At 39.7% G+C, this 109,342-nt stretch overlaps 1 protein-coding gene across 21 annotated transcripts; it reads right to left on the bottom strand.

Moving 5' to 3' along the window:
* Positions 1 to 12,079: 12,079 nt before the first annotated feature.
* Positions 12,080 to 108,380, bottom strand: CD44 (CD44 molecule (IN blood group)). 21 transcript variants are annotated; one of them, XM_025185320.3, is made up of 21 exons: positions 108,231 to 108,380; positions 102,467 to 102,566; positions 68,621 to 68,786; positions 64,447 to 64,583; positions 62,940 to 63,011; positions 61,694 to 61,918; positions 59,667 to 59,765; positions 49,622 to 49,717; positions 47,689 to 47,808; positions 45,521 to 45,646; positions 44,217 to 44,324; positions 40,623 to 40,838; positions 38,669 to 38,818; positions 35,684 to 35,860; positions 34,426 to 34,611; positions 30,305 to 30,481; positions 29,252 to 29,431; positions 27,569 to 27,754; positions 21,675 to 21,773; positions 20,165 to 20,243; positions 12,080 to 14,115 (listed from the first exon to the last, which is right to left on the bottom strand). In XM_025185320.3, the coding sequence occupies exons 1-21, from the start codon at positions 108,234 to 108,236 to the stop codon at positions 13,899 to 13,901; spliced, it is 2,922 nt and encodes a 973-aa protein (XP_025041105.3). In that variant the 5' UTR covers positions 108,237 to 108,380; the 3' UTR covers positions 12,080 to 13,898. The 21 variants fall into 21 exon arrangements, with proteins under 21 accessions (XP_025041105.3, XP_025041107.3, XP_025041106.3 ...); XM_025185322.3 differs by having other exon boundaries at positions 35,684 to 35,857; XM_025185321.3 differs by having other exon boundaries at positions 38,669 to 38,815.
* Between the last annotated feature and the right edge of the window lie 962 nt (positions 108,381 to 109,342).

Raw genomic sequence — 109,342 nt, 5'->3', positions numbered from 1 at the left:
CATGGCATACAATGTAAAACAGGTTTGTGAGTAAAATATATATATTTGTGTATTGATGTGCCCTTATATTTTAATTCCCTTATATTTTTAAAACAACCATATCAGGTATTCTCTTAATTGGAGTTGAAGATAGTTATAGCTGATCATGTTACTGAAATAGTAATAGCTGTCAAAGCATGGAATCCTTATACATGCCACTTTTTACCACGTTGCACAAGCATGATGATCAGTGCCTCTCCTCACTTAGTGTAGATAATGTAGCTATCTATGTGTAATTTCAGTGATATGTTGTATACAGTACAGGTAGCTGTGTTTTAATGTAATTTAATTTGTTGGTGTGCATTGAGACGTAGTAGAAAATATCTGTTTTGAAAAATTCTTTTTGGTTTTGGTTGTGTTGGCTTTAGGCATTTAACTGAATAATTTCCATAGTTTGATGACTGGTTTTGTATGTTTGTATCTAAATAACATGTGATTGAATATTTTGTTTTGATAATGGTCAAATCCTCTACACAGCCAACTTCTTGTAAATATGTTGTTAGTTTTCAAATAGCTAACCAGCATTGCATATGAAATTCCCTGGCACTCAGTGAAAGTGGTTGCAGCACTGATTTGCTGCACTGTGAATGCAATAGTTAATACATTATGAATTAATGTGCATGTAGCATGATGAATTTAGTTTATGAATAGATTCTTCTTGTACACTTGGCATGTTGGAACTGTAGTGCTATAAGGTTTGTAAGTCACTCTGTAAATTAGCACAATGGTCAGAAGGAAAAATTAACCTTACTGTACTCTCCCTCTGGGCACCATGTCTATCTTTGGCATTAGGTGTAGCTTACAACAAGGAATCCATATTCACACACCAGAGTTTCATGATTCCTCTGACTCACTTTCAGTTACTCATTGGCTGCAGGCTCCAGCAAAGAAACTACAATCCGAAGACCATGACTAAGCCTGACATTTCATCTTAAACAGAAGCACATGCATTCTTGACTGTTTACTGTATTCTCTGCCCTGGAATGCAAAGTGTAAGCCTTCATTTCATTTCCTCTGTAGAAACAATCAGTGTGTAGGATATATAGAACCATAAGCATACAGATGGATTAATGCAGTTTCCATTACCAAGTAAGGGTATTAATAGATATTAAGAATTAAGCACAAAATCAAATGCATATCAGTAGTGCAAAAAAGACAGTTTTGTCTTTGGTATTCATTTATGCTTATCCGATTTATGAAATTATATGTCCCATTCAATTCACATGTCACATATATATATAGGTATTGTAAAACCTGTACTAGAAGTCGTGTTCATGAGCTTATAAGAAAAAAATCCTCATTTCTGGACTGACAACTGAAAGTGTTATAAAGTACAACTGATATTCAGTGGAGCTGAGACACCTCGGGGGTGCTGCACAGAATGATCAAGCTAATTATTTCCTAAGACCTGATTCTCTTCACAGTTGAAAGTAATTCCATTAAAGTCGATAGAGTTAAACCCAGGGTAAAACTGGAATAAGTTCAGAATCAGGTCCAACTAGTGGGGGACATGTGGTTTCTTGTGACACACATTATATTTCAATTCAAATGACATGTTCCACAGTACTATATGTCTTCACTGAATAATTCAAGGCCTCTTACATGCATCCTCTCAAGAGGGACCCACTCACTAGCTAAGATCTTCAGGGTCGTTCATGTAAAAAGAAACAAAACAAAAGATAAGCTTGATCTTTTCCTTCTACTGAAAATGTTCATCTGGGACTTGAAGTGACGTATTGTACAATATCTGTAGCACATTTTGTTTGAAGACTAATGAATGCAAAATTTCTACTAACTCTGGGCTCCTTTGTTTTATAGTGTAGTAGGAATGCCTTGTTGACTAAGTATATTTTTCTGTAATTCAGAACTTCTCTCCCTTACAGTAATATGTTAGCCATGTGCTTTAAATGCTTTCTTACTGTGTGAACTGATTTCTGTAACTTTCATGTATAAAACAAACTGGACATTCTTTATATACTGGAAAATAATCAGTGAATACAATATTTCACTAAGTGTTGTACTGTTTATGTATATATCATCAATAAATGTTGATTCATAATTTTCAGGGTTGATATTTGTGTGTATCACATACTAATTCATTTGTTAACACCATAGACTAAAGGATTCCTTCTTTTCACTAAGGAATACCAACCTGTCTTATTATTTAAGGCCCATACTGAATCTGAAGTGCTCCTATTCTGCACAGAACAGATATAGCACAGTGGTAGTAGCAAACTGCCTCCCTGCCCTATTAACACATCTTACCCAGCTCAGGACTAACCACCTTGATGGTAATAGAAATGTAGCCGTGTTAGTTTAGTCTAGCTGACACAAAAAAAACAGGACTATGTAGCACTTTAAAGACTAACAAGATGGTTTATTAGGTTATGAGCTTTCGTGGGCCGGACCCACTTCCTCAGATCAAATTGTGGAAGAAAATTGTCACAACCATATATACCAAAGGGACACAATCAAAAAAAGTGAATACATATGAAAAGGACAAATAAAATTTCAGAACAGAGGGAGGATGAGGTCGGTAAATATCTGTGAGCTAATGATATTAGAGGTGATAATTGGGGAAGCTATCTTTGTAATGGGTAAGATAATTAGCATCTTTGTTGAGACCTCAGCGTAAAGTGTCAAATTTAATCAGCTGCACCAAACAACCTCCCATTCAGTTACTATTTGCTGATTGTAGGTGGGCTAAAATAAAAATGAATGAATGGATTGGCTTTCTAGTCTGAACCATAGAGGTTGGATCCATATTTGCCTAAGCCTCTGAAATATCAATCCTTCACTGTATACTCCCAATATTTCTAGTACATATATAATAATTAACTGTAAAGGAACATGGGTGTTATTTTAATTGATATCATACGCCAGGATGCAGTGTTATACTAAGATATGCACATGTCTTGGTGGGGGCAAGAGAGATTTGGAATCCAGTGGCATATTTTAAGTCCTACTTTTGATGTATATTAACTGCAATTCTAATTCTAGAGAAGCCAACTGTCCTGTTACAGAACAAAGGATACCACTGAACACATGCAGTTGCTTTAGCAACCTGACCTCCTTCTGCTGCCTACTAAAAATTAAAGCCTGCCTTGCTATTTTCTCTGAAATAAGAGGTGCTTTTGAACCTCTGTAGCTCTTTGAAGAGGAATCTGTATAATATCTGAGTTATAATTAGAAGATGACAATGGAATGACTCACTGCCACAGGTGCTGCAGCTGCTAAATGTAACAAGGAAGCTAAAACATTTATTTTCAAAATTGCAATAATTACAGTTAGTATAATTACAATTTTGTTATTTCTACCATATTAAACGATCAGTGCACATAATCAGTCCTTTAATCTGTAAGATTTAATAGCCTGCAGACTGTGATCTTATTAGCTCCTATAAAGCTAGAAAGGGTAAGCATTTGCCAAAGAAATGGCTAAGGCAAACCCAGGGTTTGGCAGAAAACAGAATTAGCAATCCTGTAGCTAGACCTCTTCCCTCTGAGTCTTACATGACTTGATCCAATGCTCCAATATGGTGATAGATGGGATTTGTTTTGGACAAAACTTAAATCAGAAGTCCTGATCACTCTAAGTCCTTAAAAATCTCATGATAGTTTTTCCAAGAACTCAGGGAGTCAAATTATTCTGCTCCCCTAAGATTTCTCTGGAAATTAGTTGGACGAAAGCAATTCCTTCACTTCCTGGCCCAATCTGGCATGCTGTGCACTTTTATACAACTCTGATGCTCCAACCCGGAGATGGTTGTGCCATATTGGCATATCACTTTGATAAGCTTGGCGCATACTTTGGGATCCTTATGATTAAAGGGACTATAATAAGATTTATGTTGATTTTAGTTCCAAAGCTTTCTTATGTTAGAAGCATGGAAGAAAAATATAGGAAGAACAGAGGACACTCCTACCTAAGTGGCCCAGGCGAAACTCACTCTTTCCAACCTAGCCCACCCAGCCAAAATTCCTCAGTCTTAGAGGAGAATTCCTTTCCAACATGACTGTGATTGTCTATAGAGTGAGCCCTTCTTTACCAAGGAAACGGGTGCCGTGATGTAGAATAAAAAAAGGTACCTTGCAGATAATTTACTATTAGCAAATCCCTTTTACCCCAATCTCCGAAGAACACAAAAGGAAATAATAGCGAAGAAGTAGTTCCCAGAAACAAATGAAAATGTTATGCAGTCCCCAAATCTTATGTACATCCTTTACTATGCCACTTCTGTGTAAACAGGAAGAGAAGTCATCATCGTAGCAAAAGAAACTTCTGCATCCAAAGTTACTACGCCCCAGGGAAAATATTAATGCTAATGTGACCTTGAGACCTGAGGCAGAATTAGTCTACTTTAATGGATCCAAGTATAGTCACTCATCTTGGCCCAGAAGTATTATTAATATTTATTTATAACAGAATCCAGAGGCCCCACTAAAGTAGGAGATAAAGTAATTCTGTTATTAAGTGGGGCATCTGAGGTTAGGTGCCAGTTTTCTGGGCTACCAGGAGTTGTGAAAAATATAGAGGCATTAGGTTCTGGCTTCATGTGGAGAAAATGAAACAATGTTTCATGTACATTAGATATGGTAGGAAGGGAACTTGTCTACGTGCATGTCTGCATCTTGTGGTTGTAGTGACGCTTGTAAGGTGCTCGGGTATTGTGATAAGGCACGTGACATACATGTATAGAAAGTGGAGCACTGAATTCTGCACACAGGAAATTGCACTGACAAGCTGTGAAAGGAGAAATGCTCTAACTCTGCTCCATCAAAGAGAAGACTGCTGATGAGGCTAAGAAGGAAAAGGAAAAGAAAGAGATTAAAAAGGGTAAATCTGTGAGACCCCTCTTCAAGCTCCAACAGGGTCTGAGAGGGCTTCAACTATCCTAGGGAAAACAATTCAACACATCTAGAAGCAGTTTGGGCTCTCATGATTTAATTTTAGCCCAAGAAAGAGTATTTGCATGTGATATTATAGACAGGCAAACATATTTTCAAAAGCTTGGGCATCCCAGGCTAGAACTCAAAACATTTCATAAACGAGGTGTTAGATCTACACCCAAATTTAAAGTATTCATAGTCATATTTACCACCAATTTCCAGAAGTGGCATTTATCACAGTGATGATAGGAGAGTGGGTGAGTTTGGACTATAGCAAGTATGGATATGTGAGTATGGGATGATAGGAGGGTATAGCTAGAGTCTTCGAGGTAGGAAAGAACTCACTTGGGAATTACGCTGTTGGGCTACTGCCATCTGTGTGTATTATAATATCTGTGAAATGCTTTTATAGATTCTCCTGAGAAGAGCATAAAGTAGCCATGTCTTGGTAAGCTATATGAGCTTTGATCCTTTCACTTCTTTGTCACTAGTTCAAAAACAGTCAAGGTCAGTTACTATGTCCTAAATGGAAAAAGGAACCCATATTCACTGCTCTCCTTGCCTGCATGCACCCCTTCAACCTCTGCAAAAACACCCCTGCAATGTGACAGGAGGAGGCTGATGCTGAATATGGAGTGCCTTTAACAACATTTAACGATAGTGGTAATGATTTTACATTGTTTTGCTCTTGATTGCTGCAGGATTTGGGGCAGAGGGAAATTAAGGGCTGGCGTGCTCAGGTCAAAACATTCCTCTTCACCTCCAGCTATATTTAGCCAAAGGGAACACACACCTATTCCCATAGGGCCAGATTTACAAAAGTATTTAGCTGCCTAAAGACACTGATAGGCATCTGATGGTTCAAAAGCACCTAAGCACATTAAGCACCTAACTTATTGAGCTCAATAGATGTTTGGTGCCTAACCTACTTAGGCACTTCCTGGGATTTACAGAGGTACCTATCTGCATCTTTAGGCTTTTTAAAATACCTTTGAAAAATCTGGCTTCTAATTCTTACTCACGGCCATAATTATTTAGCTGAGAAAAAACCTCTCATAATGAATTAGGGCTGCAGGATTGGGCTTTGCATGGTCTTTATGAATGATCTGAAATCTTTTGATCTTTCACTTGTCACCTTATATTGAGAAATAACATTCATAAAGACATTATTCCTGGTGAGTGAGAACTGATTAAGTCTATTGGTGTGAAATTCCACCCTTTTCAGAGGGCCACCACAAAATGACCCACAAAGGGAGGCACAAGAGTGTAGTAGACGAGCACTTGAGGAATCATAAGAAACGTCTCTGGGACCACTGAGTCCTGGATACTGGAGGAGGCTAATACATGCTGTGGAATCTTGTTTCCACTCAAGGCAAACTGCACTGATTCACTTACAACTTGGGGGAAAAAAATAAAACATTCCACAAGCAAGCAGTGCAAACTTTCCATCAAGGAGCTACAGAGAGGGCCCTGAGAAACCTGAAACAGCAGCTCTGAGCTAAGTGCTTTCTCTTCCATGGGGGAAGTGGACAAATATCTGCAAATACAGCCCCAGGTTTAAGGTTTGAACAGAAGTAAAAGGAATACAGTTCAGCCCTGACTGCTCTAGGTAGAAAGATGGTGTGAAGCCTACATTAAGTGTCCTGCCTACTGGGAAAATGGGGTTGCTGAAAATTATCTAGGTTAAGCCAGTAAAAGAAAAATAAAGAAGAAGAAAACCCAAACCACCATGAGAAAATAATGCTAATGGCCCAAATTAAACCAACAAATGCAAAAAAAAAAAAAAAAAATCAGGTTTAAGGCAGAAGCTCTTTCCTCAACCCAATGTGTGTGTGTGTTGTGATATGTATGGAAGCTAGAAAATACTACTAACCTGGAGTGAAAGTCTAAGAGGAGTCCCACATCAGAGTGGGAGGAGAGAAAAGACGGCTTCAAGTGAACTTTGCACCATCCTGATTCTGAGCTGCTCTGAGGGCCTGAGGCACCCCCAGCCTAACTTAGCCCTAAAGGCCCATACAACTTTGAACAATCTCTCATGCCTGCAATATCTACAGCAGTGTTGTCTACTCCCAATGTGCCTGCCCCCAAACCCACCCCTTCCATGATCCCCGGGCTAGTACTTAGAAGAGAGCCATCCAAAGGAAGCCTTAAGCATCTGCCTCAGTCCCTTCTTCCCAGACAGAACCAGCACTTTTAGGCCCCCTTTATAATACACTGACCCTTTACCTGGTATAAAGGGGCCAGAGCGACAACCAGGTATATAGAGCATGAATACATGGTAATAGAGCATCTGTTCCTGGTATTTAATTTGTTATTCTGTAGTCCATTATTTCAGCATGAATTCTGAGCGTTCCTGGGACAGCAATATTATTTTACAGCCTTAAATTTACACACAACAGGGGAACATCATTCCTCCTTCATGGCAGCATTAGCAATAGGTAAACCAAGAAAGGAAAAAATTAGATGCCTCATTCCATCCCCAATTCATATTGACTGTCCATTTCCACAACAAAGCTCAATTTCAACCATTTTTTTCAGACTCTGTTCTCTTCACGTAAAGCCAGAAGTGAAAGTAAGGCGGTGCGCCCCAGCATGCCGTGCCAGTAACAGTTGTCTGGGAAACTGAGCGGAAGGAGGAGACACAGCACGCTCTCACATGGGCTCCCAGGGCTTTTCTGCAGGCTGCAGTGCTAAGGAGCAGACAGGTGGCTGGGGGCACTGTGACCTCACCCGTCTGGGACTGCCCAGTTTGGAGGCTCCCTTGCTCCCCTTAGGGAGGACAGGGGAATTGGTCCCTCCCTCCTTGATTCCTACTGACCTGCTTGTTGCTTGCTGTTCCCCTTCTGTCACGTTAGCCCCCTGCCTTCCCTAAAGGGCACTCTTGCCTTCCCATACTTCTCCCCATACCACAACCTCTTGTCCTGAGCTCCTCTACACACCAGCCCTGATTCCAGTGCCTCCCACACCCCAACCCTCTGCCCTGAGCCCCCCCATGCATCTAGCTCCATTTCCTGTACCCCTCATACCAGCTCTGACATCTGCACCCCCCATATCATCACCCCCTGACCTGAGCCTCGCCCACCCTCTCAATCCTCTGCCATGGAGTCATATTGCACCACTCCAACCCCTGCACTAAACCCTCCCTCCCCACGGGGCAATACAACAGTACTTGTAAGAAATTTAAGTTACTTTCAACCCTGCTTAAAACTAAGCAAATGTTTACATACCACCTTCTTGAATCAAGCCTAAATGAGAACAGAATTTGGCCTTTTACTTGAAGAAACAATAACTTTTATTTCAAGCAATCCAAAAGAAAAAAATTACATACAAAAATATATAAGTTTTACCATTAGGGAACATTATGGAGGGTAAGTTTTGTGATTTTTTTTTAAAACAATTGCAATGAGCACCCCAGACCAATTTTAATTCACAAGTCTTATTTCCATAAAGATTAAAATAAATACCTTTTTCCAATGATGCTGCAATTATTTGCCATTTTTTTTCAATGGAGGAACATCCCAAAACTATATTCTGGCACAATGAGTTCCCGACAGATGGCCTTAAAACTGTCTCTTTGTATGAGACTTTTTTTCACTCCCCTCTTTTTTCCTTTTCTCAATCTCTCAGCATTTGGTTTTTATTCTGATCTTTCATCAGTTTTTCACTTTAATTTTATCATATTGTATTATGGATTTTCTTCTCTAATTCTCTTTTTCCTTAGAACAACTCAGGCAACATTTAAGTCAAATTTTCAAACCTCCATATTCTAGTGGGTTCATAATTAGACAAAAGGGATTCATTTGTCTCCAGAAAGTTTGAAAAAAGAGAGAGAAGGTTATAATAAAAATAGTGACTTCCTTTTAAGCAGTGCTAACAGGCAAATACCGCAGGTTAGAAATTCTCCAGGTCATTCTGACTGTAAGGCAAAAGCAAAGCTTCTATTGTCTTCAGTTGCCTTTCCCCTTGTAAACCAATCAGCATTCTTGAAGGCAGGAGGACACATTTGATAAACAGCAACTTTTTATCATCACTACTTTTCAAAACTTGTAGTACCAGAAAATATTCACAGCTGACTTCAATGCAAGCAATGGACATGCATATAAAAGTGGATTTTTCATTCTATGCTAACTGATAACAATTCCATAATTCCTCCATAAACACAGAAATATAAACAGTAACAAACCTGCTTGGCCTGAGTAAACCTTAAAAACAACTTAATAGGTGCCAGAAAGTATTGGCATGGACATTTCCAGAAGCCTTGTGTTAAGCATTGGGAAAATGCATCAGTAATGATAATTTTAAACAGCGATATGAAGACAAAAGTATAACCTGAACCATACATAAAAGGCATCAGATTTCTTTTGCCAAATTATCACTCCGGCTCTGCTTATTTTCAGTAGGGAAAGCAGTTGTTCTTAGCAGCAGACGTGCACTGAATATGTACTGCTTGCCTCCTGGCATACTAATAACTAGAGGAGCTATGAGTGGGAGAAGTCTCACATTGACTTAAAGACAGTGAAAAAAAAGTTCACTGAGAAAGATCAGTTCTCTTTTTTTTCTGCCCAGAATTGCAACATGTTCAAGTCTCAAATGCTAAGTACCCATTCTGGTGAAGAGATTTCCCCCATGAGTAACACAGAGATTTCACTCTCACTGTACCACTTCTCTTAACTATCTTACAAACTTCTTGCTGCATAGAGCATTCCCTCACCCATCCTAATCACGTAAAACTCTGCTCCCCAAAACACCTTACTTCATTAAGTGAAAGGAAAATTTGTCACTGATTTCAATGGAGGCATGATCTCATCCTAGGGAACTTCAGATTTTAACATCTTCTACCCTAGAGCAGAGAGCTAATCCGTTTCCAGATGTATCACCTGAGTCTATATTACTTAAATCGAAAGTATCAAATCTGATTCAATCCATTTACATGGAACTAGAGTAGTAAGAGCCATGAGTAGCTTACTAAGATGAAGTCAAAGTTTTTGGCCACAATATTGAATAACTTCCCCGAAGAAGCCAGTCTAGTCCAAATAATCCCCACTACTCCTGGCTGAGTAAAGTTCTTTAAGTCTCCTGAGTCCCACAGCAACAGAGAATCATTGTAATTCAGAAAGGGAAATACTTTCCTGGAGTCATAGAAAAGCTAACTAGACACTCCTCTAACTAAGGGCAGAGTCTTGGCCACTCAACTATTACTATGTGGTGATCAGGGCCCTGGTAATGTTCTTCTTGGAAGTCTCCATCAGCATATTAAATGCTTCCAAACTGCCTTACACAGGGGTAGGTTCTTATTACTCTCATGTCACAAAAACACAAAACATCCCCAAGGTACCAGAAAAACCATACAAACATCCTGAAATTCCAATTCTCAATGACTCTGTGGAAAATATTTAAAACACCCCTGACCAGAAAGCTTTATTACTATATAACCCTTCTCAATTCTCTGCTTCAATAAACCACACTTCATAAATCATCCAGAAAATATGGGTCAAGCCGTGTGTGAATGGACAACAGGGGTTTCTTACGCAAGAAACCCCTACAGAAAAAGCACAGGTGTTCTGATGGCCATTCTGTCCATGGCAGTGTGGACTCTCTCTTGCGCAAAAACTTTTTACAGAAGATCTCTTCCACAAAAAGTTCGTGCACAAGAAACCTGCAGTGTAGACATGGGAGATGACAATTAGATCCATAATCAATTTTTTTAGAGAAGCTAAACTGCCCATTTCAAAACTGGCAATCTGAAGTCTATCACAACTAAATGAGTGCATGGAAAACCCAAACTCAATGTTAGTAAAGCATAAAAGATTACAGGGAGTTTCAGCAGGGTGCAACCTAAGGCTTGCAGCTAGGTATAGAGACCTATATCTTACTGGTACAAAGCAAGACTAATAGACAGACAAACTCTAGCTAATAATAATGTCAATCTTATCTTTTCCTTTAATTTAGAATCAGATTTATTTTTGGAATTCAATTTACAATTAATTTTTCCACTTTCTTTCTTCTACTTATTCTGTTAATAAATATACAAATATATCATGGGTACTCTGCACAAAAAAAAAAAAAAAAAAAAAAAAGAAATAGAAATAGAAAAAAAAAAGACCCCAAGCAATAAAACCCCACCTAAATATGAACAATTGTTATATTACATGCATGAAATGATAATCTAGTTTTGAAACTACAATGCAAATTAATAACACATAGGACACATGACATGATACTTTAGCATATATAAAATAATGGCACTGCTTCTGTATGAGAGACTGCATGCCATTTATTAAACAACAACAACAACAACAACAACAAAAACTCCCAAGAAGTCAAGTGAGGATGCCATTGCCATATTACATGTGGCATGTGAAATAGAAAAATCTAGGAAGGAGATGGCAGATTTTCCCATTAAGTATTTGAATAGGTATACTCCTGTTTAAAATCAAGAATTCCGATGTGTAACATGTTGAAACCTGTATTTTAAGTCTTTGCTCCAAGGCAACCAAGTATTTGCTTTGCACAGAGGCCTATGTTCAGCTAGCATTCAGGAAGTGAATAGGTCTTGTTCTGGTCCTCTGCTTTGATCAAATTTTATGCACTGTGCCTATTTAAATGCATCCTTCCAAAGACCATTTTGATTTACAATGGCTTATGAGAAATACTGTCAAAAACTACTTCTGGAATGAAAAATGCCTGAAGGATACAAATATGGCACAGCATAACTCAGTTATGTATGTTCATAATGGGATGAGATTGTTGACAGTAGACCATATTTACTGATGTCGTAAACAGGGTACAAAACCATTGACTTCTAAGCATATGATTATAAGCAGCTCATGAGCATCTACATGTGGCTTTCTGTTTGTGAAATAACCCTGTTCGGTGGGCTAGCACATGTGCCACTTCAGTGGTCAAAATAAGACAAGTCATTCTTGTGCTGGCCCCTCTTGCACAGGCGGAATTTAATCCATGGCAATATGCCTGAGAAATGTCACCAAGTTACAGTAAGTTATTAAACAAATGCTTATGGAGAGCCGCTAAATACCTACATTGAGAAACACAACTCAGCAATCTAACACATTGTGGTATGAATAAAACACAATTAGAGAATTCTAGCTGAAATTTTAACTGCTGAAATTTCTTTAAAAAGGAAATTAAAAGAATGAGTTTAATGGAGTACTTCTATGTTTATTAAGAATCCATGGTCAATGAATGGGACTGTTTTGCTTAACCGACTAAATATCCCATCCCATGCTGCATATGGTCCTCATTGATTATAATTACCTAATGAACTGTTTTCATTTTGATTTTTCCTTAAAGTGAAGTTGGACAGAATGTTGCTGGTAATTCAATTTCTTACTTATAATGTACAATCAATTCAGTTTCAGAGGGGTTGCCATGTTAGTCTGTAAAGGTATGTTTAGACAGCAGTGCTATTTCAGGATACTTCTAGTATCCCAAAATAGCTATTCCGTGTCTTTTGACATTTGATATTTAGAATTTGAAATAACAGGCTCGCTATTCCAAAATCCCTGTAATGCTCATTCCACAAGGATTATGAGACATTTTGAAATATGGTGTTGTGTAGCCAGCACCATATTTCGAAATAAGCTATTTCAAAATTATATCAAAATAAGACACACAACTTGCATAGCTCAAACTGTGTATCTTATACAAGCTAAGGGTGTAGTGTAGATGCACCCTAACTGAAAAAACGTAAAAAAATAGTGAATAGTCCTTTGACACCTTAGAGACTAGTAAAAAATGTTGATGGTATCATGAGCTTTTGTGGGCACAACCCACTTTTTCAGATAACCATAGTTTATACGTTGCACAAATAGGTTATGGGGATGGGGGAAGCATGAAGCAATGCAGCTGCAGCTATTTTACGTTGTTGGAATAGTTTTATTTTATTTTCTGTGATCTTTATGCAGTTTTCCAACTTCTTGTTTCAACAAGTGAACAATATTTCTCTTGGCAATTTTTAATAAGCAGAGTTTAAACAAAAAGATGAATGAAATGGAATCCAATAGAAAGCATCACAATTTTAATTTGACTGTTAAAATATCAGCAAGTAACATGCAACAATTTTGTGATTAAAACTGAGAGCAGGGCTAGATAGAGCTCTGTTCTGCAAGAAACAAAACATTGCCATCTTGTTTGATCATGTCCTACTGCTAGATTTTGTAATATGGGATTCAGTTCTGGTCACTGCATTTATTTGTCAACCTAATTAACAAGTTTCACTAGGGAACATACTCAAAATATATTCGGGGAACAGCAACGGAGAACTCTGAAACTGAGGGATAACTGCACAGATTGTTAAGATAATAAGAACAAAAGTTTATTATGTATCAACTCTAGTCTTTTCACACATCCCAATACAAATTATTTGCATTGTATATTCATGGGCATTTAAAAATGCCTCTTCCTTTTGTTCTCATTAAAGCTCTAGTTGTAATCATTTTAAAATGTCACGATTTGCCCATATTTGCAGATCCTGAATTCACCTGACAAACTCCGCAGGGCTAGAAGGTAATTTTAAAAGATTTTGGTGTCAGACTTTACAGAAGCCCTTTCTGAGCTACCTCTGTATTTTCTCCAGACATTTATTCCTCACCTATGCTTGTAGAATATACATTTAGTTCCATAAATGCGAGTGATTAGATATTTCTGTGTTTCCACTCAGCGAAGGTGCTGTACCTGGAGAAACTATTCCTTCTTACATGCTATATGTAAGTATCTTCCAGATAAGAAATGGGAACTGCAAAATTTATGCAAGTCTCAGAGGCTTCTATCAGAAAGCAATGTCAATATTTTAAAATTTGGACCTGATTTTTAAAAATATTAAAAAGAAGGAAATCTATGCTTAGTTATGCTCAAAAGTTATCAGTAGCACATTGCATCTGTGAGTTCCAGGCCCAGTTCCATGTCATTTTGATTTCCCCCACTCTCGATCTACAAGATGGCCCAACACTATTACAACCCGGTCTTCATGCCAGCCTCTTGTTGATTTTGTGTTTCATCTGTGGTCAGGATTTCATCACATGTTCCTTTTCGATTATCTGGCTGTTCTTTATGTACCAAGTGCACCATTTCTTGAGATTTGCTAGCTTCTCCATTCAGTCCACTCATCTTCTTGTCTGACACTGACCCTTTGCCATTGTTAATCACTAGCTTCTTCTTCTGCCCACATCTAGTAAAAATAAGACACACAAATGGAGATTATGGAACTGGGAAGCACAACACACAGAGCAGATTTTCCAGAAAAAGTTCAAAAGAAACAAAACGCGAGTCTGTCAATGGAGAAAAGCAAATATGTAATACATAAAGCTTTTTTCTAGAGAGTGGCTATATTTCGTGTTTCAGGTAGGATATCGAAAAGTATCCTCGACTACCTTTATTCTGAGCCCAGTGACTTAAAGGGGAGCACGGTTCTTTTGAAAATCCCATTCTTTATATTATGGCTGTCAAGCAATTTTTAAAAATTGCAGTTAATTATGCAATTAAAATAGATCACAATTAATTATGTGATTAATCATATTGTTAAACAATAAATACTGTTTACTTAAATATTTTGGATTTTTTCCCCCTTTTCAAATATTTATTTCAGTTACAACATAGAATACAAAATCTACAGTGTTCACTTTATTTCTGATTACAAATATTTGCACTGTAAAAAACAATAGCATGTTTCAGTTCCCCCATTACAAGTACTGTAGTGCAGTCTCTTTTTAATGAAAGTTAAACTTATAAATGTACAAAAGTAACTGCATTCAAAAATAAAACCATGTGAAACTTTAGAGCCTAGAAGACCATTCAGTCCTATTTCTCATCCACTCAGGCAACAAGTTTGTTTATATTTTCAGGAAATAACGCTGCCCACTTCTTGTTTACAATGTCACCTGGAAGTGAAAACAGGCGTTTGCATGTCATCGTTGTAGCCAGCATTGCAAACTATTTACATCCAGATGTGCTAAAGAGTCATATGTCTCTACGCACTTCAACTACCATTTCAGAGGATACGTGTCCATGCTGCTAACAGCTTCTGCTCAATAATGATCCAAAATGGTGTGGATGTTCATTTTCATTATCTGATATAGATTCTACTAGCAGAAAGCTGATTTTCTTTTTTGGTGATTCAGATTTGGTAGTTTCCACATCAGTGTTTTGGGTTTTAAGACTTCTGAGCATGTCCTTCAGATTTTGGAAGGCACTTCAAATTCTTAAACTTTGAGTCAAATGCTGTAGCTCTCTTAGAGCTCTCACATTGGTACTCTCTTTGTGTTTTGCCAAATCTTCTGTGAAAGTGTTCTTAAAATGAACAACATGTGCTGGGTCAACATCTAAGATGGCTATTATATGAAATATATAGTGAATGAGGGTAAAACACAGAGCAGGAGTAAAACAAGTCTACCCCAGGGAGTTGAGTCACAAGCTTAATTAACAGATTTTTTTTTTAACAAGTGTCATCAGCATGGAAGCATGTCTTTTGGGATGGTGGTAGAGCACAAAAGGCATATGAATGTTTAGCGTATTAAGCACATGCCTTGCAACGCCCTGCTACATAAGTGCCATGGTAATGCCTCTTCTCACTTTCAGATGATATTGTAAATAAGAAGCAGGCAGCATTATCTTCTGCAAATGTAAACAAACCTGTTCCTCTTAGCGACTTGCTGAACAAGAAGTAGGACTGAGTGTACTTGCAAGCACTAACATTTTATATTGTTTGCGTTTGAGTGAAGTTATGTAGCCCTCTGCATTTGTAAGTTGCACTTTCATAAGAAATCACACTATCATACTTATATGAAGTAAATTAAAAATAGTTTTTTTTCCTATTTTTACAGTTCAAATATTTATAATAAAAAGAATCTAAAGTGAGTACTGTACACTTTGTAACTGAAAATATAGAAAAACATGCAAGTATGTAATACATTTCAATTAGTATTCTATTGATTAGCAGTATAATTAAATCCACAATTAGTTTTTAATCAAGATTAATTTTTGAGTTAATCATATGAATTAGATGCAATTACTCAACAGCCCTTACTTGATATATTGCTCAGTTATTATTGCTGAACTCATTCTGAAGGTTCAGCATTTGGAACTGATGCTGGATTTCTAAAGTTTGGGAGGCTCCAGATTGTGGGGTTTTGTTTGAATCCCAATGGAACCAGTCACAAAATTTAGAACTGCAATTGTTTTTTAAAAGATATCAAATTTAGGAAGTGGCTGGGTACAATATTTGGATTGAGGGTTCCAGCATACTCCAGTTAAACCAAAGGATCATTTTTCTCTTCTGTTTTCTTTTAAACGTGTCAGAACTAGAACTGTGCTGACAATTATGGAAGGGGTCACAATGCTGTCATCAATGATTTAGCTTGTTAAAGACTATACTGAAGAATAGAAATAAAGACTGGGCTTTATCCTTCCTTTCACTCCTTTCCTGTAACATACGCCATGCAATGGTGTTGGAGTGGCAGCAGAGAAACTAACAGTGCTGGTTCTATATATTCAGGGATATCTCATGAAGGTGGTTAAACTGGCTTTCTGATTATGCTGCATACCTAAATATAAGATATGCACAGTTAAATATAAATATAAAGACATATACCCAAAGCATTATACTTTGAAAACAACTACAATATTTACACAAACTTGCTTTAAAAATGCTTCCTGCTTTGGCTAAGTGAATTCCATTTGAACTACTAATTTGGCAGCTAAATTATTTCTCCATCTTTAGTTTGAATCAAGTATATTTTTTATTGCCAGACAGACATATGACAGCTGTTTTAGCCAAAGTGGCCAAGAGCAGATCCCCCTTGTCTTAATTTGCCATGTTTACATTACACACATGGGAGTAAATTCAGCCCTGAATTACACATACTCAACACCAATTCCAGAAAATAGTGTACATTAATGAGATGCCATGGGAAGTAAGGCAGAGCAGAATTTCTTTCAAAATAATAGCTAAATTGTGAGGCATTTCCTCATGGGTTGTGGAGGGAAGGACTCTTTTCCCTCTAATGAGTATTTTGAGAGGAGTTATTCAAGACTGGAAAGCTGGATTCTTTACATAAAATATTTATTTGTTTTGTTGGGGCTCCACAATTTATGCTGGGCCTTGGGCAATACTATTTCAAAATCTCACAAGCAGAAACTGTGAAAAAGGGGAAATTTAAATAAAATCAAGCTATTTCCTATTCTCCAAAATGATCAACTTTGGTTGGAATTTCTAAGACATCCCATGTTGCATAAACTTCCCAAGTAGATAGGCTCAGTCTTTTGAGAGATGAATCAAACATTTGGATGCTTTAGGCATATAAAAGATTTTTTTGTGATACCTGGATTCTGAAACAATAACATATACACTTCCTTGGCCCATCCTGACCAGACTGTATGAAAAAGACACTGAAAATGTGTGGCTGGTTGATTAAAGTTCACTTCAATATTGGTAACACATTACAACTTAGTTGGTTTTTTAAAATTCTGTTTGTGAAAGCCTTGAAAATTCTAGTTTCTAAGGCTATATCTACACTACAAGGTTTTTGCACAAAACCATCTGGTAGAGCACCCACACCTCAAGCGTGTTTTTGTGCAAGTAAATTGACAGAACAGAGGGCTTTTGCCGGTAGTGTTATTCCTCTCCCCACAAGGAATAACTCCTTTTTGCGCTACAGCTCTTGTGCAAAAAGGCAGGCATGGATGCTCCAGAGGGATTTTTGCACAAGAAACCCCTATCGGAAAAAGCACAGGTGCTCTGATGGCCATTCTGTGAATGGCCATCAGAGCTTTCTTGCGCAAGAGTGTCCATGTAGTGTGGACACTCTCTTGCACAAAAACACATTGCTTTTGCGATGCACTTTGAGATCTGGACACGCTTTTGTGCAAGAACTCTTCTGCAAAAAGCTTCTTGCGCAAAAACCCTGCACTGTAGACAAAGCCTAACTCTGGAACCACTCACTCACAAACTCCTCAGTTTATTCCTTTCTGCTTTTCAGCAAAGATCTCACAACAAAATTGTTATTGTGAGATCAAAAATTATTAGTTTCATATGTCTAAGATTTATAATTTGTAGAAAATATTCTACAATATGCTCATTATGAATTACTGTAAGTAATTAAAACTAATTTACATTTGCCAAATAAACGAGTAAAATGGTTTTTATTTTTATATCGCCCTCCGCCCCATATTTATTAATTTAAGGCCTGACACAGTGCCCCCAAAGTCAATGGAAAGTTTCTCCTTCACTTCAATGGATGTTGGAGCAGAGTCCTACTTTCTATTTCACAAAAATTTCCTCCAAATCCACACAAATAAATAGAGGGGGGAGAAGAGGAGGAGGTGTGTGCACATCTAGTATTATGCTATATGTAACATTTAATTCCCTGAATTTCAAAGTAAAATATGTTTTTAATTTAAAAATAGTTAATAAATTATAGCTTTCAGATTGTTTCATTTCTGGATAGAGTCTATCTGTATTTGATCACAGCTAGACTTCTCTGTCAGTTTCTATGGTGACTTGGTGTGGAGAGGAAGGTAGAAGGAGGCAAAGAAAGCAGCCTCAGCTTCGCAGACATAGCAGAGTGGCACAGATCACTAAGACAGAATATTTACACTTTAATTCTTAGACCAACTCACAAGACGGAGGTTGTAGATTGTGTGTTTTACTATGTGGCTGATATTTTAAATCAGCAGTTCCCAGTCTAGAGGGGCTACCAAAGGAGCACACTTGCTGTGGATATGGTCATCAGGCCATAACCTTTGCAGGTATAAATCAGTACCACCTCAGCCCTAGATCATTTTACCCCAGCAGAGGACCTAGCCCTAGTCTGCAGTCACCCAATTTGCACTTCCCTGCCTCACAAATCCTGCTTCACTTTGAGGGATGGTCTAAATCAAAGGTTCCCTTCCTCTAGCTTTATATTTCCCTATAGAAGCCTGTGGAGATCACATTTTAATGGCCAATCTGGTTAGGTCATCTCCCTCTTAAGCACCACTCACTTTTTTGGGCGTGCTGGCCTTTGCCATTGAAGAGTGCCAGTATAAACCAGGAACTAATTAACTCACTCTGTACTGTGACAGAAGTACATGAGAATATTTACACTGATGGAAAGTTCAAGTGTAACATTCAAATGGGAATCTGTCACTAACAAATAGGAAGCAAACCTCAGTACAGCTATTAATAAGAAAAGAAATATAGACTTATGTTTAGGGCTTTGAGTAGGCTTTTGTTTCCACAAACTTCCTGGTTAAACTTGGCTAAGTCATTGCACCTTTGTGCCTCAGTTTCACCATCTGTAAAATAGGGGCAAATAGTGGCTCTGTGAAGATATTTTTGCTGTTTATCATACAAATATTTTGAGATCCTTTCATGGAAAGTGCTATAGAAATAACATTATAAACTAAGAGACTAGGAAGAAAAATTGTGGACTTGACACTGCCAAGTAATACTCTGAATGCTTAAAAGATTTCTACCAAAATATTAGACACCTTTTGTTTACTGCAATGTTTCCCTCAATTAGTCCTAAAGCACAGGTCAAAACTGTGACTCCTGTCAGCCAAGATCCAAAGAGCCTCCTTCTCCCTTCAATCCATCTCCCAGTTCCATCCTTCTAACTATAAACCTTTCCTTCAGTTCTCACTATCCACTTCAAATGCCCCACAGCAGAACTCTTTTATAGTCTGCTAGAAGGGCTGGAGAATTGATTCTCTGCAGATGATCCAGCCAGGCTCACTACAAACTGCTGCTGTACTCAGGACTGGCAGCTGTGATGCTTCTTTTAGCTAGTGAGAACAGGTGAATCCTATCTCTAAGGTCCTCTGATGGGGAGTGCATGGAGCCTATCACACAGAGCAGCTGTACTCTTCTGGCCTGTACAAAGCACACAGTGGGCTTACATTTAGTTAGCTTGGAGACCACCTTGTTATTTACTGTACATGCTTCTGTTTACATCTATGTGACATTTTATAAACTCTCATTGATCTTAGAGGAAGCAGGATCATTATTATGTAAGAAACAGAGAGAAATGATTCCTTTACTCTGCCAGGTAAAAGTTCAGGGCCTCAAACCTCAGCAGTGTCTGATAACAGATGTGCTGTTTGCAGCCATTGTCATTTTGTCAGAAACTCTTCCCTCTGCTTCTTTAAAGCTACCAGAAGCATCAGAAGCCTCCCAGTAATCAAGACAGAATGTTCTCCAACAATGACTGTCTCTAACCACAGGTAGAAGTGGGCTTCCTTACCTTCTCCGACTATTGACAGCAATGCAAACCGCCAAAACCAATGTCAGAGCCACAAGAGAAGCCACTATGATCAGCCATTCTGTGGGTGGAATTGGGAAAAAAATTAGCTCCTATTCTCATTTAGAGTTTGACACACAGAGGGACATGGGCAGTGTTGTATTCTTTTACAATACACCTATTCTGCTGATTGTCAACGTTTTTTCTGATATGCAAGACTACAAGTCTAATACTATTCTAACACAACAGTGTAAATAATACTGTGCAAGACATTTCTGAGCATTGGAATGAGAAATACATTTAGTTATGTGCTTATGAAATGAAACTGTTGTTGAATGTTAGCATCTGGAATCTCTATATGAAACTATGAAACCATGCTCGGGCCTTTAACGAGGGAAATTATTGCTTTATTCATTTACAGTATTTCTTCAGTGGGCAGGAGAGGCCTGGTTATGAAATGTCTGCAACAATATGCAGATAGGGTGACATAAAAACAGAGCGGAAGATCTGAACTTTTCTTCATTTTGTCATTTAACGTGAGATCCTAAACTTTAAAAGGACATTTTCAGGCAAATCTTGCTTTCTGTTTTTGGTTTAAAAAAAACAAAACCCTTGGATCATATCAGCAGAAATATGAAAAAAGCAAAGACAGGCTTGTTTGTTTGTTTCCAGTAAATACATTTCCTTATACTGTTTACAATCCAGACATTGTCAATATAGTACTACAGGCAGTCCCTGGGTTACATGGATCTGACTTACATCGGATCCCTACTTACAAACGGGGTGAGGCAACCCCGCACTAGCTGCTTCCCCCCCCAGCAGACCAGGGAGACGCGGAGTGGCTTTTCTCAGCAGACACCTCAGCTTGAGAATAAAGGACTGAGGGAAGTGAGATGTGCGAGAATAAAACTGAGCTCTGGAGAAATGTTTGGCTAGAGTTTCCCCTACAATATGTACCAGTTCCGACTTACATACAAATTCAGCTTAAGAACAAACCTACAGTCCCTATCTTGTACGTAACCCGGGGACTGCTTGTACTACATGAGAATCTAATATTGATCTACAATCCCTATCTTGTACGTAACCTGGGGACTACTTGTACTACATGAGAACCTAATATTGACCATAAACTCTGAGCCTGATTCTGAATTCATTTACCCTGATGCAAGATGAGTGTAAATCCCACTATATGAATGGAAGTATAGCCCAGCAGGGAATCTATTTTTATGGAATCACTTCCATTGACATTATATTGGGATGATACAATGGGGATGAAAACTGGTATGATTTCATTCTATTAAGAAAAACATCTACATCACAGGCAGAACATTCCAGTGCTTTCAATCTCTATTTTTAGTTTTTCCAAATGTCCTAAATATTTTGCTTCAGAGCTGAAGTACAGGATGCATTGGCTGGAGTTGGGGTTAGCAATCATCTTTTATAATAACCTTATCATCTTTATTGATTCAATTCTGTCATCAGACTGTCAAAGACAATAGCTTCAGATACCAACCTGGTATTTGGGCTGATCTTGGCTGAGAAAATATATTTGTTGTTGTAGTCTGTCCATCTTGACCTCTTATTCTGCTATCATGTTTGTTAGATGTAAAACCTAGACAACAAAACATCCATTATGATCAACAATACTAGAGGAAGTTACAGACTATAGACTTGCCCTTTCATCATTAGAAAAGATTATATAAACTACAAAGTTTACCTGGACTCCAGAAACAAAAAAGTTTAACAAAAGGTTGCAACATCTCAGGGTAAAGTAGCATAGGAAAACATTGCACAACCCACATCTCATCAAAATGCATTAACAATCAGTATAACTAAGGCTGGCCTTGTTATCTCGAATAATATTATTCATTTCCCTCCTACAACAGCATGTTGTTTTTGTGGTTTTCACTTTTTATCATATTACTGTTACACGGGTTAAAATGTGAAACTAGTCAGAACATTTTCAGTCAAAAATACTCCTTCATTGAAACCAAAATGGGAAAAAAGGAGGGAAACAATGGTTCTCTTACAGGCTATGCAGAGAGAGTGAGTTGGGGGGGGGCTCCATTTTGGAGAGAGGAACCAGATTGTAGATGTGGAGCCTTTTCCAGCACAGGAGCTGCTGTTAGAAGCTAGAGCTTACTGCGGAGAGCCGTCTGGGGCTTGGATCTAGCAGGCTGCTTCAAGGACTGTTGGTGATTGTCTCTGGAGAGGAGAAATTTGGCTGTGCCTGTGGCTCAGAAGGGCCTGCATAGCCCTTCACAGAAAGTACTGTGAATAATTGTGGCTCTTTGGGAAAGTGCTGCCTGGGATGGAACACAGAAAACCAACTGACTCTGGGTCCAAAGAGAGCTAGAGTGATCTGCCCAGGGAACCAGAGCTGCTAGCATTTTGGTGGAGCCTGCTCCAGTGGCACAGGGATTTTGCAGCTGGCTGCCTAGCTTGGACTGACACATACAGAACCCACACAGCACTGTCTCCACTTTAGTTGCAGACCTTCAAGTGCACCCATGCAAGCGTCTGGGAGTCTGAGATGCAGGGGAGTGCACACTCTGGTGTGGGATAAATGGCGGCAGTGTAAATGCCAGTTAAATACGTTTCCTTTATTTCTGTGTACTTTGTTAATTGATTGTACTCACTTTTAGTCTGTTATAGCTTGTTTCTTTAAGTTGTTAAGTAAAGGTGTGTTAATTCTAATTTAATCAATTAGACATACTTTATGTATAATTGTAGTTTTGAAGTTAGATCCAGATTATTACTGGAATAATTTTATTCCTGGACACTCCCAAGGCACACTCCCAAGTGTGTACAGGGCCAGACAGGTGGAGGCCCCGCCATTGTATATTCCTTTAGGAGCGGGGGACAGCAGCAAGGGGGTGGATAGGGAATCCCCAACTATACATAACCAGTAGGATATTCAGGATCTCCTTTAATGTTGAAACCATCAGGCGCCCAGGCATACAGATGTATGGGGCCTGCTCCTGAGCAACCCAGAAAGAAAAGAGAGGGTCACATAAGGTTACAGTTCTCAGAAGTTTCATGGTCTAGAAGTGAAGCTTCTGGAAGACAAGTTGCCTTGACATTTTGTTGTGAGGTTGGATTAGGTTTCCAATTCAACCATATACTTCTGCTCTGAACTATTTCTCATAAAACAACATTTGCTGGGCAATGCCCCAATCAACTTAATTCTTGAGTATGGTAACATCTCTGGCCTCCAGAAATGTTTATGCTCTTTTCTAATCAAGCCATACCATCATACACATGTATATACACTTTGAATTCCTCATAAAATTCTCCCTTGTCCAGTCTAAGCTTCCCCTAACCCTTCAAAGCACTTCATGACTGCTCTCTGTTCAAAATCTCTGATCTCATTTGCTAATAATAGCTGGCAAACAGAACTTAAGAAGCACATTTTTTTCTGCTTTTAGATTCAGCCAAAAAGCTCTTCATGAAACCTCCAGATGTTTTTATGTTCATCTGATGGGCTACTTCATGCTATCTCATGGGAAATTCATTGTTTAGGCCAAAGAACTGAACACTGAATTTAGCATCTGAGGGTATGTCTACAATACCCCGCTAGTTCGAACTAGCGGGGGTAATGTAGTCATCCGCAGTTGCAAATGAAGCCCGGGATTTGAATTTCCACGAGGAGTACAGCTAGTTCGGATTAGAAGCCTAATCCGAACTAGCTACTCCGTGCCGCGTGTAGCCGCGCAGCACGGGGTTCGAACTAGCCAGCATTTAAAAATGGCGCCGGCCGGCTTCATGCAAATGAAGCCCGGGAAATTCAAATCCCGGGCTTCATTTGCAACTGCGGATGACTACATTACCCCCGCTAGTTGGAACTAGCGGGGTAGTGTAGACATACCCTGAGGGACTTGATCTTGGCTCCAAGAAAACAGACAAAGATGGTCAGACTATAGAGTGGCTTGTGTAACCACAGACTTCAAGAGACACCAATCAGGGCCCTAGCATGATGCCCAATCCACAAAACTCCTTTGAACTGAACAGCTAACTTTTGTATAGTAATAAAGTCCAGATATTTACTAAAGATTTTAGTTTTCTAGAACTATATTATTCAAAACCCCAGAAATACTCATCTGATGAAGTGGGATTTACCCATGAAAGTTCATGATAATATATGTTTTTGTTAGTCTCTAAGAAGCGCCACAACTACTCGTTTTTAAAGTTACAGTCTAACACAGCAACCCCCCTGATACTTTTTTGCAAGAAGTACAGCCGGTCCCCAAGTTACGAACGGTCAATTTACGACCATTCGCATTTACGACCAAACCTCTCATTAAGCGGTCGTAAAGGCAGTCCCTGAGTTACGAACGTACCCATGCTTACGAACAGAGCGGTTGCAATGTAACTCAATGGGGTCCAACTTACGAACATTTCGAGTTACGGCCAAGTGTTTGGTCCATAACCTGTTCGGAACTTGGGGACCGGCTGTGGACAGAAGAGGCACCAGGGACTTCTGTGAGGTTCATCTTATGGCTACTTAATCATAGTCTTTCTTTGTGAAGAATCAAATATGTATTTGGATTTCTTCAATGCATGGTTTTACTATCCCACTGTGGCTTTTGGGCAAAAGATCAGTCATATTTATGATGTCAGACCACAGCTGAGCATGACTACAGAGGAAAAGCAAGTCAAAACATGAGGTATAGCAGACTGAAAAAAGAATTTCTTCAGAATGAGCTTTCAAATATGTTCTTTTAACATGTGAAGTGAACTTTCTTTGTCATCCCATTCATGCTTCAAAGAGTGCATCTTAAACCTTCCTTTCCTCCTTCCTTCAACGTATGCATTCATTTTGACTGTAGCAGAGCTGTGACTTAGAATTCGCTCTTCTCCGCTATGATGCCACTGTGCACACATGCACACACACACACACATGTTATGAAGAAGGACTCATGAGGTCTGTTGTTCCATTAATATCGTTACTTTCTTTGCTGCTGCTAAGAATCTAAACCAGGCCTGGGCAAAATACAGCCCGTAGGCCAGATCCAGCCCACCAAGCTACAGATCTGGCCCACAGAGGCAATGAGGAGCCCCAGGCAGGCTCCCTTTGTTGCCCCGCAGCCCTGCATGCTGCTCAGAAATGCAGCTGTGGGGCGCTTTCTCTTTATGAGTCCAGAGGGGAGGCGAGAAGATTCAGATGCTGCTCCCACCCTCAGCACAATCCCATTGGTTGGTTTCTGGACAGACACTGGCCAATGGGAGCTGCCTGTTTGAATAACAGGAAGCCACGAAGCACAACACTCCTGCTCAGTTATTTACACAAGCACATGGCCAAGCAGGCAGAAACATTTTAAGCTCTGCAAGCCTTTAGCTCTGCAGGCAGGCAGGCTGATTTGGCTGCTGGCTGGTAAGTCTCCTGGAGAGAAACTGCCTCTGGCACCTCAGCCCCTCCCTTCTCCAACTCTCTGCCCCAGATTCCTGTCCTACTATTCCACATGCACCCATGCCCCTTCCCAGATCTGGCACCCCAATCTCCTGCCTGAAATCACAATCCCCTCTTATGTTAGGTCACATCCCAAAACTCTGCACCACAATTCCCTGCCCTAGGTCACAACTGCCACCTTCACCCAGATTCCCTCCCAGACTCCATTCTCCACCCTGTACCCAATCCCTTACCCCAAGCTCCCTTCTGCATCCAACCTCCATTCCAGACCCCTCATCTCTTCCATTAATACCATGGAAGAGTGTGGCCCTCGACCACTTTCCAAAATCTAGGGAGTGACCCCCCCAGAAAATTATAGCCCACCTCTGATCCTTAAAATTACCTCCACTCCAGCTTGTTCAGTTTTCACATATTCCAAAAAGAAAAGCAACCAAACACTTCTACACAGTGTTTAATGTATGTCCATTAAATTAGGGAGACTACCTGGGGTTTTGTTGTTGTTTGTTTTTGTTTATATAAATGGAGACTGGAAGTAAGGAAACAAGTTCTCTTTTAAATTACACAAGTTACACACTTAAATATTTGACATCAATAATATTGCATTTTATAAAATAAATGTATTCAATTTATAATACTTGAGGCATCTATATTTAAAAGTTAGGCCTTTAAATGAAGTTTTAATCTGGTTCATTTTGCTGAGTTTGTATCACGTTCATTAAGATCTGTAAAGACTGGGGCCTAGATTGTGATCTCACTTAAGCTAATGTAAATTAATACTGCCTCCTCCAAAGCCAATGTAAAACTGGCGTGACAAGAAAGTAACATCTAGAACATTTAATGCAACTCAGATAGAATCCACAGACTATAGAAAGCAAATCAGTGCATCGCCATCATAGAACAAGTCATTTTTTATACTCAAAGTTTCTTTCTAAAACAAATTAAAGTTTTTATTTGATGCAAATACTAACTCTTTGAACTATTAATATTTCATGGCTATCTTCTAAAATATTTTGATAAAAGAGATGGTATTAATACATGCTCAGATTCTTGACTGTGTGCAAAAAATGGCTGCATTTTGTTGGATAAATTCTCTGCTGGCATGACTCAATTGAGTTATACCAGCAGACAATTTGGCGCAGCATGAGTCAGAAGGTGCAGCATTTAAAAAAACCTTAGTCTCTGGCTTGATAATTTAAATGAAAAGTACATCTGAGCATACAGAAAAGCCTCTTTTTTCAAAAATAATTACTTGCATGTTGCAACATGGAACCACAACATTCATTCGGTGGTCAATGCATGTTACTTCTTTTTACCAACTAGCTCTATCACAAACTTACTTTTAAAAGTAAATCATCTGAGAAATAAAAAGCCTGTTGCTTCCCAGCATCCGTAGATGCCAAATGTCACAGATGGATTACTTAACAGCAAAAATTACCAGGAAAAAATGTCGTACTGGAAATTCTCTTCCATGGCTTATGTTCGTAACATCAGGTAGGCAGGATGAGGACTAAGTGTCACTTTGCTAACATTCAAAATGACTGCTGACATAACAGAGAATCAAATAAATAACATGATCAGAAAGATGGAACAAAAGTGTTCTGTGGGTTGAGCTTTTAGTACACAAAATGGTATCTTCTCAGTCTGACAGTGGAACACTAGCAATTGTAATAATATGTATTGTTTTGTATTTCATTTTCTGATGTTCTAGAGAGGATCTAGATCTGGTGAAAGGAAGAAATGATACTCATCTTCTCTGATACGTTAGATTGCTGGAAATACTAGTTAAATCATCTCATTCCACATAATTCTACAATTTAAGTACTTTCTTGTTCATTCACATTGGTAGGAAGCTATTTTCTAGCTTTAAAAACTCCAGTTAAAAGAAAAACTTTTTGGATTATAACATCTCCCCCCAGTAATTTACGTTTTACCTTTATATCCTGTAACATGAAAAAGGATGAAGGATTAGAAAAAATATTGTAATTCATTTTTCTTACTGGTGATTGTAGAAGCTGTTTCTCTGCCATGTCCACTTTCAAAGTCAGAAAAAACTCCAGGTATCAAATTATCCCTGGTATTGTTTGTGGGATATTTGTCTTCATTATCCCGTCCAGGTTGAATGCCAGGTGCCAACGCATCTGTAGTTGAGTCTTCATGTTTAACACCATCACTGGAGATCACCACTGTTATGATGATGGTTGAATCAATTTTAAACTTAATATTTGTAGAACTACCACCATCACCACCACCATTATATATTTTTTCTCTTCTGGCCCTGTTTTATCTACAACAGGCCTTGACCTTTTGCATGTCTACTGTTTTTAAATCAGAAGAAGAGAAAAGAAGGGGGGGGGGGGTGTCCTTCAGCTTTCTTTCACATTGTCACTCATTTCTCAACTTTTGCTTTTACTCAGCATTATGATTTAATTTCGAAGTGTCTCAGTGACAATGGACACTGAAGCAAGGTCAGCTAAACGAGCAAGATCAAGCAGCACCTAGGAGTGATCGGAAGTAATTACATATGCAGAGCATTGGAACCATGTCCAATAAGTATGACAATTATTTTTTTCTTTAGAGATTTCACTTATTTATGTTATGGCTCTAGTCCTTAAGTAATACTCCTTAGAACAGGTTTCAGTGACACAAAAAACACACCCCACATAAGAAGCTATGAGAAAATATCATGGAGAATCTATGACTGTGATTATTTTGTAAAATCCTTTTCCTGATCCTCTAAACCAGTGGTCTCCAACCTTTTTAAGCATAAGATCACTTTTTGAATTTAAGTCAGTCCAGGATCTACCTCAAATGCAAATACCTTTGCCTCTGTCATCCCCTCTACCCCAGAGGCCCTGCTCCCCCCCTTTGCAGAGGCTTCACCCTCCTCACTGTGGGAAGATGGGGTACAGGGAAAGGGGACAGAGTGACACCAATTCCCCCCTGCCTCTGTCTCCCTCACTCTGCACAACAAGTATGAGGCTCTGGGCAGGAGCAGCAGGGCCATGGGGGGAGGGGCAGCTGAAGAACTGGCACTTGATAGTCTCTTGGCCAATCCAGTCAGGATCACCTGTCAGAGGCTCCAGGATCTACCAGTAGATCCTGATCTACAGGTTGGTGACCACTGCTCTAGACAGTGCTCTTCCATAAAGGGACTGCAGGTAAGCCACTGGAGCAAGCCATCAGAAAATCTCACCAGAAAACACCATCACCACACCAGAATTATATCCCCAAATTACAAGCTCACCAGAACAAGTGCCATGATGATAATATGAAGATTAACAGGAATGAAAGATCAGCAATGAGAGACCTGTGCATCACCAAGCTGTACAACTTGCAAAATGATAGAGTAGCAAGAAAGGTGATTATTAGAACACCTAGCATTGCTACAGAGAAAAGGAGAATACCCCGTAGTCCAAATCATGCAAGTTCAGTATGTATCAATCCAACAACACAAGGAGGAAACTCTTATCACAAAAAGAAGAGTCAAGAATAAACTAGAACAAAAATAATTTCACAATATTACAGAATTTTTTGAGTACCTGATTTCCTGTATAACGTACCACAGCTTATTAAGAGTTATCAATAGACTTTTAGCATATTATAAATGCTTAATTAACAATTAAAATGCTCTCATCCAAAAAAGAAGCAACAAGACTATAATTCAGTATTCTTCCTGGTACCTGTATAAGGAGATTCTTTCTCATGTTCAGTTTCACTTGGAGGAATAATTCCACGTAGTAGATCATCCCTAGAGGTATTTGTGGAATATCTATCTTCATTGCCCCATTCAGGATGAACACCATGCAACAATGGATCATGTGTTGAGTCTTCATGTGTGGCACCAGCATTGGAGACCACAGCTGTTATAATTATGGTGAAGCAATCGGGAACTTAATATTTGCAAAAGCACTATCCAAGTTAGTCTCATCTTCAGATTTTATCCTCTACCCTGGCCTTCCCCTTTAAAATTTGTTATATTTTGAGCACAGAAGGCTCTTGATTCACATTAGCACTTGTTTTCTCACCTTTTTAACCAACAATGTCAGAATATTATGGCTAAACAGAAATCTAATGATAATGGCCATGAAAGACTGAGCACAGAAAGTAGTTCTCTGGAACTCAGGTCTGATCTCAGCCCATGGTGGAGACAGTCAGTTAAGCTCACAAATTAGCAGTCGCACCTCACCAAATTGATCTATGCAAATCAGTCTCATTAAAGCACAACAGAAAGATGGAAAATATTTAGACTGATGGGAGAATGGGTTAAAAAAACCCTGGGATTTTGGAATTACCAGGCTCTCTCTCCAATGCATGTATAGCAACCTGATCTGCCAAGAAATTTATGGAATTCCCTGGATTAAGGGAATCCCTGGTTGTCATAGACTAAGGAGCTAGCTAAATATATGCTCAAATTTCAATACAAAGCTCAGATTCACCAACATATTTTTTAATCCTATTTTTCACAATTCTCTATGATTTAGTCAGCACACAGAAAACAAGCCAGGGGAAAGCTCAATATACAGACCCAGAAAAAAAGAGAAAGAACATTTTAAAAATAGGCTTTTTTGTTCAACTGATTCCATTAAATAATCTCAAAAAATATACTAAGACACCTCTGGACTGAGAATTTAGACTTTCAGCAAGGTAATATTGTGAATAAATTGTATAGATAAGAAATAATAACTCATTACACACAAGGTAAAGCAAATATAATTCGTTATTCTTGCTGTTACCTGTATAAGACTCATCTTTATATTCATTTTCATTTTGAGGAATAAGTTCATGCATGACATTTTTCCTGGAGGTCTTTGTGGGATATTTGCCCTCACTGCCCCATCCTGGTTGATTATCTGGAGGCAGTGAACCATGAGTTGAGTCTTCATGTATGGTACCATCACTGGAGGTAACAGCTGTTATGACAATGGTTTAATCACTTGTGAATTTGATATTTACAGACACACTATCCACATTAGTCTCATCTTTGATTTTTTTGCTCTACATTTGGCTCTTTCACATGTCTACTGTATTTAGAGCATTGGAAAAGAGGACCTTCTTTTTGTTTGCATTGTCATTGCTTTCTCAGTTTTTCAACCCTCACCCTCTTGCTATAGAAGCAAGACCATCAAAATAATAAAAGCAAATAGCAGTGATATCTTACCCTATAACTCAAGACTGATCACAGATGCTGAACATAGGAACCTCTAGTATGACAATGATTTTCTCTTTTGAAATTTCACTGATTCAGTCTTTAGGCAGCACACTTTAGAACATATTTCAGTGGCATAAAAGGCGCACACAAAGTAAGATGCTATGATGGAATGAACAATTTACGATAGTCTAGTTATTACGTAATAATCCTGATCTCTCAGACAGTGCTCTACCATAAAGGGATGGTTGTTGAGCCCAGGGACAAGCCTTTGAAAAGCTCATCTAAAACACTCCTACCTCCCCAAATGTATATTGCCACCTTATAATAAGTAATACATACATAATAAAACAAACTTAGTAATGATAATACAAAGGTTAATAAGAAAGCAAATTACAAAGACGGAAGGGTTTGTCATTATCAAGCTGTCAAATGATTAATGAGATATTCAATAAACATACTTTATGAAAGAACAAACATTCTACTCTCCTTGATGAAAGAGTATCTAATAAATATCTTATATGGAGTGTAAGAATTAAAAAACACCCTCCATTGCCAATATCCAGGAAGAGAGATTGGTGAGAACAGCAATTATTAAAACATTTAGCACTATCTGTGGAGATCTGGCAAGTTTCTCTTGGTTCACGTTGTGCAAGCTTATGATGAAATATTTTATCTGAAAACTGCAGTAGAAATAATATCTCATTTCACAGTGAGTGAGGAGATTTATCTTCAAGTTCATTTTCACTAGCACAAATAAGCCTATGTAGGTAATCACCTCTAATGGTCCCATCCTGGATCCACATGGATAAGTAGACTCTGGGATGAGTCTTCACATTTGGCACCACCATTGACAATGGCAGCTCTTATGATGAACGTTATGAATCAGCTGTGAACTTAATGTATGCAGAATATGCTCATCTTCAGCTCTGCATTTGGCCATGAAGTTTTATATTTCTACTGTTTTAAGAATGTAGGAGGAGGGAGCAGAGACACTCTGTTTTGCTCCATGTTATCATCGGTTTTCTGAGCTTTCAACCAACACCATCTTGCTTTTTGGGGCACAATGATTTGACTGAAATTATCCATGCTGATAACATAGATAGATGTCATAACATGAAAAGCTGGAGTAGCAGCAACTTATCTCTGTAACCAAGTCTTATCTCAGTTACTGAGTTTGAGGAGTCACCATTAATATGTGGCGAACAATAATTTTTGCCTTTGGAATTTCACTTTTTCATACAACTTATTTGGGAATCTTGCTATGCATTATTCCACAAGCTTTAATCTGCATGAGAAGTAGCCAGAGAACCTTCCAGCACTTTGATTCAGAAAAATGCAAGCACAAATCATAATCTAGGGAATTTTGAACAGCTGATTCCATGCACATAATTATCATTGAACCACTCCCAACAAAGTTTTATTTAATAGACTTTCAATGGCGTATCACCATGAAATTACACAGATGTAGAAGTAGCATTTATCACTCCATATAAGGAGTAAATGGGCTGTAAGGTGGGATTTTGGAAAGTATTTGGCATTAGTGAAACTCTTCTCATGTCAAAATAAATAGTAATGCTTCTATTGATTTCAATGAGAGCAGTGTTAGGGCAATGCTGTGTGCTTCTGAAATTTTCACGCATTATTAATTTTTCTTTGTGGTACCTGTATGAGAAAATTCCTTTTCCTGATCATTTTCACTTGAAGGAATAATTCCAGGCAGCACACCATCCCTAGTGCCATTCATGGGATACTTGTCTGTATCGCCCCCAACCAGGAGGAACATTATGCAGGAGGGGATCTTGGACTGTCTTTATGTTTGGTCCCACCATTGGGGACCACAGCTGTTATGATGGTGGTGAAGCAATTATGATATTAATGCAGAAATAACCACTCCTTATATTATTCTCTTCTTCAGTTCTTGTCTCTATAACAGAGATTTGTTCTGTTATACGTCTACTACATTTATAGTGACATTGGAAGAATATAGAGATTTTGCTCCTCTTTCTTATCTCAGTCCAGAAAATTCTCACAGAGATCAATGGGACTTAAATACATGCTTAAATACTCCTCTAAATCAAGAGACATCAGTGGTTTTCTAACTCGTTTTACAAATACTATGTTGTTTTGCAAGACTGTGTCTTGGCTAACCATGAACCCAGTTGAAATGGGCATGGAAGCAAGAACTCAAAGAAGTAGTAGCTGCAAACATTTGATCTCCTAATTCAGGTTTAATCAGACATCAGAATGAAGATTATGTCTTATTAACAACCATTGATTTTTCTCTTTCAAGATTTCACTGTTTTATTTAGCTACACTCCCTCCAGACAAGGAGATCTGACTATGGGTGGGAGAAACCCTGCTTTTGTGACATAAAGGACACATACAAAATGTGAGAAAAATCATGAAATGGAATATGGAGTATTTAATACTGCAATAACACAGTAAAAATAAAAGCAATACCTATCTCATCCAGACAGTCATCTTTAGTAAAGGGAGTGCTACAAAGCCACAGGGAAAAGCAGTCAGAAAAATGCACCAATAACACCACCACCTCACCAAATTTACATTCCCAAATTTCAATTTTAGTCAAATAAAATTATGATTATATTAAGATGAATGTAGCATAAAGAGAGGATGAAGCTGTGAAACTTGCAATATGATTAGTTACAAAATAAATATCCCTCACCAAAGAACAAACTTTATGGCTGTGTCTAGACTGGCAAGTTTTTCCGCAAAATCATCTGCTTTTGCGGATAAACTTGCCAGCTGTCTACACTGACCGCTTGAATTTCCGGAAAAGCACTGATGATCTCATGTAAGATTGTCAGTGCTTTTCCGGAAATACTATGCTGCTCCCGTTCGGGCAAAAGTCTTTTTCCGAAAGACTTTTGTGCAAAAGGGCCAGTGTAGACAGCAGAGATTTGTTTTCCGCAAAAAAGCCCCAATAGCGAAAATGGCAATCGGGGCTTTTTTGCGGAAAACCGCATCTAGATTGGCCACGGACGCTTTTCCGCAAAAAGTGCTTTTGCGGAAAAGCATCCTGCCAATCTAGACGTGCTTTTCCGAAAATGCTTTTAACAGAAAACTTTTCCGTTAAAAGCATTTTCGGAAAATCATGCCAGTGTAGACATAGCTTATATGTTATATTCAAAAAGAAGTATGTAACCAATCAAGAGAGGCAAAATGAGCAAACTCCCATCATAAAAAGAAGGGGGTGTACTCAGATATACAGTGACTATTAAAACATCTGTACTTATTTCTGAGATATGGGGAAGTAGCCTCTGTTTACTTTGTGGAGACTACTGGTAAAAGAATATATTTGATACATAGCGAATATTTTAGGAATGCATCCAGATTTGTAAAGTATGAAGCAAACTTCTTGATAAAGGCATAAATGAGGTCTCTTAGAAGGCACTGCAGAACTGATATGTAAAAAATCCCACCATGACCACAAGGAAAAAGCAAGAGAAAATCCCAACCAGTAGGCCCAGTAGTAAAGAAAACAAACAAATAAAGTTCACAACAAAGCCTAAGGAGTTCAGATTAGCTCATTCCATGCAATCAGGATGTGAGGCAATATAATGCTCTCATTGTGTCCCTTTTATAGTTAGATTTATCAATAAACAGCTTAAAGAGTGAAATAACCTAGATATTGATGTTTTCTCTAAACTGGAAAGCCAGGAGAAAAAATTATTAAAAACTTACCAGTTTCTATAGGAGTAGATCTATTTTTCTGTTCACTTTCACTTGAAGGCACAAGTCCATGCTGCACATCAGTCTTAGTGGTATTTGTAGGATACTTGTCTTCACTGCCCCAGCCCAACAAATCCACATACGATGGTGGATCTTGGGTTGAACCTCCATGTTTGGCACCATTCATGGAAACCACAGCTGTTATGATGATGGTTGAATCAATTGTGAACCCAGTGTTGATGAACCACCACCCACATTATTCTCCTCTTCAATTCTTGTTATATTTATAACAAAGTTTGATCTTTAATGTTTCTACTGTATTAGAATATAGGAGAAGAATGGGGGAAAAAAGAGATCTGTTTTGTTCCACAAGATCATTCAACCTCTTGTATTTTTAACACAGGCCATCATCAGGCCCAGTGTTTTGGCTAAACAGAACTGCATTGAATATGGATGTAGAACAAAAGCAAGAAAAGATGGAATAGCAGCATCAACTTATCTCTATAACTCAGTTTGCTGAGCCTGATGACTGACATCTAAATATGGCAGCATCCAATAATTTTCTCATTTGAGATTTCACTGCTTCATACATGTTACACTGCTCATTTTCAGGCAGACAGATTCCATCTATTGGTTTGAGAAAAGAGCCTTCAGACATTACATGTTGGATGTGAGATGCTGTTGTACAATAAAATGAAATTCATTGCCCTGATTGTCCAAATAATGTTCTGCCATTAGAAAAACACCCTAATAACACACCACTAACTCACCTAGATTTATCATCCTACAATTACAACATGAAACCATGATTGTAGGATTACAAAGATGTGCACTTTATAATATAATTAGAAATGAGCAAAATGAACATTCCTTACTACATAAAAATATATGCTATGCTCAAAAAAGCACCATATAGGCTGTCCCTGGGTAGGAAATAAGAAAAACCCATTATGCTACCTCTAACATGTTGGTATACCAGTCAACAAGGCTGATTATTGGAACTTATAATGTTAGCTTTGGAAATCAGAGAATTAATCTACTCTCCATGTCATGAACGTTTATTAAAACACTTCAATTATTTTTTGAGATATGGGGAAATCTTAGGCATATCTTAGGCAGTTATTGTGAAATTACTTTTTTGATTCCTTGGAATTGGAATGTAAAGCTCTCTGTAGGCTTTATCAACAGACTTAACAGGTTAAATAGTGAAATCACTCATCCAAACTGAAGAGTTAAAATGAGTATTATTCATTATTTGAACTACTGGTACCTGTAGGAGAAGATCCATCCTTATGTTCACTTTCACTCAGAGGGATAAGTCCATGTAACACTTCATCTCTAGTGATATTTGTGGGATACTTGTCTTCTTTGGACCATCTTGGATCAGCAGGAGACGGTGCACTGTGGACTGGACCTTCATGTTTGGCATAATCGTTAGGGACCTCTGCTGTCATGATGATGGTTGAAACAATTGTGAACTTATTATTTGTAGAACCATACTACTCTCATTTTTGTTCTTTACCCCATCACAAGAAGTCCTTGATCTTTGATATTCCTGCTGTATTCAGATGGTGTCTAGATGGTGTTTCAGCAAACACTTCATCATGTGCTTAGCTTGACCTCAGTGAGACTACTCAAAAATTCAGATCTAACACTGTTCTTCAATGTTTACTAAATTGGGGTTTTAGAATGTAAAAAAGAGCAAACCAGAGAGGACTTTCTATTTTGTATAACATTATGACCATCACTACTCATGTTCTATCCAAGGCCATATTCCTATTCAAGGTCCATGTTTTCAACAGAAATCCTCTGAAAATGGAGGTGGCAGCAGCAGCAGGAAGAGAAGGAATAGCAGCATCAGCTTGCCTTTGTAACTTAGGTTTTATCTCAGTTACATGGCATCAAGACAGAACTACAAATATGGCAGGAAGAATACTTTTCTTTTTTGGAGAGATTTCAGTGCTATCTACACACATTTAGGTGCTTGTCTCCAAATTGGCAGATTCAGAAAATTGCTTTGAGGCATGCTCTTTCATTTCAATTTTTTCCAGTCCATGAAACATTTGTGAATATCAAGCCACATGACAGAAAAACCATAGTCAATAAGCAATGGCTATGTCATATGGTGTTCTTTCTATTTCTAGGATGAATCACTGAACTCTGAAATGCTGAGTCAAATGAAGAGCAACTACTAAATGTCCAGTGAGTATTTTCAGATGAATAATTATTAGTGCTAAAATCCGTAAATCCTGTTTTACTCTATTTAGCAAGTACACAGAAGCCAAAGAAAATGCCAACCCCTCTAAAAAACCCTAAAGAAAAGATGACAAATAATCAACGGAATGATCAAAATACTCAACCAAAACTATAAGTTTTGACCTAATGATTCCATGCAACCTGATCATATTGACATACTAAACGGAGCTTTATCAATAGACTTCAGGTATTATAGCACAGATAGGGCCAATCTGTGGAGAGATTGGGGACTATAAATGCAATACAAGTAGCAAATTTAAGCTTGCTGGAGATGGCCCTAATGAAAAATGACAAGAGCAGAAAAGGTCTTAGTTGCAGCAGTGGCAGAACAAGTAAGAACAACGTGTACGTCTCTCCCTCTGGATTCATACAAGGTATTTTAAAGCAGTAAATCATAGGCTCTAATGCCAGGAGAGACCATCATGATCACCTTCTACACATGACAGTCACCAACAGGACCTCACCCACACAACCCTTAATAGGCCCAGAACCTCTGGCTGGGTTGATGAAGTATTCAAATCTTGATTTAGAGACTTATCTTAGTAATTCTAGATTTGGATCCAGGTAAGTTGCCTTTGTTTGTGAGAATGAGCTATTTGGTTGGATATTTGGAGTAACTTTGTATATACATTCAAAGTTTAAAAATATATTGGTGTTGATATTCTATGCTGTATTAAAATACCTGCTGATGTAGTAATCAAATTGTTTTGTTCACTATTCAAGGTGCTGTTGTTTAGACAGATGCAGTCAGAAATGTTTTGGAATACCGCCACCATAGCAGATTTACCCTTCAAAGTTGAAAGGCATTCAGAAAACGTACTGGCAAATAGAATACATGCAAAATAACAATCTAAGAATATTGCCTTCAATATCAGTGCATACCATGAGTGAAACACTCATAGTTAAATAAGAGCTCATAATCAGAGGATGAAAACATTATAGACAGCCCTTTGCAATAAGCAATGAGCATTAGCACAAAGAAACAGCAAGAGAAAAGCACACTAACTAAACCAAAAAAAGTATATATTTGACTTAGAGAAGTTGGAAATTATTCTTTTCTCAGTTCTTAAACAAACTCCATATATCAAGCAATGAAATGCGCATAGAAAAGGCCATTTTACACTCAGATGAATTTCACTGCCTTCTCTTCTGGTTTATCCTGATATTATGGGCTTGATAGAGGAACTACTGACTGAAATTCTATGTCTCATGTTATGCAACAGGAAAAAATAGCTGTTAATTTCAGTCCTTTCTGGCTTTAAAATCTAGGACTAAAATAGCTTGGAAACATTTACAAAATAAAACCTTGATACACAAATCCTATTAGTACTGTAAACGTTACAGTGAGTTATCCAACCTGATGCCAACCATATGGTACCTCACTGCCAGAAAAAAAGTTACCATCTTACAACCAAAAAGGAAATTATCATGATGTTAGATGTACATCTGAATCAGGGTTTCCCAACCTCTGGGTTGGGCCCCAAATATGGGTCACCATTACATTTCAAAAGGGTCTCCAAGTGTCTCCCCAGCTGGCTCTGCCCCTCTTTTCCCTCTGTTTTTGAATTGCTTTGGGTCACCAAGTCTTCCTGAATTGTCAAAATGGGTCCCCATCTGGAAAAGGTTGGGAACCGCTGATCTAAATGGATGGTGCAGCATGCTCAGTCGCAGAACAGATTGAACGAGTCACAATTTATCTCCAAACTTTATGGATTGGGTGTCTCTCTTTAATGGAATGAAATGAAGCAATGAACCGGAAATCTTCCAAATACTGCAGCTCAGATCCAGCTATACTTTAAACCTAATTATAACTCAGAACTATTTAATTGCCATCTAGCAATACCTGAACAAGGCTTCCTGTTCATTCCAGAGAAACACAGTATCCTCACCTAATACATTTATTGGCCTTTAGCTTCAGAGTTCACTGAGCCCAAAATCTGTTTAATGACAAAGAAAATAAAGCACTCTCAAGTTCTCACTTAATTACTCATACTTATACCTGTAGTTGAATGTTCACTTCCACGTGAAGGAATGACTCCAGGTAGTACATCATTCCTAGTAGCTTTTGTGGAATACTTGACTTCATTAAACCATCCAGGATCTTTAGTTGGGACTTCATTTTTGGCACCTTCATTGGGGCCCACAACTGCTATGAAAATGGTTGAATCAATTTTGAACTTCAGAATCAGGAACACCCCTACTTTTACTTTCAGTTATTGTCTTTTTAATGCACGATAAAGGAGGAAAGCCCTACGTATTGTTCTACAGTACCACGGTCATCTCACTCATCCATTTACAGGACCCTGATATGGAGCCATAAAAAAGGATGTGTCCACTGACTCTGATTTTTGGTTGTTACCTGTTTCACTAGAGAACAGGTGCTCATATTTGTGTTACACAGAGAGGTTATTTTACTGAGCCATTGTGGGAAAAGAGAAGATTAAAAAAAAATCTATATCATAGTTTTATTTGTAATTGATGATTCAGACAAATTAACCGTGCCATTCTTGAGCGATAGAGAAAAGCATCCAGAAAAGTCCAGGAATACCACCACCACATCAATTTTATCCTCCAAAGTTAAAAGCCACCAACAATTTCACCAGAAAACACGATTGCAATGGCAAGTTAAATGTGATTTCAGAATAAAGGTAGAAAGCACTGTACAAAGTCATTTTTGTAAACCATGTCCATAGAAAAATGAAAGCCTGCTGCACCATCTGCAATTAACTACCCAATCAGCAATAGAAAGAAATAACCAGGAAAATGACACCTGAGAAATTCAGACAACAAAAGACCCCGCCAAGCTTAATCTTGAATCAAGAAAGAAGTACGCAAACAAATTACACAGCAAAGTGTGCATGTTTGGTTATTTTAGATTTGTTCTCCCCTCACTCTCTAAGCCAGCAAAATGTTGTCAGCATCCCATTACCTAGTGAATAGGAGGCATTTTCCAAACACACAACCTTCACTAATTACATCTAATTGCAATAATGCAGTAAATATATATTACACAACTCTATTTTTAAAATATTATCAAATGCACACAGTTTCACTTGATGCTATCCATATGATGCCGACCCTCTCACAACGAAGAACAAGCTACCAGAGTGTGGGCATTACATGTATAATTAGCCAAATAAATGGTTTTGGAGGAAGGGGAACATATTGATCGATGCAGAAAACATCTCCTTTTGATGATCTTCGAGATTCATTTGGTTATTGCTTCTGGCTAATAATAGTGGTGTTAGCATAAGGGACTAGGTATACACTCACATCATAGGGTTCGGTTGATTACTTTTCTATTCACATTGCAGCTGGAACTTTGACACTGAATTATCTGAGAATTCGCTTTTTGAAATTCATCAATCACATTTCTGAAAAAGTGTAAAGAAAGGCACATCCCAAATAGGTTTAGTTGTATCTAAGAGCACAAAACATGGAGTTTTTCCAGAATCTCAGGTGCCAGGCCATAACTTATCCCTTTGTACCCTTTTCTGAACACCTATAAGAATGCACATACTCTGAAGTTATTGTTACTGAAAGACATCTGCCAAGGGTTGCCATAGCACCACCAGTAATGCCAAAGAGGCCAATTCGATTCTAGAAGCCAAGAATCTGGTAATGAAATCTGAGTATTCCCTCACAAATTTGTAACAGACTTTAAATAACTTCTTCTAATATAATTACTTGGAGGTAAAAGTAACAGTATCTCTGCTACTACTGGACCAAGTCCTAATGTCTATATTCTGTTTATAGTCAGTCCTTGCTCTGGCAAAAATCTTTCATAAAAATCCACTTTGTAATAATGGACATTAGGGACTAGAACCTCAATTGGTTTAAACTGACATAACCCCATAATGGTCAATGAAGCTATGCCAGTTTGAGTCAGCTGGGAATCTGGGCCCAGAGTTGGCCTACAAGGAGATAAAATTATTACAATTCATTACTGATACCTGTAGGGCTATGTGTCTTGTGTCCTAGTTCTTTATTCACAGTCACACTTGAAGAATGATCTCTTTCCTTTCCAGGGAAATGTGCAGGCTTCACACTGTCCCCAGTAGTGTTTTTGGAATATTTGTCCTCATCTTTGTCCCTTCCAAGATAAACATTATGCAACAAAGGATCTGCAGTTGATTCTGTACGCTTGGAATCACGAAGGGAATCCACATCTGTTTAGGGTATGTTTGAAATAGAGTGTGAAACTTAATATTTCCTGAGCTGCCACTCACGTTCTCAAATTCTGCCCCACGTATTTCTGCATGAAGCTGTGTAGCTGTTTAAGCATAGTATGCCATTGCTAGGAGAAAAGAGTAAAAGGTGCCCTATAGTTTAATCCTAACCAATAATATTTTTTAATTGTCCAGGGAGCATGACTTGTCTAGAAATATTAATGGTATTTGTCTGGATAAATGCAAATATTTTGTTTTCTGAGCCACCAATCACATTTTTCTCACCATTTATTTTGATTGATTTTAGAACAGACATTTCATAGAAGGATTTTTTTTCCAACAAGGTAGCTGATATTTCACATGAGGAAATCCTCTTAGGGTATTACATAATTGTTGAAGAGACATGATTTTAAAATATCATAGCTAGATAGCTAGATAGCTAGATATTAATCCAAGTGGATAAGTGGGTGTAAACCATATGATATAGAGATGCTTATATCCATTAGAAATGGCCAATAGGAAAATACCGGGCATGGAAGTAGCATTGGAAATGTTGCTTGGCTGCCACCTGAAATCAGTGTAGCTCTTCTACTTCCAGAAATTCCACCAGAAAGCTGAATTTTATATGAAATTACTTAAATTGTTCACCCCTACTGGCTGTGGCAGGACCCTGCTTTTTGTTATCTGCATTGGATCAACAGGGATTCAGTGAAGGATTCCAGGGATATGGTGTGGAGCTTTCCAGAACTGCAGCATGCCAGGAATCCACAGCTGCTAGCCCAGTGTACATCTCAGTGGGGATACATATATTTGCTCTGCCATTCTGACTATCTCTTAGTCATTTGCTCTTGTTTCCTATACATCAGTAATAAATCACTAGATCTACACTGGCAGCTTCTTGCGCAACAACAGCCGTTCTTCCACAAAAACTTGCCGGCTGTCTACACTGCACGAGCGATCTTCCAAAAGTAAATTTACAGTACAGCGTTGTAAAACAGGGCTTCTTCTGGAAGAGTTATTCCTCTCCCTACGAGGAATAAGCCCTCTTGTGCAAGAGCTCTTCCAGAAGAGGCCCGTGTAGATAGGCAACATGAATTTCTTGCGCAATAATCCCCTATGGTTAAAATGGCCATCAGAGCTTTCTTGCAGAAGAGAGCATCTACACTGTCATGGATGCTGTTGTGCAAAAGCACATGGCAATGTAGACGCTCTCTTGTGGAAGAGTTTTTGCACAAGAACGCTTCCACAAAAGAGTTCTTGCGCAAGTAGCTGCCAGTGTAGATGTAGCCAGAGTGTGGAAGGTGAGCAGTAAGAATGGATGCAGAGCTTTTACAAGAGTGTCATTAGTTTTTGCATCCACCCATTTATATCACACCACTGTTGGGGAGCTGTTGGCTTGCTGTGAAGTTTCCCAATGAGATTGGAAAAAAAAAAACAAGAGCAACAGAAAAATAAACCGTAGCTGAAATGGTGGCAAAATGAATACAGTACGTGTACAACTTACCCCTCTAACTGAAGTTTGAAGGATAATGCTGCACCAAACAACATGAAGGATCTGAATTTCGATAGTGCATCCTTGCCAAGTGCTAATAGTGTGCCCAGAGATTAGTGTTAAAAGTTCTGTTGTTGAATCAGAGAGCTATGCAGTTAACAAAAACTCTGGAAGAAACACACTATCACCACTTTTAGCCATCCAGTTCACATCTGCCAATAGTTCAATACCATTAGTAGGAGGAATTTACATAAGAACATAAGAACAGCCGTACTGGGTCAGACCAAAGGTCCATCTAGCCCAGTATCCTGTCTACCGACAGTGGCCAGCACCAGGTGCCCCAGAGAGGGTGGACCGAAGACAATGATCAAGCGATTTGTCTCCTGCCATCCCTCTCAAGCCTCTGACAAACAGAGGCCAAGGACACTATTTTATCCCCTGGCTAATAGCCTTTTATGGACCTAACCGCCATGAAATTATCTAGCTTCTCTTTAAACTCTATTATAGTCCTAGCCTTCACCGCCTCCTCTGGCAAGGAGTTCCACAGGTTGACTACACGCTGTGTGAAGAAGAACTTTCTTTTATTAGTTTTAAACCTGCTCCCCATTAATTTCATTTGGTGTCCTCTAGTTCTTCTATTTAGGGAACTAATAAATAACTTTTCTTTATCGGCCCTCTCCACACCACTCATGATTTTATATACCTCTATCATATATCCCCCCTCAGTCTCCTTTTTTCTAAACTGAAAAGTCCCAGTTGCTTTAACCTCTCCTCATATGGGACCTGTTCCAAACCCCTAATCATTTTAGTTGCCCTTTTCTGAACCCTTTCCAAGGCCAAAATATCTTTTTTGGGGTGAGGAGACCACATCTGTACACAGTATTCAAGATGTGGGCGTACCATAGTTTTATACAAGGGCATTAAGATATTCTGGGTCTTATTTTCTATCCCTTTCCTAATAATTCCTAGCATCCTATTTGTCTTTTTGAGCAAATTTGAGCCCAAGTTAAGGACAAATACTTCTGGTACTAATGCAATCTGTAAATTGTTAATGCAAGGTGATCAGAGACTAAATATAGCCATTAGTTACAATGGGACACATTTTTTCTCTTAGTTACAGTCCTGCAGCCACCACTGAAATCACAGAAGGCAGATGGCTTATAACGATACGATGAGCAGTCAGCACAGAGAAAGATGAAGCCAAAGGAAAATAACACCAGAAATACCCAAAACTCAGGTCAAAGAATTGAACAAAATATTAAAGCAAACTGAATTTTTCATTAGGCATTTTTATTGAATGCCTAATGAAATCCCCTGCTGAACCCCCCCCCCTCCAATTTAAAGCCCCTCGATGCACCCAAAACAATTTAGAAACATACATATTAATACGACCTTTAAAATAAAGAACTAAACTCTTTATTGATAACCATAATTGAGCTTTTTATTTTCAGTACCTATACTATCCTATCTTCTCCTAGTAAAAAAATAAACTTCATCTCCTAGTTCATGGCATACTGAGAATTACTGAGAGTGTTTGCAGGAGAACTAATTATGTGATAGATGATCATTAAATTGTTGCAAATATTGCACAGCAGGTAACAGAATACACAGTTTTACAGCAAGGATGTTTCATCCCTTTATTCTATAAATACTAGCAGGTGATAATCATGTACCATGATTCTAATTCCATCCATTTTCCTGTGTTAGTCACTGATGGACTATAGCTGCATTTCTGGTAGCACTTGAAATATTTGGGAGCTATCTGGGTTATGTGACAGATTTGTTTACTTGCGCAAATGGCACCAGATGCCATTCTTCACTGAGCTATGCCATTTTGCTTTAAATATATTAAGGTAGATAAAACTATTAGAATTCATTATTCTTACTGGTAACTGGAATGTGGTCCTCCTTGTCATCATTTTTGCCCCATCCAGAGTGTAATGGATCTTGTAGTGAATCTTCATCAGCTGATTCATTTTCTTGTGAATCCTCATCTGTTGCAATGACGTGAGACTTCTTGTAAATTTTTCATTTGCTGACCCACCACCATCACCACTCAAATAACTGTCATCCCTATTTCTTCTTGTCTTTATAATAGGCTGTGATTTTTAGAGATTTGTTCAGTGAAGAAGAAAGAATGTGGACAGAGGTGCCCCTCTTTGTGGAAGAAAATCTGTTATTTATTATTATCATTATTATTTATCTTATTTATAGCATTGGTTTCTGAGCAGCTACAAATGTGTCAAAACTCATAAAATAGTAAGAGATGTGCTCCTTTCCCTTCTAATATGACACCAAAAGTGAAAATCATCTGGTTTTCAGGTTCTTATGACATCTGCTGATAACATGTTTCTATTTAGCAGGCATGAGATTTCTGAAATCTTTACCTATCTATAAGGGATCAAGGAGCCATTAAGGCAAATAACCTTTGGCTGTGTCTACACTGGGCCACTTATTCCGGAAAATCAGCCACTTTTCCGGAATAAGCTGTGAGCTGTCTACACTGGCCCTTGAATTTCCGGAAAAGCAACGATGCTCTACTATCAGACGCTATTCCGGAAAAACTATTCTGCTCCCGCTCGGGCATAAGTCCTTATTCCGGAACACAGTGTAGACAGCCCAGTAGTCTTTTTCGGAAAAGCGCGTCTACATTGGCCACAGACGCTTTTCCGGAAAAAGGGCTTTTCCGGAAAATCAGCCTGCCAATGTAGACGCTCCTTTTCCGGAAAAACTGAAAACAGAATAGTATTCCGTTTTAAGCATTTCCGGAAATACATGCCAGTGTAGACACAGCCTTTGTGTTCTGCTAACCATGGGGGTCAAAATAGAAAGAAGAATACTATTGGGGTTAACAGAACACACAAAATTTGCAGCGTTTCTGGGAGTGACCATTACATGCCATGTAGAGATATCTAAATCAGGAGCACAGGAATAGCAGTGGGCATATGCCTCATGATGAAGGGGCTACTCAAGTGTTCTCATGGTGGCAGTGTCACTTCACTCTTTCCCAGTGTGGACTTGTGTTCTTCAGACACAGTCCTGCTCTAACGCTTATTATTCTCTCTTGTGCAGCATTAAGAAGGCAGTCCAATGGCAACCAGACATCAATGGGCATTGTCAAGTGGATTATTACTTAATTTATCAGATGATTTTAATCAAACTCCAGTAGTTAAAAAGAAACATTATTTACCATCAAATGGCATGGTTGTAAGATGTTCCTTCAGTCCTGTAGTCGACCACCACCAACTGTCCGGGGATGGATTCCCCACGCGTTGGGTGGAAGTTTCCTCATGTGCTCCATGATGTGGGTTTACAGCTGTTAGGATAATGGTTCAATCATTTGTAATTTTTTACTGGCTCAGCCACCTCCCAAATATATTGAGCTTCTATTCTTCTGTCTTCTATACCCAGTCTCTCTCTTTTACAAATATATAGATAGCAAGGAGCAGAGTCAAGTGGGAACTTTGGTTGGTTGACTGGTTAATGGATTTCCTAATCCACTTCTTCCACATCATCTTGATATTGGAAGGTGTGTTCTTGCTACAGAGTACCACAATCTTCAGGGGCAAAGCAGCAACAGTATTGGCAGAAACAACAACTTGCACCTTTAATTCGGTTTTGACTGAAGCCAATGAATAGACAGAATTTTCTTATATTGATCCATATAACCATAGACAACAATCAATTTCCTTTTGTAATTGTATTCTTTTTGTTATATTAGATTATTAGGCAGTTAGCTCAGGACAGAGCAATTCAGGAACGTAGAAAGTGAAAATGCAATTTGATCTCATTACAGGGCTTTGTGATATAGGAAAATACATTATAAATATAGCACATCCTATGTTTCCTGTTAAAGGTGCAGTTGTTGAACCACAAAGAGATAATGCTAGAAAAATCCAACTACAACCAACACCAAAACAATACTACAAAACTGAAATCAACAAACACCTTCACCTGAAAGTAGAATCGTGCCAATAATCAAATGAATGTGTTTGCATAATTGGCATCAATTCATGAGTGAAGGCCAGCACAAGAAAAGAGAAAAGAATGTTCAGAAAAAAGATAGATAGAATGACCTAAATTTTCAGAAGTATCTAGTGAGTTTGGGTTTCAACTTAGAAGGCTTAGCACTTTCTAAAATACAGGCTGCTTTAAGATATCTGAATCTTGCACCGAAAAATTGAGAAACCTCACTAGTCACTTTTGAAATTTAAGGCCAAAATGCTCAATCCCAGCAGCCCAGACTACTTACATGTCTACGCAATCAGCAGAGAACACCAAAGAAGTCCACACAGATTGGATGGGTGAAAGTGAAAGTAGAGTTGGCTTACTATGTGGAACAGAGCCCAAACATTCAACTGAGAGATATGAAGCAAAAGGAAATTCCGAACCTTAAGGAAAGAAAAACCCCAAAGGAAACTGAGTTTGTGTTAGAATTTTTTCCCTTCATTTGACAGAAGCCACATATTCCCAAGATCTGTCTGTGTAGCAAGAACCTTGTCACACAAGGACAGTCCAACTATAATGGGACAATTAAAATAGATAACACATCTTAACAATGTTTAACTTTTCTTCCACCTGCTACTACCCACACAATGCTGTCTTCTCACAGTAAAAAGTACGCTAGCTTTCTGTCATTAATCTCATATGGAAATTTCAGAGAGGGAAAATAATTTTTGAGACAGCGGATCACATATAGTTCTTATGTTTTCTATAACATTAGTCAATGAAATTCTATTTAATCATGTTAACAATGGGTACCGTCAGCATCTATTCATCTCACACTATGAATTGATAAAAACAACATTTTCACAAGAGACTTAACTATTTCATTGTTCATCTTTAAAATATCCTAAAAGCAAAATTGGAAAGCACGAGACTTTTACAACTCTGTTTCAGCTAAGATAGATGCAGAGATCAGAAATGTAATGCAGACTCCTGCACAGAAGAGAAATGTTACAACACTAAAACTTGTTTTGAAGGCTGACAGCTAAATAAGCCACAAAAAAATAAATTTGTCCTGCTGTAACATTGTAGCACCAGAAATGCTGTTTGAGTAACACAGGACAGATTTCAAAGGTGTGTTCTTTTGCAGGGAGTCTACTCAGTAGTATAGTACATCTAATATCCCAGTTAGATAAAGCACTTAAATATGTTCTCAACTTTACCCATGTGGGTCATATGTTTCTGGTCAAGAAATCATTTAAGCATATACTGAACTTCAAGAGGGTGACTACTTCCACTGAAGCCCGCAGGTCTCAAGTACATATTAAAAGTTAAGCATGTGCATCAGTAATTCGCTGATTTGTGGCCTAAATTTGCAGTACAGCAAAGAAAAAAATATTTCATTATTCTTACTGGTACTTGGAGGATGCAGTTTCTTGTCACCACTGTGGTCTCCTCCAAGAGAAATTACTGCTACTAATGGATCCTGTGTTGAGTCATCATCTGCACCACCATCCTGTGAGCTGAGATCTGCTATAATGATGTTAAATGTACCATGAAGTTTTCATTTGCTGAGCCATCATCCACATAATTTTCAGATTTATTTTTTTCCTGTCTCTCATCGTAAAGAAATGTAGCAAAGTAGACAGTTTTTAATTTCTCATGCACAAAAGATCACTTTTTTCAGTCTGGCAAACCTCTCAGTAACATTAGGCTTATCATTAGTAGCTACAGTGTTCTGAATATAGATTGTTTTCCCCTCACACACAATTGGCCAAACAACCACAACAGCAGAAGGCAATGTGTTCTATAAGATATGGGATTATAGGAGTAAAAACTAATCAAGAGCATTTAAATGCTCCTCTAAACACAAGGTTAATTGATTAAATTTATCCAACAGAACCATTTGTTTCTGCAACTATGAATAAATGTTCCAATATACAAGTTAAAAGGATGTATATAGTGTTGTTTTTAGCAAGGCCTAAATCTTTTGAGTTATACTGGAGGTGACAGGACAAAAGAGTTTTATCTTGACTAACAAAGGATCCCACAAAGGCTTATGCCCTAATGAATTTGTTAGTTTCTAAGGTTATGTCTACACAGCAGGCTAAAGATGAATTAAGCTACGCAACTTCAGCTACATCAATTGCGTAGCTTAAGTCAAAATAGCTTAATTTGGCTTTTGGCACTATTTACACAGCAGGAAGTGAAAGGAAGAGCACTCTTCCTTCAACTTCCTTCACTCTGTGTAAAATGAGGGTTACAGGAAACAGAGTAAGAAGTCCTCCAGGTCACCATTATTTCAAAATAATGGCTTTGTTATTTCGGAATAACGAAATAATGCTGCTGTGTAGAAGTACCCTAAGGTGGCACGACACTCCTTTTTGTTTTTGCAGATGCAGACTAACCAGGCTACTCCTCTGAGACTTTTCAAAGGATCCCAGGAAAGTACAGTTTCAAGTACATTTAGTTTGGCATAAATGTTCTCTTCCTTCCAAATAATCTTCACAGTGAAAATCTTCATATAAAAATACATTAAATCCTTAACCTCGATGTGCATTTTTAAAAAGACTATTCCTGCTTCTTTGTTCATGCAGTGAATAAAATATTCACTGCCATCTAGAAACTAACTAAAAAAATCATCAAAGCACATCACAAACAATGAAGAGAACTTCTGAAGTCCAAATATAACTTTCATTTATACAGAATTCTGTCCTTTTAAGCTATGACCACTTTATAGCCAAGGTCATATCGTCCAGTATCAGCTGGCTAATATCACAGCCAAGGGGGAGGTGGAGGATGTTTTTTTCTCCATTCAAAACACAATTTAAGATTATGGCATCAGAAATACAAATTCATGGTGACTGGATATTCTTGTCAAGCGGCTATTTCTGTGCTGCTATTTATTTAGTGCTTATGTTGTTACAGATATACCGCTTACTGTTTTAAAATAAATGACTTTCTAAAGCCAATGTATTTATTATTGTGCACATTTTAAATCGTCTTATCACTGCAGTAGCTAGTTATCTAGTAGGTAAGTTTTCACTTGTGTTTTTCCATTAAGCTTTGCCCTTTGCATATGCTATATAATAGTAAACTAGATTAGGACCTCAAAAATCAATAGGTTAATTCTGATGAATACATAGTGAATACAAAAGACTGAGTTATTCCTACTGGAAACAGAAACAGGGAACACATAACAAGCCAAACCAAGCCAGTATCAGAAAGGCTGTTTGGCTGCCTCTTCATATCTATGCAGCATTTATACTTCCATGTTGCCTTCCACTCAGCTTTATCAACAAACCATAAGCAAAGCAGCTTATGTGAGATTATATAAATTCTTTACCATTGCTGTCAGTTATTGGGTGCTGTTCCTTGGAATTTAGAGACTGCCACCATGGGGTGGTGGTTTCAGGATATGTGTAATGGTCGTGATCCACAGCTGTTGGAGTAATAGTTAAATCAGTGTAGGACACTTTACTGCTGAGCCTTAACATATACATTATTGTAGCTCTCTACACTTGGTAAGTGTCTTTTACTAGTCTATATAGTAGAGAAACAAGAGAAAAATAGAGATGTCCCTCTGCTTTGTTCAGCTGAATCACTCATTTTCTCATCCATCCATTCACAGCATCCTGATATTAGGACATATGAAGTTTCTGGAATTTCTCCCAGTAATACAGCAGTAAGTAACCAGAACAAAGGAAGTCACCAAAAACTAGAATAGCAGATCAAATAGCAGCAACCTTTCTATTATTTGAGTATTCCTCTAAGTCATCTTTTGTTAATGCCATTAAAACTACATGGCTTTCAGCTCAATATAAGACACAGTAGCATGTCACTGTTCTAACAAAAAGATTAGTGCAAAGAAACCAGAGGCTACATAGTGCAAAGAGTGCTGAACATTAAACATCAGCTCAAAGACAGATGAAGTCACAAAGATTTCCACCATAAAACAGCAAGAAACCAAGAAAAAAATCCCAAAGTAAAACTTGTCAAACCAAATACTGCAGTCTCTATACAAGTGAGATGCCCCTGATTGTAAGATCTGGCCTTTAGTTCTTTTAGATAACCTTCTCCCTTTAACTGCTTCATGGGGTAGCCGAGTTAGTCTGTACAGAAAAAAACAACAAATGATCTGGTAACACTTTATAGACTAACAAAACGGCTGCGTCTAGACTGGCAAGTTTTTCGCAAAAGCAATTGCTTTTGCGCAAAAACTTGTCAGCTGTCTTCACTGGCTGCTTGATTTTGCACAAAAGCACTGGTGTCCTACTGTCCGAAATCAGTGCTTCTTGCGCAAATGCTTTGACATTTTCGTTTGGGCAAAAGCCCTTTTCTGGAAATGTTTTTGCACAAGAGGGCCAGTGTAGACAGCTAAAAACTGTTTTGCGCAAAAAAGCCCCGATGGCAAAAATGGCGATCAGGGCTTCCTTGTGCAAAACCGCGTTTAGATTGGCACGGACGCTTTTCCGCAAAAAGTGCTTTTGTGGAAAAGCGTCTGTGCCAATCTAGATGCTCTTTTCCACAAATGCTTTTAACGCAAAAACTTTTTTCCGTTTTGCTTGGGTGGTGGTTTCAGGATATGTGTAATGGTCGTGATCAACAGCTTTTGAGTAATAGTTAAATCATAGTTAAATCAGTGTAGGGCAATATGTAGATGGTATCATGAGCTTTCATGGGCACAGCCCACTTCTTCAGATGACCGGAGTTAAGATTTTAGGATATGCAGACCCAAAATATATAGTGCACATCCTAAACTCATAACTCCGGTCATCTGAAGAAGTGGGCTGTGCCCACGAAAGCTCATGATACCATCTATATGTTTTGTTAGTTTATAAAGTGCTACCAGATCATTTGTCAGTTTTTTCTTCTCGCTAAGTTATGTTGTCAGTAGGTATACCATTAAAATCAAACTCTGTATTTCAAAACACATTAAAAAAAACCAGTCTGAACAGTATCTTACTTTAAACTCACAGAATTTGTTATGCATTCTCTCCCATCCATAACATAAGGCAACAGTCTTAGCACTCTCACCTCTGTGACTGAGGCCAGAAAACAAAACCAGCTTCTCACCAAAACACTTGAGTGTTAGATGCTTATTACAGTGCTCACCTGCTATTGCCCCTGTCACAGCTAGAAATAGGTTCAACACTTATTGCCATGGTATCTCTCAGCAACACTCAGCAAAAGACATAGCATCTGAAAGCAGGAAGTGCCACTGATTTCAATGAAAACAACGAGGAGTCCTGTGGCACATTAGAGACTAAGGAGGGAGGGGAAGGTTAGGCATGAAATCTTATGCCTTAATAAATCTGTTAGTCCCTAAGGTGCCACAGGATTTCTCATTGTTTTTGCAGATTCTTTCTAACAAAGCTACCTCTGTAACTTTTCAGCATGCAAGGCACTGATTTCAGTGGAAAGCCTCACCTTTCTCACACATCATTATATTCCAGCTGAGATTTATACCACCAGGCTAATTGCATTACTCAGAAAATATGACACTAATAAAGATCAACAGCTTAAATAAATACCACCTGCATCTGTGTAAAAGCAGTACATTTAACCCTTTTCTAGATTAGTGCTCTCTCAGAAAGGGTGACAGTGTTTTACAGAAGAAAAATGGTTTTTTCAGTTCCACCTTTAAACAGTTACAAATGATGCACAATAGAGATGGAAACAGAAAGTTTGGAAAACCTATGTATTTCTGAACATAAGGGTTTTAAAGTGCCAGCCCAGAAAAAAAGCAGAAAAGTTTACTTAATTAACATAGGGGATTATAATTCAATATCCTTACAGGTGTCTGTGGGATGGTCTTCCCTAGCCTTATTGTATCTTCTTCAGGAAGAAAGCCATGATTTAGCTGGCTTTGTCTAAAATCTTCATCATCAGTAATAATCTGCTGTGAACCCTCATCTCCTGTGATGATGTTAAACCTAATATGAACTTTCAGATAATGAGCCCAGACAAATGTATCTTCATTTCTTCATCTTTTTGAACAGATATTACACTTTTAGTAGAAGAAAGCTGAAGGGGTGTGGAAAGAAGAAATTGCAGAAAACCCATCTATTCAGAAGATGTGATTTTGTTGGAAATTATCCCTAAATAATGATCAAGGATTCACAACAACAGAAATTGCTGTATTCTACTAGCAAAGAAAGTCAAAATAACGCATCCTTGGATTTGAAATGTCTCTGAAATAGCATGATTATGATTTTCATTAGAAGAGATACTAATGACGTGTCATATGCATAGGATTATGAACATTTAATTGTCGGAGCAAAAAGGAGGAGAGATTATTTTGGAAGAAACAAATCCAAAACTAAAATATCTTCAATGAAGACAGAAAATGAAGAAAAGAAATCCCACAATACATGTAAGTACAAATTTTCCTCTCTCTTTGCTTCTGCAGGAAAAGTATGATAAATACCTTACTATAACATACAATTTTAAAATAATCACCTGTTCACTTATTCAAGTCATCCACTAATAAAATACTTCTTCTTTCAGCCAGAACAAGCTAGTAAAGAAAATTGCTTATGGTGCTGAGATATCACATTCATTTATGAGTGGTTCCCTGTTGAGTATTCCCTTTAATGGTGAACTCCAAATTCACCATATTATTCTGATGGGTGAAAGCATAAAAGTATAAATAAGTTTGGGTTGCTCATACTGGAGAGAGATGCTGAGGATCTATGTTAAGGAGTTACAAGTGTTGGCAACCACTCCAGATTTATCCACACAATACAGAATCATAGAATATATAAAGTAGTGTTGGAAGGGACTTCAAAAGGTCATGCAATCCATTCCTATGTGCTGAAGCAAGACTAAATATATCTATCCCATCGCTGACACATATTTGTCTAGCTTGTTCTAAAAAACTTCCAGTAACAGGGGATTCCATAAAGCATTAGTAATAAATTTAAAAAAAAACACAACTAGGATGAGAAAATCTGAATGATAACCATTTGCCATTTGCTCTGGGGCTCCGTTTTTGCTCAGGTTTGACAACAGGCAGTGGACAGAGTACATAAGGTAAAACGATTATAATGGATTACCATGGCCAGCAGTGGAGGGACGGTCTTCCTTGTGATCTGCAGAGTGCCGGCGGGAAGGAAAAAATCCAGGCATCTGATGGTCTTAAGTAGAGTTTCCATGAGGAGAGTCCTCATATGCCTCAATGGTGGTTGAATCAATCATTGAACATCTGATTTACTAACCTAGCACTTCCAATACTTTATTCACTTTTTCATCTTGCACAACAACTTGTCTTTTCCCTTTCTACATAGTAAAGAAAGACGATGACAACCAGAAGCACCTTCTAGTTTGTTCAGCAATTTTTTTTTCATCAATTCGGTCACTTCGTCCTGAGAGCAAGGAGGGGTGAGCACATCCCAGCACTAATGGGCAAAGCAGCTGCAACTACAGCAAAGGAAGGCGATGCAGCAAAAAGACTAGCAGCAATAACGGCAATCAAGTATCCAGAGTAGCACAACATATGAGAGCAGGATGAAGATATGAAGTAGGGTCCAATGCATTTCCAGTACCAGGAAAAAAACCAGTCCGTAGCCTAAGAGCTTTTTATTTATTGAGCCATCAAAGGTGTAATTTGTATCTATCATTTTTACAGTAAGCCTAGCTGTCCTGTTGGGACTTATTTAAATCAGGAGTGAGAAACTGTTACTAACTGGGATTGGAGGAAGAAATGTGATGAAGAACATATTCAGTGAGATGTTAAATGTGCAAAGCACCTCTCAAGAGCTTATCTACTGGAAGCAGAATATGGGAATAAATGGCCAATTCAGATAACATGAGAAAAGGCAATTAGCTGCCAGATCCTATCAATGCAGGGTATATCACATATGCTACAGTTTATCAGTGTTAGCATGTTACTCCATATGAAGGACATTAGCTATAGTTGTAATGTTTTACCATTGCTGGCAGAGGTGGGTCGCTCTTCCTTGGGACCTGTAGAGTGTCATGTCCAAGGAATAAATCCAAAAATCCACTGGTCTTGAGTTGAATTTTCTCCATGATAAGAATCTTCATCTGCTATGATGATGGGTGAGTGAATTATTTGCCACACAACCACCCCATTATTATTTTCAGCTTTTGCTCTTCTGACACTCAGAGCTTGTCTACGTGGGGGAGACTCGGGAAAATTAAGACAAATTAGTTAAAGGAGTAAATTTAAGGTGGATTAATTAAATTGCATTAAACTGCTGTGTGGGCACTCATTCAGAATTAATGAGTAATTTAAACTAAACCAAATTAAAGCCACTTTAATTCTGAATAGGAATATCCTCACAGGGATTAAATGCAATTTTACAAACCCACTCTAAATTCATTCCTTTAGTTACTTGGTTTAATCTTCCTGATTGTCCTTCTATGCTGAAGCCCATAGTCTTTGTCCTTCATTGGTAAATATTGTGGAGAAAGAGGAGGACAGCAGAGAAGAGCATAAGTATTCTTTACCATTATCATTGTTGTTTTCCTATCCATCCAAACACATCATTTTGGGATTAGAAAATGACAATTTGGTGGAGGGCATCCCAGTGATAACAAGGAAAGCAGAATCAGTTACATCAGAGGAAGCAGATGCATCAAAAGACCAAGTAACAGATTAAAATGGTCATTTCCTTCTTGCTGGAAAGACACTCTTGGGAGTGCACTGATAGTTATTTTTTCAACATATCAGAAGGGTTTCAGACTACAAATTATTACAATTATTGGGAAGCTCCTTATCCATGTGTCTTTAAACTTTCTAGTTATGTGTGTCTTTCTTGTCTCACTTGCACAGGAATGTATGCTATCCGGGCTATAAATTCCTCAATACCTGTCTCAAAGGTGTCTGCTGGAAATGTCTCTAAGCTTCTCAAGGGAATAAACATATTCTCCTCCTGCTTACTCTAAGCAGTTTGACTGACTTGCTTATGGTTTCAATCCATAGTTCATTAATGATATTCATTGAATCTGCAGAGCTTGCATGAGCTGGTTGCAATGAGATGTGACCATTAATTTTCTCACTTGTGACATTCTCTCTACTTCACAAAATTACTTGGGTAAAGAGCATTCAGAACAATTTGGAATTGGGCTCAGTGTCTTTATATAGTATAGGATTCAGCACAATAAAATCTCATTGTCTGTAAAAAAAAAAAAAGACAGAGCCCTGTTTTACATTAAAAGAGCCCATTGTTGTTACTTCTTGTTTTAATTCCCCATTGGTTGTTTCTTCTTGTTCTTCACTTCTTTTTGAACTGCAGACATGTTCTTAAAAATAGCCACAAGAAGCACCACTACTGCCACCACAGCTTTTCTACTGAAGTTTTGCCATTGATTTTAATTGAATAAGCTTTGGGCCTTTAATCATGTTAGTATTACCATGAATGTTAAAAGGAAATGAGCCAGGTGTTAAGCAAACTGCCAAAGCAAATTAAGATTTTAGAGTCAAATCCTGCATTCATTTCTCCAGAGAAAAATCTACCCGCGGACCTAAAAAAGTGAAAAACGATACCAGGACTCGGTCTCTCGTTATTTTAGATGTTTGTCCCCTGCCACATCCTAATCAAGTCTTATGATACCAATGACCTGAGGACAGAAAAAAAACCTTTCTGCACACACATGTCCCAATCCAGCACAAGCAACTGTAATAAAACAACAACTATTCTCCAAATAGCCATGAGATACAGGTTTCAGAGGCAGTGTTTAGCTACAGATCCCTACTTCTTCACAAAGCAGGATTGTTGAGGTCTGCAGAGTTTGGTTCATCCCATTATTGAGAGAGGGGAAACCAGGACATTCTGATTTGGATCTGTTCTTGTAATTTTGAGTCAGCAATATAGAAGGGGTTGTTATCTGGGGTTTGTCCCAATGCCTATTTCTACTAATTACTAACTCTATTCACAGGGCTTCTACTTGTCAGGGTTCAATTATTTTCATTTTGATGGTTATTTTTAGCAATTTTTTGTGTTTCATGTAGAAGTCCAAAACGTGGGATGTTTTGGGGCTCTTTCTTTTTATATATTGTAACAAGTACCCTCTTTTTAAGAAAACTTCTTACTTACTCCTCCGTCTAAGATTTGCTCTAGTGCACTTTAATGTAGTACTATTCCCAATAGCATTATGTTAAAGCTTCTATGGCAACCTTTACTGAGCCCCAGAGTATCTAAATTAATGTGCCACACATTAGTGCACCTTAGAAATCTCACCCCTGTAGGATATATAAGAGCTCTGGGTAGACAAGCCCTGAGATTCACACAACAATTTCTGGTGTGTTCTCCATGTTCATTGGCTAAACACCTATTGGTTGATTGATTGGTTGTATTTTGAGGTCTTTTATGAGCATTTATCAGTTAAATCCTAAAATCATAAGCCCTAATTATCCATTAAAACTGATGTCCATGTGTAACCCCCAGACCTACTGGGTGTGGTTCACTGTCCCATGCAGTGGCACGTAGGCACTTAGGCTGTGTCTAGACTGCAGGCTTCTTTCGAAAGAGGCTCTTTCGAAAGCATCTTTCGAAAGAGCCTCTTTCGAAAGATCGCGTCTAGACAGCAGGCGGATCTTTCGATAGAGGAAATCCGCTTTTTCGAAAGAGAGCACCCAGCGAGTCTGGATGCTCTCTTTCGAAGACGGCCTCTTTACATTGAAGAACGCCTTCCTTCGAAAGAGGAACTTTCGAAGGAAGGCGTTCTTCCTCGTGAAACGAGGTTTACCGCCATCGAAAGAAAAGCCACGTTCTTTCGAAATAATTTCGAAAGAACGCGGCTTGAGTCTGGATGCAGGGGAACTTCTTTCGAAAAAAGGGTACTTTTTTCGAAAGAACCCCTGAGTGTGGACACGGCCTTAAAGTGAGAGAGCACAAATTTCCTCTACAGCCTTAACTGAGAGAGAGCTGGCTTTTAGCTCCAGCGGTTCCAGGTTCAGTTTCACCTGTTGGGTGCCACGCCTACACTCAGACAATAACAAATTATTAGAATAGACAGACAGATCTGTAGACATCTAGTGACCACCCCATCTCTTATTTCAAGTGCAGGTGAGGAAAACATAATTTCATAGAGGAGATAAATTACTTGCACTGTAGACCCAACAAATTTATAAAAAAGTTATGGAACTCAGAATACAGTGCTTTTAAAACCTGAAACCCAGGTGTAGAGCAGAGATATTCATTCTCCGCAATTGATCCTGAGCAGTCTTAGGGGTTAGCATGTTGCTAATGCCATTCCTGGAATTGGTGCCACACAAAGTCGAGGTGCTGATGTCACTGAACCTGCAGAGGCTGCTTATCCCGATACCCTGGCACATCCACAAATAGAGTATGAAAGAGAGAGAAAACCACAGTGGTGGTGGTGGTGGTGGTAATGTCTTCTCTAGAGTGCTGTGGATGCTTTTCTTCCTTTCAGGGTCTGGTGAAGGAAATTAAAATCTGGATAAATTCACTGAGCAGGAGAAAAGTGGATTGTCTGCCAGGCTCCTTCAGGGAGGGGTTTCCCCTTTTTGCATTGCTCTTTACATTGGTTACTTGACAGACCATATAAAAAGTATCTTAAATAAAATGATTGCAATATAGTGCCCTTGAAAGCTATGCTGGGATGCTCCTCTTTGTGATCTATAGCATGCCGCTGCAAAGGAATAAATCCAGGATTTTGTTGACCTTGAATAGAGTTTTCATGATGAGCTCCAATGTAAGGAGTCCTCATCTGCTGTGATGATGGCTGGATGAATTATCAAGATTTTATTTAATGAGCCACTGATCACAATATTTTCACTTCTTTGTTCCTCTTTCACCAGATCTTTTTCTTTCTCTTGTGTAAAGAATAAAGCAAGAGGACAGTAGACAGGTCCCTCTGTACCATTCAACATTATCACTGTTTTTTTCCCCTCATCCATTCATTCACAACAGCCTGAGGTCAGAGTTGTGAAACTGATGGAGGACATCCCAGTGATAATGTGCAATGAAGCTGCAGTAACAGAGGAGGAAATAGCAATAATGGCAAACCAAGTGGCAGCAGTAACTTGCCATTTCAAATGCATTGTAGAGATATAAAGAGAGGTTAAGAATGGACCTAGCATTAAATCACAAGTAGTCTTGTCAATAATATGTAGTTAGTAGATAAAGAAATAATAACAAGAAGAATATTTGATAAGCTTGTAGTTACAGCTTTGCTTACTAGTGTACATTGCAGCTCTTGGACAATTCATGATGATTACCTGGATCAATTATAAAAAATAGTACACCAATCATAAAATATATGATACAATATATTAACCAATAGCATTATGTGTGTCCATAAGCTAATTCTTGATTATGCTTTTTTAGATGTATTATACCCTCTACCCACCCTCTATTCTCAAATGTAGTTTGACTGTGTGCCAATAAGTGAACATTATATTACATTGATTTCTTCTATTCCAGAAAACCAGATAAAGTGATCTCCAAAAACAGATCCAGATGTTCTGATTGAGTCAAGTCAAGTGGAAAAAGTCTCAAGAAATTCCTCCACTGTATTACTTTCTCCTTTCAGCAACATCTATGTCCCTGCATGGACACATAGGTAGGGATGTAAGCGACTAGTCAACTATCCGATAAGCTTATTGTGATGCACAAGTGCACTGGATACTGGAGGAAGACATCACAGGGAGTTGATTTTTATATACCTTAACAGTTATTCAAGAGCAGAGCAGGAAACAGGGCTAAAGCTCTAATGAGTACTAGAGGAAAGCTCTCCAACTAATGTCCCTTCAAAGCATCCCAAAGTCCCAGAGACTTGGCATAAACAACACCCCATGCGGGCATGCTGCAAACAAGAACTTGGAAATGCAAGCTATCCCTATATACAATGCACGAGCAGGATGGCACCTCCAACCTCCCTCAAAGAACCTCGTAAGTGAGTTAAGTCAGGATTTTGACCTCTGCTGCCTATCACAGAGCCATGAATGAGTTATAAACCACACATTGATGAACCAAGTATCCGAGCACATAAACTCATAAAGGGGCAGAAATTCCATTTTCACATACAGTGTCTTCAAGCGGTGATGAACAGAAGTATCTGCAGCCATAAACAAATTAAATGATATTGCTCGGTATAGGCTGAACTGATGTGACACAATATAACATGAGAGATATACACCAAAGAGGCCACGAATCACTTCTTAACTTTAAACCCAAGTGACTCATCAAACCTTGTCTCCTCTTATCCCTTCTGATCACCAGTGACTGCCATCGTGCCAAAGATCTCATTCCTGATTTAACCACCCCAGGAAGCTGTTTTCTGTTCCAATGCTGAAGATGGTAAGTACCTAGCTACTTACCAGAATATCCTGCCAGAGTGAGAGAGTAGGTTAAATACAGACTGAAACTGGCAAAGTTATTACAATTCATTAGTCTTACTAGTACTTGTGGGATGTGGTCTTTTGTTAGGATGATCATTGTCTTGTTCAGTCATCAGTGAAATCTGAGTGGAATCTTCATCAAGTGGTGCAATATGATCTGTGTGATGAAGGGTAAACCAACTGTCACTTTTTGTTTGCTGAACTACCTCTCCTGCTGTTCTCATGGTTAGTGATTTCACACTATAGAATGCCTAGCTCTTTCATTTGTTGGACCATTGGAAGGGTAAAAGGACAGGAAACTGGGGCCTTTATGTAGTTTATCATTAAATATAATTGATTTTCTAATCTTGGTATCTAGTAACTAACACACTGATTGTTCAAAGGAAAGGATGTATTTGCAGCACCCCAATGATAATGCCCATGGCAGGGAAGGTGGCAAAGACAACTGATTCACTTAATTAAGGCTGGATTTATGTTCATTTAGCTCTGGCACCTCTGAATCTGGACTCCCCCAAAGTGCTTGAGGCAATTTGTAATTTTGCCACTATCATTGCCTATTTTGAGCTTTGGTCCAGCTGTAAGCAGAAAAGAGGAGAATTCCCATAGAGAGCAGTGGAAGGATAATTCATGAAATTTGACAGGAAGTGTTCTGACTTTAATTTCCATGGAGAGAATAGCAGCATTACCCTCCCATGGTATTTTGATATTATCGGTAAGCTATGTAGAGAAGCAGGCCCAAAGTCTCACAAGTACTGTATCAAGAGCAAATCAACTTTATACTTTGTCAACACTTCCACTCAATAAAACAATTAACTAAACATTTTAATAGATAGATAGGACAATGACATGAACTTTTGGTATCTTCTACTTGGAAATAAAAGCTTGTCTCCACAGCCCAGAGGATGCTTTCTCCTACCGAGGAAGGATGGTTGGTCTTTTGGTTAAATTGCTGAAACAGGACTAAAGAAACCTAGCTTAAATCCACACTTCCTGTAGGATCTTGGGCAAGTCACTTAGTTTCTCTGTGTCTCAGTTCCTCTTTTTCTAAAATGGAGATCATACAGCACTTCCCAATTTATGAGGGCAAATTCATTAATATTTGTGAGACCTGCATGTACTCAATTCGGCTTACAAAATATGAACAGCTAATAGGCGCTTAATCATCAACATAAAGAGAGATTAAATTAGAAAATCTACCATATATGCCTTGACGTCAAAAGAAAAGGAAAACCGAGAAAGTGAAAAAATATCTTCTATTCACCCACACAGCTTTTGCTTTATGCCATGCCTATACAACTCTCTGGTTATCCCAGACCCAATTGTCTTTTCTAAGGCTTCATGGATGTAGCTCAGGGCAGATTTTGGTTCCTGGTATACAGAATCCCTTCCCTATCTGCTGGAAAAAGAAGCACTATAAGTGGAAGGTTGACAGCACCAACAATTTCCCACAAATTGATCACACTGGAAAATAGATAAGACTACTCGAGCGTAATCCCTAGGTATTGAAATCTTACCCTCCTGCTTCTGTACTTGCTTTTCCAGATTCTTCTGGTAAAACACTTTATTGTGTTCATCTCTTGCCCTTGGATCTGTGATATTTATTTGTTACAGAAATAATGTTTTGCTAGATTTCATTGAGCCTGATCTGTCTCCCAGTGAAATCTATCATAATAGTTCCACTGATTTCAGTAGGAGTAGCATCAGGGTTCTTGGAAACATCCATTATCACCATACAGTGAAATTATTCCCAGAGGAAGAAAACCAGATTTTTTTTGATGTGTGATTGGTTCACACACTCATGTTATGATGAAATGTCCTTAGAAAGTGAAAATTTTCTATGATCACAATGATGCACAACTTTTTCCTTTCCAATTCTTTCTCAAGAACCCTGGGAATCCAGGACAGAGATTGTGCTCTCTCTTTGCCATGTCTATAGTGCTTACAAAGCCTTTTCAGATCCCAAGACTGTTTTCTTAAGTGAGGCCCATTGGCATTCTAAGAATAGAATCTGGGGTAGAGAAATTTTTCATCCAATTATTTTAAGAGGACACACTGACTATAATAGTTATAGTCTATTATTCTTACTGGTGCGTGTGGGGTGATATTCCTTTCTGCCCGATCCTGAAGAATAATCTGTTGATGGCACTTCATAATATGGAGAACCAGATATGCGAGTTCTGATGATGGTGGGGTTTGTTGTATCACTGTCATGTATTGAGCCACTACCCACACGATCATCCTCTGTAACTGGAGTTGGCTCAGTGTGTCTTACACCATCCATGTAACGTGAGCCATCCGCATTATCTATGACTGTTGGAAGGAAAGAGATCAGTTTAAATATCTTAGGCTTTGATAGTGAATGTTGGAGGCAACAGGGCTATGGTGAGGCAACAGGGCTATGACCATAGTTGTAGTCATATTTGATATCAACCAATTTTTTTTCTGTCTGTCCATTTCATCCTTCACTGATCTATGGTAGTTCTGATTTGTGTATGTGTAATCTACACACCATCTGGGTTTTGTTACTGTCCCATGTGTTCAGTTTTTTCATTATATTCCTTTGGTATACATGGTCATGCCAATTCTCTTTCAGAATATGATCTGAGGAAGTGGGTCTGGCCCACGAAAGCTCATCACCTAGTAAACCATCTTGTTAGTCTTTAAAGTGCTGCATAGTTTTTCCTTTTGTCCCATCTAGAGGCATTGAGACCACTTACAGAGAGAATAATGAGTTTTCTCTACAGCCTTAGCTAAGAGCTAGCTGGCTTTAAACTCATGCACTAAGCTCCAGAGGTCCCAGGTTCCATTCTGCCTGTTGGTGTTACATATTCATCACAATAATGGGCCCAGTTTGGTAATGGGTTAAAATCTGGATTAACTTTCATGGTGAAATCTTGGTACCATTGAAGTTGGTGGTGAAACTTCCATTGACACTAATGGAGCCAGGATTTCATCCTCAGTTCCTCTCCAGGCTAGCAATCTTAGGCATGATATGGAGGGTACACAATCTGTTTAGGACACAGAAGACTTAAATAAAGCTCTTTCATCAAAGAAGCACTATCCGGCCTTTATTTATTAAAAACAATGTAGTGTCAATATGGAGAATATACTTCACTAATACCACCTCAAGATGAATGCTGTCACATTCAGCCTAATTTGGGGAGGAGGGAATGAATGTGTGATTGCTTCACTTGCAGCATATTACCATCTCTGAACTTGCTTTTCTTACATCTAGCATGATCTTGAACATCTGCATTGCTTATATACAGAAGAGAAACCTGGTAACTGAAAATGGAATCAATACTAATCATTCACTTATGCAGTACTTTACCTATTTTGGTATGATTATCAGCCCAAGAAGCATCAAACCTTATGATTGGTTCACATGCCTGGTCCCTGGTTTCTGAAAGGAGATGGGGACAGAAGATATTAATTAATTTGACAAAAGGTGGCAAGAAAAATTCAGTCTCTTCTGCCCTATTTATTAGATTCAGAGTTGTATCAATGATTTACTAGAATCATTTCTTGGGGTCTTATCTTCTCTAATAAGTGAGTTTGAGAAAACTAAGAATTTTGTAAACATTTTTAAAAGGGACAAAATTGGTGAATTGTAATCAAATTTCAAAAAAATTACTCTCCACATTCTCAGTTTAGACCAGATCCTCAGACCAGGGCAAGCCCTTTTTGCCACTCTAGCTGTCCCCAAAGGCTGAGGATAGTGTGGTTCCTCTGTACTGGGGACATTCTGGGGTAGAGAACTTAGGAAATATGATGGGGGTAGAAGAAGCTAACCCTAGGCTTGCAGGACAGTCCTTTCGGGGCCATTCAAATCAATATACATCAGAACAACTGTATGGTCCATTTTAACTCCTTCTGACAGCTCCAGTTTCAGAGCTGGTAGCTCAGAGCCCTTTGCCTTTCTCTACCCAACTCAGGATTAAGCCTGTTGAACTCCAGAGCGTGGAATGAGGCTTCAGACAGGAGATATCAAAGCAAATGATAAATTCAAAAATTATATCACTATTTAAATCCCCATTGAAATTGACCTACAGATTTTTGTGCAGTTGCTTTTATTTATACCAGCTCTGAATATGAACAATAGATTTAATAAAATCTAATCAACTCATTCAAGCCAGTCTCATTTTCTTCACACATTTCCTGTGCCCAGTTATTGTAGCACAAATACTGAGCAAAATTACTACCAGTTTGATTCTGGACATTTTAATTTTGCAGGGGTCCTTTTTGGCCCTCCTATGGCACAGAAAAATAAAGAAAATTAGAAAAAAATATGATTAAAAAACATAACTCCACAAATTAGTGAACTTTGAATACTAATGAAGCTGAACAACACTTGATTTTATGTTTGCCAGCGGCCTCGTGCAAGTAGTGAAAGCAAGCGAAGCATCTTCAGGGTCCCTGAGCTATCAGAGCTTGTAAATTTCACTAATATTAACTCAGAAAACATATGAGGGGGTACAAGAATGAGAGGAGTGGAAATCATCACATTCAACAATTCTGTGTTCTTTGGATCCATATTTGTGGCATTTCCCTGCTAAAAAGATAATTATTGGGATTTAGAATCAGAAATCAAATATGAACACAGAAAATTGTTTAGTTCAAAGTACAGGCAGTATAATGGGCCAAAAACATCCGATAGCATCAGCAGGAGCAGGTCCACTGATTTTCAAAATGCAAATGTATCTTCAAATGTGAAAGCAAGACCACAATGTACATTCAATTTAATACGGAAGCTCTGATTCCAGCAACCTATATGAGAGATTGTGTAGGTTACTGTTAAAAATGTTCATTCTCACTTACAGAGTAAAGCAAATACCTACCCGATGCATTGTAACAATATGTATCATACCGGTCCGACGTATTTGAATTGAGTATGTAAATCCCAGTGTAATTTGCTGCACAAAGAAAATAGGGCTTGATCCGTGGGATTACAATTTTGTCTTCTATGAAGCCATACCTGGGAAGGACAGAGAATGAACAACACTGTCAGGAGTGGAAGTGTGCAGCTGAGCATGTCAGCTCGGTCTCCAGGCTGATTCATGAACACAACTACCAGCATAAGTGCATGATAGATTGAGGAACCAACAGGCATGTTCTTAAACCCAGCAGCACCAGCAGGTCACTGGCTACTCATCATTTAAACCCACTGCTGCCTCCGTTCCTGTGCCAGCTTCAGAGGGGTCGGTATATTAGTCTGTTTCAGCAAAAACAATGAGGAGTCCTCATGCATCTGACAAAAGCTTATGCCCTGCTTGTTAGTCTTTAAGGTGCCTCAGGACTCCTCATTGTTTTTCCTGTGTCAGCCTTGTCCCTCTTTGCTCTGGCTCTGTTCATTTCCTGACACTGTTTTTGGCCCTTGGCTCTGAGTCCTGGTGCCTGACTCTGGGTCCTACCACTAGCCTTGACCAGCACTGGTCCGACCATGAGTGACCTTCCCTGCTCAATGGCTGACAAATGGCTTAGTACCATTTTGCACTGGAATTACAAGCTAGAAATGTGGTTTGAGATCATGAGCAAAGATGTGCAGCCACGATTAATAACACGTCAGTCCATGAGAAGTGAAAAACTTATTAAAGTGTTCAGATGCGGCAATATTTCCCCTACAGAATGTTAGCTGAACTCTTTAATATCCCCCTAGATAATATGAGTTGTGAATAATGCTGCCATTGAGTAAGGGGCCCATAAATCAAGCTGAAATTTCAATCGAGCTTGTGGTTAACAAAATTATGTAACAGGTTATTATTATTTTGCAATCCCATATCAAATGACTAAATCCTGTGGAGTTACTGGTTTCCCTGAAATCTTTTTAGATGAGACTGGTGATTAAATGAGAAAGAGCCCTAGGGGTTTGGAGTTGTTTTAAAGCTGCTACTTATCAGGGAGGGGCAGGCATGGTGGTAGCTTCTTGCACTCTGTCTCAGTTGTGGTTCCCCAAGCACTGTTATAGCCCACATCCATGATTCACCTCCACCTGGATCAAATGATGGCAATGATATTCTCAATTCTAAACCTCTATTGCAAGTGGAACAAAGACGATTTCACTGGCACAGACAGATTTTTTTTATTAGTCCTAGATGCTGAATCCTATCACTAAGACTACCACATTGGCGGCGTTATAATAAAAATCTTTGTTGTGTTATGGCCCGCTGACTCATTCACATTCACTCTCTGTTCCGTGTGTGCTTTGACTATTATATGTAATGTATTAATTCTTTGTGTCTCCCACTCGGGCCCATACAGATTGACTTACGGTACTGTACTGAGTTGGATTTAGGGCATTGTATGAGAGGAATACAAAATACAAAGCACCAACAAATTATCTCAAAAAAATAAAATTCAATATCTGTCCTTTTCTAGGTGCATGTATGGCAGGGGGTGGGGTTTCAGGAAAGTGCAGTGAAAGCAAAACCACAGCTCTCCTACAATGTGAGAAAGAGTTCCTTCTATTTCTATAACACTTTAAAAATGTTCCTTTCCATTTTCTTCTCATCTTACATATCCAGTACATAAGACTCGAAAGAGATAGAGGAAGAAAATGCCAATCTGGCCATTCAGCACTTCTCTTTGCCACCGCATGACTGTCCCTCTTGTCTTTCATTTGACAGCATTTTAAATCATCTCTCCACTTCACTGAGGAGACTGTTCTCCACCACTTGCCATCAGGAATTTTTGCCTGATATTCCCTGGCAATATGGCTAACATCATTCTCCCACTGATAGCCACACATATTACTGATTTATACCAGTGAATGAGCACAAAGCATAGTCCTAGTGTAAGGGCAACTAGGATTGCAGGAGATCTTTAAAGATAGATTGCCTATGCATGTGCAATTAATAACAACAGTACTTGACATTTATACTGCATCACACCAAACATTTTCAAAGCACTGCACAAACATAAACTAATTTAATTATTTCTGTGTTAATTAGACTAAGCACTTTCTATACATATGATTTTGTACATTACCACACTAATAGGAAGGCACTTTTATTGATTTCTCATGAATTTGCAGACTTATGCACAGGGAAGGGGATTCAATCAGCTAAAGGACAGAGAAAAACACAACTGCCTTGAATTAAATTTCCAACAGACAAGTCTGCCTTCATACGTAACAACTTTAAACAATATAATCTGGTTTAATTTTTCTGGACTGATAAAAAGTACAAACTACAAAATGTAAAGAGTTGAAGAGATGCCCACCGTTCTTTCTACTCAATAAACTACAGGACAAATCCTGAAATACCTACTCACGTCTTACTCAAATTGAAATCCCACTGACGTTTTTTGATCCAGTTGATTTTAATAAGAGTTTTAGTGCTTTGAGCCCATATTGTTCAACAATGACCCCTCCTTTCTGCTTGCTGTACTTGAATCTTGTCTCCTTTCTGCAACTGCTGTTTTGGGATGACCTGAATAATTCAGAATCATAGATCATATGGCCAGGAAGGATGGCTATGATCAGCTAGTCTGTCCTCCTGCAGAACGCAGAGCATACACAGAACTTCCCTGAATTGATCCCTGTTTGAAATACAACATCTCTTTTAGAAAAGTAGCCAAACCTGATTTTAAAATTCCCAGTGATGGGAACTGCTGGTACTTTGTTCCAATGGTTCATTACCCTCAATGTTAAAAGCTTACACCTCCACCATACAGCCGTTGGATTGCGTTATATTTCGACTGTTAGACTGAAGAGCCCTGTATTATCAAATATTTGTTTCCTAGGTAGGTACTTATAGACTATAATCAAGTCATCCCGCAACCTTCTTATCAGGAGAGGTGACAGTTTCCACAGGCCCTGGGGCAAGGAGTGGGGGGACTGGTTCCATGCCCGGGAAAGGGCGGGGCCTCAGGCAGAAGGAGCAGCGCCAAGGCAACCAGCCCTCTGTGCCACGCAGAGCACTGTGCTGAATACCTGCCTCTAGCACTACAAGCTGCCGAGAGGGCATGGTGTGGTGATTTAAAGGCCCGCAGGAGCAGTGACTTGGAACCCCAGACCCCTTGACTCACCAGGTGATTCAAAGGAACCTGGGGCTCCCAGCCGCTGCTGCTGCTGCTACTGTGGCACTTTAAATCATCACACTCTGCACTCCAAGTGGCTCTTAGAGCTGGACGGGGGGCGGAGTTGGAGCGGGGGGAGCGGAGATGCAGCAACTGCCCCATTTGCCTTCCCGTCAGCAGGTCTGCTTCTCATGATAAGACAAATACACCAAGTTCCTTACGTCTATCGCTATAAAACATGTTTTCCAATCCTTCCATCATTCTTGCAACTTTTCACTCAATTTTTCCACATTCTCCTTTGATAGTGCACACTAGAACTGTGGGCAGAATATTTTAGTAGCAGTCACATCAGTGCCAAATACAAAGGTGATATAATTTATTATTCTGTATTTCACCTCTTTATATGCTCAGTAATTATATTGGCCCTTTTCACCACATTGATATTTCACGTCTTTATATGCCCAGTAATCGCATTAGCCCTTTATGTCATATGGTCACACTTGAAGCTCACATTCAATTGACTACCATCCATGATACACTGCTTCTCAGAACAGAATTCCCCATTTGATAAGTGCATTCTTTGTTCCTCGAAGTAGGATTTTACATTGGGCTGTATCGAAACACATATTGTTTGTTTTCACCCAGCGTGACAAGTAATCCATATCACTCTGAATCAGTAACTTGTCCTCTTCATCATTTGTTACTTCCCCAGTCCTTGTGTCATCTGCCAATTTTAACGATAACTCTTTTATGTTTTCTGAAGGGGCATTGATAAAAATTTAACTGGAGCCAAGAACCAATACACCTCTTTGATTTTGATACTTCATTTACAACAACAATAATTCAGTAATGATTTTCTACTCATACGTGATGTGACTATTTAACTAATTAATACTATTTAAAAGTAATTGCAGTTGGCACACCACATCATCATGGATGGATAGACAGATAGATTTACATATTTACTATAGAATATCTTCTTTATAATTTCCATACCTGCAAGTTTCAAATCCAAGTTTGTGAGCTTTCGTCATCTGTTCCATTGTTGGTAAGGTACTATTGAGAGCTCTGCAGAGTTCAATTGACTCATTTCGGGTGAGACTGTAGCGACGGTTTTTCTCAACGTGGAAAACTCCTGCATATCTGCAACTGATATTAAATTCTGTTGATTGAAGAAGAAAGAAATTATTACAAAGATAATACTTGCTATTTCACTGAAACCCTACCAAGATTTCATTGCCAATTACAATGATATTACAGAGAACCATCAACATCCACCAGTTTATTAAGGGAGGATTGCACAATAAATCTGGTGTTCCAAACTACATCCAGATGCTTTTAGTTCAAATACCACAAGAATGTCTAAGAACAGTAGTATACTGTTTTTGTGAAATGGGTAGAATTGTGGGGAACATGAAAAAAGTCATCATAATCAACAACAAAAACAACGACAACAACAAATTGGTGCAGAAGATTTAATGGGACAGATTGCCAAGCTGTTTTAGAAACACATATGTCTGGATAAGTTTTGGCTTCACTGGAAATGTTTGTTAATGAAATTTTCCAAACTCTCCCAGTTAGCAACTAACCTATGAATAAATATGTACTAGTCTTGCAGATTCCTCTAGTTTTTATACAATGCTTTCAAGATTCATCACTGTCATACATAAGCTGCCATTGACATATAAATTACATTGAAAGCACACTGTTTGACTCTTTTTGGCCATACTTCTATATCCAGCCATCCAGGTCCATTTTAAATCTGCTTAAATCCAAATATCTCATTCATAGTGGGAATAAAAAGGAAAAGGTGGAAGTTGATGTAATCTATTGCAAATACCCTCAGTCTCTGTATTAAATGATCTCATTCTGTTCATTTCAGGGTCTTAATTTGTTCATGCAATTGTACATTAAAGGAGAACTAACATCTGAGACTATTTTAGCATCGGCTCAACTAATAGGTTCTTTTGGCATCTGAGGGCAGACCAGTTAGACTAGTTTGATATCAGATGCCACAGCTGATGTAGGAAGCAAGTAAGCAATGTGCTACATGATTTATACCTATAAAAATGCTGAATGCTGAACTTGTTCCAGAGCAAGCCTCCTGCCCTGGGAACAGCTGGGCAGCCACCACCAGCTTCCCCAGGGCTGGAGCTGGCATCAGCTAAAGGTAGGGAGGTAGGGAATGAAGGTAGGCAAACAAGCTCTAAGGAACCACACAGCCAACTAGGAATGGTCAGAATAACCTAACTCACTTTCAAATCACCTGCCCGGTGATTCTGACTCTTTTCTATATGGTTTTATGAGAAATAATCCAATTCCAGGCCTATCTCATTTTCTTGGCACAACCAAACCCTGAACTAGCTTTAAGTTATAAAAAGTGGATGCTATATGCCAGATTAGGTGGTCCTAGGTCATACTGTTTAGGAGGCGATCTTGAACAAACAGACAGACAGACATATGGACAAACTTTCAAATATATAGCAGATTTTAAAACCTAGGCGCTTCTGTTATGTGACAGCTCAGGTAGTCCAAAGCAATATAAGGCTTCTTCCAGACACCCAGCATTTAAATTATAGCAAACTAGTCCAAGTGTGAGTCATTTAGAGCTTCTCTACACAGGAAAAAAGGCTGCAGTGGCTAGTGTGAACTATTCCATACTAGCTCCCCATATGGACACTCTCATTGCTCATTAAGGCTACATCTACACTGCAGCGCTATTTCGGGATACTGGGAGTATCCCGCAATAGCTATTCTGGGTCTTTTGAGCACACCTGTTATTTCAAAATATAACAGGCTCGCTGTTCCGATGTCCCTGTAAACTTCGTTCCATGAGGGTTAAGAGATGTTTTGGAACGGCGCTTTATTTCAAAATTTGGTGCTGTGTAGCTTATTTTGAGGTAAAGGTGCAGTGTAGACACACCCTTAACATGCAGTTTAGTTCATGTACTTTGGCAATGCCTTAAGCTAAAGTGCACAAATGCACTCTTCGGTTCTAACTACACTTGGAGCTGGGGTGTGATTCCCAGAGCACCTACAAGTATCTGTATTAGCTCTCATCAAGCTAGCAGGCTAACAATGATAGTGTAGCTACAGTAGCTCAGGCAGGGATAGCACTGGAATTAGCCACCCTGAATATATACCCAGGGGGTCCAGATAGGCTTCTATTCAGGGTGGCTATACATGTTACTATTCACCATTGCTTGTGCTGTCACAGCTAGCCTACTCTTTTTAGCACAAGTCCCGCAGTAAGAGCTAGAGTGAGTATGTCTACATGATCTGGAAATCATACCCCTAGCTCCAAATGGAGATATAATTGTAATGCTCAGAGAGAGCATGCACACAGGGACTTCGTGTGGAGTAGCTAGTGTGCTTAAAAATCATAATTTAGCTTGCTGCAAGCCAACTCTTCCATGGAGATAAGCCCTTAGCCTCACTCTCAATTTGATCCAAATTTCTAACAGCCTAATTATACAATCAACAATTCAAACAAACATAAATCTCTCCTACGGGCACCCAGCCTCCCGTATGGTTGATTTTCCACTGACTTCAGAGGTAGGACTTGTGAAAATCAGGCCACTTATTTAGGTCCTTAAATGCGGCTTAGGACCTTAAGTTAAGGCATCTGTTTCTAAAAACCTTGACCATTCCTTTGTCATGGGGGCTGGCAACACTAAGCAAGTAGCACATTCAGTTCCTAAGAAAAAGAAGTGCTTTCAATTGCACTATAGATACTATATCAGCTACTAGTGTAAGGGATACAACCATTCCTCTTTGGCTTGGAAAGATTTGAGGTATGGATGATAAAATGGTGAAAAAAATGTATAATCTGAAGAGTACCTACACACAAAATAAACATACACAATGAAGTGCTTTTGTGTCCACGACAGCTTCTGTTACTGTTTTTTGTGTTAGTCGCTAAGGTGCCACAGGACTACTGGTTGCTTTTTTGACAGTGTGAAAAAAATGTAACAGCTCTGGAAAGTGGGGAAAGACTCAACACACTTCAAAGCAAAAAATAATTAACTCAGCTCTGACCCCACCCTTCCCTCAAGAGGAAACTTGACTGTAGCCCCAGTCTAAAATGATAATCCCAGAGCATGCACAAACTAAATAGTTTGTTCTTTCCAGCAAAGTGCAGAACATGACTCATAGTAACATTAATGGGAGTTCCAACATACATCAAGAACACAGATCCAACCTACTGCATACATTGCAAAGTTGTTACTCTCAGGTGCTTACAAAATTAAAAGGTACCACATCATACACTCTCCCCTATGAGGGCCAGAATGCAATCCCTAAAAATTCACAGAGATACTTTTTATAAATCTATTAGGCAGCCATTTCCCTTTAACTCCCATCTTATGGCATGAGCTAGAGACAGTCAATATTATTATAGAAACACACATGCACACATCAAAATAAATGGTAGCTATCAAAGGGTGCTGAATAATCACCACTGTTGTATACCACGTATGGAAGCAAGCTGGAAACAAATAAGCAAATGGAACAGTAAATCAGACTCAGACTGTATGGAATGCAAAAGGATTATTATTATTTATACAAGAGTAACTGTCCCATAAGTTTATGTGACACTGACAATATCTCTGACCTAAAGCGTTAAGAATCTCTGGGCTCCATCCTGCAAGCACTACCGATGCAGTGGAACTAAATCATGGTAGCAAACATTGAACCAGGTAGCATATTTCATCTCATGTATAAATTTAGGGGCAAATCGTGGAGACTGGAGGGATAGAGGCAGACAGGATGTGGTTTATAACATCAACGCATTGTGGTTTCTTCAGTTAGACCTGATGCAGGAGAAGGTGGCGGAATGGCAGATCAGTCAGGAAGCAGCTTTGCCCACTTCAGGGGCCCACTTAGAAGGAGGCACATGTACCAGAGTGGAAGATGGAAACAAAGATGGTGGTTCGAGCAGACCTTGGTTAAAGCTGAAGCTGGGCTTGAAAAGAGATGAAACCAGAGCAAAATAGCAGCTAGAGCTGTGCAGAGAACTACAGATCCATTTGTGGAAGGATTCAGAGATTTTGACATCTATCTTCATTCCAGTTCAGAGCTGAACCCAAAATGCATTTTAGTTCAATCTCAGTATTTCATTCCAACCCCTCCCTTATTTCATTTTATATCATAATAAATAATTCAAAATTATAAACATCTGAAACAAACATTGGATTGAAAACAAAAATTCAAAACTTTTCTTCTCAAAATGTCAAAACACGATGCTCCGACACGGTCTGAACATTGTTGTCAGTAAAAGTGACATGATTTTGCCATGTTTCCACATTAACAGACTGCATTCTCTGACAGAAAATGATTCCATGTATGTTTTTGCAAACGGTCTTAATGGTAGCTATGGATGTGTGGGGTTCTGATGGTATGAATGAGAGCTTTTATATGCTGTAGACTAGGAGAAGAAGCAAGTACCATTTTCCACTATGGTTCACAGTGCTTGAATTGTGCTGTGAGGAAAGAATCTGGTTGTCTCCCTTAGTAATGGTAGTCCTAGGCATTACTCCTCCAGAGTGCAGAAACAGAAATAATACCTCCCCTAATGCTCTGTGGCACTGAGTTCAAGACATGTGGCCATAGCCCCCCTCAGTTAAAAAATGCTTCTTTTTGAGTGATCCAGAAAGGTGGTATTGCTTGCCACTTTACCCCTTGTGCTTTTAGGATGTGTTACACTAAATGTGTGTTGCATCACTTTTTAATGACTGGCTCACATAAGCTACATCTAAACTGCACAGTTATTTCAGAATAAACTATTCCAGAATAGTGATTCTGAAATAGCTTATTTCAAAATAGCATGGCTACACTGCAGGAAAGCCTCAAAATTAGTCCGAGGCAGGCTTCCCTAATGTAGAAGTACTATCTTGATTTAGACCCCCGGGAGGAATAATTTAGAATGGCCCTGGTGAGGGCTATTTCAAACTACCAGCAATGGAGCATCTACACACACCTTATTTTGAAATAGCTATTTCAGAATAGGCCTTATTCTTTGTAGAATAAGGTTTACAGAAGTTGGAATAAGCCATCTGTTATTTAAAAATTATTTCAAAATAACAGATTTGCTGTGTAGATGCTCGCGTAGTTTTTTTGGAATAACGGCCATTATTCCAAAATAACTTTGGTGTGTAGACACACCCTAGAGGGAAACAGCCTACAGCTACAGCAGCTAATGTTTTCTGCTTTGGATTGGAGGGTTCCATATTCAAAACTTGATAACTCATTTGGGGCTTGTTATGTCACAAAAGCAGCTGAATTATAGTTGTCTCCTGCACCTGCACAAATGTGGAGACAACTCTTGCTAAACCTGAAGATAATACATACTCCACCCAAGATTCATTAACAAATTGCCGTATTATATTCTAGAGAACTATTAGGGAGATTAAGAGTAACAAACTGGTCATTTTGGAACTAGTTATGAAGACAAGGAATCCTATTAATTTTGGACTCATTTATAGGGCTGTAGGAAATGTTCATTAAGAAACTGGAAATCATTTACACTTCACCTGGCTTTGGGCTGTGCTACAAAGATGAAACAGCCTAGTTTCACTGAAACATTGGAGTGAACCTTGGCTCAGATGTGAGCAAACTTGGGCTAATTTATGGTTTGGGATTATTATTACTTACATTATCAGGTCTCGACAAATGCACTCGCTCGCTCGCCCGTGGCGAGTAGATTTTTCCAGCTGGCGAGTGCAGGGGTGGACTGGCCCTGTGGGCCGTTGCGATGGGCTGGCCGAAGCCTGCAGCCCCGTCCGATCCGCCAGCCGGCGGAGGAGCACAGTGCCGCTGGGAAGGGGGAAGTGCGACGATTCTTCCCACAGGAGCACAGCGCCTGCTGCAGCTCCAGCACGAGGAGGCGGGGTGGGATGCCAGGACGCTGGCATGACCTGGCCCCACTGATTTTAAAGGGCCATGGCAGCTCGGCTCTGGCCGCGTGTCCCTGGGAGCTGGCCGCGGTGTGCGGCACAGCCAGGGCCCTCCCTGCCGGCTCCAGTCCTGCCACGGCCCCAGCCCCACTTTGTCTCCGCGCCGCCCATTCCCCACGCCTCCCCTGCACCCCGGACCCCCTACTCTCCCTCTTCCTTGCAACCCTTTGGCTCTGCGCCGCCCTTACACCCCGCACCCTGCTCCCCCAATCTCTTCCCCCCAGCTCTGTGCTGCCCATTCTCTGCACTGCCCCTAGACCCCATTCCTCTGCCCCTCCCGTTCCCCACGTCCCATTCCCCGTGCCTCCACTGTACCCTGCTACCCCCGATCCCTGCATCCCTCTGACTCTGTGCCTCCCGTTCCCAGCGCCACCCCCGTACTCCCCCACTGTTCCCTGCACCCCTCTGGCTCTGTGCTGTCCCTGCACCCTGCTCCCCCTGTGGGTCGGGAGTGAAGGGTGCTTGCCCATAGGGAGGGGCTGGACAGGGCAGAGAAAAGGCTGCTTTGACCCAGCAGCGAATGAAAGGGGGAGTTCACTTGAAGCACCTTTGCCTTTATGGAAAAAAAATGAAAATGCTATTTGCTATTTATAGGGCTAAAATGCCAGACAAAAAAGAAAAGAAAACAAACAAACAAAAAACCATTGCAAAATGCAAACATGTGTAAAAGACAATAACAAAGGGGAGGGGCAAAAAACATTTTGCTTTGGGCAGCAAAAAAACCTAGAACTGGCCCCTAGGGAGGGGAAGGGGCTGGGCTGGGTTGGGTTGTGGGGAGGGGAGGGGAAAATATGGGGAAGGGGCTTATGCTGAGGGAAGGAGGTCAGGAGAAGAATAATAAGAAGAAAGGGGAAGGCACCAAGGGACAAGGGTGCAGGAGAGACAAATGCCAGGGGGCCAAATGCCGACAATGAGGAAAAGGGCAGGAGGGGAGGTGTCAGTGGGAGGGGGGAACAGGGTGATGCTGGGAGAGGAGAGGGTAAGGGCACTGGGATTTAGAGGGGGAGGAGAAGGTGCTGGGAGAAGGCTTGAAAGAAGGGGTGGGCATGAGGAAGGCAAGGATGGAGCAAGGCATCTTTGAGGGCACAGGGGCGTGAGGAGAATGGGGGCAGAGGGTGGTGAGGGGGTGGGTATCAGGGAAAAAGAGAGCAAAGGGGGCAGGGGCAGTGAGGAAAGGGGGAGGCACCAGGAGGGTGCAGGTGCCAAGGGATTCTGGGGGTGAAGCAGAAGGGCAGACACCTGCAGGGGAGGGACCAGCACCAGAGGAGAGAGGCAGGGCAGGTGTGTAGAGGGAGGTTTTAGGAGCGGGGATGAAGAGAGGTAGCTCACACGATCAGAGTGGGGCTACTGGAGGAGTGGGCACAGGGTGCAGAGAAGGGCTGGTGGAAGGGGACAGGTCTCAGGAAGGCTGTGGACAGTGAGAAGGGCAGGAGTCAGGACAGCAGAGGGTGAGGGGTTGGGGAGCAGCAGGCATCAGGGGAACTGATGGAGCAAGGGGAGGAGACATGGCAGCAGAGAGAAAAGGTAGAAGTTTATAAGATATGTATTAATAACCTGTGTGATATTTATTAATAACTTATTAGTAGTTACTGTTCTTATTCTTATTAGGAATGTATGCCATTAAAAAAACACTTTTTGTGGGGGAGGGTGGCAAGTCCCTTTTTTGTCTGGCGAGTAGGGTTTTCTATAATTTGTTGACCCCTGTACATTATAATAGCACCCAGAAGCCCCAGTTATGATTGGAACCTCATTTTTTTGAACGCTCTGCTCATTTGTCCCAACTGGAAACTCTTTGACCCTCATTGTGCAAACCTCTACATAATTCAATTCAGCAGGTCTAGTCACATGGCTATAGTTACTCCTGTGTGTATTTGCAGGACTGTTTTCATCCCTATTAACTTTTCCCGAATGGAAACTTTTCCCTAATGGAATCCATATTACTTTGACTATATGCCTTTTGTATGCCATTACAGCAGTTGGGAAGACAAACTTTACTTAGCACTGCACACATCTCTCCTCAGAAGACACCGCATAAAACAATTACAGGATATCAATATTTAGCACTCAGATGATGCTTCACATTTTCAAAATGCTATTCAAGCATTAACTAATCTTAACACAGTTGTGAAGTAGATATGATTATCCTCATTTTACAAATGGGAAAATGGAGACAGCAAAGCTTGCCTAATGCTACACAGGAAGTTAATGGCTGTGCCAGAAATAGAACTCAGCAGATCCTGTTCTACAATCCTAAACCCTAATCTCTGGACAACGCTGCCCTTTATGTAGCAAATAATTGATTTCATGAAAATGCTTCTATTTGTATGAGACCATGTAACACACTATTGAAAATAAAATGTAGGCTCTAAACTAATCTAACACTGTAGTCTTTCTTTCCTTTCTTTAATGGTGAGAAAAATTCCAGTCTACTTGTGAACTAAAAAAGGGCCTGGGCAGTCAAATCCAGACCCATATCTAAATCCAGATTCAATCTTCTCTAGGGTTCTCTACACTGCACTGTAGGTCGGAATAAGATATGCAATTTGAGCTACAAAAATTGCATAACTTATTTTGATGTTATTTTGAAATAGCTTATTTCAAAATTTGGCACTGTCTACACAGCACTTATTTCAAAATAATGCGCTATTCCGAAATGTCCCTTACTTGTTGTGGAATTAGGTGTACAGGGACGTTGAAATAGTGAGCCCATTATATTTTGAAATAATGGGTGCACTCAAAAGACACAGAATAGCTATTTTGGGATACAGGAGATATCCCGAAATAGCGCTGCACTGTAGACGTAGCCTTAAGAGTGCCAGATGTCTGGTTTATGACTGGGACGCCTGGTCAAAAGAGATCCTGGCTCTGGTCAGCACTGTTGACCGGGCTGTTAAAAGTCTGATCAGTGGCACAGTGCAGCTAAGGCAGGGGTCCCTACCTTTCCTGGTTGTGGGCAGTCCCCAGGAAGTGCCCAACTGGTTCCTGTGGCTCCAAGGCATATGGGAGGGGTAGGGAGCTATAACCAATGGGAGTTGCAGGGGGGAGGTTTCCTCCCACTACCTAAGAGCCACCATAGGTAAGCACTCCCCAGAGCCTACATCACCCCCAATGCTATGTCCTAACACCACTGCCCCAATCCTAACCCACCTCCTACGCTCCAGCTCCTCACTGCAGTCCCACCCCAGAGCCCACATCCTCCTGCACCTCTAACCTCTGCCCAAGTCCTGAGCCCTCACCCACACCCAAACTCCCTCCCAGAGCCTGCACCCCTTTCTGCACTCCAGACCCCTTGACCTAAGCCCAGTTCCCTCTGGTACACCCCAAATCCCTCATCCCTGATCCAACTCAATGCACAGGATTGGGGTGCAGAAAGCGAAGGCACTAGATGGGGTGTAGGCAAGGTGTTGGGGCTGCAGATGAGGGGTTTGGGGTGTGGGTGGGCATTCAGAGCTGGGGTAGGGGGTTGGGTGTAGGAGGATGTGAGGGCTCCAACTGGGAATGTGGGCCCAGCCCAGTGAATGTGAGGAAAGAGGAGAGAAGATGGAGTGAAGGGGGAAGGGCCTCAGGGAAGAGGCAGGACCTTGGGGAAGGGGAAGGGCAGAGGTGAGGCCAAGGTGTTTGGTTTTGTGCCATTACAAGGTTGGCAACCCTATCTTCCCCAGAATTCAGCCCGTTCAAATCCAGAATTTCAGGACCAAATTCTTTGTTAATCTTTTGACATCACCAGAATTGCACCAAGAGAAAATTTTGCCCTCACTTCTGGCCCACCTCCACACAACTAACATGTAAGTCATGTTGTGCATCAAATTACTTCTGACACTTTCAACGTGCCTGAAGTCTCAAGGGGTCTGATGCTAAACCCACTTTCATTGGGATCACAATCAATACCAGAACATTTCCTTCCATTTTCCCTTCAGAGCTGGCAGGCTTGGTTGTTGGCGAGGCCATGTTCTTTCCCTGACATCCATGTGATACACTAAAGCTGAAAGACGATATTGTTTAATAATAGTTCTTAAAAGAAGGCAAAAATTACACAACATGCCTTAATTGTCATCATCATTAATCTCGCCCAGACCATGAGACTTTGGTGACTCAACTTGAAGACATGGAATGCCCCAAGGATGTTTCTGATTTAATGAGCATGGAAAACATTAACTTCCCATCCTCCACATCCTCTTCTTCCTGCCTTTCACAGGAGCCTTTGTCGTCCATTTCTCTCCCCTTTCTGCTTGCTACCCATAGGCACTGAGAAGTCAGTGCAAAGTCTTCTTTGGTCAGCCCTCTCCTAATCTCATTCCTCCATCCCAGGCTGAACCAATTCTATCATCCCATGCATCAGCACACATTGTCTGATTCTGCCTTGTTCCTCTCACCCAGCAGCTGCTCTGCTTGTTCATCTTCTGCACCAATTGCTTGTAGTAAGAGCTGAACCTCTTTAGCCAAAGCCACAAGTACATTCTGTTATCCAGTGTCCACCACAGTGATGTATGGGACTGAGCTAGGCTAAGGAGTTCTGCCGTTTCGTGGTTTGATACACCTCCAAGGCATAAGCACCAAAGGATTTTTAGCTGCAGTCACACATCAAACCAGGCTCAATCTACCATTTTAGCTTGATTTCACAACCCTTGGTCACTGTGAGTAGCAAGTGATCTGCTGTAGTTTCTTTTCCATAAAAGTTATTGATCACCCAGGGAGAGGGGGAGGATTTTTTTCTTTGCTTTTACTGTTTAAGCATAAATATATAAGTATAATACTCATCTAGAATATTGTTTAATACTGTGAAACATTGTGCTGACAAATACAGACACATAGAAGCGACTAGTAGCAGCAAGTCATTTGAAGGAACTTTGGCTCACTTCTCAGAAAGCCTTGAAGTGAAACGGTGTTTAGATAGACAAGGTCTCAGGAAGCCTGCTCAGTAAAAAAAAAACCACAATGTTTGTTGCCATGGAAATCAGGAAGTGCTCAGCTAGCTGTTCTCTTGGGGATTTTCTTTTTTGCATTTGTGGTTCAAGATGATTGACAGGTAACCAAGAATTGATGAATGAGACTGAGAAAACATGAAGCTTTTGGGTTTTGATAGCACAGACAAATAGCTTTCTACGCAGCTCAAGAGGATTCAGGTCTTATTTCAGAGTTTTGCCACAAATTGTCCTCATTTACTAAACAGACCTGGTGCTGATCATTTTCTCTCATTGCATGCAGTTCTGCATGTGTCAAATGTCATCTATTTTAAAAAATACTAAATTCTGAGGAGAGTAATTGTTGTCATTTATGTCATAGTACCCATATACCATTTTGTTTTTCACCAATTCTCAAATTCCAGAAGGAAAACACACAGCTTTTGAATTTGTATTTGCGTTTATCTAGCTATATACTGGTAGAGGACTTAAGGTGCAAAGTGGGATTTTGGATCTATATTCAGACTTCCTCAAGGTCAAATTTTTTTAATCAGTGTTTCTGTCCAGACAATTACAGAAGTGGGACCATTCAAGATTCAAACTTCCCTAGTGTTTTGGGGATTTGGAGCTGATCTCACAGTTCTGGCCCACCTCTAATTTGTGTTTATATTTTTCAAAGTTATATATGTCATAATACATGAGAGAACCATTTATGGAAACAAACTAAAATGGCTATTTCATCATGCCTACTTGGTGAAAATGCCATTAGAAGTCAAAACCTCATGTTATTTGGATGTTTAAGAAAAAAATCAGAGAGTTATTAAAACTCAAATATAAAATATCCTCAAGTCAGCTGGTTTTGTCTTCCTGAAGAATCTGAATGAGCAACTCCATCAGTCAGTGATAATACACTACGATGAGGAAAGACTGAGATGTGGAGTTAAGGCAAGGCCACATCATGACATTTCAGCTTTCTTTTACCTTTATTATTTCCTGAGTAATCCAATATTTCTTTAAAGTATATTATGAAAATGTATGCACTGAACAGACTGTCTGGCTCAGCCAACTGGAGATAGAATTCAGAGGCTGTCACCTCCATGGCTGTGTCCAGACTCCATGCCTCCGTCGACGGAGGCATGTAGATTAGCCAGATCGGAAGAGGGAAATGAAGCCGCGATTAAAATAATCGCAGCTTCATTTAAATTTAAATGGCTGCCCCGATCTGCCGATCAGCTGTTTGTCGGCAGATCGGGAGAGTCTGGACGCGATGCCCCGACAAAGAAGCCTTTCTTCATCGACACAGGTAAACCTGGTTTCACGAGGCTTACCTGTGTCGATGAAGAAAGGCTTCTTTGTCGGGGCATCGCGTCCAGACTCTCCCGATCTGCCGACAAACAGCTGATCGGCAGATCGGGGCAGCCATTTAAATTTAAATGAAGCCGCGATTATTTTAATCGCGGCTTCATTTCCCTCTTCCGATCTGGCTAATCTACATGCCTCCGTCGACGGAGGCATGGAGTCTGGACACACCCTATGTCAGAATCTGGCCTAAAGCCCAGGTCAGTAGTGCCTGAAACAAAATCTGAACACTATAAGGGTATGCAAAATAAGTCAGCAATCTAAGTCCAGTTACTAGTAGATAAGAGTCCACGTTTTTAAACCACACTGACATTGCCTCCTTTTGAGGCTTTGTGGGCAAAGAAAGTGGGAACACTGAAGTCTATGCTGGGATGAATGAATAATTTAGTAGGATGAATGAATTCTGATAAAAATTCAAATATTACGCAGCATCCACAATAAACACATCCAAGAGGCAACTTTCCTTTATCAGATACTAAAATATACCAAAAATAATCTGTACCAAATATAATCTGGTTTCCTTGCGCAAACCGTTTGGCATCCATAGCTATGTTCAGCAATTAAACTGTCAGTCAGGCCAGCAACAAAAAATAAGCAACAACCCTATGTTTCCCACTGTCCCTGTTGCCCATCTCTGGCAGAACAGAATTCAACAGGTAAATTCAAAGTTGTTTTGGGGTTTTTTTTTTGTAATGATTTCAGTTCACTGACTTCAGCTAAATAACAGTGCCTTGGGGTAGGCCGAAATAGGCTTTCATCTCTAGGCCACTGGTTCAATACACTGTAGGATGTAGAGGGGTCTATGTGAAGTGAGTTGCCAGACTACATCTAGTGGTGCCTGTGTAAGAATTCACCACAGATTACACCCTTTCAGCAGTCTCTACAAGGCTAATACGAAATCAAAACGCCAACTTATTCTGAGAGATACTTCATGACAAAAAGGGCACATTAGTAAGACAATATGTGGGAAGCTTCATTGTTGGTACTTATACTGCACCTTGTCCCTAGCTATTCTATTCTATTTAGAGCTTTAGATTGCGCCCATCACTGTGATATTTGAAGAGAAATGGTGATATTCAGCTCTGTCAACTTTCAGCAGCATTGCACTCGCTTCCAAGCCCCTTGACAAGTAATAATAATATGGACATTTTATTTCCAAAAAACTGTCAAAATATCCCCAGAGGAGAGTGAAGATGACTAGTAGGTAGAAACTGTGAGTTCTGTTCCCACCTCTATCATTAACTTTCTGTGTATTTGATACATCATTTAGCAACTCTCTCAGTTTTCCCAGCCAAAAATTGGGAATAATATCAATAACATAATTCAAAGGGATGTTGTAAGGCTACATGTTTACAAAGGGACTATATCAGTGAAATGTAGTTCTTCTGAAATATACCTTTTACAAATATTTGCAACTCAGTAAATTAATGGTATTGTACAGTACTGGTATCACCAGAGTACACTAGAGAGCTCCAGCACAGAGGTTGCCAAGAGCTGTGAGGCAGTAGAGTTGCCAGCTGTGAGCCTTGCAGCATCCCCTTTGCTGGCCCTGACAACAGCGAGCCCTCTCTCCCCCATGCCTTGTGGGCCCCAGCACTTGCGCCAGCTTCCCAGTCTAGCTGGCTATGGGCTCTGATGCCCCGTGGGCTCCACTGGCCTGCTGGCCCAACCAGCTGGCTCTGCTCCCAACTTTGGCAACATCTGTGCTTGGGCTCTCTAGTCCAGCAACATCTGTGGTCTGTGGTCCTGCCAGACCATGAATGTTGCTGGACCAGAGAGTCCCTCCCAGACCACAGTGGTTCAACCTGTATATGTATACTACAAATAATAATAACTTGTCACTTACACTTATATCAGTCTATGATGTCCAGACAATTAAAGGACAGCTTATGTAACATCAATTTTTAAAAAAAATATTTCAGGGTAATCCTGGCAATTACAGACAAGTAAATATTCAGTACCAAGAAAATTAGTTGAAATTATAGTAAGGGACAGAATTATAAAATGCATAGTTGAATAGGCTATGTTGGGAAAGAGTCAATATGGCTTTTGTAAAGGGAAATTATTCTTCAACAATCTATTAGAATTCTTTGAAGGAGTCAACAACCATGTGGACAATTGTGATCCAATAATGTTCCTGGATGTTCAGAAAGCCTTTGACACAGTGCACATCAAAGGGTCTTAAGGAAATAGGCAGACATGGAATAAGAATACTCTCATGGATCAGTAACTGAATACAGGGAACACGTGATATTGGTCATGTGGCTGATGCTATATGGACACTACAGCAGAAAGTCACTGTAAGCTACGCAACTCTGGCTCCATGAATAACATAGCTGGAGTCAACGTACCTGAAGTCGAGTTACAATGGGGGTCTATATCCTTCCCTTACTCTTCTCACCTGGGGTAGAGTAACAGGTTTGACTGGAGAGTGATCTGCAGTCAGTTTGGCAGGTCTTCATTGGACCCACTAAATTGACCACCGCTGGATTGATCTCAGAGCATGGATCCCGACTGTAGTGTAGATATAGTCTCAATATTGCAAATAGTCCTTGCTATAAATAGAGGTGTTGTTCCCATAGTAGTGGAAGGAAGGCAGGAGCAGGTCCCAGATGGGGAGTCAGTGAGGAAGATCTATATAATAGGGGAAGGATTTGCTAGCAGAAAGCAAAAAAATCATTCTTTGCTGTTTTGCATTATTTTGAGCTTTTTTATCTGATTATTATTTTTTTTTAAATAAGCCCCACCTAGCTGAAAAAACTGTGGAATGAGACTTGAAAATGTGACTGTCTGGTCTGCCCTTATTGGGGAAACAGCTTCCAAAGCCATTGTTTGTACATCTGTTCTGCAGGTAGACAGAAAGCTGCAGTGTCTTAGTTTGGCAACTCTCATGACTATTAAATTAGCTTTATTAAAAATGGGCCTAAAATGAATATTGCTGAGCTAGACTTACTGTGAAAGTACAAGTCAGAACAAGCCATTTGTTTCATTCCTCAGCAGCTGTTGCTGAAAAAATATGCTGCTAATGGAACTTCCAAACATGGTTTATCTGCTTGGCAACAGTTGTTGTGGTAAACATCCTGGAAACAGTGTCATAATTCATGTTTGACTTCCTTGCTCTCTACATTAAATATTATTTCATTTTCAATTGCTTCACCCAAAAGCCGAATGACAATCTTCAGATTCCATCAGAACATGGTACAGCTGTGCAGCAGCAGCAAATGCTTCAATAGAAAACTCAGGCCATGTCTACATGAGGAAACTATTTCAAGATTACTACATTCTACTTAAGAACTCCTGATATAACAAATTCAAACTAGCATGTGCTCACTATGGGGAAGCATTGAAATTAGTCCGAGGCAGACTCCATTAATGTGGATGCACTACCTCGGACTTAGACCTGGAAGCACTCTGGGCAGCTACAAAAGGCCTCCTGGAGGCCAATAAGTTTGAATTAGCTGCACCAGAGCATCCACACTAGCATTATTTTGAAATTACTATTTTGGAACTAGCATTACTCCATGTGAAAAGCAGTAGTACAGAGTTTGAATTCTGCGGCCTGTTATCATATACAGTAAAACTCCGGTGGTCCGGCATCCAGTGGTCCGGTACGCCTGATGGTCCGGCACCAACTGCAACCTGGAAGTGCTCCGGCAGCTGCTTCAAATTGTTAGAGTAATTGATTAACTGCAGCTGGATCCACAGCCAACACGCAGTTAATGTAACTTTCCTCTCTACTGCCGGGGGGGGGGGGCAGGGGAAGGTAGGGGTCGGTGGGAGAGGGGGAGAGAAAGGAGGAGGGGGCGAGGGTGTGCCAAAGCAGCCGCATTCAGGACGTTCTGGTCAGTTACAGTCACTCCGGCTGGATCCACAGCCAACACGCAGTTAATGTAACTTTCCTCTCTACTGCCGGGAAGGGGGGGGCAGGGAAAGGTAGGGGTCGGTGGGAGAGGGGGAGAGAGAGGAGGAGGGGGCGAGGGTGTGCCAAAGCAGCCGCATTCAGGACGTTCTGGTCAGTTACAGTCACTCCGGCTGGATCAACAGCCGACACGCAGTTAATGTAATTTTCCTCTCTACTGCCAGGAGGGGGGGGCAGGGGAAGGTAGGGGTCGGTGGGAGAGGGGGAGGGAGAGGGGTCTACCACCGACCCCTACCTTCCCCTGCCCCCCCCTCCTCCCGGCAGTAGAGAGGAAAATTACATTAACTGCGTGTTGGCTGTGGATCCAGCCGGAGTGACTGTAACTGACCAGAACGTCCTGAATGCGGCTGCCTGCCTGTCACCGTCTCTCCTCTTCCGCTCGCAGGCTCTGCCTCCCTGCAGCAGGAGGGAGGGTTTGGCACACCCCCGCCCCCTCCTCCACTTCTCCTTCGACGAGACCTACCCCTGCCAGAGTACCTCCTGATAGTCCGGCATTTCTGATAATCCGGCACCACCTGAGTCCCAAGGGTGCCGGATTATCGGAAGTCTACTGTATATAGTAGCCCAGTGTCTGAGAGTCTGTAACGCCGAAATGCTGGCTGTTCCCTCTGGGTGGCGCTGTTGCCTGAAATGCTGGCTGTTCCCTCTGAGCGGCCCGTGCTGCATGGGGAGTGCGGGGCCCAAACGGCCGCTTGCTCCCCCGCGGTGGCCTGGCTGAGTGGCGCAGAAGTCAGCCAACTGCCATGACGGGTGAGAGGCAGGAGGGAGAGGAGAAGAGAAAGAGAGAGGCAGGAGGTGGAGGAGAGCTGAGAGAGAGAGAGGGGGAGGCAGTAGGAGGAGAGAGGGAGACTGAGTGAGAGACCGGAGGCTCAGGAGAGAAGACCAACGTGGGGGAGAGACCTGAAAATCCTGTCTTATGACGGGCTAACTGGCTAGTTTCAAAATAATGGGCTTGGTACTGTGGACACATTGCTTATAAATTCGAACTTGGGGAAAGAAGGGGTTGCTATTTTGGAATAAGGTCCTAGTGTAGACCAGCGCTCAGATAAATCAGTTCTGGAATTAGATAATTATGCAGCATGCCACCCTGAGGCGAGCAAAACATAATCACTAAAGTTGACACCAGTAAAACCCAATAGCATGTAATCCCAAAGAAAGAATAAAGGGGAGCCACATTTGTTGGTGTCAATTCCATGCAGTCTGGGTGATGATACATGTATGACACACTAGAAAGTGGTGAAACAGGGGGGCAGGATGAGGAAGGAGATGCAGCAAAGGAGGCATGAAAAACATCAGTGTTTGTCTGAACTTTAAAACAAGTCCTTTTTTATTGAGTCCTCACCATTTTCCATGCAAATCATGAGTTGATCACATGAGAATTATGAAAGAATTATGCTCAATCAGATAAGAGAATCCTGCCACGTGAGACTTGTGATCATGTCCAATTAAAATAGCACAGATTCTGAATTCTAGATACTTGCAATATGCTTCTAATTGATAAGGCCAAGAACTGTTTGCAGTAATTTCGCACAATACATTTTTAAAAATTATGATCTCTTAATGGATAATTTCTAGAATCAATAGAGTAAATCAGTAACTACCCTCCCCCCCCCCCCCCCCCGACACACACACACACACAAACTACATGAAACTCTAATAACCATTCTCCGGGTTTTAAACTGTATTAAGTGGAAAGTTCATTTAGGAAAATAAAGCAGTGCTCAAAAATTAAAAAAAAAAAACTATAAAAAGTTGAATACAAAAGCGTCTGTTGGCTTTAACAGCATTCAAAATGTTTTACCACAAACAACAACAGAGAAAGAAAACTACAGGAAGATCTTTAAATATTTTGAAACCCCATCAAATTTACCTAGACTCACAAAACAGTATGGTAACGGCTATACGAAGTAGAGTAAGGTTGCTTAGACTATGCCTGATAAAGGAAAACATGTCAAAAGACAAGCAACCCTGTCTGACCTCCTATTAACAAGTAATGGCAGGAAGAGAGTTAATCCCCCAAAATAATAGCTCTATTTTAAGCTTTTTCATTTCAAACACAATTTTTTCTCTCCATTCTGTCTCTCCTATTTCAAGTGTCTGGGAAAATAAAGACATAATAACTAAACCCATTTTGTACCATTTTCTTTCAATCTACTACAGAATAATCCACTTAAATTAAAAACCTTGTTCATCAACTGTATGTTTATATGAGCACTTAGGTGTCCACCAAGTGATCCCTTTTAGTTGTCAAGTTCAATACTGGGAGCCTTGAATGTAGCTGAATGGCCTGCTACATTCAAATCCACAAGCTGGTGCTGACAAGCTCAAAACTGGGAACCCTGAGTTAGGGCCTGCTACAGCTCTCTTAGTTACAGGAGTCACCAACTGATATACACTAGGAGCTGGATTGAACTGCCAAGTTTACTAATTATGTGTAGCGGTTGGAAGATTCATCTTCATATGAAGTGTGAAGGCTGAATGTCTCATTGATACAGGAAGGGCAACATTTACATCCCTGCTTATTCCTCCCATGTATTCTGTAAGGCCAGCTGTACGCTGAAGGGCAACGTGTATCTTGATTCGACAACTCCAACTATGTTAATTACACAGGAGAAATTAGCACTGCTCTACAGGTGCTTAAGAAGCAACAAGTCTAATTAATGGTTTAAAGCAGGGCTGGGAAAAATGCGTCCCTTATGCTGGATCTGGCCAGGCAAGCCACCGGATCTGGCCCTCACACGTAGCCCACTCTCAAGATTGATTACCCCACAGACTCTCAAGATTGATGGGCTGCACAAACTAGTTTGTTACTGTGAGGTTACTTGTGACTGAGCACTGAGCTACCCCTGCTGTTTTCTTTTTGTGGTTTGTACTTGTGAACAATGACTTGTTATTGTAGCTGTTCACATAATCACTGAGCTATATTTGTCAGTTGTTTTACTGAATCTATCTAGCTCTTTTTTAAACCCTGTTAAAGTTCTAGCCTTCACCTCATCCTCTGGGAAAGAATTCCACAGGTTGACTGTGCGCTGAGTAAAGAAAAACTTCCTTTTGTTTGTTTTAAACCTGCTGCCTATGAATTTCATTTGGTGACCTCTAGTTCTTTTATTGTGGGAATAAGTAAATAACTTTTCCTTATTCACTTTTTCCATTCCAGTCATGATTTTTTAAGACCTCTGTAATATCCCCCCTTAGTCTCATCTTTTCTAAGATGAAAAGTCCAAGTCTTTTTAATCTCTCTTCATATTGGACACATTCCAAACCCCTAATCATTTTGTTGCCCTTTTCTGAACCTTTTCCAATGCCAATATATCTTTTTTGAGATGAGGCGACCACATCTATATGCAGTATTCAAGATGTGGGCGTACCATGGCAATAAGATATTTTCTTTCTTATTCTCTAGTCTATCCCTTTTTTAATGACTCCTAACATTCAATTTGTTTTTTTGACTGCCGCTGCACATTGAGTGGATGTTTTCCTAGAACTATCCACAATGTCTCCAGGATTTCTCTCTTGAGTAGTTGTAGCCAAATTAGTCCCCATCATACTGTACACTCCCAGCTGCAGAGTGATACTTATAAGCATGCAAAGGTTGATACTGAAAATTCAAACAAGCAAGACCCTTCCCTAAATAAGTTGTGGATTATATGTCATCCATAAAATATGCTGTGTGAGAGCCTGAGTTAAACCTTTAAAGGAATGTTTATATTCCCAGTGATTACATTTCCCCCTGCATTGTTTTAGGATGAAGTGTTGTCTAATAACTAGGAATTGGTCACTAAAATTATCAGACACACATACTATTGCTATTTTAAGATTGTCGGGCATATTTATACAATTGAGAGTGGTTTTTAAAATTCCGTTAGCTTTTTCAATATTTTAAGTTAGATTGACTTCTTGCCAACTGAAAGTTAGTCAAGATTCTCAGCTAATGTGGAAATGGAGGAAAAAAGAATGAAGGCTTTGTCTATACTTGTAGCATTAAAGCACTCCTGTGGCAGCACTTTAACACAACACTGTGGTTGTGATGTCAGCCCTGGAAGATAGCCTCAACAAGGGGCATAGCTCCCAGTGTTGGGAGCCTATCTACAGTGGCAAGTTACTGTTCTGCAACTTGCTGTGCTCAGTGGGGTGATTGCTGCAACCCATGTTTTCAACAGAGACCAGCATAATTAGGAATAGCAGTAGAAACAAACCTCTACCCTCCCCTGACTCTTCATAGCCTGAAGAATTGTCTGGGATGATGATATGTTGCTAAAAGATTGGGAATGCTTGCCTATGAAAGCACAGGAAACTGTTTTGGCCATGAATAAAACTAAACACTGACGTTATTGTAAGCGGATGTGCTATTTGTTTAAAACATAGGAATCAGCAAACAGAAATCCACTGTCATCTAGAAGAAAAATATTTTGTTGTGGTGATGGTTGATTTCTGATTTATTAATCTAACAAATAAAAGTTGAGTCACATCAGCTGAAAAGGTGACAGATGGGATGAAGTTAGTTTTTGAATGGCATACCTACATCTTGTCATGACTGCAGAAACAGCTGATCCAGAGTGCAACAATCAATCCAGAGGATCCATGATCAGTAACTGTCCTTGGGAAATATTGGTCTATCCACTAGGAAACAGCAGGGCTACATCTAGACTGGCATGATTTTCCGCAAATGCTTTTAACGGAAACCCATCTAGACATGGTTTTGCACAAGAAAGCCCCAATCGCCATTTTCGCCATCGGGACTTTTTTGCGCAAAACAGTTTTCAGCTGTCTACACTGGCCCTTTTGCGCAAAAGCATTTCTGGAAAAGGGCTTTTGCCCGAATGGGAACATCAAAGCATTTGCGCAAGAAGCACTGATTTCGGACAGTAGAACGTCATTGCTTTTGCACAAAATCAAGCGGTCAATGTAGACAGCTGGCAAGATTTTCCGCAAAAGCAGGTGCTTTTGCGGAAAAACTTGCCAGTCTAGACACAGCCCCCATGTTGAAAGTCTGTCTCAGACAATTGCTTATTAGTGGAGATGCATGAAAAAAATTCCCCATTGAGGTGACTCTAACTGTTTTTCAAGGGTGGAAGACACTAAGGGTATCTACACTACAGAGTTTTGTCAGAAAAATGGCTGTTTTTCTGACAAAACCTGAGTTATGTCCACATTGCAGTTGCATTCTTCTGAAAGTTAATTGAAAGAACAGAGGGGTTTTTCCAGCGTTGGTAATCCTCTTCTATGAGGAAGAAGCTTTTTCTGAAAGAGCTCTTTCGGAAAAAGGCATGTGTGGACGGGGAAGAGGGAGGTCTTTCAAAAGGAGAGGGAAGTGGAAAAAGCTCAGGTTCCCTGTTGGTTACTCCATCCATAGTAATCACAAATTAAATGCAAGATAGCATCCGTTCAGTGTGGACACTATCTTTCGAAAAAGCAGATCGCTTTTTCGATGTGCTTTTGTGCGTGGACACTCTTTATCGGAAGAAGTTTTTTTGGAAGATCTCTTCCCAAAAAAGGTTCTTCTGAAAGAAGCCTGCAGTCTAGACATAGCCTTCGTGGGCAGTTATCAAAGTCATGCGCCAAACCAATATGTTAAAGAAGGAAGGAAGAGCTCTGTCTAAGCTTGTGAGTTTCTCTCCTTCAACAACAGAAGTTGGATCAATACAAGATATTATCTCACCCATCCCATCATGTCTCAATTTGGCATAGTCTTGTGTTACTATGGTTATTATTGTTTGTAGGGGGTTGTCTGTCTAGCACATATGCCTTTCTCTTGACAAAAAAAAAGTGTGGTTCAGAGGTAATGAGTCATTTTGCAGAAGTTGAACCTGAACTTCCTGTGTGAGTCAACAGACTAATGATAGTGTTCTGGAATGCTGATAAACTGAGCTAATCTGGACTCCTACATTGTGAGTAAGAAAGTCTGTTAATAACTTAGCTGACTGATGTTGCTAACACATCAAGTGCTGTTCTGCACCCAATAGCTTGCAATTGTAGCGTTGCTACTGAATGCTGGCTTGCACCTCCCTTGTTTTTTTAAAAATTACTTACATTGTTGAGCACTTGCCTGAGTAGTCCTGTTGAAATCATTAAAGGTTGTAGGCTCAGGACAACTTCTAGAGCATTAGGAGAAGGCTTGCTCATGGCCTTCTCATATTTCTGAAACAGATGGTATATGAATTCGTATCTGTTGTCCTCCGTGAAAACAAGAAGCACGGTAAAGCACATAAAGCATTAGACTGGGATTCAGGAGACAGGCTGCTATTGCTGGGTCTGCCACTAGCCTGCTGTGCCTCTGTTTCCCCACCTATAAAGTGGGAACCATGGTACTGATCTGCTTTGTGAATTGTTTTGAGTTTTACTGATGGAAAGCCATTAGATAGCTAGATAAAGAGAGAGAGGGGTATTATTACGTGCCATCATTCCACAGCTTAATTCATTTGTTTCTCATTGTCTAGGCTCACCTGTGTGGTGGTACATAATGATATGCCTATATATAAATGACAAAATTCCAAGCTCCTTGGTACTTTGTCCACTACAGCATGATCCCAACCCTGCCATTGTATCAGAGTTCCCTTTCTAGCTCTAATGATGCAACAGTTACATGGAACTACTTATAGTGCTGGAAAAAAAAAGGAAATATACAAATACTGACTCCTGATTTGATCACCTCAGTAACATTGCATTATATGCTCCAGCCATTCAGAGGAGATATTATATTGTGTCTGCTGAGAAACTCGAGGATCTGTGTCTTTTCTTTCAGATATATGGATCTAGGCAGGCGCAAGGCAGGTATAGCTAAGTACATATCATTCACATATAAGTGTACAGTTTACATTTTCTGGGTGTAATAGAATATACTGAAGGTGTGTCAGTTCACTATCAGCTCTTTTATTCACATGCTACTGGAACTTTTGGGCACATTTACCTTAGGAGATACGGTTAGATTATATCTATTTGTCAATATCAGCAAATATTGTAGTATAAGGTTAATATTAACTTATCCCTTGTTGAGCCCAAAGCATCCCCAGATCAATACAACAGTGTCTTAGCCAGTCTATATGTTTGAAGAAAGTGTGTGCCTACCTATAAGAAGCTGGGAAAGCCATTTGTGAATATATTCTATATTGACTGGCACTGCAATAATAAATAAGTAGGCAGAAGGATGTATTCCAGGTTTCTAGTTTACTGATTGTTTGCACAGTGAGGGAAGGCTACTGTGAGATGCAGAGGTTTGCAGAAGAAGACATGTTGTTCTAGAAGGTCATCGGGATTCCCACTAAACCATGGCAGCACAATGTTCCACTGTAGTATATGTATGTGTGGTACATGCTCATCGACAATTATCGCTACAGCACTGACCCCAAGGGTGCGTCTACACAGCTGCGTTATTTCACAGCCGTTATTCCAAAATAACAGTGTGAGCATCTACATTGCAATTCCATTATTTTGAAACAATTTTGAAACAATGGACGGCTTATTCTGACATCTGTAAACCTCATTCCATGAGGAATAACACCTATTCTGAAATAGCTATTTCAAAATAGCTTAAGTGTGGATGCTCCACTGCTGCTATTTCAAAATAGCTCCTCCCCAGGGCCATTCAAAGTAATTACTCCCCAGTGCCTCTGGGGGCTCTATATCGAGGTAGCGTGTCTACATTAGGGAAGCCTGCCTCGGACTAATTTTGAGGCTTCCCTGTAGTGTAGATGTGATATTTCAAAATAAGCTATTTTGGAGGGATTTTTTTTTGGAATAGCTTATTTCAAAATAAGCATTCAGTGTAGATGTACCCCAAGTGAATAGTACCTACTCCTAAAAACCTCAATACTCTTTGACCATAAAAAAATACTTTCTTCAGAAAGAAAACCCCAACCCCTCATGGTATAAACTGTAAGGGACAATTGTACTCTCAGTCAAAGATTAACATAGATGAAAACCACTAATAGCCACAAACCAGATATTCTCTCTCTCTCTCTTTGGGTGTGTCTAGACTACAGAGTTTTGTCGACAAAAGTGGACTTTTGTCGACAAAACTATACCTGCGTCTACACTACCACTGAGTTCTGTCGACATAATGTCGACAGAACTCAGCAGTTTTGTCGACGCTGGTAAACCTCATTTTACGAGGCATAACGCCTTTTGTCAACAGAGTTCTGTTGACAGAAGGTGTTATTGCATGTAGGATTGTGTCTAGACTACAGGGTTTTGTCGACAAAGCAGCTTGCTTTGTCAACAGAACTGAATGTAGTCTAGACGCTCTATGTCGACAGAAGTTTTGTCGACAGTATCTGTCGACAAAACTTCTGTTGACAAAACCCTGTAGTCTAGACGTACCCTTAGGGTTGTCAGGGGTCTGGTTTTGAACCAGACAGTCCAGTATTTGAGCTTTCTGTTTGAGAAACAAATTGAGAAAATATAAATGTCTGGTATTTTCTAAATAAGATGTAATGTAAATTGTGAAGAAATGTCAAATGTGTCCGGTATTTTTGTTGAAACCATCTGGCAACCCTACTCTCTCCCTCTCAAAAATACTCTCATGTCCTGGAATATGTCTCTTCATGGAGGGAAGGGGAGCAGGTCTTCTGACTCAATCCACGAAATGAATACTTCCAGACTAGAGATAGAGAATGGCCTGCTGCAGTCAGTAGCCCTGGGATGCCATGAAGAGACATGTGTCTTTGCAGGGCCCTTCATGCAGCTCTCCTAATACTCAAGATGTATGGCATTCCCTCATCTGCTCCTGGTCCTCATGCTACATCACACATGAGGCTTGCTGGGTGGGGAAAACACACTCAAATGTTAGGCTTTTTCTCTCCCATCCCACCAAACATACAGGGCATAGGGCTGCAGGGAAAAGAGAAAACTGGTGTATGGCATACTGGCAAAGAATTCCACTGTTGTCATCAGGATGCTGGGTTCAGTGCAGGATGATGCTCTCACATATGTTACAAAAAGCATAAAGGATGTTCTGCTGTGATTGTTTTTTTTACTCCGTGAAAACGTGGGACTCCAGCTCATTAAGTCTCTGCATCGCTGCTCTGGGGGGCAAGAATTTCTTCTTCAACAGCATTGGCTGTCTCTTTCCCTGACAGGGTCACTGCACTCATCTGGCGGTTAGCTGCATCTTCTAGAAAGCTATTCCCTGCAGGTTATAAAATGAAATGGCTATGTCCTCACTTTGAAGAGAGGAATAATTTCAGTTGGGTAATGAATATGAAATCAGAGATTGAAGAATTTATGAGATGCAAGGATCGTTTTCTTCCACTAAAAACTGAAAGTTTTTAGATTTCACTTATCTCCAAAAGTGTCCAGAAGACTCTGATTTTTCTTGCCATGGCAGACAGAAACATTTCATTAGTGCCATTCTCATGAAAGCGCTGGGAGCCAAGATCCCAGAATGACGTTGGTATGGTTAAAAACACAGAGAGGCAAGTCAAAGCTACACGCACAGGATGGTTGGAATTAAACGAAAGAGAAACATTTGTTGTGAGGGACAAAAATATAGTCCAGAACCAGAATATATTTGCCTTTCCTTCAAGTATCTCCCAGTGCCTATTTCTTGAGAGCAATTGTTGGGCTAGATTTGTATTTCTTTTGAAGATGATCAGAGGACTGACCAAATTTAAATACATTGAATTTAACCCTGTCACCTATTTAGACAGCTAGAACCCTATCAAATTGCGTCAGCCAAATACTAGTGAGGGGGAAAATGAACAAAAATTGGAAACATAGTGAAGATGCAAATAAGAAATGTAAAGGAAGCCGACCTCTGTGATCACTGCATACAAAGCAATTTGTTAAACAGACTACAGTATCAACTGCAGCTACAAGTGGCTCTGAAGAAACAATGGACATTAAAGATAGATAGTTCTGCAAACTGAGAATAACGAGGCCCATGTAACGGTGGCCTTCAGTCTAAGATGGACAAGGTTCATAATTTTTCATCTGCTTGGGGAGGTGCGGATAATTTAATGTCATTTACCCATGAAAATCCACAAGGACCAAACAATATAAGCAGTTTTGACATTGTAACATTCTAGGAATGATCATCTGAACTAGAAAATAAAAAATAAAACAAATATTTTTTAAAAATTATTTTAAATCAATTTTACAATAGATTTTTTTAATATATTAAAAGAGGCTCAATAAGGGCCAAAGGTTTGGATAAGCTCTTATTTTGCTCAAATAGTTCTGAACATCACTACTTAAGAAAAATGACAGATCTGAATAAAATCTTTGGAGCTGAACACTTTTAGGAAACTACAACCCAGGTCCACTTCTGTTCACAAAAAAAGTGACAGTAAATGGTAATAGGTGAAAGGTTTTAGGATTATGTGCAGGTACCATTTATGCAATGAAGCCGGAAATTAGACAGCAATGTCAACAAAAGGAACAAAAGCTTCATTCAAAGTGTGTTTTTTACAAATTTTCTGCAGAGGAAATTAATCTGAATTGACTTCACAATCTATATAGTCTCTCTTTCCCTGCCATTTGATACATAAGAAACATTAATGAAGAGGAAAAAACAAAAGCAGTTATTAAAAATGTGACGTTACCGCAAAACAGGAACATTCCAACTATACATTCTCCAAATGGTCAGGTAAATCACGAGAAAGGGAAGGGACAGAAAAATTAATAGTGGAAATCTAATAGGAAGAGGAAATGGAGAAAAGGAAAGTGAGTGAAAATGAAATGGGAAAGGAAGACAAAAGAGGCAATCAGGATGTTGTACACAAGTAAGTTGTATTGCATTGTACAACGCAACTGGCATTATAATGCAGACTAACTGGAAAATTCCAGAGATATGATCTGCATCTTATGAGTGTAAAACAGTTCCCTTGTTAATACTACCCACAGACTCTAAATACTGATGCAGACATCATTAGAAGAGAAACCGAGTCATAGAACTACTCATCAACCACGCCTTAGCAGTGTTCGCTCTTAATGAATCATTTCCATCTACAGTTTGCAAAATGATACATTCCCTTCCCTGCTCACTATTCCTATTCCCAATATGGCAACTTCACCTAGTAGGTGGAATGTAAGTCCGAGACTAGGGCTCTGTCCTTGAGTTGCCATGTCACTTCACATCTCTGTATCTCACTTTTCCCATAGGTAAATGATAGCTATTCATGGTTACCCACCTTTCTAAAGTGATTTGAGATCTGCAGTTGAAAAGCACTAAACATTGTTATCATTAAATTCACAAAATAGATATACAGCATAGGGGACGCTGGACAATTGCCCTACTTTACAGTCTCTAACACCGACCATCTCTACTTGGGAGCCTCCTTAAAGCATCCCTCAACATCGACTCCCCTCCCCCAGTTGAGAAACACTGATCTAAATGAGTTGACCTATCCCCAGGAAGACTTCTGCATACCCCAAAAGGTACATATTCCCTTCGTTAAGAATCACTGTTGTAGTTGACTATCACTGTTTACCTTTCTTTTCCCAGTCAGCTGTCAGCCTGCGTGGTAGTAGCCTCTTTTACACCCACTGTATGCTGCTTTCCAGACAGCATTACTTGCAGCAAGAGATCTGGAAGTTTTACCACAGCCTGATATTATTTTTGCAAACACACGGCACAGCGTATCAGCCTACTGGTGTAGTAGTGCCTGCAGTTCCAATGATCACAGAAATTCCAAGCCTACTGAGATGATTGCAGTCATGAATAAAGAAAGCAAACCAATATACTTTCCAGCTGTGGCTATATATGATTTTTACTGTGAATTGGTGTGATTGCTTCGGCTTCAGCATGAATAATTAAATCGTGGCCTGCCCTTCTTTTGGTCCCATCATTTTTGCTTTGTGACACAGCAAATAAAGGATGTTGTTCACAATAAGCTGCATTGTGCTGTACCACACAAGTGGCGTTGTAATGCAGACTGACTGGAAACCCTCACCCCCATCCCTGAGATATGATCTGCATCTCATAGGTGTACAGGAGAATTCAACTTCCTTGTTAATACTATCCACGGATAGTAGATACAGACCTCATTAGAAGGGAAACCAAGTCATGGAACAATTCAGCAACCAAATGCACTGGAATTAACTGGGGTTTCAATCTGAGAGAAGCTCTAAGAAATCCCTTTCTTTGTGTCATTTGTCATTTCTCATTGCTCTTCTCTGATTCATTCATATGTGGAAATTCCCTCTTCGTGCTTTGGGTGGGGTCAGCTACAGCAGGAGCAGTGTAATCACTGCCAGCTGCTACAGTTATAGTTGCTACCACTGTAAGGGAGATTATGGTTTGAAGGGTAAGGAACTGACAAGCACTCTGATCTGACATTCACTGCTTTGCTACCAGGATTGTAACAACAGCCATAGTGGCCATTATAATTTACATACTACCTTACTGGAGGTGTTAAGGCTTGCTTTGCAGGGATTATTGCTTCTTTATGGGTGACAGGCTATTATGATACAACTGCTCAGTGAAGTGCTGAATTTGCCTGAGAAATTACACCAAAAAGATTGAAGATGTGTCGATTGCCCCTAATCCATAAAGAATGGCCTGGGACCACCAAATGTATTAGGGAAGAAGGATGGCCATATGATTAAAGACAAAAAATTAGGAGACAGGAATCTGCGTTATAGCAGTTTTATGGCCTTTTTAAAACAGGGAGCTAATGATGAAAAAGTTCATATCTTGTCTCCAGTTTCTATTAATACAACCCTAACTTTTGTTGACCTTCAAGATGAAGTGTAAACTTCAGTGGATCTACTACATGAATTTCAGTGCTGAAAATTGAAACTAGTATTTGATTAAGGATAGTCGTATGTTCTTGTTTATTAACTGATGTGAAGAGATCTGTTGTGCTTAGTGCTGAATGATTTTTCAGACCAGCAGCACTGATCTTTGAAAATTGTAGGCGATTGCTGCCTTTAAAGGTGCTATATAGATAATTGTGACTGCTTGATCAAGGTCACAATAGGGAACTGCTCTGGTTTTGTATTCAGTCTTAACTTTGACTGGTATTGATTTGTTGTTCTTTTTAAAGCAAGAAGGAATATTACAGTAGGCAGTGCTTGTTCCATTATTAGCCTCTCTATGAAATTAGGTACACAGTGGGGAATTATGCAAATTCAGTTATGGATGTGTATAAAGCAATTAAAATGGAAGTCTATGTTAAATATATAGAAATAGATTCAGCTATAGCCATAGCTAGATATATGCCCCTATGCTAGATAAAGGAAATGGCAACTCAAGGGTTTAATGCATACATTTCCTTTCCCTAGCCCTGATTCTATAGTTTGAAAGGATCATTAACTACAACAGCCAGAAACACAGCAAACACAAGAGTACCATCATTGGAAAGTAAAAACACAGCTAGAAAAATGTAGAATCCCCCCCCCCCCGAGTCCTTGTCCTTGTAGGTCCCATAGTTTTCAAAGCCACAGGCATTACATCTTTGCTGCTAATTACTTTTCCCCACCTCTCTTTGTCTATTTCTCTGATATTTCCCAAAGCTTAATCTGTCCAAAACTAATCTATGTTTGTTTCTATCAAACTATCTCTTCTCTGGCAACAACACTACCATCTGCTACTACCTAGTTTTTGCTTCTGAAAATGCTTGGATACAGATATTTGCCCTACCTACAGTGCCTCCAAAATTACTCCTTTCTCTTTCACCCTACTGTCAAATCTGTAGACTATGCTCTAGTTATATCCCAACTGTATTACTGAAATCTCTCTTCTCTCTCGACACTGCTTCTCAAATTTCTAGTCTACCAAATGCGGCATTTCAAAGATCATCTTATTTTCCTGTTTTTCTGACAACAACTTCCCAATTCCTCTCCCTCGGCTCTAGCTTCCTCTATTCTTCCGACTTTTCTTGTCATTCAAAGCTCTCCATACCTCCACCCTAGTCCATAATTGCCTTTTACAGTACTCCTTACATTCATCCAAGCACGTCTCTCGACTACTGCCTTCATCCCCTTTGCACCTTCTCGTTGCCTTCCATGTCCTTTACATTTGAAACATCTTTGCAATTATTATCCAAATGAGGGCAACAACCCGTTTCCCTTTTCTCCTCGAAAGTAGACTGGAGACTGCATCTGTTCCACCAAGCAATCTCACTGTAATGACTGCATGCTAGTCTATGCCTTATTGTTCTAGGTGGTCCCTGAGCGTGTTTGCACAAGGATTGTTTGGCACACTAACTACTGAAGAACTATCCTGTGCACATTTGTGGGGCAATATAAATAGCAGCATCAGCAAAATTAATAATGTTTCTAGACCAGGTCCTTGAAAGTTCCACAGAGAAGGACATGTCAGATATGGTTCTGATGTTTCACTTAATCTTAGCTGAAACTATGAGTTGCTTCCAGTTGTGTGTAAGATAGTTTAGCTTAAAGGGTTTTCAGCCACGTCTGTGGTAACATTTATCCCCCGCCCCATTAGGCCTTCCTCCATCTCCCTCTGCGCACTGTGCTGCCACCATCCCTGACCAAACTCCTAGCACCCCCTTCTCCAAACAATGCAGCACCATCCCTAATGCAACCTGTTGGCTTTACACAGGAGGCCTAAGGGCAGATTTGTATCTTTTCCATTAAATGACTATGCAGCTCAAACCAATCTTTGTTAAAATCTAGTTACTGAGAGTTTTGGGAGAATGGCCAAGGTACACAATGCTACATCCTTATGGAAATAAACTAGCACAAAGGGCTAGTTCAAATTGTTTTAGGTACAGATTTGCCAAAGACATATATCACCCAAAAGGCAGGTAGTGTCCCTTTTCTCTTTGACTGATGGATACATTATAATTATCCCTTTTCTTTCACCTCCTCTTGTGATGCAACTTTGGCCACCGCTTCTATGCCAATGGGCACTCTGCCTCTCTCAATGATATTCATAGCTCTCCCTTTTATTTACACTTTAGATCCCTGGTTCCATACCAACTTCTTTCGCCAGATGCAAAGAGTTTGAAGGCAATTAGCTTATACAGGTTTTGTGGCAGAATTGGGGAAAATTTATCCCATAGAGGGATTTATCTCCAGTCAAGATGTCCTCTTTCCTACCTTCCGAGTTCTGAAGCCAGAGGTCTAATCTCAAGACAGCAATCTGTCTCCATCGATCCCAATCTTCCCATTAGCCACTGTATTTGTAGGCCTCATACCGTGACTCTAAGAGCTTGTCTACACTTGAGAGTTTTTCTTGAGTACGTACATGGCAGACGCTTTTGTTCTAGAATAAGAGTACCTGTGCCCGGAGTTAATCAGGATTTCTAAAACAGGAGCAACTTTGTTTAGACAAGTCCTAACTCTGCTTAAACATTCATTGATGTCATCATCACTTCCCAGCAGAACAAGTGAAACCTACCCTACCTGCAACTGAGACCTGGTAAGCAAACTAGAGTGTCAGAGATGAGTCTGAACCAAAATTTCAGATTCAAACATTTCCAAACTTTAGGAAGATTCAAACATGGGAGCAAATCTGAATTTCACACTTCAGGACTTCTCTTTTACATCGTGTTCCAAATGTAACTGCTAGTATTTTCTTACACACTGTAAGTAGGATACTATTACAAATAAGCTGCCATTTTAAAGTCATTAATCGGTAGGATGGAATGCACTGCTAACAAGTAAAACATATTGTAGTTATTAACTAATCCCATGCTCAGCCTCTAAAGAAACTTTCCTGTGAGGTGTATGTGAAGTTTGACATGTTTTTTGTAGCTGCACCGAGAACTAGACTATGGAGTTTTCTTCTCCAAGGTGTTACCTCCAGAGTAAATGCGTACTGTGTTTATTTATGGCACTTTTGCTCAATAAATGAATCCTTTTATGAACTGCCAAAGGATAACCAGATCATCTTAATCATTATATATACATACTAAGTCAAAGTTCTACCTACAGCTCAGATGCACCTCAGACAAGCCTCCAGTTCGTCTACCTGAGTCTAAATGAATTATCCAAGTCCCTGATTTTAGTATGAAATTTTCACTTAGTATAAAAAGAATATTTCAGAATTTAATGCAGAAGGCTTTTTCCAGCTAACATTGATGTGTCTGGAATTATTCATCCTGACACACCCATTCACAGATCTGCAAAACTGGAGCCATCGTAAAAGTATTGATTAGTGCTTGATTAAACAAGAGGTAAGCATAAAAGCACTAAGGTAATGGTGTCTATGAGAAATATATTTTGTTACACTCCCAATAATTGGCTAGTAGAAAACAAAGGTGGAACGATAAGCATTTCCTTCTAAAGCAACTCAAAACAATTTTTGCTACAATGGGACTCTGTTAAAGGCACAGCTATTTTCCCCAAACATTGTTGTGTCTTCGCCACAACTAATTTTAAGGTAATCTTGTCATCCTGGACATTTGATTTTCAGATTTCATTTCTGAAAATAAGTTATTTATTCCAGGACTGATAGGCATACTATAAAAGTGTAGATTCTTCATCTCCATCAAACTCCTCTGTTTGCTCCAATCCCCCACCAGTTAACCTCAAAAAAAAGCTTTAGAGATAGGTCAGAAAAATATGCCATTGCCATAAAACCCTTTCAGATTTCAGTCACAGTTCATAGCAATTAAGTTTCTTTTCAGCATGACTGTCCTAGTTTTTGCATCCCATCCCTGTATTCATTAGCCTTTAGTTCAGCTTGTGTGAACCTAATAATACAGCTATTGTATGCCAAGAGGGTTGCCCCCCCACCATGTCTGTTTTACAGCCTTGGTAGAGCAAAATAAATAAATAACAGCAGTTTCTACAGTTTAATTTAGAACAGTTCTGATGAAGATCAGTCCTCTATTGTACTTCAGTTCTTCATTTAAACTTAACTTTGAGGATCTACAGTTAACGTCTCAGTATTTTTAGTTGTAGTTAACATACATTTTCTTTTCTTGCATGTAAAAAAGAAAAGTTGCACAAGTTCTATTTTGGTATGATTTTTGCTGGAAAGGAACTTACAGATAATAAACGTTTACTCAAAAATGTGCTAGTGTGACAAGCAGGCTGCTAGCTGGTTAGTTGTTGCTTTCTGAAGCATAAACTTATTAGCAAACATTAGCATTTTCATTCATACATTACTTACGTGTCTCTGCTAGACAAAGCTGTAGCAAGTATAATCCAAAAGTTGCACACAACAAAAACTTGCTCATTGTTTCTTCGGAGTTACTTTGCCAAAACTAAGGAGATCCTTGAAGGTTGCAACAAATCAAAAAAGCCTCATTCAGCCTGTAGTCAATGAGCTCTGAAGTTTGCTGCAGTTTTTATTCTGATTCTAAAGAAACTGAAGCAGTGACATAACAGGGAGGGGGGAGCTGAAAAGTCACACCCATGTGGAAACAAAAGTAGACGGAGCAAGGGGGTGGGTGGGGAAAAGCTACTACTTCTGACTAAGCAGCTACAGTGGGATTTTAGAGAGGCACCAAACCTCTTTTACATATGGGTGTAATATTACTGCTTCTTTGTTGAAAATTTCCACAATTTCTCACGAGTTAACTGAGAAAGGGACTGACTTATCAGCATCCACTCCCTCAGCCTGTTTAGAAGCCTTTTTATTATGACAGGAGAACATAAAATAACTGAGTTTTAGAAATCCACCAAGATATCTATAACTTTCCAAACATTTCTAAATAACATTTTTCTCTTTCAATTTTCTTTCATTTTTCAATGAATTTAGTGCTAGTAAAAAAAAGGGGGGGGGATACTAAAGTGACAGCACAGGGTTATGATGTCCAGGTGAAGTACAGGTAGATTTGATTTTCTTCACACTTACCTTTTCCCAGCATGCCTCTGTTTTGATCTGGAGAGACCACCACTGCAGAAAGTATGAGGGTACAGCTCAGTTTCCATGGCCCATTCAATCCATGGCTTCTCTGCAGACATCACCAACAAGAGAGTTATAATGGTGGGTGATTCTGTGTCAGAAGCATCAGATGCTCACTGGGAACTAGGCTGAAACCAATGATTCCTTCTTTTTATGGTGTAAAGCTGACTACACTACAGAGTTTTTTGGAAAAAGAGTTGTTTTTCCGAAAAACTTCACTTACGTCCATACTGCAATCCTGATATTTCGGAAAAAAAATCAAAAGAATATAGGATTTTTTCCAACATTGGTAAACCTCTTTCTATGAGGAAGAAGCCTTTTTCCAAAAGAGCTTTTTCGGAAAAGGCATGTGTGGACAGGGAAGGAATTCTTTCGAAAAAAGAGGAAAGAGGAAAAAGCACAGGTGCCCAAGTGGCCACTCCATCCATAGCAATCACAGCTTACATGCAAGAGAGCATCCATTCAGTGTGGACACTCTCTTTCGAAAAAGCAGATCACTTTTTCAATGCGCTTTGGCAGTGTGGACACTTTCTTTCAGAAGAAGTTTATTTGGAAGATCTCTTCTGGAAAAGCTTCTTCTGAAAGAAGCCTGCAGTCTAGACGTAGCCTAAGAGAAGAACCCAAAAGGCAATAGTAGAGTCGATGAAAGTATGACAACTATTTTCTATAGGTACATCTACTGATTGCAGTGTTGAGTTTTATATTAAAGTTGTTGAGAGATGCAGATGGAAGGGTCTGGAGACTATTTATGCATGCATGGGTACAACATGAGTTTTGATAGTATAAGGTATCACCGTCCTGTCCTGTTCTGTACATTCTCCAAAGTCCATACCTCAACTTCCCATCTGTGATGTCAGTTATAGTGATGGCTTACATGAAGTAAATATTGTTTCATTGGCACTGGGCAGAGACCACAGCACACATTACACATCAGTCTTTAACAACTAGGACATAGCAATGGCTTTCAGTCACTATTGATAATATTTAGTCCTGCATTTAGTGCAGGGGTCTGCACTAAAAGACCTCTCAAGGTCCTTCTAGGTCTATGATTCTGTGATGGATCAGAGGTACATTTTAGTGAGCAACCTACAGATTAAAATTTCTATATAATTTTACTATTGATACTATTGAACCATCTATTTCACACATTAAAGATTTTCTAAATTAATGTTTAATTTCACAAATGATAAACAATGGAAAAATACAGTGTATAGGTTCTCCCACCACAGGAACAAAATCTTTATACAACAAAGGACTTTTTAGGAATTTTGAATGAGATTTTGGAAACAACACACAGTATTTCAGGATGTGCCTGTGAAACAGAAGATGTAGTATTTTGACATCTAGGGGAACAGCAAGTTCTCGGTGAAGGAAACTCTTAAATAATCTCTAAAGGAAAGTGATGTAAGGTCCTATTCTAGGACATCTTTCAAACTAGATTGGACAAATCACTAGGAAATCTATTATAAAAATCTGGATAAGGTTGAAGGACAATGACTGAACTCTAATGAGTCTTTTCAGTATCTAATTCCATTATATGAAATTTAAAATCCAGAATAAAGTTAGGTTCTGGAGCATTTACAAGACAGACATAATGAAACTACCGAGAGGACTGATGGCTTTTGTAAACATTTCTAATAATTCATTCTGAAAAATGGCTGGCTGGCCTTCCTCAGCGACTCCCATTTTTAGAAACTGCAAATGGGACATGGTCAAAGTGGAATCCTTTCCTTAAATCATGCAGACTCAGAGTTTTGTTTATGTAGTGTACAACTTCAAAGTTATACTTTAAACATATTTCATGTGGATGTATTAACGTCTCTTTGTTCAAGCTTGATAAATGCTGAGATTCCAAGGCTAGGAGGGACAATTGTGATCATCTAATCTGACCTCATGCACAATACAGGCCATAGAACTTCCCCAAAATAATTCCTAGAGCAGATCTTTTAAAAAGACATCCAATCTTTATTTAAAAATTGCTAGTGATGGAGAATCCACTGTGATCTCTGCCAAATTGTTCCAGTGCCTAATTTCTCTTACCATTAAAAATTTACGCATTGTTTCCAATCTGAATATGTCCCATGTTTGGATCATGTTATGTCTTTGTGCCCAAGATTGAAGAGTCCATTATTTGTTCCCCGTGAAAATACTACAGCAAGTCATCCCTAACTTTCTCTTTGTTAAGCTAAATTAATTGCGCTCCTGGAGTCTGTCACAATCTGGCATGTTTTCTAATCCTTTAATTATTCTTGTGACTGTTCTTTGAGCACGCTCCAATTTATCAACATCCTTTTTGTATATAGACAACAGAACTGGTCGCAGTATTTCTACAGCAGTTGCACTAATAACAAATATGTAAAATAACTTCTAATTTTTTCAAAAGAAAATATATATTGTTCATAGGCTTATAGACTATTAAGAGAGCACTCTAGTCTATTTATTGATTGATTGAGTAAAACTAGACTGCCCTTGAATTATGCGCCATTTTATCAATGATTTAGCTATTCCAGGATGCAAATAGGCACATGAGAACATAAGAATGACCATACTGGGTCAGACCATCATCTAGCTCAGTATTTTGACAGTAGTCAATGCCAGGTGCCCTAGAGGGAATGAACAGAACTGGTAAACATCTAGTGATCCACCCCTGTCGCCCATTCCCAACTTCTGACAAACAGAGGCTAGGAACTCCATCCTTGTCCATTCAAGCTAATAGCCATTGGTGGACTTATCCTCAGTGAATTTATCTAGCTCTTTTTTTAATCATGTTATAGTCTTGGCCTTCAGAACATCCTCTGGCAAGGAGTTCCACAGGTTGATTTTGTTGGGTGAACTACTCCCTTTTGTTTGTTTTACACCTGCTACCTATTCATTTCATTTGGTGACCTCTCATTCTTATGTTAGGGGATAGAGTAAATAACTCTTCTTTATTCACTTTTTCCACGCCAATTAAGATTTTATAGACCACTATCAAATCCCTCCCTAGTCATCTCTTTTGCAAGCTGAAGAGACCCAGTCTTAAATATAGCCCTGTGTGTCTAATTGGAATTATAGAAGGAAAAATATAACAATTTTGTAAAAACTCTAAAAACTGCACTAAACTACTCTTTTTATACATAAAACATCAAAGTGTTAAGGTCCAATCAGTGTTAGAAAAAAAAAACCTAGCTTATCAGCTGAAGTAAATTGGAGAGTTCCACTGATTTTGTAGAAGGTATGTCCATTTACAGCAGCTAAGTATCTTTCTTTTCCCTCTGGAAATGGGAATTCTTGGCTTTCAACTGGAAAAAAACTTCCAGGTCTACCCTACGGGGGTCTCAAGACAACAAATCATAAACCCGTGACTCATCTGTTCTGCATTGTAGAATAGAGTAATTTTGGGGAAAATTCCTTATTGGGGTGGGATTTGGTTGGAAAATATTGTTGTATGGGATTGTATAGAGATTTAGAATGTTAGAAGTAGTCCAGGTAAATAGATGCCTTAGTGCATAGTTCAAGAGAGGCTGTCAGAGCTACATGATAAATACACTTTATCACCTGGATGTCACCACATGTGGTAAACCACTAGCCAGGTAATATACATTTAATACATACTTTTGTCCACTTTGTCTGCCCTCTGCCCACTAATCCATCTTCCTGGGACTTAGTTTAACATTCCAAATTGTTAAGCCACTTCAAACAGATGCCTTTAAACAATACCTGACACAAAACTGTTTCCTTCTTTTCCACCTAAATGTGGAATTCCACATCCTTCTCCTCCCCCCAAAATACTTTGGCCTGAGGAGTTGGTTGATCACAATTTAGCCCAGATTTTGGATTCATAATGTTGGCGGGCTAGAGAAAGGAGCTTTATGACACTTAGAAAAGGAATTGCCCTACTGTTTTAGTGGAATATGCAGCACTGGTGTTTACTCAGAGACAGCACCATGTTATAGGCACATAAAAATCCTAAGCCAGATCCTCAACGGATGTAAATCAGCACAGTGCCACTTGTCTTTAATGGAGCTCCACTGATTTTCCAGAATTAGAGATTTGCCCCCATGAAATTATTAGGTACCAAAAGGATATTTCAGTAGCTAAATATTTGTAGTTCCTAAAATATATATTCTTAGAATTTTTTTACTCTCTCAGTCCTCAGCTTGGCTACAAACACCGAAGAACAGTAAATGTAACACAACTAAAAATATTAAATGCTCTCAAACTTTTCTAAAATGGCTTTTCTATAAAGCTCCTGGAATGGGGTATAGAATTTATAATGGTGTTAGGTACTACAGAAATTTTATTTCTATTCATGTGAGCACCTGAACAGTTGATTCTTTGTTTCATCATTCATAGTGTTGTAGGTATCACCAATTCATATTGCTAAAGACATTATTATGGATTCTGCAAGTATTTTGATCTCTAGTAAAGCTGTATATGTGGTTTACAACAGTGTAAAAAAAGTATCTACACTGGGATGCTCCTCTTACAGAGTGAAATTCTAGTCCCATTGAAGTCTCAAAACTTCCAGCTGACTTAGCAGGATCAGGATTTTACCATGGTGTTTGTATTTATATACACAGTAAGATGTATAGTTTGATGCGTGCAATAGACCTTGTAAAAGATTCAGTCAAAATGGACTTTATTTACGGCACATAGTTTCCCAGTAAAACAAATGTATGCAAAAAATTCCCTGCTAAAAAATAGAGAGATTTTGTTGAAAAAAATGATTTTTTTCTAAGCCTAAAACCTCCAGTTTTAACAAAGTTTTCCATGTACTATCAACAGCTAAAAATACAGGCAGTCCCCGGGTTACATGGATCCGACTTACATCAGATCCCTACTTACAAACGGGGTGAGGCAACCCCGCACTAGCTGTGCCCCCTCCCCTCCCAGCAGACCAGGGAGACGCAGAGCGGCTTTTCTCAGCAGATACCTCAGCTTGAGAATAAAGGACTGAGAGAAGTGAGGTGTGGGAGAATAAAACTGAGCTCTGGAGAAATATTTGGCTAGAGTTTCCCCTACAATATGTACCAGTTCTGACTTACATACAAATTCAACTTAAGAACAAACCTACAGTCCCTATCTTGTACGTAACCTGGGGACTGCCTGTATGTAGAGAAAAAATATTTGTTCACATTTTTTGTGGGACTGAAAATAGTTTCCCACCCAGCAACCCAGCCACACACCCCGCTTACTGTCTAAATACACACTGGAGCCCCTGAATACATAGAATAAAGTGGAATAAAAGTATAATGCTGTTTAAGTGGGTTATGGTGTGCAATTTGTAACCAAACCTTAGTTCAGAGTAACATGGCCTGTGATTCAGAGTAAGACAGTTTTACTTTCAACACCTGTTATTAACTATTAAGCACAAAAGGATTTTTTTTAATCTATTTTGGTCCTGTGTTCCCACTCTGAAATCATTGTTAAATTTCAGCCTAGCTTTAATTGTCACCGTTAATCCTGAAACAGAGTTTTGTAAAGGAAATGATCCTAAACTTTCTGATAGAAAAACCCTCTGAAGTGCACCTCTGTGCTGACTCAGACAAGCGGCTCCTTTGGCCGGAGGGCAAAACACTCCCTCCCTTGGGAAACTGGGCACTGGATTCTACTCCCATCAACTTTGTGTTCCCAGATGTAATTTACTGCCTGTATCCTGCACAGTGTTAGGAAGATAAACAATGACTCCCAGTTGTTTATTTCTAAAAAGAGAAGCAACTCAGAATGGTACCTTCATGTTGAGCCTCCTCAGCTCCCTCTGCCTTGCTGCTTTGCCGCTGCTCTCCCAATCATGAACTAAAACAATTCAGAGCAAAAGCTGCAATAGCGTCTGATGTTCAAATTTATAGTCAAGGACATTTCACAAACGCCCTTCTGCTTTGGAGCACGTGCTTCCACCAGCTTCCTTAAGTTTAATGTTTAATCAAAAACACTTGATCCCTGGCCAGCCCATATAGCCTGCAGCATTGCACAGAAAAGAAGACATGTTGTCCGTCCCCCTTTGCCATCTCTCCACCATCGACCATTTTCTACCTGTGTGTGTGAGGCAGGGATGCATAGTGGGAGATCTGCACAGAGCATACAAGAGATGCAGCCACAAGCCAGATGTGTGTGCTAGCATGTAGCAGAGGCATATTGAATGCATTAGTCACTAACCAAGCCAAAATTCTGGGGGATGGGAAGAACTGGAAGGGAAATCAGGAAATAGGCTCTCTGTAGGTAGTTGGAATTATTCCCTCTGCCACCTCAGGAAAGCCTGGTGTGGAGTAATGAGAACCTGAAAACGTACATCTTGAGGTATACACTGCTATTTGTATGCTAATCCTTTTGTCCCTCTTTCCTTTTATGTTTAGTAATAGGTGGAACATACACCTATGGGTTTCTCTTTCAATGTGTCTTTCAGTGTGTCCCTTCTCTCACTCTCTCCTTCCCTCTGTTCCTCATCCATAGGCACTCCAGCCTTCACTCAGCTACTTCCCCTATCTCATACTCTTTCCCCTCTTCTAGATCTCTCTGTTCTTGGTCTGTCATCTACTCTTCCTCTTTGGTACACTGTATATTTAAATGGTTGGGCCAGACTTACAAAGCCCCAGAACAACAGATGAGCTATACAAACACACACACTCCTGCTACCTAGGTAAAACTCCTACGTCTGCATCTGACAACTCGTACTGCACATGCAAATATGTATTTGTGTGTTCAGCTGCACAGGATGGGCTGGTCTGAAGCCCTTGGAAGTCAAGGAGATTTCAATGGGCTCTGAATCAGTCCATATGTGCATACAGGATCCAGGTTTGGGGGCAAATGCAGACCCGTATGCAGGAATTTCTGGGGATGGAGAGC

This window comes from Pelodiscus sinensis, chromosome 5 (genome assembly GCF_052426305.1).
Source record: "Pelodiscus sinensis isolate ZL-2025 chromosome 5, ASM5242630v1, whole genome shotgun sequence".
NCBI lineage: Eukaryota > Metazoa > Chordata > Testudines > Trionychidae > Pelodiscus > Pelodiscus sinensis.
The sequence above is the reverse complement of the archived record's forward strand: the minus strand, read 5'-3'. Positions and strand labels throughout refer to the sequence as shown.

Excerpts from the sequence above, each read along its gene's own strand:
- CD44 (XM_025185320.3), bottom strand. Across the intron at positions 44,325-45,520 it reads TACAACCATGCCATTTGATG|ATGAGGATTCACAAGAAAAT; the intron begins GTAAATAATGTT and ends TCATTGCAACAG. Across the intron at positions 38,819-40,622 it reads CAAGACACATAGCCCTACAG|CAGTTGTGGGCCCCAATGAA; the intron begins GTATCAGTAATG and ends CCATTTTCATAG.